Source organism: Pantherophis guttatus, chromosome 2 (assembly GCF_059756535.1).
Source record: "Pantherophis guttatus breed Tessera chromosome 2, ASM5975653v1, whole genome shotgun sequence".
NCBI classification, from domain to species: Eukaryota; Metazoa; Chordata; class Lepidosauria; order Squamata; family Colubridae; genus Pantherophis; species Pantherophis guttatus.
The window spans coordinates 49,587,408-49,731,586 of record NC_142064.1 but is presented as its reverse complement, the minus strand read 5'-3'; the positions used below and the strand labels follow the sequence as shown (position 1 = coordinate 49,731,586).

The 144,179-nt window shown below is 35.8% G+C and overlaps 1 protein-coding gene across 3 annotated transcripts; it reads right to left on the bottom strand.

The window, feature by feature from the left end:
- Positions 1 to 65,557: 65,557 nt before the first annotated feature.
- Positions 65,558 to 124,284, bottom strand: MAN2A1 (mannosidase alpha class 2A member 1). Of its 3 annotated transcripts, XM_034432737.3 has the most exons (24): positions 124,088 to 124,284; positions 123,611 to 123,708; positions 121,433 to 121,574; positions 109,852 to 110,112; positions 100,608 to 100,752; positions 97,714 to 97,885; positions 96,578 to 96,705; positions 95,542 to 95,715; positions 93,037 to 93,223; positions 89,825 to 90,002; positions 87,844 to 88,046; positions 85,970 to 86,155; positions 85,627 to 85,741; positions 84,572 to 84,639; positions 76,749 to 76,914; positions 75,306 to 75,539; positions 75,092 to 75,214; positions 73,800 to 73,914; positions 72,832 to 72,965; positions 72,009 to 72,150; positions 71,591 to 71,724; positions 69,363 to 69,557; positions 67,547 to 67,657; positions 65,558 to 66,519 (listed from the first exon to the last, which is right to left on the bottom strand). In XM_034432737.3, exons 3-24 carry the CDS (start codon positions 121,571 to 121,573, stop codon positions 66,367 to 66,369), a joined length of 3,465 nt encoding a protein of 1,154 aa, XP_034288628.2. In that variant the 5' UTR covers position 121,574; positions 123,611 to 123,708; positions 124,088 to 124,284; the 3' UTR covers positions 65,558 to 66,366. The 3 variants fall into 3 exon arrangements, with proteins under 3 accessions (XP_034288628.2, XP_034288627.2, XP_034288629.2); XM_034432736.3 differs by lacking the exons at positions 123,611 to 123,708; positions 124,088 to 124,284 and adding an exon at positions 121,876 to 122,159; XM_034432738.2 differs by lacking the exons at positions 123,611 to 123,708; positions 124,088 to 124,284 and having other exon boundaries at positions 121,433 to 121,706.
- Positions 124,285 to 144,179: the final 19,895 nt, after the last annotated feature.

The window sequence follows — 144,179 nt, the reverse complement described above, 5'->3', positions numbered from 1 at the left end:
CCCAATCTGTATGCCTTCTTTTATGATATAGAAATTCTATTCATGCTACAGAAATGTTAGCCGCAAATCTCTGTACAACCTAACAAACAGCAAATTGCTACAGTAGGTTGCTAAAAAGGTAAAGGTAAAGGTTCCCCTTGCACATATGTGCTAGTCGTTCCCGACTCTAGGGGGCGGTGCTCATCTCTGTTTCAAAGCTGAAGAGCCAGTGCTATCTGAAGACATCTCTGTGGTCATGTGGCCAGCATGACTAAATGCCAAAGGAGCATGGAACGCTGTTACCTTCCCATCAAAGGTGGTCCCTATTTTTCTACTTGCATTTTTTACATGCTTTCAAACTGCTAGGTTGGCAGAAGCTGGGACAAGTAAAGGGAGCTCACCCCGTTACGTAACACTAGGGATTCGAACCGCTGAACTGCCGACCTTTCGATCGACAAGCTCAGCGTCTTAGCCACTGAGACACCACGCCATAGCAACAACATAACAAACAATTTTGTTAGAATTCTATCAAATTGGTTCTTTCCTAATTTGAAATGAATAAAGGTAAACTGTTTAAACAATGCTACATATTTTCTCTGTCTTCCATCCCTACTAACATACTCATAATTGTCTCCAGAGGAATAGGTTTTTTAGATGATGGTTCTTCACATCTGATTGTTTGAAGTATTGTAATTTTATTTGCTGCTGCTGGACCACAGGAACAACATGAAACACGGGGAAAGTCAAGAGATAAGCAAGGGGTTAAGCTAACAAGGTTTCAGTCCATGCTGTATTTCAGAAACGTTTTTGACCACAGTTGACATGGCACTAGCAACAGCTTTGCTAAACATGACAATAATTCACTTGTCACAGAAGAAAGACCACAAAGCATTTAAGGCAAGCAGAGGTGCCCATGATTGATATGCATCCCGGACTGCAGCCAAGAAGCACAATGAATAGGCAAACAATGCTAAGTTTGCTAACTCCAGTAGAGAGAATGTCTCCTGCTACTCTGAATGAGGTAATTTGACTATCTGTTAAGCACACATTGGTGAACATTGCCTGTCTACATATCCTGGCAGAATTTAATGTGGCCTTTAGAATAACAGAACTATCCCTCTTGTCAGAGCAAGACAATTGGCATATTTGAAAACATTAATTATTTGAATGTACTTGCTTCTTATTTATTGTCAATTGCTTTTCACATCAGTTTATTTGCAAACATAAATAACAAAAAGAAACCCAGGAAAATTATTACCAAACTACTCAACAACATAATACCAAGCTGGTGAAAACACACACACACACACAAACACAGGGTAACTAATTACCAGTTTGTTTCAAAGCTGTTTGAAATGCTGATTTTGACCTTCAAAGCTATTGAGAGGCGTGGGATCAGAACATCTCCAAGTATCTTCTACTGCTTCTTGAGATCTTTGTGCCACTATAAAAGCAGTTCTTTAGGTCTCACCATTAATTGAGATAAAGGTAGAAAGATAGCTAGGAAAATAAACTCTTGCTATGCTGCCTAATAATCTCTCCAGGGAACTGAGACTGTGGCTGCAGAGTTCACGGTAACTTATATTTCTGCTGCATCAGAAAGACTAACACTGAGAATCCCATAATTGAACATAACAGTAATAGTAACAGAGTTGGAAGGGATCTTGGAGGTCATCTAGCCCAACCCCCTGCTCATGCAGGAGACCTGTATTAGGGATTCGAACCACCTAACTGCCGACTTTTCTGATCGACAAGCTCAGTGTCTTAGCCACTGAGCCACCGAGTCAGGCATAACCATTTGTTCAAACTGTGCTCTGGGGTTTCTTGGTAGTCTATCAAATAAGTTTCTTAGAAAATCTCTAACAGAGAACATCCTCTTAAAACAGTATACTACCACTACTATTCTGGTGTATGAAACATCTCCTGGAAAGAGTTAGATACAATACATATGGATTGAAAGGAGAGTCTTTAAAAAATCATAGGAGTGTCCTCCCCTTCTGATTATAAGCTGCATATTAACTATGTTTCATGTCTATGACAGAGTAACAAAATTACCACACTTGGTATTCAAAGAAGATGGCAGCCAAGAATTAACTAATTTAGAACTTGTTGCCATTTTACAGTACTTTGGACTTTTACAGCCCAGATATGATAGCCCTAATAATAAGACAAAGCATTTTTAAAATAATCTCTACTATATTAGCACAATTAAGTAAACCAGTTTGTAAGTAACAAAATAGGAAAAAGTCTATAAAAATATCAAGGAAAACACAAGTTAGATACAACCGCAAATAGAGCCAAGTTCAACAATTATTTAATCCTCCTTGTCAATGATACTTGTAAGAGGAAAAAGGAAAAATAATTTTAATTTGGATCCAGCCTATACTGACTCGCTATCCCCTTTTCCTGTCTCAACCCCTACTGCTTGTTGTATATTTCATACTGGCCCTCTTCAAATGATGGGAGGGAAATAACTGCTTGGAAGATGAAATTGTAAAATTATGATTGATTAACTAGCTTCCATGGCAGATGCCTACAATTTTGCAAATCATTATTCAAAGCTATAAACTCAGCGGTGCTATTTGGAAGCTCTCTTTATAAGGTTGAACATTTTTTTGCCCTTTCTGTCCATTTGATTTCAATAATTTACAAACTCTGTGAACCAGAGACAATGTGTCCTTGTTTGTCTGATAAGAACAAGGGCCTGAAATAAATAACATTAATGCCCTTGCTTATTACATTGTCTTAACAAAAGTGATTAATTCTATTTCCAAAAGTCAACAGCCATTATAGTCTAAAGTAGATAATCAATCTAGATGGTTTTAGTGATAAAAATAGACCAAACACCAGTCAATATGTCTCTCAAATAACACTTTTCCCCATTGACACTGCTGATATACATCAATTATTTAAACTATCCTCTCCTGCAAAAACCTAAACATGCATTTTCCCCTCAACTGACAATGGGACAATTCAAAGATCTTGAAAATTAATTTGAGTTTTATGAATCTTTTAAAGCCATTTTTACCTTCTGTATGCAATACTAAAATATGGAATAAGTTTCAAGACTTGTATGTTGGTTTTCACACTGTATGTATTATGCAAGACAACTCTTCCATCTTTTGGAGGGCATTCACAGTTATCTATTTCTATCTTGTATTTTTTTTTTAATCAGAATTACATGCAATTTACCAAGAAAGTTCATTGTTCTATGAATATGCTGACCATCTTATTTTTTATACTGTAAAAGTACCAGTTTTTAGTATAATATGGATTGAACATGTTAAGGATTTTGTACTCCCTTTTGAACTTACCTATCCCTTTAAGTAATCTATAGAAGACTTTTGTTCAGCACTTCCATCTGAGGTGGAAACAGTGACTGGTGTTTGTTTGTTTGTTTGTTTGTTTGTTTGTATTCCATTTATTTGTCCATTCCAACATGCAGGCCTTACAATAATAAAAGGATACAACAAATGATATAACAAAATTAATGCCATTAAAATCAATCATTAAAATAATATATCTAAAAGTCAGTGAAAGAGGTGTCTTTAAGTTCTTCCTAAATACTGCAAGAATGGGAGTCAAAAACATTTCCTTCTCAAGTGAATTCTACAGGATGAAGGCCCATTCCTGATGATGTGATAATTGAGGCTCTAGCATTGGGAGCATGTTCAGAAGGCCACTCCTGCTGATCAAACTAACTGTAAGGTATATAGCAGGAGTTATATATTTTTTCCCTCAGCCAGTCTCTTTCTTTTTTAGTTACATATTCTATAGGATAGGAGAGAGCAATGTTTTGGTGACCAAGAGCCATGCCTAACATTTTGTGGGAGAGTAAGGTACTCAGTAGTCAGTACATTCTGTGTAATATTAATATGGGACAATATTTTTTTTTGTTTAATTGGGAATTTGGGATGAATCGTATTGCTGTTAAGTCTATTTTAACTATATATCAATAGTTACCAACATTTTTAAATATTTCCTGCTTCATCACAAGAGTCTTCCTTTAGGACTGCAAAATGGGGGTGGGGGTAGGAATTCAGGGATGCTACATGTGACTGTGGGGGCTCTAATTGTCCATTTCTACTGTAGACCAACCCAAATGACCAGTTACAATTTAGCAGAGAATATATTTCTGCTCCTTTTTTCTTTTAATTTAAGACAGAATATCAAGAGAAAAACACTACAGCAGAAGAATACGGGTGGGACGTGATGGCTCAATGGCTAAGATGCTGAGCTTGTTGATCGAAAGGTTGGCAGTTCAGCGGTTCGAATCCCTAGTGCCGCGTAACGGGGTGAGCTCCCGTTACTTGTCCCAGCTTCTGCCAACCTAGCAGTTCGAAAGCACATAAAAAATGCAAGTAGAAAAATAGGGACCACCTTTGGTGAGAAGTTAATAGTGTTCCGTGCACCTTTGGTGTTTAGTCATGTCAGCCACATGACACAGACACGTCTTCAGACACTGCTGGCTCTTCAACTTTGAATCGGAGATGAGCACCACCCCCTAGAGTCAGGAACGACTAGCACATATGTATGCGGGGAACCTTTACCTTTTCCAAGAATGCTAGAAAAACTGCACTAGCATAAAACACCAAGTAGGAAAGGAACCAACAGGCCTCTCTAAATAAGGTCTACAGCTACAAAAAAATCCTCTTGCAGAATCATAGAATCAAAACAAGCTATTTAGTTTCTCAAATCCTAGCCCAGTTCAGTGAAAGAGCCCAAATTAAAGCATCCATAACAATGTAGCTTCCTTGATTGCACACATCCAGCAAAAGGAGCCCATTTCCTTGGGTAATTGGTTCTATACCATAAGACTGCTCTTATTAGAAAAACTTTTGAACATTCAGTTCTAATAAATATTCCTGTTATTTAAAGCTATTGTAGTATTTTTTTTTAAATTTGATTTATATGCCGCCCTTCTCCGGAGACTCAGGGCTGCTTACAATGCATTAAGCAATATTTCCTGCACTCTGCAATGAGATGTTGCATGCACCATTATTTCAAATATTTGAAAAACATTATACAAACCTACACTCTATTTACTTTTTTTTTCTTCTCAAGCCTAAACATTCTCAGTTCCAGCATTCCTCTCTACAGAAGACTTAGTTTCTAGACCCCCCAATCATCTCTGTTGCCTTTCTCTGAATGTGTTTCAGATTGTTCTTGCTGATCTTCTCACCTGGACATATATCCCCATATATGCTCTATTAAGTATCTTCTATTAAAATAGATGAAGACAATACACAAACATGTTGCTTTCTAAGAAGATGTCCAAAGATTTCCACTTCTATCAGGCATTTGATTATTTCAATTTTACAAAAACCTCACATATTTAAAAATTGATAGTTTTAGGATTTAATCTTTTTTCATGGTATATCTCTGATAAAAGACAAATGGCATTAATTAGGCCTTCAATCAACAAATTTCAATTCATGCTACCTCCCTTACCCTACTCTACTGCTTCATTTTTCCATTGTAAGAATGATCTATTTTTCTCCTTACTTTCTTTTAATCATGAGAGGCTTTATAAGAAAAGGGACTTTATCCCATAAATACTATGTTTTCTTCTTAGGATTCATTGTGAAGGATTTTATTCGTTTGGACTTTCAGAATATATTTGGCAGTTTTATCTGTCCATATACAGTTACTTATTTGATAAGAATAAGAATAAGTTTTTTTTAGAGAACTCTATAAATTTAGTAAGAGAGCCTTTTTTTTCTTTTTCTTTTTCTTTTTCTTTTTCTAACTTCATGTTGAGCCTTCACCAAGATTTATTTTTTGATCCGTACAGAATTGAAAAAGATCTGATGTTAGCTTGGGATGCAGTTCTATGTTCCTGCTTCAGGACTCGTTTTTTAAAAATTGGTATGATATTGTAATCTTTCAAAAGTTCTTCTATTTTGTTCATTCTTAGATGTGTAAGGCCTTGGAGAACATGTATACTGTTAAGTGATATTCCCGGGGTGCCAGTTACAATCCAGCATTCAGTAACAATAACTATCATTGCTTAAATGGCTAGTTGTAAATAGCTTTACTGTAATAGTATCAAATTCCATCGATAATTCTGTTTTCCCAACTTTACTATCCATTTCTGTCATTAAAAAGCAAATCCCATTTTAGAGCAGTAGAGGGGTTTTTTTTCCAGGTGCAAAACTATTATGTTAGATACTTTATAGACAAATGCTCAACAATAATCTCTTTGAAACATTAGAACATGCACAGCAGGACAAAACAGCCCTCTCCTTCATTGTCATATTTGGGAAACTTGTAGACAAGGCCACAAGTTCACTGAAATACTGTCTGATGTCTAGAGATTGTCAATTCAGTCCATAATGAAACACTTTAGTAAGGTGTTACAATGGTTTAAATTGATGCTATTTGTGCAGTATTTGTTCAATGGAGAGAGAATGAATCTTTGGTCTTTGGTGGATATAAGCTTTCATCAAAAGGTACATTGATTTTAAAAAAAGGCTGAGAGAATGTAATCATTGAACACATCCATGCAAGACTATGGAAATCAAGGCAATTCAAAAAAGAATAAATGCAAAAGGACATGTTAATGGATTATCTTGCTTTTTACTCATTAAAAATGAGTTTCTCAGCATATAAAATTTCTGGAAACTATTAAAACTATAGCAGATTGTAGGAAATGAAGAGACAAAATAGCCAATACACTCTACAATTGGAAATTGTTAGAGAAATCCAAAGGATCCGAATAATGATTTTTTAAAAAAACAATACTTTTTTCTGGAATGGATTCACTGCTTCATTTACCTCACAAGGGAAGGGAGGTATTAAATGGTTAGATGTTTGTAACTGTGTGGTCATAACCTTAAAACTAGGATTTTTTAAGGACAATCATAATGAAAGTTGCTACCTTCCAAGTGTGTTTGAATTATCATAATCCCTAGGAAGCACAATGTGGGATTATAGGTGTTGTCTGAAAAACTCTGGACACCAACTCCCAGATTTTAGAGTTTTAGCAAATTGTAATTTTCAAGATGAATACTGATTGCAACCAAATTTTCTAATGGAAGCAAAGTAAATTGTAAGGAGATAATTGTAAGCAATAGCAATAGCACTTAGACTTATATACTGCTTTACAGTGCTTTACAGCCCTCTCTAAGCGGTTTACAGAGTCAGCATATTTCCCTCAACAATCTGGGTCCTCATTTTACCCACCTCGGAAGGATGGAAGGCCGAGTCAACCTTGAGCCTGGTGAGATTTGAACTGCCAAATTGCAGGCAGCTGGCAGTCAGCAGAAGTAATTTGCAGTACTGCACTCTAACCACTGCGCCACCGTGGCTCATATCATTGGAGTTTCTACTCATTCAGTCAAGAATCACTTTATTTTAATTGATCTAAATGGCAGTATCTTACCAATAGCACTAGCAATAGCACTTAGACTTATATATTGCTCCACAGTGCTCTCTGAGCAGTTTACAAAGTCATCATATTGCCCTCAACAATCTGGGTCCTCATTTTACTGACCTCAGAAAAATGAAGGCTGAGTCAACCTTGAATCGGTCAGAATTGAACTCCTGACAGTGGACAGAGTTAGCCTGCAATACTGCATTCTAACCAATGTACCACCATGATTCTTTTAGGACAGTATCTTAGGTTATTCTCAGAGAACTTCCAACTCCACAGAAGTGGCAAGAGCTTTGATTCCATCACATGTGCCTCCTCTTTTTAAAGTTCCATAGCCAAGCAAGCAAACATAAGTCACTGTGATTATGTTTGCATGAAAGACACTGGGTTTATTTGTTGTGGAAAACAAACAGCAACAAATACAATTTGCCTTGCAAAATATATGTAAATGTATGTATTCTGTTGCTAAAGCTGGCAGTGGAAAGAGGCGCTGAATCTACTTTAATGAATTTAATGAAAATGAATTTTTAATAGTGTATGTGTGTTTGTATAGATATGAATGGCATTAACGCAACACAAATGGGAAGCCCCTTGACAGCAGTTTTACAGCCATTTGTCAGCTTCAAATGCTGCCTCAATATATGAATTATGTATGCAATTCAACCACATTCCTTGGCCACCATCTTAACATTCATATTAGAAACCCTACTCTATCTCATATAAAATATGATGCTGATTTAAATGTTAAGCTCTCCACTACTTATAATACTAGGAACTGAATATTCATTACATTGGGCATATCATACATCACACCCACCTCCCAAAAATTCATTTCTGCTTTGATTGGTACTTCCAATTAGAATGGTATTTCCTACCTGCTCCATCCTTTTCTCTGCCCTCTCTTTTAATGTACATACTTGTTTCGAATATGTGGAATATTTCAAAACTGGATGAACTTTTAATGAGTAGGCACCATATGTCAAGTTGCTCACCCTTTTGTGAATTACTTTGTAAGCTCTAGTATTGAATCAAAGTTATCACCTTTTAAATCCTATCAGTTTCAAGTCAATGTCAGACACAGTGTGAGGTTGAACAGATATATATCACCAGGTAAATTAAAAGGCTGATACAGTACAGCTGCTAATATTTATAAAAGCAATTACATTCAGGACAAGGACTATTTGTGATCTATTGATTTTGAAAGAGATCTTATGAACATTCAGAGATGTGAGATTTGTAAACTAGGAGATGTAAGGCATGCATTAGGTACTTTTATTGATTTTCTGAGAATAATGAAACAATTAGCAATTAAAATGGATGAATTTGGCATTTTTACAAATTGAATGGGTCTACATATTGTTCCATGCCATAATGTGATTCGATTATGATTTATCATGTTCTGTGAACTCACCTGATATGGGGTTTATTTTCATGCACACTTCTGTACCTTAGCATGGCCTGTTTACTCAGCTGTGATTTATTTACAAACTATGTTTAAAATATCTCAAAATGTGAAGTGTGGTTTGCATACAAGATAGAGTTATATGTGTCTCTGATGTAGTGGATTTTATAGGATTGTATGATAGAGAGAGAGAGAGACAGACAGACAGACAGACAATTGGTGTCTATAGTGTGTATGCCTGGCATGTACAGGTCATAATACATAAATGCCTTATCAATCTAGAGCAGTTGGTTCAGCAGAAAAAGAAACAATTAATAAATTCTGATGTCAGAATCCCCCATGAGAAGTTTCCTTCTAATGATTAACATTGAATACCACTGGAAGTCAGAAGGAGGTAATATGAAATGTCCTTTTCTTTGGTCTATGATTTTAATTACCACCCATTAACTACCACAGATTAAACAATATTTCCAGACCAATGTTATAATATAAATATATTATTATTTCTTAACAATTCATCTCTTCTGTCAGCTAATCTAAAGATACAGTTTTCATTAAAATTTATCATCTTTGTAGTATCTCTGGACAATAATCCTACATGTCTTTCACTTGTGTAAAAAAAAAAAAACTAATTAAATATTTGTAAGACTACTTCAGCTGTGTTTGAAAATGGCTGGCATTTTGAAGTGGGAGTATTTGGACTGGGAAGCATTTTCACAGAACTGCAAAATTACTTATAGCAGAAAGTCAGGTGGCAAGTACTGCTGGAATTAAAGCCAAAATTGGATTGCTGAGAAACAAATGGAAAATATCAATATACCTGGAAGAGTCCCAGGAACTGCAGAATTATTTTTTTAAAAAAAAAAATTCAAATAGTAACCCAATCAGAATTGAACATACATAGAAAGAACAGAAAATAGAACAACTGGAAATGAGAAATGTAACTTTGAGAAGTAAAATAGCTTGCCCAGCTTCATAGGAGGAGGACATACTGCAATTCCCATTTCTTAACATCTGCAAACAGGTTTACACAGGAATTAAGAGAAGGTCAGTGTATTTAGGAAATAATTCAGCAATCATTGACATTAATTGTTGTTATTCATTTCAGATTACTACTTCTGTATGTAACCTTTTGGTAAGCTAATTCAGGGTCAGTATCACTGTTTTTATTCATGTAGATGACAAATCATTACATCACTGAAACCAAAGAAACTACATTAGCAATGGTCCAATTATCAACTGAGATGTTAAACATTTATGCTGCAGGATATTAACTGATCGGTTGTTCGTGATAGTGGTTATGTTTGAACCAGCGGTGAAATCCAAATTTTTTTACTACCGGTTCTGTGGACGTGGCTTGGTGGGCGTGGTGTGGCTTGGTGGGCATGGCTTGGTAGGTGTGGCAGGGGAAGGATACTGCAAAATCTCCATTCCCACCCCACTTCTGGAGGAAGGATATTGCAAAATCTCCATTCCCATCCCACTCTGGGGCCAGCCAGAGGTGGTATTTCCCAGTTCTTCAAACTGCTCAAAATTTCCACTACCGGTTCTCCAGAACCTGTCAGAACCTGCTGGATTTCACCCCTGTTTTGAACCGTTTCAATCTTTATGCTGTATCGCAGAGAAGAATTAGCTTACCAAAAGGATGGGTTATCCTCCAAAACAGAAGTGCAAGATACGCTTCCCACTCCTTTGCACCTTCTAAAAACTCTAAATTATATTACTTTTTGTCTTTTTTAAAGTATTAAAATAGATGTATCAAACCAATAGAATGTTCTTATCACTATATGTTCTGTAGATTTTTCCGAAATACTGTAAGTGTTCAAGGAAGTAATAGTATGTAGAACATTTAAGAATTATGAGAAAGTTTTGTAGAATTGGAAAAGAACTAATCAATATATAGCCCTGATAGTCCTGCTCTGTGTTAATATGAACGAGGCCCTTCATTATTACTGATAGATTTGCTAAGTTTCTCCTTGAATATCTCCAATGAAAGAGCCAATAGCATTCCCTTGTATTTTATTAATCTATTTAATTCTAATGACAGTAGTTTTGATTAGATTCATAGACAAAAGATGCTGATATTTTATATTCTTTAATGTTACTAGAGCTAGACAGGGATATTTTAAGATCTATTTACAATATGAAAGCTTCCTGTTTAGATAGAAAATTGTCAAGATTTTACATTGTACATTGTAACCTTGAATACTGTATCAAATTGCTTTTATTTGAACATACTATAATGTAAGATTAAGTCAATATAGACATTCATGCAAGACACAAAAGCTATAATCATTTCCATACCTATAATATCTATAGAAAATACTCCACTCACTAAACAACAAAAATAGTTATTCATCTAAGAATATGCTATAATTTTTAAAACTGTAAAAAAGAAAAGGCAAAATAACAATGGCATCATTTTCAAAATTGTTTTTGGGTATGCCAATATCAAATCTTTTAAAATAAAGGTTAAACATTACATCTTAATAGGGCCACAAGGATTGAATATTTATCCCTTTTGACTTCTGAAGAAACAATGTCTTGCTGACTTTGTTTTAGAGGTACAGTTCTTTAAACAACGCAATTCTAGATTGGAATTATCAGTACCTTGGAGCAGCTGTAACATGATCAAGAATCAGATCATATTACCATCAGTCCATTGCCATGGACAAATCACTCAATTGCTGGCCAATCTGTTGTTACCAAGCACCATTGTGGGCAGGGATAGGAGGGCATGTTAGATCTGCCCATCACAGGCCACTAATAGACTCAGTTGGGTTCTAGAAGGAGCTTGTGATTTTTCCTGAGGATCTGGTGAGCAATTCAGCTGAAGTTTGGCTGCAGTCTAGAATAGACATGTAGACTATATTATCCTATGCAACTCTCCCTGAGCACTGAGTCTGGGGCACACCTTGATTATCTGGGGAGCTCTGAGTAGTGAAGTGCCAAAAGAAATGTCAAGAGCATTGTTGGAGGAAGATGAAGAGCTAATCTGACTGAACACAAATAAGAGTCCAAATTGAGCACTGTGGCAGTAAAGGTGGTGAAATACCATTATTTCTCTGTCTTTGTTCCATCTACCAGTAGTAGCTCAGAAGTCTTGTTTAGAATGATCTCTTCTCTGCTGAAAAGAGATAGGCAGCTGGACCTTTAACAGGGCCACTATTAGGGTGTATTCATGCTATTTGGCAGATAAAGTTCCTCAAATTTGCTCATAGTTGGCTTCACACTGGACAGTTCCAAGTGAAATTGATAACCAAATTCACACTTTCTCATGAATGGCAGATTGAAGGGTTATCTAGATCATGTGCAAATGTGCCATTCCTGAGAAAGCCGTCCAAAAGTGTGAATTTGGTTATCAGTTTATTAAATCATAGTTCACCTTGGGTTTTTAAGGCAGTCTGGCAGTAGCTGAATCTATGTGACAGTGTTAATATATTTGGAGAGGAGATATTTCCTCCAGCCTTGAAGAGGATTGAGGATGTGCTTTGGCCTCAAGAAGCCTTTACTGAACCCAACTCTTCTGGACAGTTATCATCTCATCTTCAGTCTTGATTTTCTTGGGAAGGTTGTTGACAACATGTTTGAACAGCTTATTTATTTATTAAATTTAGATTCTGCCCATCTCACTCTCAGAGTTACAAAAGCTCTTGGAAGAAACAAATTATCTGGACCATTTCAGTTTAGGTTGTTTTAGCCTACGGTACAAAGACCTTTGGTGGAATTGGGATGGTGTGTAAAAGGATTCAAAACTCAATTTCTTAGAAGTCAGCCTGTCCAAGCACTCAGCTGGAACCCATTTGGTTTGGGTGGAGAATCCAGGAAAATAAATAAGATGAATCCCCCTATGCATTCCTATGGGTAGATTAGCAGGGCAGCAACTTGGAATGTTTCCAACTGTTCTATTTCAAGACTTGCCTGCTTCCTTGCCTCTCACATAGCCTAGAAAATAAGCTATGGTTAAGGGGTTGGAAAGAATACTTTGCATGGTTCCCCAAGCTTGTTTTTAGCTCCTGATTCAGTCCCACAGAGTTAAAAAGTTATACAGCAGCAGCAGAAAATACAGCTTTATTCCATGGTACAATTTTCACATACTAAAAGAGCAATGGAATAAAGTTGTACTTTCTGCTGTTGCTCCTTATTTGCTTTGAACCCCAACATACAAACGGGTCAAGAATACATACACATTTGAAGACTTTATTAATTAAACATTTTCTATTAGCAACAGTAAGTAAAATATTTTACATACGATTGCTGAATAATATTATAATGAACCTTGGGTCAAGACATTTTCTATTAGCAACAGTAAGTAAAATATTTTACATACGATTGCTGAATAATATTATAATTAACCTTGAGTCAAGAGTCAAGAAAATATCTACACAATTTATAATGTGTATGTGATTGTATTCATTCACATAGTGACCAAAATCTGTTCTATTAACTTATTAAGTGTGCCTATGTGTTTGCATCATTCATATATATTTACTGTATTTTATTATCAAGTGCTAATTTTGTATTCAGAAACAGTCAACAACCATAACAAAAGAGTCTGGCAGGTTTGATTAAACAATGCATTCCTATAGAGACATAAGCGCACACATAATATATTCTAGACCCGTAACAAAAAGGGATAAAAGTGATTGAACCATCTGTGAGATGATCTTGATACTTCATCTTGCAATTTATTGTCTGTTTGGTAACAGGATTAACTTCTATGTAAACTAAATAAAAAAAAGTAGCTTTAAAGAATTCAGATTTTTAGTCCAAACACTATTATATTTCCAAAATCAAATATAAAAAAGAATTAATAAGCCAAGCTGAATCCACATATATGTATCCATATTATTCAATTTCACAAGCCAAAAGAGATATGGAGACCAGAAGAGTATGATCTTCTGGGTTGGAAATATTACATTTCTAAATGAACTCTAAGATTAGCATATAAAATAGTATAATCATGCTTAGAAAACAATCTTATGTAGACAGAAGTTCAATGCCTCCTGGGGAAGTTTATATATTAATATAGCTTTTATTCTTCTGGAAGTGTATTTGTAAATTGAAAAATAAAAGTTTAATAAGCTTGAGAAAAATAAACTATATTTATGTTAAGATTGAAAGTACCATAGCAAACTTCTCTTCATCTCCCAGAATTTTCCATATTTTATAACTAAAAAGTTATTAAAAAGTTTGGAAATGTAAAATATGAATATATATTGGTAACGCTTTTCTTCTTTACATCATGTGATCAGAAGTGAAAGTGACACAATCATTTTTGTGCTTTGGGAAGTAGTAAAAATCTAATTGCACTAGCAAAAGAAGTTTCTTTATGTAGTATAATTTATGTTATTTTTACCTCTAAAACTCCACTTCTGGATATTAGAGTAATAGAAATCTTGATAAGCAATGTAATTGTAACTCATACCAGATAACTTATTTTCCCTTTGGTTTAACATGGAACTATATATACCAAGTCACTTCAAACATGGAACTATATATAATGCTTCAAACATGGAACCATATATACACAGGTGCTTCAAATTCATAATTCCATGTAATTTCTTATCTACACATAAACATTTTACACAAATAGCCTTTTACTCTATTTAAGGGGTTTACTCATAGATAAGTATATATCATATAACAGCCTGATAATATGGATTTCACACTATTTCATCTATATGTATTTGTATATGGAAAAGGAAGGAAGAAATATAATTTGTTCTAAACAAAAAATGGACAATACTCCAGAGAGTATTATCTCATTGGAGACACAGATACAGAAATGACTAGGGTCGAGAGAAGCTTTATAAATGAAAGAATCATTTGTACTTTCTATGAACAGAATTCTGAGATGCTAATGTTGATAAAAGCTTTGGCAAACCAGGATCATGACCACTGAATTAAGATAAAAAATAATGAGCCAAGAAATGAGGCAGAACTTTTCAACAAAAGGTTGCAAGAAGTTCCCAGTGATTGGATTTTAAGCTGCAACACTAAGCAATTTTGAAGCAAACAGTAATACAGGGCGATATAGTGAGAGAGCATGAAAGTAGGTTTGAGATCAATCACAGAGCCTGGCATGCAGGGCCAAATTACTTTCTCATGAATTTTTTATGCTGATATATATTAGGAACTCACAAGGTTCAGAATCTGTGTGCACCATGTCATAAAAAATACAGAATTAATGTTATTAGGTTTCTTTATGTTTTCCGAACTATTTCATTTAGAAAAATGTGCTCCAGTGTTCCTATAAGACCTAGATGATAAATTATTTATTGTGAGGAAAAGGAGCATTGTTACTTAAAGCAATAACAGCAACAACTTTCAAAATCAAATTTAGGGAAAGAGAGAGACAGAAAAAAAGAATAAAGAAATACATAATCAAATACCTGTTCAATCAGGCCTTTACAAATCACTTAGTGCACTATTTCTTTTAATAAGCACAGCCAAGGTCAGGCTATCAGGTGTGAAGACATAAAAAGAAAAACAGAAGTTAGCTACCTATTCCTGGGGTTCATAAATTTGTTTCTTTAAGGCAGCCTTTCCAACTTTGTACCTCAAGTTCCATCAAAGCTGAACTTCCCACAGATTCTGTCATCACATCTGGAGTGCAGGTTTTAGAAGCCTGCTTTATAAATAGCATCTAAAGCAAATTGAATTAGCCCTTTTCTAGCAAATAATGTGAAACAGATTATATGTTTAAAAAATGTTGGCACATTCCACAAGTTTTCCAAGCTAAGCTCAAATGAAAGAAATAAGGGTACACTTCCCCTATGCAAACCATCATTGGGCACAACACAAATCTTGTTTCTGTCCCATGCCTGGGTCTGAACATTGTCTATGTTCATGGCTATCCACTTCCCCTGGAGCTCTTTATAATTATTATTCCTTTCTTAGTATCACTGCATTCTTCTGAAGTTGTTTCTGGGATCTGGTGGAGTCACTCTCCCAGCTCAGGAGTCACACCCCTGACTGCTCCTACTACTATTAGGATTGCTTTGGCCTTTATTGTCCACATCTTCTCTAGATCATCCTTAAGGTCCTAATATTACCCCATCTTCTAATACTTTTTTCTCCTGAAGTTGGTGTCACTTGGCACTTCTACATCTTTTACCACCACTGTCTTCTGGTCCTTGTCTACTACCACATGTCTGGTTGATTGGCCAGTTCCTGCCTGTCCGTTTTGATCTGGTGGCCCCCAAGAACTTAGCCCTGTTATTCTCCACAATTTTCTGTGGAATCTCCCATCTGGATTTGAGAGGATCTAGTACATACACTGTGCAGATGTTCTTGTACATAATGACCATTGGTTGTTGTACCGTTTAGTGTATGATGTTCTTGCCTGTTACACCCTGCCACATGTGCTGGGTTATCTCTGAGGCCTCTCTGCACTGTGAGCCCTATTTACTGTACCCTCTTCTATCTACAGTAATTCTTCCAAGGTTGATAAAATGAGGACCCAGATTGTTGGGGAAAATATGCTGACTCTGTAAACAGCTTAGAGAGGGCTGTAAAGCACTGTGAAATAGTATATAAGTCTAAGTGCTATTGCTATTATATTAGACTCCTTGTCAGGGTTCCGAGTAATGCATCCGCCAAAAGCAGAACTCTGAGGCAGTTAGATTCTCAAAGAACATATTTATTGGATACATCATATTGACACAGCTAGTGAAACCCAACTCTAAAAATTCCTGCGGTTTTTCCCCTAATTAAAAGAGCAAATATTTCCCTCCCCAGATGTCACTGGTCACATTGTCCAATGAAAGTGGCTGGGAGACTACTTGGTCACTCCTCTCCTCCCTCACTTGCCACATGTTGGGATGACCTTGGTTCCCACAAAAAAACTTTTTGTTTTGACGGTAACCGGTCTATCTACTTCCTCGCTCCCTTCCCCCATTCAAAGTTCATGGCAACTAAGAGGTAGGAAAAGATGGGTTCAGCCAGGTTCGCTTCAGAGTTGGCACTCCTGCTTCTATAAATCCAGTGGTTAGTCCTTTTTTTGTGCTGCTACGATCAGTGCCTCAATGTTGTCTTTTAGTCCAGCCTTTTCTGGCCACTGAAAGGATTTCCTAGTATCTGCCATCTCAGCTATCAGTTGATTGTACATCTCATGCAAGGTCTTATCTCATAATGCAATGCAATGCAATGCAATGCAATGCAGTGCAGTGCAGTGCAGTGCAGTGCTGTGCTATGCTATGCTATGCTGTGATATGATATGATATGATATGATATATGATATGATATGATATGATATGATATATATTAATATAGAATAGAACAGAACAGAACAGAACAGAACAGAACAGAATAGAATAGAATTTTTTATTGGCCAAGTGTGATTGGACACACAAGGAATTTGTCTTGGTGCATATGCTCTCAGTGTACATAAAAGAAAAGATATATTCGTCAAGAATCATAAGGTGCAACACTTAATGATAGTCATAGGGTACAAATAATCAATCAGGAAACAATATCAATATAAATTGTAAGGATACAAGCAACAAAATTACAGTCATACAATCATAAGTGGAAGGAGATGGGTGGTGGGAATGATGAGAAAATTAATAGTAATGCAGTCTTAGTGAATAGTTTGACAGTGTTGAGGGAATTATTTGTTTAGCAGAGTGATGGCATTCAGGAAAAAACTGTTCTTGTGTCTAGTTGTTCTGGTGTGCAGTGCTCTATAGCGTTGTTTTGAGGGTAGGAGTTGAATCAGTTTATGTCCAGGATGTGAGGGGTCTGTAAATATTTTCACAGCCCTCTTTTTGACTTGTGCAGTATACAGGTCCTCAATGGAAGGCAGGTTGGTAGCTACTGTTTTTTCTGCAGTTCTAACACATCATAACATATCAAAATATGTACATAAATACCTACACATCCATGCATACACACAGAGAGAGAATATCCCCGGTAAAGGGAAGGAAAGATGACATCTGTCTTCCCAGGACAAGTCAGCCTTATTGATTCCCACATTCCCCAGCACCCTCTTCTATGTACAGTAAGCCTACATTTGAGATACCAGAAGTACAACTGGTGGTAAAAACAACAACAGATTGCAGAATGGAACATACCACATTTTCAGAAACATATATTCAAGCCTTATTTTTTTCTCCTTTCACCTTATTTTCCCCTTCCCTTAAATTAGGATATTGAGCACTGTAATCATTTATCAGACTTTAGATGCTCAGTTATATAACAACTTATTAAGCTTTAAGTAAAGAAAACCTAAAGAGTTAAATCTGATCTTGCATATATCTTTGTCAAAGAACTAAAGAAGGCTGTGGCTCAAGAATGTAGGGAAGGATAGGGAGATCACAACAAAATATAATTTAAGATAGCAGAAGATAGGTAGAGTGGAGAATATGCTTATGGGAAGAAATATAGTAATTAAACAGTATAGAAGAAAAAATTGAGAAGTAGGTTACAGGAAAAAAGAAGAGGAAAATAAGTTATGGCGTGTGCAGTAGGAATCGGGGTGTTCAACTTCATTACATTTTGTAGTAGGAACAATGATTTCCTTTTTCAGGATGATATTCAGTATTGTAAGTATGCACATATAACTATGGACGAATTTAGACAGTGTCATCCCCAGTCAATCAAAGAACTTAACAATTGATGTTTACGTGTATACATATGAACACTTGACGGCTGTGGCCGGGAGGTCTTTTTATCAGGTTCGCCTGATTCGCCAGTTGCGTCCCTTTCTGGATTGGGACTTGTTAAATACGGTCACTCATGCCCTCGTCACTTCACGCCTGGACTACTGTAATGCTCTCTACATGGGGCTCCCCTTGAGGAGCACCCAGAGGCTCCAGCTGGTCCAGAATGCGGCTGCGCGGGTAGTTATGGGAGCAGCATGGCGCTCCCATGTGGCTCCCCTCCTGCGTGAGCTGCACTGGCTCCCTGTGGTCTTCCGGGTGCACTTCAAGGTCTTAGTTACCACCTTTAGAGCACTCCATGGCTTAGGACCGGGGTACTTACGAGACCGCCTTCTGCCACCAATAGCCTCTCACCGCCCAGTACGCTCCCATAGAGAGGGGCTTCTCAGGGTGCCGTCAGCCAAACAGTGTCGACTGGCGGCCCCCAGGGGGAGAGCCTTTTCTGTGGGGGCACCCACCATCTGGAATGAGCTCCCCCCAGAGATACAGAAGATTCCGGATCTGCGCACTTTCCGCCGTGCCCTCAAAACATTCCTGTTTCAGCAGGCCGGCCTGGCCTAACTTTCCCTTTATATTGCTTTCGATTTTATTTTAAACGGAGATGTCTTGAATTATCTAGGACCAGAGTGTTTAGTATATTTTAATTGGTTTTTGTTTAATTAACGTTTGTATTACATGTATTTTTTATCGTTCGCTGTTCACCGCCCTGAGTCCCTCAGGAATAGGGCGGTATATAAATTAAATAAATAAATAAATAAATAAATAAATAAATAAATAAATAAATAAATAAATAAATAAGTATGAATCTGCCTGAGGATCAATATAATGGTCTGAATTTTGGAAACCTCTTTGAAGTTGTGGTTGAGCACCTATACAGTAAAATATGCTATTATTCCACTAGAAGATAATGAAAGTCCTTCATTCATGGTTCATAAACTAAAAACAAAGGACAGAAACTGGAACTAGTGATTTTTTTTATGGCATGCTTCCTTTTGGACTCTGAACAATGTTTGTTTGAATCAAAACACGATCCAAAGTAATTATTAGGCTTATATACCACAGATTAGACCCCTACATGGAAAGGGATTTGCCAGAAATTGCAGCTGGATTTAGAAAAGGCTGAGGAACATGAACTATTATTGTTGAAGCATACTGAACTATAGAGTATCAACAAGAAGTCAATATTGATTATAGAAAGACCTTTGATTGTGTCAACCATATTAAACTGTGGAATGTTCTTATGAAAATGGTTATCCCAGAACATCTCATAATCCTCAGGAAAATTCTGTATACAGGACAGGAACCTTGTCCTGTCACCTGCTCCAAATGAAATATGGATTTGTTAGCAGAGGAAAGAACAAGGCTATATACTCTCTCATTTATTTAACCTATATGCTGAATTTGTAATGAGGGAAGCTCATTGGGAAAAGGTAAGTATTGGATAAAGAAACAAAAAAATGAACTAATCATCTGTAAAAGAACTAGTATCAAGAAATGCACTGCAGAATAGCACTCATTGGGATGATAAGTCTTTAAAAATATTCAGATGTTATAATACCTCTATAACTGGAAAAATCAGTATGTGAATCACACATTGTATCATTAAGAAATAAGGTTCATGAAAAGGTATATATGAGTTCCTATACATGTTTCTCCTTCTTTTTAAAAAACTGATTATCTGCCATCTAAAAGCGATACTTTATTCCTGTCTACCTGGTCAATCTTCAGCTTCAGACAATATCAACAGTGTATCTAATGACCCAACCCTTTGCCATAGTACTAAAATAATAAAACAAGATTTTCAAGGTGTCACAAGAACTACTGAAAATAGCTTTGTTGATGCAGCTTGTGATATTGTTAAAATACTTCTATTATCAATCTTTTATAAAGCTGATCCAAGATGTCATAATACTATGTGAATTCAGTGCTTGATATCTGCAACATTTTGTGAATTGAGATGCTCCTTGTATTCTTCCTCGTAGTATCAGTTTTGCAGTTACAATTCTAAAAGTATGGTAGCTGCTTCAGAACCAAAAATTAGGGATTGGGCAACAGCATGACATGGTAGAAGCAGAATCCTATGTTTTGTGCCATCTACTGTGTATATTTAAATACATATTCTGACCTCAAATGAAACAAATGACGTTGTCCCATTGCCACTGATAGGAATTCATCAGCTTTTGTACCAGCCAACCAGGGCAGCAAAATGAATTCTTGCATTCAGATCAAGTTGAATGCAAGAATTTAGTATTAGAGAGATGAAGCAGTCATACTGAAAATTGACACCTAGGTAAGAGAGAGTTTTTTAAACCAGTGTACCTAAATTAATCCCCTCCTCCATCTTTTAAATGCAGACTTGAGAAACAACAGATTTAAAAAATCAGTTTACATTTAAACAAAAATGGACTAAGATCCATTTCATTTTGGTCATTTTTACCCAGATATCAGTAAGATTTGTAAAACAGAGGAAGTCTAAAGCAGTGTTCAAATTGCTAGTTCAAATGAGCTAACACTTCCCCTTGAATTTCCCTTGAATATCACCCACCACCCATCTCCTTCCACTTATGACTGTATGACTGTAACTTTGTTGCTTGTTTCCTTACAATTTATATTGATATAGTTTCCTGATTATTTGTACCCTATCACTATCATTAAGTGTTGTACCTTATGATTCTTGATGAACATATCTTTTCTTTTATATACACTGAGAGCATATGCACCAAAACAAATTCCTTGTGTGTCCAATCACACTTGGCCAATAAAAAATTCTATTCTATTCTATTCTATTCTATTCTATTCTATTCTATTCTATTCTATTCTATTCTATTCTATTCTACTCTACTCTACTCTACTCTACTCTACTCTACTCTACTCTACTCTACTCTACTGAATTAATTTACTTTAACCCAGTCCTTTCAACAGTTCCAAGAAGGTTCTACATCCATTTGCACAGACCCTAATCCTCAATGACTTTCAGAAAGAGTACTCTCAGAAAAAATACTAATGACCTGATGACTGCAAGGAATATAAATCCTTCCATTCTCATCATTGTCAGAACTGGAGAAGCTTTTTGGATGAGAAGCGAAACATCTTCAAGGAAAAACAAAGAAAGTCCAGTTGTCTTTTGAAAAAGCACCTTTGGGACAACTATGACCCGGGAAAACTGAGAATCTCTATAGACATTTAATTTACTTTAAACTCCTAGGAAATTTCTTTCATAGTTGTTCAAGTATGAAAAACAAATTTGACAGAGAGATACAAATAGTTATCAAAGAAAGAGAACTTAGTATGGGTAGATTATGATTGCCTATAATCTAAGCATTCACCTATGGGGTGTATTTACATAGTATGTATGAATTGGGAGAATATTGGTTTATTGGAGAATAATTAATTTAGCTAACCCAAATCATAGAATCTGTTTTATATGCTTATAGATCCTTGGGAGTCTATCAATGATACATCATTTAAATGCAAAACCTGCCTCTAAGACTCCATATGTTATGCTGCTGAGCCAAATAAAGACACTCTGTGCTCCTACATTCCTGTGGCTTCCAGGCAATGTTGCATTACAAATAAACAAGAATAAGGAAGGTGACCTCAAGTGTTTGACTGTATTATCACACTCCTTGAAAACAGGAATAAATGTGATAGCTCTTTGAACGAGTCCTCCCCACCCTGCCAAGTGTAGGAGCTCCACTGAATTCTTCCTTGTCTTGCCAATGAATGACAATGAACAAAGACAATTAAAATGTCTCTCAGGTGCATATGTAACACCAAGTTCTGAAAGGACTGTCAGCAGCTCCTTCTCAAAGTGAAAAAAGATGAAAGGAACATTTGAAGGTTTTTCTGTATTGAAAAACTTGATTCAAGCAGTGCTTATTTCATTTTGATAGAGTGCTCTTAAAGGGCTGGTCAGCTTGAAATCATCAGCACCTTAACACGACCCTAAGTATTTGCAAGTATAATAGTAGAATTAAGACTGGAACATTCTAAAAATATTTATTTATTTATTTATTTACTTACTTACTTACTTACTTACTTACTTGTTTGCTTGTTTGCTTGTTTGCTTGTTTGCTTGTTTGCTTGTTTGCTTGTTTGCTTGTTTATTTATTTCCTGTTGTTACTATTCATAAAATTAACTCAAGGCAGTGAACACATTCAACACACCTTCTTCCTCCTATTTTCCCCACAACAACAATCCTGCAAAGTGTGCTGGGTTGAGGGCGTGATTAGTCCATATTCACTCAGCTGGTTTTCACGGGTAAGGACTGACTTGAACCGATGGTCTCCGTCTTTGTAGCCTGGAGCCTTAACTACTAGACAAAATTGTGCAAATATATATAAAATTTAAATATGATTCTGAAAAGTAGTCCTATTTTGGCTCTTGATTGAAAAAGCATAGCTTAAAATCAGAATGAGTGGGTTGGAGATAGAGATCTGTTTTCTATCTCTGTGAGTTTAGTCTCCTTTTTTAGATTCCCTATCAGACCTGGTTGAATGTAGAGAGATCTATGTACATTCATTTGAATGAAACCAGAATATTTCTCGCAATTTTGGATGATGCTTGGGATGAATCTAATCAATAGTTAATAAGAGAACGCTGGCAGTTCAATCTGTGATTATATGGGTTGTATCTTTTGTGGCCATGGACAGAATCAGCCTGTGGGCAGCAGATTCTCCATATCTTTTCTAAGCTAAGGAGACAGTAGAGCTCTGACCTCTTGATCTGCTGTTGTCTAAACGTTGTCACAGCCCTTCAACATGCCACCATGTACTGCATCAACTAGAGCATTCAATATGTTAGCAGTAGCAGCACTATAGTTACTTCATTATAGGACTTCTACATGCATAGAGCATTCTTATTAATTTAATGAAAGTCACAGTTGCCTTCTAGATACATTAATCAAGATATCAAGGAATGCTCTAAAGTAGAAGAGACAACCCAATGTATAGTTCAGGATTTTAAATGATCAGCTGAATGAATTGTTTAAGTCAAACCAGCAAAACTAAAAAAAATTAAAATTGCTATGTATTGTTTTAGTTTACTAGGAAATTACTTTAATAGATAAAAAACTGAGCCTCTCAGAGTGGCCTGAACTACGAGATGGATGACAAATAAAATTGATAAATAAACAAACAATAGCAAGGGAAAAATAACAGAATTGTAAGATGTAATGAGGAGGTAGAGGTAGAAATCTCAAATGATTAAAAAAATGCCCCACGATCTCTTAAGGTTTTTAGAAGACCTAAGAAGGAGCCATCCTGTCATCAAAATGGCCAACCACCAATAATAGTATAGATAATAATGTAAAACAGTTAGAAAACATCAGCATGAGAAAGATTGCTCTAAACTGTGCATGTCTAAAATAACTTCAAAGTTTCTATTCTTTCTATTCTACATTTCCGCCGTTTCATCAGGTTTCAACCTCAAATTGCCCATTTTAGTTGCAATTTATAATACATCAGAATGTCATTGATTCATTTTATTTCAGAGTAGTTTCTTTATTTACAGTTGCAGCAGCTCAAAGAAGTACCCTCGATGTGCCATTGTTTAATCAGTACAGCTTCTTTAAAACCATCCACAGAGACAAGAAAGGCATGTCAAATGAACAGCTTTGAACATGGATGGCTAAAAATAGTACATGCAACAACAAAAAAATTGTATCTGTGAGGTGTTGTCTGCTTCTCGAGTGTCATTTTTGTCCCTCTGCTTTTGAAATCATACATTCTGGAGAGTATTGTATCTGTTCAGCTGAGGATTCACCTTAGCTGAAATAATTGGGTATTTTTAGTTTAATTTCAGATTAAATTATATGTTGCATCGTGATACCTGCAGTGCCAGGAGTAGATCTGCTTCATTTATTTTTATAAGAGTGTAGTTGGATATACTCCTCTGCATTCCTTGGTCACAGTGGCAGGTGTGATGTGTAGATGGCGGGTGCTTGTAAAGATGTTTGCTGTGTGTTTCTTAAAGTACAAGAACGCTTCACTCAAGACAGCTTCACATGACTGAGCAGCACGTTGGGGAAACATGTCATTACCCTCAGACACACACATGGTCTGGAATCATCAATTATCTCTCCTCTTGCATTATATCAAATTTATCACAGAGGAAATTGCTTTTCTTTATTGCAGTCTATGAAATGGATTAACAAAGCATATTCATGAACAAAATATATAGGAGAGGCATCCTGCATCACAATCAGCACATTAGTTAGAGTACTGTGTTATTAAGACAACAGGGAAAAGCAGCCTCCTGAGGTCCAAACTACATGTTACATTAAATGTGTTGTCAGACTATACATGCTTGTTTTTCCAGTTTTAATTATCTACTGCATGGGAGAGCAATCAGAACTGGAACTGAGAATCAGAGAGAGGTATATTTAAAACATTTCTCCTCAACCATAATCCTAGTGCAAAACATCCCCTTGTATCAAGGTTGGTATTTGACATTAAAGAAGAGCAAGTGTTAGTGCCTATTATTATGCCAACTTCAACTATAAAAAAAAATAAGCACATTATTATCCACAGAATTTTGGAGTTCTTTGTTTTGAGTTTGCTTATGTAATAAAATAGATGATACAAAGTTTAACCTTTACTCGTTTGAGAATCTAAAGTCCTTGCAGAAAATCAACACATACAAATAAGATCCTTTCCTGGCCAACAGATCACAGAATTGGTTCAACCCCATCAGTATTTATTTGCTAGCCAGCAATGAGTATTTACTATCTCACATTTATTTTCATATAAAAAGGTGGGTTTTATTTTATTTTTTAAAAAACAAAAGTTCATAAAAGGATTCTGGGTGTTTTTGTGATGGGACACTAACTGGGCCCTGTGTTTGGAGTTCTTACTCTGATGTTGACACTAGTACTGGGACATTGGAAAGTGGAAATTCTTCCCAATACATATAAACACTACCCTATGCAAACTGAAATAGCAAAATGGTGACATTCACTGGAGTTGCCAGTTCCCAACAAATTGTGCAACTGACATTCCAATCATCTAGGAACTACCACAACAGAAAAACACTATTGTTCTTTGATGCAAAGGAGGTGGTCAACTAAATTATGATTGTATCTGCATCCCTCTCTGGAAGTCTCAGAAATCCTCTAGAGAATCTTCACAGGATAAATGATATTGATTTAAGAAAAGGATGAGAAAAAAGCTGCTCTGAGGCAATAGTTAAGGTGCTGGCTAGAGGTAGGGAGATCATATTTCCTCCCTTATATTTGAAAGCTGCCCTGGAGACTTTGGGCCAACCACATTCTCTCAGCCAAACACACCTCACAGTGAGGTTGTAGTGGGGAAATAGGTGGTGGGAGCAAGAAATATATGCCCCATCTTGAGGTGATCAAACATAAAGGCATAAATCTAACAATGAAAAAGAGACAGCGAAAGAAACCCTGGCCTTAAAGGTTCATAAGCCTGGTCAATATCCATTTTTACCCATATCAGAAATTCACTAAAATGTTTCTGCAGCAAAAATCTGTAAAAAAATTATTTCTGTATAAATTGATCACCTGATGTATTGGACTGTGTATTCAGTACTGAGAACCCTTGATTCATATCCCATTGACTCAAGCATCTCACACAATGATTTCAGTAAGTATCTCTCAGTCTAATGTATCTTTCAGGGCTGTTGTGAAGATAAAACATGGGGAGAACAAGCCTCTACTGCCTTAACCTTCAGGGGGGAAAAAGAAGCCCAAAATATAATGAATAAATAAATGAATCAATATTGATACTTGATACATCCATCATTTAATGACACCAGGATGATTTTATTGGTTTTGACCAGACTAGAAGGAGCCTTATATTTCCCCTTAGATTTGGATTTTCCTCAACTCTGTTTGTTTTCATGTCAAGGTTTGTTTTCATATTGAAAAAAAGCTTTACCTGAAAATTCACTAGAAATATAGATAGATAGAAATATCTGCATCAAAGATAGTTGAAAAAGGAAGGGGATCTTGTGAAGCTCTCAAGTACTTACATTACCAGCATTGTCATTCTGTCATTTCTCTTCTTGATTATGTTATTTTAACTACAGAAGGAATTGCTGATATCAGCCAATGTCTATGTAATACTTACGATACAAATCAACACAAAGTCATCGGTTTAGACTATTTACATCGGCACTATGTAATACTATATAATTCTGTTCTACCAGACTGAATAATGAGATTCAGTAAGCTCCAAAAATTTAAATACAAATGAAACTGTACATTTTGAATTTGCCAGTAATATGGAAGGAACAGGAAGCACAACTGTTTCATGTTCCCAGTTCTTTGGAATAACAAGTCTTTTGGAATGAAAAGAAGATACTAGCCTGCAAACCAGATTTCTTATTTAACAAGATTGGAATGTGCATTGCTTCCAAAATTCCCCTCCATTCCTCCAGAAAAGATTTTTTTTAAATCATTTTTGCATGATGATCATGATCATGGTTTAAAATATACTTGCCTTTATTCTAAAGTAAGAAAACGGAAGATAGTTATTACTTTAGAATCCAGAAACCCAATCATTACCTAAACTATGATTTGTAAACTGAGGGTGCAGTATCTAAATGGAGCGTCTGGATGAAACTTGATGTGACAACATAAGATGGTTAAAGCACCAGGCTAGAAAGTGGGAGACCAGAAGTTCTAGTTCCTCTTTAGCCATGACAGCTAGCTGGATGACCTTGGACAAGTCACTCTCAGCCCAGCTCACCCCACAGGGTGGTTTTTGTGGGGAAAATAGGAGGAGGAAGGTGTGTTGGATATGTTTACTACCTTGAGTTATTTGTAAAATATAATAAAGATGGGATACACATAAACAAACAAATAATTATGATAGCAAGCACTGGACTCATATTTTGGGCTTTAAATAATTTAATCCTTTGTCTCTCATTGCAATTTTAATATGGATTGCATGTCCTTTTTACTTCAAAACTCATTGTTTTGATGAAAAGAATTTATTGGAATAACTGATGGATCACATAAATCATGTATTATCTAGTTTAAACCTTTGCTCCCTTCAAAAGAAATGTGACAGTTCTATTTAAGGTGGGAGAAAGATGTCAGGAAGCCCCAGGAACTTCTGTTTCCTGTTCCCTTTGCATCTATGCTGCATCTATAACTGCTTCAAGAAATAATATACCCAAAATAAAGCAATTACTAAGAGAGCGCCTTCCTTCAAATACATCATTTACTTTGTGGGAGGAAAATGGTTCCTGTTTGTTTCCTTTTAGGTAGTAATCTCCACATCAGGAAGAAGATGGGGGTGGGGAAACATGACTTGTGTGGAAAAGAACACACATATACATGCACAACTGATTTAAAAATACAGTAGGGTATAGCTTTTGCTTATATGCTCATATGGAGAACCGCAGGCACACCTGCTCCCCTTGGTTTTTTGTTTGTTGGTTTTTGTTACTGCTACTAGCATCCTGCATTTGGGTTACAATCTATAAAGGTCCTTTGATGTGCAGAATGTGAATACTTGCTGTGGCTGCCAAAAACTGCACTAAAGACCAAAATTAGCACACTCAAGGTCAGGCAGTTGGGATGCAATGCCTCATATTTCTGTTCCCGTTTACCTGCTGTTCTGTGGAACTTGGGCACTGTAAGCAGGCATGTCATGTTCAATTCCCTTTCCATCAAGCATTTTAATGCTACTCTCTACCTTAGCCTCCCTCCAGCCCTTAATGCAGCCTCAATAGGGAAAGGAAGTCGTTTTCAGCTGCTCTGGCCATACTTTGAACGAAATCTTGGAGCAGAACAGCTGCAGAACTTAATTTAGCTTTCCAGTAATGAATTCATTCAGCTCATTCATATGCGAGTCATGATTAAGTACCCACAACTTTAAAATAAGATTTTAAAAAACGCTTCCAATCATTTTAAATGGCACAAGTCAGTGTTAGATTTAAACCAGAGAAGCTTGCCTGACATTTGGAAAATTTCCACACTGGTGCAGGGAAACATAGTAACCTGTGGGAGATGACAGGCTAGAGAAATGCATATTAAATCTGAACTAATTTCAGGCCTTGTGCTACTAGCAGATTTTTATCATCAGCTGTTGCCAGTCTTTTGAGATTGGAATGCAAAAATGCAATTCTCATGTCCCATTCTTTTTTCTGATGGGAAATAAGATATTATTCTTGTCGCTCCACTTCCCTCAGAGACTAAACAGTCTAGAATTCAGGGGTGTCAAACTGGCGGCCCGCAGGCCAGATGTGTCATGTGCAGGCCATGCCCAGCCCAGCTCCATGAATGGGAAAAATGACATGAAACATCACGTGATGCTGCGAGTTTGACACCCTTGGCCTAGATACATCTCCATATTTGAACAAACTACAATGATTTCAATTCAGTGATTTCTTCCAGAGATATTAGATTTCAGCTCCCCACCCTAAGTCAACATGCCCAAAGCAGTTGTCTGAATGGAACTCAACACACCCAGAGGTTCAGTTACAGGGAAAGGTGACTTAAGGTGTTGTCCAATTTTCAGTCAAACTATTTAGACAAATCTAAAGGCAATTTTTTTTAAAAAAAAAGATTTTGTTTTACTATGTGATCATTGTTGAATCAGTCACAAGACAGAAATGCCACTTGGGTTTACTGTGAAATGTTCTTCTCTCACTGAGTTAAAAACAGAGTTAACATTGGCAAGGCAAGAATTAACTTTTTCATTATCTGATGGAGGCTAACCCCTCTTCCTCACTTGCATGAATTGAGTTCAGTGGAAAGGTAGCCTAAAAATGCTCTATTTTTCAAAATATATACATGCACAATACAAAGGGATCAGTAAACAAGCTGAAAAAACTGATGGCTCAGAATTCCTTAAAAAGTTTTGGCAGGTGCCTGCGATAGCCTAATGATGACTTTACTGGGGGACTCTCAGGTTCATTTTTAAGGACTAAAAAGATACCTCACAGTAAACTCCAATATCATTTTCAGTCACCTAAAAATGAAGTACACAGGAAGTGAGTTCTTCTGTTCAGTATCTCAAAGGCGGCTCAGGATGATTTATAGCACCCTCTGTAATTTTGTCTAATAATATTTAGTGAGGTTTATTTATTTAATGAATGGCATATCATACATGGACTACCAACATAAATTAACATTTCAACTAGATTAGTAGAACTCAATAAAATATAAATGTTAAAAAGATCTATGTTCAAATATCAATGTCTAGGCCATCAGTGGTGTGATTTCAGCCCTGCAAATGTTGTCAAGGAAGTCCCTCCTGATAAAGCTGGGAAGCAGCTCTCCCCATGATCAGGCCAGTGGCATGCAGTCCTTAATCTATCTGCTGATGGTGGAACAAGAAGCGTGTCTTGCCCCCCTAAATTACTTGTTCAATAGCCAATTTAAAAAAATACTTTTGCTTTCCTGTCCTGAGTATGCTTTTGATAGATTCTAAGAACTTATGCCAGATATATTCTTGGAGATGAAGAAGATTTGGACAGAAATTGGAAAGAACTATGTTTCCAGTGCCCTGTGAATTTTTAATTCTTAGACATAATGAAATGAACTTAAACCAGGGGTGAAATGCTCCTGATTCAGACTGGATTGCCTGATCCGGTAGCGATGGCGGCAGGTGGTTCAGAGAACCGGTAGCAAAAATCCCTGCCCCCCCCCATGCCCAGCTGAGCTGCACGATCATCAGAGGCTTTTTTTTTTTACTTTTAAAAGCATTTTTTCTACAACCTCTTCTGACGAAAAAATGCCTTTAAAAGTTAAAAAAAAAGCCTCTGATGATTGCGCGGCTCAGCTGGGATCGTCAGAGGCTTTTCAAAGCATTTTTTTCTGCAACCTCTTGGCCGAAGAGGTGGTAAAAAAATGCTTTGAAAAGTCTCTGACGATCCCAACTGAGTTGCCTGATCGTCAGAGAGGCTTTTCAAAGCATTTTTTTTAAAAGCCTCTCTGACGATCCCAGCTAAATTGCCTGATTGGCAGAGGCTTTTCAAAGCATTAGAAAAAATGCTTTGAAAAGTAAAAAAAAAAAAAAGTTGGCCATGCCCACCCAGTCACATTACCCCCCAAGCCACGCCCAGAGAACTGGTAATAACAAATTTTACATTTCACCCCTGACTTAAACATACCTTATCTTTATGAAACACAGATACATCTTTTCTTGATGCTAGGAGAATTTACAACTTTTATAGCCGAGAAAAAAAGATCCAGGTAAGAAGGCTGATTGGAGCCTGCTTAATGAGCTAAAAGTGGGCTGTGTTCAAGCTTTAAGGACTACTATTAGATCTTATTATGAGAAATAGAAAATGACTAACAGGAAGTTTAAAGTCACACTCCTTAGGTTTGTCTCAACAGAGACTCTCCCTTTCCCTCTAGATAGATGGATCCCAAAGTGATGTCCTATTTATGCAGATTTTTGCATAGTAAGCTTATAGCAGGGGTGTCAAACTCATGTCGTCATGTTGTCATCACGTGACATATCGTGACTTTCCCCCCTTCACTAAAATGGGGGGGCAGCGTGTGACGCATCTGGCATCCACGGGCTGTGAGTTTGACACCCCTGACTTACAGGAATCCTAGAGGTTCTTGCTCACCTGTTATGATTGTCATGGGTTTTTTTTCTCATAGTTAATTAACATTTAGATGCCATAATGGTGTGTCAATTTTTAGCAGATGTCCCCATTTAATTTCCATGCACAGGTTAGTAGCCACTTTGGATCTAGGTAAAAAAACTGGCTCAGGAAATTTGCTTATAGTAGAAAAGGTCATGTAGGTTATTTACTTATTTCTATCACTGCAGAAAATCAGTAGGAGATGATCACAATTATTCATACCCCCAGGAACTTTATCCTGTGTCTCACTTTGAATAGGGTTCATAATGGCAGGAACACAGAGAGAAAAGCTCTTTGGCCAGAGTGGTGCCAGTGCCTCAACTCTTTCCCCTATGTTTTTAGAAAAATGAGAGAGAAAAAATGGCTCACTTACCTATTTTATACTCTCATTAACAGTCACCGAAGGGTATCCACATTTTTTTCAAGTGGCTCACAAGAGTTTTAGGTGCACTGTTCACTGCTTACAAAGCATACTGGCAGTTTAGCCAGTCTGCTCTTTTGTTCAGTCATCCCTTATGTATCTTCCACTATGGATACATTCTTCTTCATCAGGAGGATGTGTGGCCTTCCTCTTCATTAATTGTTGATTTAGGCCTTTGTTGTATATTGCTGCCCTTATTAAGATACTGTTATATCACCTGCTCAGCAGGTCCATTCGATACCAAATGAACCTCCCTCTGTTCTAGGCAGCTGATTGACTGACTGGTTACAGCCATGTTCTCCTTGCTGCTGATGCCACAAGATTCTTCCACTAGTTCCCCTACAACTGCAGCATGCTGCAGTTAGAAGATGGTTCTACTTAGGTATAGTTACATATCTCATTCAGTTGTCACTTCTGTGAATGAAATTTCCATGCATACTATTGAATTCATGTTGTTTCCCTTTACATTATCCTACAATACAAATCTACTAGCATCATCAATGACAGAAATCATGCCTAGTGAACATCACTTCATTATCTTCTTAATAGGAATCTTGAAAAGGGGTTATAGTTTACACATCTGTGAAGGCAATTCCATAAAAAAGTAGCATTTAATTTAATACAATCTCCACTCTAGAAAGACATTTCTGGTCCTGTATAAATTAACACTTATTGTTTCTGCTACTTTATTTCTCATGTGAAAAGCTGCCAAAATGTTCATATGCCACATTTACATTTTCTGAAAACTGAAAGAACAAAATCATAACATAGGGTTATAAAACTTAACCCACTCCTTACTTTGAATCACAGTGCTCATGCCCAGAAGCATTCTGATGATTCATCAGAGCTTCTTAAGATTGTAATATAGACTCATCTTCAGTTATTTTATTTATTTAGAAAACTTTTATGGCCATCTATCTTAGGTGGCCCACAATAACATTCCATAAAATTAAAATCAGTACAATGCACAAAATCCCACAACTATATCATATCTCACCACAATGCCACAACATTAACTCTGCATTTACATTTGTTCAACTCTCTTCCATCCTAGCCTAAAGACTAGGTCTTCACAACTCTGTGGAAGGCTGGTATAGTGATGGTCCAAAATGCCAGAGGGGAAGCGATTTTAAATGGAAGGGGTAACCATGAAGAAAACACATCTCTGAGGTCCAAACAGATGGCAATACTAAAAGGAAAGGGCCTAGAGCTTGCCCACACTGTGTGACCTACCCCAGAGAGAAGCCATCTATGAAAAATTTGACTCTTCAATGTAAGGCTTTAAAGGTGATAACAAGCATCTTGAATTGCACCTGAAAACAACTAGAAGCCAAAGCCAACACAGGCAAAATGCAAAAATCCCAGAAATCTGTGTGCTGCCGCACATAGCAATTGTAATTTCCAAGTGGCCTACAAGAGCAGCCCATGTACATGTTATAGTAATTCAGCCAAGATATGACTAAAACGTGCAGGACAGTGAACAAGCCCTCAAAGTCTAGGAAATGTGAAATTAGAATCCAAGACAAACTCTTGTAAAGACTCCCCAAGCCACAGCTGTCACCTGCTCCTTGAATCAGGAGCCACAAGTCCAAGAGGAGTTCCAAACTGCATACCAGTTGTATCCAGGGGAATGCTACTCCATCAAGAGTCAAGGATGAAAACTCACTGGACTCCCAGGGATCAAAAACACAAAGCCACTCTATTCTTGTCAGAAAAGAATCTAAGCTGATTCCTTCTTATCCAGACCCCCACAGCCTCCAGGCACTGGGTAAACACCTGGACAGCATCACTTATCCAGGTTGGGATGGAAATGTATAACTGGATATCATCTGTGTACTGATGATAGTGCATCCCATGGTGGCAAATGATCTCACCCAGCAACCTCATGTAGATGTTAAATATGTGAAGGGAGAAACCAGAGGCCAGACATATCCTGCATAAAAAAGGTCTAGGACCAAACCTCTCCAATGCTACCAACACTGATTGGAACCAATCACAGAGGAAAGTTGAAACCAAATGTCAACAGTGTACCCCATTCCCAGCCTCCTGAGCCAGCCTAAAAGAATACTGTATAGTTGGTGGTATTGAAAACTAAAACATTTGTTCCATTCTAAAATGTACTGCTGTGGCATATGGCATATTTTTCCACATTAAAAATGTATACCAGAAGATATTAAAAGATGAAATTGATAATACTCATCTAACCAACTCTTATTTTACCTGAGCAACTCTTATTTTACCTGAGCAAATGGAAATGAAGCTTTCCCCTTTAACATGGTGCTACTTTTTTTTAATTGCTTCCTTGGAAAAAAAGAAGATTTGGTGCACAAACAATGGGACAGATAATGTGATGCTTCAAATTAATTTGGTGTTCTTCCATTTTTTTTTTGTTTCTTTTGCATCATCATTATAAATATCTTTATAATACAAAACCTAAACCTAAACCTAAAACCTTGGAGGGCAGATTATCAAAGCCAGGAGCTAAAAATGTTCAAGAAATAGGACCAACTATGCAGTAAGTACAGACCTTTAAAAAGTCTTGTTTTATTTATTTAGTCATAATGTCTTCTTCATCGCCACACCCCAAACCTTGGATGAGTTCATGTGGTTTTTCTACCCTGTTTTCCCCAAAATAAGACATCCCCTGATAATAAGCCCTCCCCGAAAATATTTAACTGCATGTGCAGCTGGTCCCCGCCATTTCCTCTGGTTAGGGTTAGGGAGACAGAACTGGAAATCAGGTAAGACGGCTAGAGGAGCCCTGTTTTGCTCCACATGCACCAAAATAATAAGACCTCCCTGAAAATAAAGCCAAGTGCTTATTTCGGGGTTCAAAAAAAATATAAGATCTTATTATCGGGGAAACACAGTAGTTCATCCACATAGTAAACCTGGGAAGTAACCTTGTAAAAAGATGACAGTGGAGTTGTATTTTTTTTTTTTAAGTCTGAAGGTTGTTACATTTATTCAAGGTTTCACATCCCACTTTGCTTTGTTTTCCAGTGGAAAAGTGATAGAGAAAAAAACTGACAACCTAGATGTGTTTCCCTGAGTTACATAAAGAGTTTACATAAACCCTTTTTGGATTTTTCCCTGCTGAAAATTCATCTGAAGGAAATGGGAAGAAGACCTTCCCCTTTTAGATGTCATCTTCAAAGATTGATTTTGGGGGAGTTAGTACAAAATATAAGTTTTTCCCATGCATCCCATTTCCCCTCCCAAACTGCGGGCAAGATCAAACTTTTCTTTCTCTGAATCTGAACTTTTCCCTCATGCTGTTCTCATGATCCCCTGCAGTAATGAGGAAGTTGGAGGGAGGTCACAGTGTTTGATAGATTTCATGAATTGACATCAAAATGGCCAAAACTCTAATTTCTATACAGTAGAACTACTGAAACATATTGATTGTGAGACCAATTATTTCAAGGTATTGGTGATCAGTTGACATTCACCACAGATAGTTAGGTTAGACATCTCTTAGAAATGTTTTCTCTGTGGGCATGATATCTAGCAGTATACCCATATTCTTCATAGTGTAGAATTATATTTGTTAATAAAATTCATTACTGTTTTGGTTTTTTAACTTGACCAATTTGTCAAGATTCTGTAATTGTTTTATTATATCTACAACTCCCTTTACAGTAGATTTATTTCTTATTCAATCCTAACCCTATTAAATAACTATGGTAGTTTGATTCAGAGCTGCATCAGAAAGCCTCATCTACCATTTTAGAGCATCATGGAATAGCAAAGTTTGAAAATCTCTGCTCTAAGGAATTGGGTGTTGAGGTGCTTCTGTGTAATCAATATTTAAGTTTGGGTAAATAACTAATTTCTGCACAATGAATTAAGGCCATCAACAGATTATCAACTTTTTGATTGTTAAGGAAGTTGCATAGCTCAATTAAGCAATTAATTGATTAAAAATTCTATAGATTTAGAACAGAATGCAACTGTATGTATACTAACAAGCAAACTGTCACAGCATAGTAACAGCTTCTTTTCACCTGCTTGCAATTCCTAGCATAGCTGGCATGTTTCAACGCTCCCTTTAAGGAACTGAAAAAATCAAATGGAGATAGGAAGCATTGTTCCTTCTTCCTTCATCTTACTCTGCAGTTTACAAAGCCTTATTGCTGATGTCAAATGGGACTGTGTCACCTGTTATGGCAACAAAAAAACAGCTGCAGGAATACTGACAGCTGCCTTGATCAGGATATTAATAAGTACGCATAACTGACTCTACAAATTGCAATGCAATTTATATCAAGTCCTAAGGTACGGTGGAAAAAATGTAGGCAAATTATTTGGGCATGCCAAAGTTTTGATTCTCAATCAGCAGAACTACACATTGTTGTGATTTATGACTTGGATTCTTCTCCACTGCAAATAGTGCCAGATTTGTCCTTTCCCAAAACACTGTTAGGGTCCTAAGACTTGTGAAGTGAAAATAATTCTATATCTGACAGGCAAGTGGTAAAATGTAACAGGCTCCAAGCCTCTGTTGAATCTTGTGCCAAAGAGAGAAAAATACAATAGAGAAACAAAAAAAAAAAAAACATTCTTATTGGATGCCCATGGTTCCTTTTGATATATTTTAAGATCCCTCTGGATTTTGCGTATGGCAATATTTTTATGATCCATCTTTATACATGGCTAGGAAATTAGCTACTTTGTATAATGGTTCCTATAGTATATCCCGGATGTGTTGTGCCTGCTATCTGTAGTTTGGAAAAGGGGTTAAAATATTGTATAGTACTAACTTATTGAGGGACCAGGGCCTAAACTTGGATTGGTGGAACTATTTTCAGATTAACTCAAGATTCCAAAAAGATAGAGATAAATTTGGTATAGCAGCAAAATTCGGATACTTCGATAAAATTATTTGGGGAACAGATAAGAAAATGTTATCAAAAATCTACAACTTTTTATTAGATGAAGATAAGGCAGAGTCCATAGCAAAAAATCAACTGAACATTTGGGAAAAAAATCTAGGACATAGACTAAATTTTAACGATTGGGAGTTAGCCTGGAACAGAAACTACAAAATAACCAAATCGACAACGTTTAGGGAAAACCATTACAAATTGTTACACAGGTGGCATCTAGCCCCTGCGAGGCTAGCCAAGATGTTTCCAAATTTCTCTCCCACATGTTGGAAATGTGGAAAAACGGTCGGCACTTTTTATCATCTATGGTGGACTTGCCCTGAGACTAAAAAGTACTGGTCCAAAATTAGACATTGGCTCTGTGAAATAACGGGGCAAGAGGTAGTCCTAGCCCCAGAGCTTTTTCTCCTAGGCATAACTGAAGAAGGCTTTAATAACAATAAAACCCAACTGATAATCCTGATTATAACTGCGGCTAGATTAGCCTTCGCAAAATGCTGGAAAAACAAACTTATCCCCTCAGAAGAAACTCTAATAAATAAGATCCTAGAGTGTGCAGAAATGGCGAAACTGACAAGTGAGTTAAAAAATGAGGACAATTCAAAATATTATGACGTATGGGGTATTTGGTACCACTGGCTGAACAATAAGATGAAAACATGATCCTAGAATCTTGATCTGGCACATGAATCATAGGTATATTGTATAAAATAATGTATTGTTAAGGATGAAGTTTTTTTTTTTAACTTTTGTTTCACTATATTGTATAAACACTGCACCTCCGAAAGGAGAGATAGATTGTATATTTTCTCTTTTGTTTTGGAAAACTCAATAAAGTATTTATATAAAAAAAAAATATTGTATAGTACTAATAGTTTTTACAACACATATGGCAGCATAGAAAAAATAGTGACCATGTTCACAGGCTCCTTGACCCTAAAATCACAAAGGATGGAAGTCTTCACATTTCTGAGGATCACAGAACTGTAAATTGTTCTCACTTTTTGATACAGTAACCTTTTCCTAATTTATGGAAGCTTCATAATCTCTCTTTTTCTGCAGTAAGATTATTTTGTCAGATCATTAAGGATTAATCTGCTGCTCAAAAAACTATATTTTTAGCTGTGACGCAGGAGTGAGGAGGGCAAGTCTTTTGATGTAAGTTAAGGTCAAACGTTTGCTTTTAGCAGCTCAAGTTGCAGGCATAAAATTTAAATCTCATGGGAGAGCTAGCCTACCCAGAGCCCTGCACTAATTATTACCGTATACAGTGAAATGATGCCATTAACTTGTTATTTATATGTGTATTGAATAGTCAACAGATTTATTATGTTTCATATGACTACTACAACAATAACAATAGAACGTCAAAAATAAACATAGCTATATTTAGTAGAACAGGTTATTTTAATGTACTTTCTGTTTTGGTTGGGTTTTTTTTTTTTATTTCATTCATTTGCAATTCAACCACCTCCCTGTGGTATAGACTAATTTGCACATATACAAAAGTCTTAAGGTTGTGCTTATTTTGAAAGGAATAGACCATCTAAACAATAGCTTTAGTTTGGTTGTCCCTGTCCCAGCAGCATGCAAAATGGATTAGCAAAAGTAAATTGTTGCTTTATCATATTTCTGGTTTAGATTAGAACGTCTGTCTGGTTTTCCTTTTGCTATGCTGGTTTGCTCCATTTTTCTGAGAGGTTTTTCAATAATTCCATATTCTTACTGGTACTAGCTTAAATACATAGAACCGCAGAGTTTGTCCCCCAGGAACTATTGTTGTGACTACTTTGGCACTATCAAATGTCAAAGAGCAATGTTTCTCATCCTTGGCAATTTAAAATGTGTGGACTTCAACTCCCAGAAGATATATGGACTTCAACTTTCCAGAGGCTAGTCGGAAAATTCTGAGAGTTGAAGTTTACACATTTTAAAGTTGCCAAGGTTGAGAAACACACACGGGATAGGGGGAGGGAGACGGGGAGGGGGAGGGAGAGGAAGGCTTTCTTCCTCCTGCACCTCTTCTCTGTGCCATGCAATGCAGCAGATTCTCATAGAGACTTGGTTTTATCGCAGGTGGATAATAAAAAAAAATCTAGAAGTAGGCAAAGAGATTGGATAAATTCAGCTTTGGTAAAATGACAATTAAAGGAAAGGTAAAGGGTACTTTTTAAAAGTACTAGATGGCCAATATTTGTATGTATGTGTGTGTGTGTGTGTGTGTGTGTGTGTGTGTGTGTGTGTGTGTATGTATGTATGTATGTATGTATGTATGTATATCCCACCTTTATTATTTTTTTATAAATAACTCAAGGCAGCAAATATACCTAATACTCCTTTGTTTGTTTCCTTTCCTTTCCTTATATAAATATAGATGCTGCATGAGGTTTTTTTCATAACATTTTTTACTGTTTTTATTGTTTTAAAATGTTTTTAGTGTCTTAATTGTAATATTTTTCTGGTTGTAAGCAGCCCAAGGTCATTGACTGAGATGGAGTGACTATAGAAATTGAGTAAACAAACAAATAAATAAACATCCTGATTCCACTGTGCACATATTCTTATTTGGTTGGATGACCATTCTGCCCAGTTTCCACATTCTGTTTTTGATTGTGACTGATCTTTAGCCTGCACTACCTCTCTCACTGTAACCTACCCAGATTCAATTGAGGAAACAATTCAAAAGAAAAGTGAGAAGCCATAGCTACAGAATCCTGATGATCATCTGATTGATAATGAACCGTGAGAAAGAAAAATAAAACTAGTATTAGTCACACCTATCAGAATATAGAGGGAGATGAAATGGAGATGAAGGGACACAGGGCCGGATTTAGATGAAAAGAGGCCCTAGGCTATTCCACTTATGAGGCCCTTTCACCTGTGGTGGGATTCAATTTTTTTAACAACAGGTTCTGTGGGCGTGGCTTAGTTGGGGGTGTGGCTTGGCAATCATGTGACTGGGTGGGTGTGGGTAGCTGGTCACGTGACTGTGTAGGCGTGGGTAGCTCGTCATATGACCGGGTGGGCGTGGCTATGTGCATAGGGACTACTCAGAGGGCTGAAAAAAGTCATTTCTGACTGGGCCTCGCACTTTTGACCGGTCCTCACACTTATAACTATCCTCACATTTATGCCCGTGCAGCTTTCTTAACAACCATGTCACTCATTTCACAACTGCTTCTCTTCACCATGGTGACAAGATAGGGCAAAAACGTAAAATGTGAGGACAGTTGTAAGTTCGAGGACTGGTCAAAAGTGTGAGGACCAGTCAGAAATAACTTTTTCAGCATAGAAAGAAAAGAGAGAGGTGGTAGGTTTGAGGAGAAAGATTGCTGTACAATAAAAAAGATGAAAGGGAAGAAAGCCAACCCCAAACAAATATAAAGATATTAAGATAAAGAATGAATTGTTAAACTTTAAAGAATAAAAGAGAACAAATATGAATAAATAGCAATAATTAGAAACACACATACAAACATACAATTTATTTTCTTTGAACAGAGTATTTGGCCGGTTCACAAATTTAAACAGTGTTTAGTCATTTCAATTAAATTTACAATTTCTATATTTCCTTTTTGCCATATTTATTCCTCATCTATTTTTGTAAAAAACCAATATTACCCTTCATCCTCATCTCTAATCTTAATCAAATTCAATTTTTCCCTTCTATTCTATATTATACCCCTTCCCATTGTCATCTATTTTTAGATCCATCCTCACATTGGTTAATTATGTAATATTAGTTGTTTAATATAAATTCAACATTTTAATATAAATCAATTAGTTATATAACTACCTTTTTTGTATATTAATCAATATGAACATGAATATTCCAATTATTTCCATGCAATCCAATTTCTTACAAATCAATTAATTATATTTACCAATAATAATAAACCAAATAATTTCCCCCATATATTCCTCCAAACCACAACTTAACCATTTCTGCTTTCAGAAATATACAATTAATAGTATCTCAATTATTACAATTCCCTAGTTAAATAGAGCTTTTTTTCTTTTGTGTTTTAAAATCCTGAACTCTCCTCTTTTTCCCTAAATTTCCCATTGTTTGCACCTATCTTTTTTGGTGAGGAAAAAGAAAAGAATTCTGCCTGCCTAATTTTCCAACCTTGCAGCAACAGCAAAGCAGTTTCAGTTTCGTTTCTCAGCATAGCTAGGGGGAAAAAAATCAGCACTCTTTGCAAGGAAGCAGAAGAGCCCTGAGCAAAACAGCTGAGACAAATCAGCTGAGAGCCGGGAGGCCAATTAGCCTATGCTGAAGCTCCGTGGGCCAATAAAATTACAAAAAAAACCACCGAACTCTTTGTTAAATTGCTGGCTCCCCCGCCTCTCGCCCACCACTATTTATTGGCAATAAATAGTGGTGCGGAGGGGCGGGGAAAGCCAGCAATTTAACAAAGGGTTCAGTTGCACCACTGGCTCTAGGGCGGCTCTTTGAAGCCCCAACTTCAAGAATTTGAAGTTTTTTTTTCCTCTAGCCATCGGAGGCAGCAATAGATGGGGAGTGGGCGGGGTAAGCGAACGGCTGGCGATCCAACAGAGCAGAGAGTCAGGGTGAGTGAAGGCGTGGAAGCTGCTTTCTCCATCCTGCTCTCTTGCATCCAGAGCCGGTGGGGAACCACGTGGCAGCCCACGTGGATCCCAGGCAGCGGAACTCAGGCTAGGGAAGGGGTGGGCAATTGTGGCTCTTTTACAACCTGTGGCCTTCAACTCCCAGAATTCTGGAAGTTGAAGTCCACAGGTTGTAAAAGAGCCACAATTGCCTACCCCTGGCTACGGTAGGCTGGCGCCGCGCGGGTGGGAGGAGAGGGGCGGGCGAGCCAGCAATTTAACAAAGGGTTCAGCCGAACCCCCTAGAACCCCCAGAATCCCACCACTGTGTAGGCCCCTCTTGATCTTGAGGCCCTAGGCTGAAGCCTAGTTAGCCTATAGGAAAATCCGGCCCTGAAGGGACATGTAGAACATTTGCTGTGCAGACAATTATGTGTGCCCATAGATGGCACATATTATGTCTCTGTTCTATGAGCTGGATCGGTTGCCAGTTTGCTTCCAGGTGTAATTCCAGATGCTGATTTTGATCTTTAAAGACTTACATAGCATAGGACCGGTTATTTGAGGAACTGCCTCTTCCCAGTTATATCTACTTGTGCCATCACATTGAGCAAGAGGCCTATATTATGAGTCCTGTATATTAAGCAGTTACATCTGGCAGGATGTGGTCCTCACCCTTTGGAACATCATTTCCCCTGAGGTGAGATTGGCTTCATCCCTACTTGACTTCTGTTTATAGTTTTTTATGTATCCAGAGTCATATTTTATGAGATGGATCACTATATAAATTTATTAAATAAATAAAAAATCTACAAGTAATTTGTTATAAAAAGTGAGGTCATTTCAGATTATTAACAATATATTATCCTATTGATGGTAGTATGTTCTGTAGCCTGGGTGCTAAAGTTGCAATCAATTATTCATTGTTTGAATAATGTGATGTAGGGCTCATACATTGATAAAGAAAAGATTTCATTTCCAAAAGATGTATTGTACATCACTAAAAATATAAGGCAAATTTTTCTTTGTTTTCTTTTTGGGCTCTATATAGCAATTTCATTTGGACCAAGGACCTTCTTGGATTTCATAAAATGAATTGTATCTAATATTTCCTCTAGTATAAAAGTGCAATTAAATTTTGCAGATGAGTTTATAGAACATTTTTCTATTTTTAAAATGCTCAGTTTTCTCATCTATCTTAAAAACTATTTGGATGAGTATTGAAATCCAAAACTTGAAAATTAACTGACCCTGAACCATTAAAAGTTATATCAATGGGATAGTTAATTGCAGACATTATATTACATTGTTTCAATTATTTCAATTAAGAAATGACCAATTTTCTTCTCCCCCCTCTCTCTGTTTCTAGTAAGTCTAGTTAACATGGTTTGATAAATAGTCCATTTCTGAAACATACAATTGATTAAGTTTTAGCTTTGCAGACCTGAAAGCATTAAAAGACTCCAGAGTATAGTTTCTTGCATAAATAGGCATAGTTTCCTTATCTTTTCTTTCCAGGTTACTATGATCATATTTTCTTCTTTTCCCCCCATGAAATATATACTATAATTCTACCTCATATAAACGCTTTAAAAGCATCTCAGATATACTGCTACTAATAGATATATTGAATGAGCAACTGCAGGAGTAATTTTATAAAGAGAGACTGGCTCACCTTGAAAAACTGCTACACTAGGATTACTGTTTCTATTTCAAAGAGTAAACCTGAGAGCAGAAGGTTATCTTCCCCTGTGGCTAAAAGCCTAAATGGTCCATGAACCACATGAATAAATAACTGATTTTAATGCAGATCAGACAGGGTACTGTTCAGTCAAAAGACAGATTAAGAAATTGTTAACCCATGAGTGACATTCTGGAGGGAAAAACTTGCTATACATCTAATATGTAAATACTTTTCATTGCTATGTTCAACTGTGTAATCTTATTTACTCTTGCCTGCTGCATTAAATTTTGCTTGTCGGTTCTTGTATCTTTTCAATCGGAATTCTGACACAAACCTTCCCAGGCACCCTTAACAAACTACCATAACCCCCTTGTAGTTCTTACTTATATTCCTGCTTCTTTTGCTTTGTGTAGTAGAATAACGGTACTCCTCCAATCATCAGACACTTATATTTTCTTCACATACACACGTAACATACACACACAAACAAACCACATTCATATTTTACAAGTTTCTAATTGTTCCATTTACACCAATAGGCTTACCATTTCCAAACATTCTCATAGCATTTATTAGTGCTTTTCCTATTTTTCTCCTGGACACTAACATACTGGGATTCATTCAATTCCAGTCTTTGATATAATATTATCAGTCCCAAACAAATCGCTGAAAGCTTTGTTCAGCTTTCCATGGCTTTAGTTTCACCCCAAGCATGTCATTGTACTTATTTTTAATTCCATTCTCTCTGCTGGAGGTCTTTGTTTAAAGTTCTTTGCCCACTTCCAAAACAACTTCTTTATTTCCATCAAAACTACTCTGCATTTTCTGTGCCTCATTTCATCTTAACCATTCTTTGCTCTTTGATTACATTCCCTGGAACTAATCTTTTATCTTTGTACAGTACTGTATGCATTTTATAGTATCCTTTCCTCACTCTCATTTTTTTTTCTTTGCAACAACCATTCTTTTATGGTATTTTTCTCATCCATAGCCTCTTTCACTCCACATCCTTTCACTTCAAGCATCCTTTTTCATATTTCCATTAGCATAACTCCACACACTTCAGTGATCTTCTCTAACATAATTCTTTTCACTATGCTCCAAGCCACTTTCAGGCTCTCATTCTTCATGTCCGCTCTCCCTTCAATCTGTTGAGAGAGTAATCTATCTTCTACTACTTTTCCACATAGGACTTGTATTTTTTGTCCCTATGCTCCATTTTCACTATTGTTTCTTACACTATTGTTTTATTTTCTTCTAATTCCAATATTCCTTCTAAAACAGTTTTGATAAACTACCAAAATACCATCTTTCCCTATGCAGAATTTTTTATTTATTTTATATCTTTCACTAATTTTTCAACTTTTCACCATAAACAATTAATTTTCTTTTTAGATGTATAGCGATACATTTGACCATCTACATATCCCTAACCTGAGTTTTATCAGAGCAGATATGCATCACGATTTCCATTAGGTTTCTGAATGCTCCAATCTGTTTTTCTGTACTCTCTTGTTTCATTTCCAGATCAGAATATAATATGCCCGTGTTTAGCCAGCACTAAAAGAAAGCCATAGCACTAGAATATAGCTAAACCAGCCAGCTTAAGTAGTGATAAAGAGGGAGAAGAGCTCAAAGGAGCTCAGAAATAAAGAAGATTGGGAAAAAGAAAACTAACAGCCTGTCCCCAATACCTGAGGGAAGATCCATTTCTTATCAGCCTTCCAAAAGGCCTAAAAGGTCAAGGCCATATGCATCTCTGGAAAGAAGATGTTCCTGTAATGGACTGTGACAATAACCTTGAGGAACAGGAGAATAGCTGCAAACAAGACATTGCTCAGGTAAGAAAAATCCAAGTCCGAAGCACAAATGTAATTTGAGAAAGCAACTCAGATGCTGCTTTTACATTTAAAAAAAAGCTAGGAGAGTCAAATCTGAGATGGTTTCTCAAATTGCATTCCTGTTTTGAACTCAAATTTCTCTTGCTTGTTCTTTAAGATTATTGTCACAGTTCATTAGAGTTCCATAGGGCAGCTGCAATGACAGAGAAGGATCACTTCTGAACCTACCAGCTGACATTGATTCACTGAGGGACCTGAATCATGCTCCAGATTTAACATGAGAGGCAGAAACCATTATGGAGAAGCAGTTCCATCTGGCTCCATGCCATGCAGGATTTTAAAGGTAACAACCAGCACCTGGAATTGCACCCAAAAGCCTATTGGGAACCAGCAACAATTGGAAATGAAGGTAGAATCCTAGAACATGCTAGTCTTGTTGCTTTCCAACCTTTGATTATGAATACAGATGACCTCTATATAAACTAAAGTATGTGGATGGAGCCTATGAAATTTATATCAGATTGGACAAAGAAGAAGATGCTGTTCAAAGGATGATGCATTTTGAAGCTCCAAAACATTTTTTCCAAACAGCAGTAACTTTTTATAAACTAAAACTGCTTTGAATAAATATTTCACTCCGTGCAGAAATGTTCTGATGGAACAGTTTAAATCTGAAAATAGACTATAAGTACCTAATGAATCTACCGATGCAAATGTTAATGCAATTATAGAATTTGTCAAATTATGTGCATATGGAGACTTGTGCAGATAAAATTTAAGAACAAGTGGTGGGGAAATGCACTCACATAACATTGCATGAGAAATACCTGCAGCAAGAAGTTTTGACATTGGCCAGATTATATTAAAATGTTCAATAAGAAAATTACTTCATGACAGCAATGAATAACATTTCTATAGATACTTCATTTAATAGTTTTCAGACTGCAGAATGCAGTCAAAAAGTATCTGGGACACAGTGTTCTGGCAATAAAGTCTTTAGCACAGAGAATTTTTTTTATTATCACTATAGACTATCACACCATTTCAGAGAACAATGTAGTGGACTGAATACTGTTCATATTCAAGAAAGAAAGAGAGAAGGAGGGAGAGAAAGAGAGAAGGAGGGAGGGAAGAAGGTAGGAAGGCAGGCAGGCAGGCAGGAAGGAAGGAAGGCCTTTATCTTAGGTTTCTTAAAAGAAAACCAAGTCACTTCTTGGTTTTGGAGCATGCTTGTTAGTTTTGTTTGGATAACTGTAAAGTAGAGTAAAAAAGAGGAGAGAGAGGAGTTTATGGGTTCTAAAGAAGAAGATATAGGGAGTATTAATAGGAAACAATTAGAGATAGTGATTGATAATGAGAGTAAACTACATTTTATTTGCAACAACCATTATTATGCAATATTTACAAGCGAGGAGTCAAAGTGATTGCCTACTAAAATTTGTGTATTGTCATATCTTTGATGCACAGCTTAGAACAGTAATGTAATTAATGATTTTGGAAAATAAATATAGCACCTCACATTTCGTGCCCTTAAAACCCATTTTTTCAAGCAAGCCGGGCTGGCTTAAGAAGAAATTTTTAAATGTTTTTAAATGTTTTAAATTGTTTTAATTGGTAGTGAGTTTTAATTGGGCCAAATTTATATATCTTTTAATTGTTTTTTTAATATTTGTCCTGCATGTTTTTTAATTCTGGCTGTACACCGCCCTGAGTCCTCAAGGAGAAGGGCGGTATAGAAATTCAATAATAAATAAATAAATAAATAAATAATCTTTATAACATACTGGGGTTGTTACAGATTCTGTAAAGTTCCATTTGGACTCTTGGATGCATTTGAGGCAATCAAATCAAAAGGCAATGGGCTTAATCCTGTAGTTTTTCTTGTATTTTCTGCTGTACTGATTATATTATTCTCTATGTGGCAATTATTAAAGAAAGAGTTCTTCGATGACAGCTGTTTTTGAGAGATTTCTGACAGCTGTTTTTGAGAGATTTCATAAAAGTGGCTAAAACTAAACAAAAGCAAATGCTGCATTGGTTTTGAAAAGATTGCAATGCTAGGACACATCTCACCTAAAGGACTAACCCATGATCCCAAAGTAGATAGAAGCTATTTTGCAAGCTCCAATTCCCAAGAATCTGGATTTGCTGTGTTCTTTTCTAGCAATCATGGCTGCCTCCTGAAATTTATTCCTAACTATGCCAATATTTTGGTCCACTGCAACTACAAAAGGATTTGCTTGGCACTGGTCTGCAGTAATTGACTCTGCATTTCAATAGCTGAAAAGTTCATCAATTAAAGAATGTTCTTTGGCTTATTAAAATCTGAATGCCTCAACTTTTGTGATGACTGACGGCAGCCCTGTGGGACTAACTACAATCTTGTTAGAGACCCTGGGAGGCAGATCAAAGATGCCTGTTGCCAGTGCCAGCCTGTCATTTTCTTCTCTAGAGGGGACATTCCCAGTCTGAGTACGTGCTCTTTATGAATCACAAATTACTCATATGCATGCTTCTCTTTTTATACATATAATTTTTATTAAAACTTTTAAACAAGAAAGTAAAAACTAACAGAAATTAACATAAAGGAAGAAAAAAAAAGAAAAAGCAAAATTATAGGAAAAGCAAAAAGTTGGAAAAAATAGGAAAAAAGTTATAAAGAAGTAGCTTCTGATATTCTTTATGGCAGTTATAAGTACAAATATATTTTAACCTCTCTAAAGTTATATCATTTCTTTCTATAATGTATCTAGCTACCCATCAAAACCATAAATTACAAGTTTTTTATTTTTATTTTTTTATTTTTATGCACAGAGATCACAAGAGGCTTTCAGTAACCAATAAATATGGATAATATCTTTTCTCTAATCAAAGAAATCAATTTATCCATTTCAGCAAAATCTGTCAACTTCACCAACTATCCACCATGGGCAATGCAGAATATTTCCATCTTTGTGCATAAGTCATACTCATGTTTCAACCATAGAAAAGTACCATTTTCCTACTTCAAGCCCTGCATCTTGGAGATTACAACCGTGTATAAAAATGAACATAGCTGATTCCATATCACATCTTCCATTACTTGATTCAGGATCAAACTAATTTGTGGGGGAATATGTTTCTCCGGTTGTTGGTTTATGTTTGCTGGATTTTGAGGCATTATCATTAAAAGAACTCCCTTGTCTTTTCAGCAAGATACCCTGTTTACAAGACTTTGAAGATATCGTTGAATCTGCAATCGGCCACAAGCAATTCTCATTCTATTGCAACCATTTAAGCATCTGACCTGTATATACAATATTCTCTTGTGGGTTGAGCTACATCTCAATCTAAAGTGTGCAAGATATTAAAGTTAATTGATCATTTATTTATTTGTCAAATTTATATGACTCTATCAGACAAACTGAGAAGATACAAAGAGGTGGGGTGTAAAATGCATAGTTTTTGTGTGCAATTTTACCAGTAAATATTAACTCAGATGTTGAATATTTTTTATATTCACAAAGAATAGCACTCTTTGTGTGCTAACTCAACTTTTACATGTTGATTAGCTGCTATTGTGGAGAATAAAGATGACCATGACAGAAATATGCAGGAACTGTTACCTTGGCAAAGGTGGGGGGGTGAAACATTTTTTAAATTCACAAGAAACATCTTCAAGAAAAAACAAAGTCCAGTTGCCTTTTGAAAAAGCACCTTTGGGACAACCATGACCTGGATGACTGAGAATCTCCACAGACATCCCAAACAACATTTGAAAGAGGCTCAGGCAGACAGTTTTCTAACTCACCAGAATACAAGAATGAAGACAAGGAGACACTGCACAATCAGATTTGCAAGATCCTGCTATTGTAGCCAATCTCAATAAATAATAGTTTTAGCTTCCCTATGGAATTTCCTCATCTGATTACCTAGCTGTGCTGACAATTAGGCCCTCTTCCACCAAACTGATCAATGAGCAAATTAGGCTTTGATATTGTTGAAGACATATAACAAATGTATGTATTTATAAACATTTTTCCTATACAGCAACGTATTACTGAATACATTACTATGCTGAGAGATGGGGAAATCCAGCAGTATTGTGTAGTTTTAAATGGGTATTGGAAATAAGTTACATCCCACACCATTGTGTATTCCAGTTTACCTCCATATGTATATAGAAGTCTAGGAAAAGGCCTTGAAAGACAGGAAGAAAACTTGCTAACAAGCAATGATCAGATAGATGGTGTTTAAGTCTATTCCAAGAAACTAATTTGAGAAAATGTCTCCGACTACACACCTACAACCCAGTGGTGGGTTGCCACCGGTTTGCACCAGTTCCATAGAACTGGTAGTAAAACTGGCGGGAGGCTCCGCCCACTGACCCTGATGTCATCAGAATGCTTCTGCGCATGCGCAGAAGAAAGTGCATGTGTGCGGCCCCATTTGAACTAGTAGTAAAGGTAAGTAGAACCCACCCCTGCTACAACCCCTGTACAAACAAAGATAAAGTGAGGAGGAGGGAAGTACATTCAGACTTTCAAGACTCTATTACTATGGCTGTTACAATAAAAGTAATCTTGACTTACATGGCATTGGTTTCTTGGTCTGTTCTACCTTAAAGATGAGATAGATAGATAGATGATAGATAGATAGATAGATAGATAGATAGATAGATAGATAGATAGATAGATAGATAGATAGATATAGAGGATACAGATACAGATAGATATAGATATAGAAAAGATTATTAGGAGGCTGGAGGCTCAAACATATGAAGAATGGCTGCAGGAATTGGGTGTGTCTAGCCTACTGAAAAGAAAGACTAGGGGTGACATAATAGCAGTGTTTCAATATTTGAATGGCAAAGAAGAAGGGTGTCCATCTATTTTCCAAAGCATTAAAAGACAAGAAACAATGGATGGAAAATAATCAAGGAGAGATGCATCTTAGAACTAAGAACAAATTTCCTAACAGTGAGAACAATTAACTAGCAGAATGGCTTGCCTTCAGAAGTTGTGGGTGCTCTAACAGTGGAGGTTTTTAGAGTCTGGACAGCCACTTGTCTGGAATGATACAGGGTCTCCTGCTGGAGCAGGGGGTTGGACTAGAAGACCTCCAAGGTCCCTCCCAACTATGTTATGCTGTTATTTTATTATAGGGCTGATTGTGTGTGTGTGTGTGTGTGTGTTTCCGAACTGCTAGAACCTATTTTTCATGTGCAACATAGAAGCTTAGGTAACTGGCAGTTAATAAGTTAATAAGACATCTGTGAAAGCTCATTAATGGGTATTGAATAATTTGTTGACAATTTCAGGAGTATCTAAATCATGAGTTAAATGGATTTCAAGATTCTGTTATTCTAACAGAATACGTGGATCATTTTTCTTTCATTAGCAATGAAGCAGAAATAACAATTTTATTTATATGCATACACACTTCCATGCCTAAAGCTTGTCCCTTTCAAATTGCTAGCACTAAATCTTGTTCAACTCTCAATGTGGAGAGAAATATGGAATTAGCAATAAGCCACCTTGCTAGCAACTTCGTTCACTGCATGTTAAAAAAATTAATATCAGAACTTATAAAATGCTTTGGCTTCCTCGTCTTCAAGATAGTAATGTAATCAATGAAAATAATGTATTGATAGCTACAGATAGTCCTTGCTTACCAACCAAGTGACTTTTCAAAGTTGCAATAGCATGAATGAGTGGTACTTTCAACTGGTCCTCCAAGTTCCAGCCATCGCATCATCTCCACAATCATTGAATTATGCTTTTGGACCTTGGCAACCAGCTTGCAATTATGAAGGCTGCAGCGTCTTGCAGTTATGCGATCACCATTTGCAACCATCTCTGAAGGCTTCCCACAAGCAAAGTCAATGGAGAAGTGATGTGGTCATGGGGCATCGTGCTTTACAACCACATCCTTTAGCAATGGCAGTCCTGGTCCCAATTGCTATTGTAACTTGAAGACTATCTGCATTTAATCTAGACTAGTTATGCTGATCAATCAATTCGTCACAGCGCTATAATTTGAACTGAGGAATTTTACTATGGGAGATTGAATCTATTTATTTTCTTTAGGGCTGCCATCCATGTCTGGAATATTGGTAAATTTATAAATGAATAAATGAATAAAAACAACAGTTCTGAATCACTACTTTCTGTGAAATAGTAGAAAATACTTGTAGCTCGGATTTTAGATTTTGCCAGTGGTTTGCTCTCCAAACTATTTTCAATTTAGCTTCTGAATGTTTTGTTACCAGATTAGGCAACATGATCAGCAGGATTTTCTTGTCCTATTCTCCTTAGCTTATAAGTTACTTGTGTGCCAGTTTGGTCAGTCGGTTGTGTGATTGGTGTTCAACCTCTGGTGTGAGGAAATACTGGTAGTCAGCAATGCCTATGTCAGCCCCGGTGTTCTATTCTCCTTTCTTTGATTGTGGTTGTCAGTAAGTGCCGGTGTGGATAAACCAGGTTCTAACCATTTACACGTGTGGACTCCTTCATTTCACATCGGAACTGACAGCCTATTTGAGTGACCAGTCATGGTTTGAGGTCATTAAGAGGCTATTAAATGCTAAAAGTCTCCTTCACCCACTAGATAAGTGCTGATAGGAATAGTATAAAGCTAACTTGGAGTATCTAGGATCTAACAACTTTGAGGTAAGTTCATTTCCTGAACGTATCTCAGACTGACTGACAAGCATGTTATTTTCTTTTCTTGTGGACACAAAAACAAACACACACAAGCTCAAGGCAATAGATGACTGTAAAAAGGAAGGAAAAGGAGGGGGAAATGTCCCACCACCTTTTAACCTGTCCAACATATTGTGCATCTACTGTAGCTCTTTCCAGCTTCAAAAGAAAGGTGTTTGTCCAAGAGAAATAGATGGCATAAAAACTTACGTTACAATAAACACAATTGCACAGAATATGGAACATATTTGGTTAAGCAAATCATTTCTATTCAATTAATTTACTTGTATTTCAAGGAATATTTCCAAACTTAAAAGTCTCCCAGCACTTAGAATATCTGATAGACCAAGTCTGTTAAAATGGGAACATTGTAACAATCTGAAAGTTAGTCTGCTTGATAAACTCTTTAATTGCATATCACACCAGAAATTTTTTTGAAGCTTTCTGCTGTGATAGCCTGAAGATTCTGGTTTATTATTTCTTCTGGCCATTGCAATACAAAAGCAGATTGCAAAGTTGGTTATAAAAGAAGCAATGGGCAAATTGTTCAGTGCTACATAAGTGAGTAAGCATGTTCATTGGATAGGTGTATTTAATGATAGGTAGGAAGTATGGGGTCCATAGTTCAGGTTGATTGAAGCATTTCAGTTTCCAAGAAGAAAACAATGAAAAATCAAAATATTATATCTCCATAGGATAGATTTAATAAATGACCTTTGACCATATAGTCAGGTCCCTGTTTGTTCATTTTATAAGGCATGAAAAATGCATCTTTGCTACTTGTAAAAACATAAATGCCTGTCGTGGATAGGTTCATATTGTTGCTCTGTCTATTGAATGGTTGTTAGGTAAAAATGATATAATTCTGAATTATGTCAATTTTGCCTAACAACCAGTCAGTTCAGTTTGAAGATAAGAAAAGTAGGGTGAACTCCCTCCAGATTCTGTGTATATGAGAATGCTATCTGATGGGTCTTCAGAAGCTGGGGTGAAATCCAGCAGGTTCTGAAAGGTTCTGGAGAACCGGTAGCAGAAATTTTGAGTAGTTCAGAGAACCGGCAAATACCACCTCTGGCTGGCCCCAGGAGTGGGGAGGGAATGGGGATTTTGCAGTATCCTTCCCCTGCCATGCCCACCAAGCCACACCATGCCCACCAAGCCATGCCCACAGAACCAGTAGTAAAAAAAATTGGATTTCACCACTGTTCAGAAGTTGTTTCAATCATCACCTCCATCATCTGGAATTCCCTCCCTAGAAAGATATGATCTTCTTCTCCCCTTCTGTTTTTCAAGACAGGTTAAATCCTGCCTAGTCCATCAAATGCAGGAGGAAAGTATGCTGGGGTAATGGAGTGAATTTGTAAAAGTATGATTTTAAGTATTTTCCTCTGCATTATTAGAATTTGGTTTTGTTTGTTTACACGTTGGAATAGTGTGCTCCCAAAGTAAGCAAACTCAGCTAGGATAAGAAAAAGCATCATGGGAAAGGGGGGAACTCGGTCACTGTGACCTGCATTTTCTGAATGGTCAAGCCCATTTTATAAGATCATCCATTTTCACTTGCTCCTTGACGTTCCAAATGTGCCCACCAGTTTGTCACCTCCTGCTTTATGTGACATGTTCTCAACCTCTGATTCACAGTTCATGCTAACAATCACTTTATTTTTAGACTTTGGGGTTAAATTCTACATATATTTAACTGCAAGTAAATTTCACTGAGGATAACGAAATTTATTTTTGAGTAAGCATGCATACAGAAGCATAGCATCCCACTCGGCTAATTATTATTCTGCTATTCACTGACATCCATCAAGATCATCATCATCAAAAATTAAGATCTGATAGGGAGAAAAGAAAAGAAAGAAAAGAAAGAGAAAAAAGAGAAAAGAGAAAAGAAAAGCTGCTTGTCCTAGGGATGAAAGTTGGTATTATTCTCTTTTAAAAGGGTAGGGAGGGAAAATAAAAATAAAAAGTAACTGACTATCAAAGTGATTATAGTTTTGTTAAATATTGTATAGGGACAAATTTTCATGCTGTATTTTTCAACTCTCTCTCAAGGGAAAAGGAGCAATTTATATGCTGTGCTTAGGTTTGTTCTTACCCTTAAAAATCTTTGGTGAAGTTTTAAAACATTACGAAAAGAGTGATAAGAAAAAAAATATTCTCAACTTGCTTTTATGAATATGTCCTTTCCCTGACCTTCGGTGTCAAACTGAAAAGAAGCCATTTGAACAGATGTCCCAGGTAAATTCTTTAATCACATCTTCAAAGAATTTGTCTTAAACCATAGAAGATTTAATTGATCTGCTTAATTACTTGGTATATCCACTCCAAGGACCATTGTTAATGCTTTATGTTGCAATCTTATGCTCATACTTGTCATAATATGTCATATGGAAGAGCTACATTGCCGGCTACAAAAAATTAACTTTTCTTATAACTGGAAAAGTAGCTGCCACTGTTCTTTTTTTTTTTTAGGTATCCACTTTTCCCCTGCCTTTTGGACCCGTAGATGTGCAATGTGTAATACACTAGCTAAGAAACAGAGATGTAAAGTATTTATTTTATTTATTTGTCAAGAACATATTAGGTAATATATATAAGTATAAGCATTAACTGAATACATAAAATAGATACAAATAGAGGAAACATTAGGACAGGAACGGTAGGCATGCAGTTAAAATGCTGCATCACTGTCTTGAATTTATTAGATCCTCTAGCTCAGTGGCACCCAATCTTTTAGGTACCAGGAATCAATTCTGTGGAGAGAGGCTTTTCCACAGACCGGAGGGGGCATGGTTTCATATCCTGCCTGCATCCTGCAGATGGGGTTCAGTTGTTTGTGCTGCCCGGTTTCTGGCATGCCACGGATCTATGATGGTCTACGGACCATAGGTTGGGGACCCTTGTTCTAGCCAATTAATTAACACCTGCAGTATAGTAATGCTACCTCTTGCCTTTAAAAGCAGTGTTTACCAGCCTGGACATTCCTTTGATTTTCTCAGCCAGCGCATAGCCATTGCTGAGGACACAATCCACAATTTGAAAATAACCATGGTTAGGAAATTCTCTTCTGAAATTCTGAATGGGGAATTAGTGCCTCTTCTCCAGATGTTGCTAAATTATCATACAACTAGCAGTGAGAGATGCTGAGATTTATAATTTATCCATATCAAAAGGGCAATGTGTTTCTTACCATACCACAGCTTTGTAAATGTATGCATATGATATACAGAATGCCTGTTTTTGAGTTAGGACACACAATTCCCTAAAAGGCATAATTATTCTGATGAACTAAATGAAAACTTAAAGAAAAGAAAAAAATAGAACATTTCTTGCATATTTCTTGCTGATACAGAAGAAAAATCCTGATTAGTCTTGCTTTTGCAGGAGATGCTTCAGTTGGAATATTTTCCACTGATACACTACCTTAGGCCAGTTTTATCCATAATGCCTTATTTTCTATTCTATATTTTTAGTGAGTGATCAGTTACAGCTGAGTCATATTCTCAGTGGGTGGCCCTGGCTCAAGTTGGCATATATTATTTATTTTGTTGTTGTCTCCCTAAAAAAATCAGAGCTCATTCTGGTCTCTTCATAGTTCAAATCTCTAAAACTGGTAGGCCTTCTTTTTAAAATCATGAATTATCTCTCTGAGGTGAATCAGCTTGCAGTGGGTTTGATTATTCAGACCAGCTTTTTCCAAATCTGTAGGTATGTTTGGACTACAATTTCCAAAAGATTTTAGGAGACATGGCCAATATATCAGAAGGTCGTTTAGGCAACATTAATGTTCTGATTTCCATTCAAAACAATTGGGACATTTATTTCTGATGCACTCTGGAAAGTCCCATTTATTTTGCTCATCTGGTCTGAATGAGTCCAGACTAAATTGGATTTTCATGACTTTAATAGCTAGCCCAATACATTTATTGTAAACTGGCAATGGACTGAGATAGCATGCCATTTCCACCCTTCCATCTTACCTTTGATTAATTTTTAGTCAATTTTAATGTTAATATTTATTATTTTAACTTGTTTTACTTACATGTAAGCTGCTGAGGTCACCCCTTGATGAGATGGGTGGCATACAAATTTAATGAATAAATACATTGTAATGTTTAAATTACAATAAAGATGCTAGGATAATCACAAAGCAATGCATGAAAGTTCATCTTAATTATCACTTATTTCTCTGCTCATCTTTCCAACCATTCTTTATAAGTTCTAAGATAGTAGCAGTTTAGTCATAAAACCCCAAGGACATGCATTTGCTTAATAGGGAAGTCTTGGTTATATAAGTTACAATGGCACCAAGAAATTAATATGTGATATTTTGGGGAAAATAAGGATAGTTGGAATTCAGTGTGGCCAGCAGACACCAATTTTGAAAACTGAAGCCTTTAAACACATTATTAATACAAATGGGTTGTCCAGAAGACTAATATGGCTTGCTGCTCCGAACAATACAGGCATTCATTTTAGTGATTAACTTAACTGTTGCTCTAGAATGCATTTAAGTCTTTGTTGAACTCATAATTTCCAGCCTGCATGACTCTAATTTAAGATGTGCATATGGAATGAGGAGCCTACATATCTGGAGATTACTAATTGGGATAGAAAAGCATAGATGCAAATGTGAAGTAATAAACAGCATCCATATTTTTGGAGCAGAAATGTCTACTGGATTATACTAGTTTTCAGAAATATTCTCAGAGTGCTTTTTTTTTTCTTTAAGGAAAATGAGTAGTGATATTTTAGCATGTTGATAGCTTTCTTGTGTTTAATACATTTTTGCTTGAGTAACCTATAGTAATTTCTTTCAAATGCAAACTTAACTGCTATGGTAGTTGCTTAGACTGGGCAAATTAAATTAAGCTTCTGGCACATCATTTAAACTTTGGTACAGCTAATTAAGTATCTAATGGGTGAGGATGTTAAGAATTAGTAATGTTCAGGGCTAATAGCATTGTCAGATCTTCCTTCTAACCATTGTCTACCTCCTTCAATGTCAGTGGCTTGCAATGTCCTACTAGAATCTCAAATTATTTTGGCTGATTGATCTTCAATTGTAAGGACACCTAGTGACACTTGGGAGTCATTTGCAATGAGTTTTATACCTGTTATTAGCTCAGATGTTGTCAATACAAAAAAAAATTCACAAGCTTTCAGGAAAACATCTATTGAGAGCAGAAGGTAAATCAGCAGGCACTGATAGATCACAAAGGATTTATGAGTTATTCTTTGGTAACAATAGTTGTTCCCTATCCTAAGGAGAAATAAAGCAAATAGCCAGGAATGGACAATCTGGAGTTGCTTTTCATGAGGAATTTGTGCTTGCAATTAAGTTTTGATATCTAAAATAAGCCTAGGATTGAAACTCTTTTTCCCTAAGTGCATTCCTTTTGAGCCAAGCTCCACTGAGTACATAGCAAGATCCCACTAAAAAGCAAAGTTAATCCTACTAACCTGAAAAACACCACACTGTTGATTGAAAGGAGTGGGGAAAATATATAGTTTTAAATATCAAGACCTTTGAATGTTCTTTGACTAAATTAAGGCATGCTTAGTTAATCTAGATCAAAGATTTCTAAATGCAATGTCTTTTAATAAAAGAATAGCTGAATGGTATCACTGCTGGACACATTCATTAAGCATTTACAAAGTTAATTATATAAATCTTAATTATTGCACCACTTGGCTTCTATTTAGTGCTGTTCCAAATAGCATAGTAGCAATGAAAGTAAAAGACAAACAAATTTACAAGAACAGGCCATTTTCCAAGCATCATTTGAAAGTGTTCTGCTCCAGCAGTTACTTCTTTACTCATGTATGGAAAGTTGCAAGAATAGTATGTCTAGCTAAAACATTAGTGGAAACAGAGCAGAAGAAGCACATATTTTATATATAAAATCAGTTTGTTGGAACAAGTTTCCCTGAGATTAGATCAAATAACAGCATAAATAGGGCTAATTGTAAAATTAGCACCACTCACACAAAAAACACCCTTCAGTGCACTATTGCACTGCAAGAACTTCAGTAGAACATACTGTCCTGTAAATTCTCATTATTCTTCATAAGGTGGGGCTCACAATAGTTAAAAATGCAATTGTCTCTACATTTTTAGGTGTCAATTCTACAAATTTCTATATTTTTAAGGACTTCTTCATACTACCTTTGTCAAATTCTTGTAAAAGTTAATTACAACTTTGTATGCTTTTAAAAATATACATGAACACTTTTTTTATGACTCTGCATTCTCTATTCAGGGTACACATGGTAACTACCAAAGCAATGTTGATAATTACTGAGATCACAGAAGGGGGAAAAAAGATCAATTTAACCTTTTTTGGTCTTGCTAGACTGAGCAAAAATCTTAAAATGACATTTGGAATAGAAACTACAGAAATAACAGAAAAGTTATTTCCATTACCAACAAAGGAGCTACAAATAATTATTTCCTGCATGAAACTGATACCTTATCTACATAGTGTATTTTTAAGCAAATGCTTATAAAATGTAAAGAAATCTTCAACTTCAAAAAAGGGCCTGGTGGCTCAGCAAACAAAAAGCTAATTGTGATTAACGCCAGCTGTCTGCAATTACTGTAAGTTCGAATCTCACCAGGCTCAATGTTGACTCAGCCTTCCATCCTTTCTAAGGTAGGTTAAATGAGGACCCAGTTTGTGGGGGCAATAAGCTGACTTTGTATAAATATACAAAAGTATGAAGGCTATTGCTTAATGCATTGTAAGCCACCCTGAGTCTCCGGAGAAGGCAGGGCCTCCATGGCATTGGATCTGGATACCTTCAAGACTGTCTTCTGCCTCCCACCGTCCAGTTCGCTCCCACAGAGAGGGTCTCCTCAGGGTGCCATCGGCCAAATTAGGTCGGCTGGTGACACCCAGGAGGAAGGCCTTCTCTGTGGGAGCCCCTGCCCTTTGGAATGAACTGCCCCCAGAAATTCGTAAAATCTCTGATCTCCGTGTATTTCGCTGTGCCCTCAAAACCATGTTGTTCCGCCAGGCTGGGCTATTAATGTAAAGATTTTAATTGGTTTTAAATGAGATTTTAAATTTGGGGTTTTATAAATTGGGCCTATTATTTAATAATTTTAATTATTTTTAAATTTTGTCTGTCTTTGTGTTTTTAATTAGGCTGTACACCACCCTGAGTCCTTCGGGAGAAGGGCGGTATAGAAATAAAATTAATAAATAATAATAAATAATAAAATATAAATAAAATTTAAAAAAAAACCTTCAAGATTTAGCCTTACTTCATGAACAGGGGTGATCAGACCACAGCCCGGATTCGTGCAGACGTTGAGCCACTTTAATTTGTGGTCCCTAAAGTCTCTCAAATTCACACGATGAAATGTATCAGTAATCTGGCAAATTATTAAACCATATATTTTCTACCATTAAAAGAAAAAAATGGAAGTGGGAAGAAAAGGAAAATAATTCTGTTAATATTTACATGTTTAGGAATTTATTTTATTCATTTCAGTTTATGGACTACTTACTTATACAATTCTAGAGAGCCAACAATATTCAGATATAAAAATATCCTAAAAACATTCCATCATTAGAATAATTTGTGTTGCTGTTGTAAGTAAAGTCTTCCATAGCTTTGGTATGGCACAGTTTTTACCATTTTTCTGAAAGGCAAAATAAGTGAAGCCAATCTAACTTCAGGTGGTAGGCTGTCGTACAAGGAATGTTATATACTAGTCCCAGCAATCCTCTTTAGGACATCCAAGGATGGAATATCCATGAATTAAGTGGTTTTTGTACCAGCAGTGGCCCCATCATGCTAGAATTCAGTTTCAAGAAACTGTTTCTGGACATTAGGACAGGACATCTAACACATCTTTTACTTAAACTGGGATTTTAAAAAATTACAACAGAATAATGATCAGCATTTTGATGATACCTAACTCCATACTGATGGATCATCTTCCTAACAGTTTCATGCACGTACAATAGCGAGGAACCTCAGGAGCACTGCACAGTGGCATGGCCAAAGCTTAAACTCTTATTCCCCATCAATATAGTCAAAAAGAGGGCTGTGAAAATATTTACAGACCCCTTGCATCCTGGACCCTCAAAACGACACTATAGAGCACTGCACATCAGAACAACTGGACACAAGAACATTTTTTTCCCGAACGCCATCATTCTGCTAAACAAATAATTCCCTCAACACTGTCAAACTATTCACTAAGGCTTCATTACTAGTAATCTTCTCATCGTTCCTATCACCCATCTCCTCCCACCTATGACTGTATGCAGCGGTGGGTTCTACTTAACTTTACCACCTGTTCGCAATGGGATCGGAAAAGGGGAGAACACTGCTTCCATCAAATAGTAGGCACTGCCTCTTTTGCAAAGATGAATTTACTTTTTGTACACATTCCATTATGTTTCTTCTTGTTGTCTGAATATTATGGGGCTAATTTGCCAATGATTTGTTTCATCCTATACATGACTGTCAAATTTTTCAGCCTCACAGACTCAAAAGAGCCCCAATTGATCATGCAAGATGTTGAAAATCATCTCACATGATTCTATCCATTCAGTATCCACCTCAGAGCAAACAAGATTGATTTTGTCTTTAAAAAACTAGCCAAACTGTGTCAAAAGGCCAGCAGGAAGATCTTTTAGGTTCTCAAGGCCAAGAATGGAATGTTGTCACCTAAATGACATTACCTATTGACACTTTATAGATTGAATAATTTTGCACTCTACCATCATGGTATAGGCCCAAGCATGGGACGTATAACTCTCTCCAGTCCTCTTTGTTCCTTGTCTTTCATCAGCATTACTCCTGGCATCTCATCTGGTGCTTCATCTTTTGGAGATTATCAATAAATAAGGACAACGTGGAGGCTAGTTGGGAACAGTAGCACCAAAGCTTAAAAGTAACAGAATTTTTTCTGGGTTGCTGGGAATTTCCCAAGTGCCTAAGTAGATCTATAAGCTGCTTGAGGTGGGCCGGTTTAATGAGCCTGTTCGTCTAAGATGGTTATTAGTGGCTGCAAATCTCAAGGCAATTAGATAGTAATCTGCTATGATAATGGATTGAAGTTAATCTCCTCTCCTGTCAGTTCACAGCCTTGTCAGTAGTAAGGTGAAAACCAGTTCCAGTATATATGTGTACCACATAAGATAGAGTTGTGATTATTTTGGACAAAAGCCTAATTGTCATGGTAACCATGAGATCCTGAACTCACACTCCCTTTTCCAAGGCATGGAAGGTCAAATTCATGTCTCAGTACGTGAAACCTGGGGAGGATTGGGTAATGAATTATTTCTAGTGTAGTATAACCTTTAAATTTAGCCAGTTGTGCCTTTTTCAGCAAACCACAGCTCTGCTTACATTAATGTATGAACACAATTGCAGAAACATTTTTGTTTCAGCTGGCTTTGAAGTATGGTGACCATGCAGGTTTTTTTAGAAAACAAACAAACAAACATGATTCATGATAAACATATTTAATTGTTTGTTTATAACTTTGCTTTACAAAGTTAGGCTCTAGAGCAAAACCAACAAAAATATTACAAAGACATATATTCTAATAGAATATCTAAAATCAAACATAAGTATATAAATTATTTTAAAATGACAGTTCAATTTCCATAGAATATTAAAGATTAGGTGTGGTACTATTTGTAATGTAAAAGTTAAATGACTAAAATAAATAAAAAGGACAGCTTTCTGAAATACCCTTCTTTATAATAAAGGACATGTGGTCACTCTACTTAAAAGATATGAAGTGTGTTTATCCCAAAGATGTCTTAAGGTTTTCCAAACTGTTCTCTGCTTCTTGCTGTAGGTTACGGTATGGTTTAGGAAAATTAAACTTGGTTCTAATCACAGAAGGGAGAGTTGGTATGTTGGCTAGATTGCCTTCCTTCGTTCCACTTGAGATGAGAGATCAGGGGCTGTAGTGGCGCACTCACCATACTTGGGTGGCCTTTGTATACAAAAGCTGAATAGCATGCAGGAAGTCTTCCCAACAAGGGGGATCCATTTTATTATTGTGGAAAGCAGAACACACAATAACTGTGGTATGAGCCCTACAAATTGCTTTTAGCCACAACTGTAATGTGGCTAAAATACATTGGTAGTTGGAAGGTTGACTGACCTTTTGTAGCAATAAAGGAGAATATTTGTAGCTCAGGGCTGAAATAAGGGGTCCTTGGTGCTCTCTGAGCTTGTTTTCTTGCAGACATTTCATTACCCAAACTAGGTAATAGTATCCATGTTCTCGTCTTTCTGGAAATCATTTATTCCCATTAATTATATATTTTCCATATAAACTGAGGATAATTGAATAGATCCCAAACACCAAAACCCAAGTATTCTTGTACTTCATAAAGTATTATGTGGAACTAATTATTTCTACTTTGATATCTACCAATGTGGATATCTATATCAAGCTATTTTGTATTTGGACTGTCCAGTTTCCATTATCCTCAAATAGAGGTTTGCCATACCACAACAGTGGTTTTATTACATGTTGTTAATCTTCTGTTAACTGGATCTTCAATCTATAATGACGATTTGGATGCAAAATCAAGTCAGCCTACATACAGGCAGAGCCAGGATGAAATATCAAGGAGAGAATAGAGCCATTGCCATAGCAACTGCAGAAAGATAGGAATGGTGGCGATCAGTGGAGAAGTGAAACTCCATAGATTGGGATAGTATCAAAACTTATGCAATCATTTTGCTTCTAACAAGTGTTAGTTATAGTCAAAATGAAGACATTTACTTTTCTTCCTTGGTGTAATTGTATTAGAACTGTTAATGGCCAGACTGCTTGGATAGTGACTACATTAAATCACGGGATGCACTCCATTTGATTAGAGGCTGCATTTTAATTTGATCTTGAGGCTGAAAGCAAAAGCAGCAACACAGATTTAAGAGGAGAGGCAATAGGAAGAATCTAGGATTCTGAGGGAATTTAATAACTTAAGTGTCTTATTTTGTATAATAAAATGCCTAAAATGATCATACCACTTGCAGAACATATTTAAGGAATCGCAGTGACACCATAATTTGTTTTTATTGCCTTGTGATTTTACTTTATAAACGTAAAATGGCTTTTGTGATTCACAATATTTATACTTTTTAATAATTACATTTGTCTCCTATCTTTGTGTGTGAAAAACATCACTGGCAGCTCTTTCTGCAGTGTAACTTCATCACTGGAGGCCAACTTGCTGGCATAGAGTGATGAATGCGTGGTAGAGGTCAGGATAAAAGATCTGGAAGATGGAAGATTTTATTCTACAGATTTCACAAGGAGCTTTATAAGTTATAGTACTCCATATACAGGTAATCCTCACAATACAACCACAATTGAGCCTAGCATTTCTGTTGTTAAGTGAAACGTTTAAGTGAATTTTGCCCCATTTTATGACCTTTCTTGCCAGAGTTGTTAAGTAAAACATTAACGTTATTAATGACATGGTTGTTAAGTGAATTTGGCTTCCCCATTGACTCTACTTGTAAGAAGGTTGAAAAAGGTAATCACATGACCCCGGGATACTGCAACCGTCTTAAATATGAAATACCGGTAGTTGCCAAGTGTTTGAATTTTGATCACATGACCATGGGGATGCTGCAACAGTCATAAGTGAAAAACAGTCATATGGCACTTTTTTCAGTGCTGTTGTAACTTTGAATGGTTACTAAATGAACTGTTTTAAGGACTACCTGTATTCCAGATTACAAGAGAAAATATTATCCATAGAAAATAAACAGAGAAGTCCAGAAACACTTTGATATTCCAAAAATTGTCATGAGGCAGTTCTGTAGACACCTTCCTCAAAATGCAAAACAGCATATACTGTGGGAAAGCCCTGTCTCAACTTTCAGAACTATTGATATACAGTATGTATAAACCTAACCTGTATACAATGGATGGGTCTTGTTTATAGTAAAGCATTTGTCCTGAACAACCGCAACCTTATTTTGAGACATCGGTTTATCTAAAATGACTATCAAGACAGCATCACACATGGTTATCATAACAGAATTTTTATTGGCAAACACATTACACTCCTCCCTGCAAGGAAAAAAGAAAAGAAAATCTATGGAAATAACGATATAAAAATGATCATTCAAATTAAATCAGTTGGTTTCAAAAGAAATCAAAATATAAAGGAATGTTCAAAATCCACAACATTCCTACAGAAGAAATTTGGTTTCAGCTTTACTAAGGGCAGCAGATACAATCTTTTAACTGCTTAGTATGTGGCATATACAAACTGATCTTAAAATACCCAAGATGGGATCCAGAATTTACCAGCAGTAGCATCCCTTGAACACTTTTGCTCATAATGCTTTCATTTACAGAGACATGAAGCGAAGCAATTTTCATCAATTCCCTTCCCCATTAATCATTCCACTTAAACTACTCCAAAGACTCCCAATCTTTCTGGAACAGATTTAAAGAGGTTGCAAGGAGAAATCAACAAAAATGATCTCTCAACTCATTAGCAAGTTCCTTCTTTTAGATCACATGCCTACTATGAAAGAATTTTGCTGTTGGGGGGCAAACTCTGGATCATATCTGAATAGATACTAGAAATTATACCACAAAAAACTTGAGAAGTTATCAATTTCCTAGAGAAATAAATAATAGAAATTGGATTTCAGAATGTATACAATCAATTATTATTGCAAAAGGCCATATTATGAAATAAAGCAAAAGATCATTAATAATTTAGACATGATTGTACAGTTTAAGACTTTAAAAGTCATAAAACAAAGATCAGAATCCTTTACTAGAAAGATACATTAGATTCAATAATTATTAGGTAGGTTTAAGGTAGAACTGTAGATCCCCTTTGCAATCAGCTTCTCCAAAAGAGGTGACCAAATTTTCAATGCAATCTTTTAAAATTAAGTTTTGACTGCAAGATTTGGGTGTGGGCAGTGTTTTAGCATAATAAAATAACCTATAGGGGAGGAAAATTTGTAGAGTTATATTTATAACATATTAAAAGAATACTAGGTATTTCTCAGTCTATTGAGCAAATCTTTTGTAATTTGGTTGTTTTCTATATGGCATAGAGAAAGTTTCAGGAAGTATATATAACATATGAGTTCCATTCCTATTCAGCTACAATCCTACCTAGTCCAATGCCTTCCAGATGTGCTAGCTTAGAACCACCATATATCAAGGACTGTAAAAATCTAACTTTTAAATATCTGGAAGGAACTAGGTTGGGGAAGAGGATTATACTAGAATACTATAATTATGTTGTTGGCACTTATTTTACTATTTAACATTTACTTATTTTATTTTATTTATAGGCGATCCAACTCCTAAACAACTTTGGATGGCCTATAAATAAAAAAATAATAAAAATGTTCTACAGTAAAAAGATAAACACTTATGAAATGGTTATTGGTATAATATGTTGAATAATTTTGGGAGGGGCAACCTATAAAACATAGTTCTATGACAACTGTAAGTAACAGTGACAGAAAGGTTCTGCACTTAAAATTCCATTTAAATAAAAGTATTCAAAAGTGTAGAGTTATTGCATAAATTTATTTTCAGTTCCTTATGCTCTCTGACTTTTAATAGCACAGATGACACTCTCCTATAACTGAAATAGAGAAACTATAATGGGAACTTCAACACTGAATATGATAAATGTATTAAAAGTTTGGAATGGTGGCTAAATTAATACACACATAGATTGAATAGAGTACAAAATATATGAACCTGAAAGCAATACTCGTTATTTGTTTTAAAGAAACTTTAAAAATGAAATAAACTAGAATCGTACTGAACTACAATTTATTGCGCAAGCTTATACAGTACATTTCTTGACTGAAGTCCATTAAGCTCAGCGGGACTTAATTTCATACAGCAAAAGATACCAACTGATGTCCTTTAGATACTCTGGACTACAACTTCCACACACAACCTCTTGTTTGCTTTTTTCAATGGGACTGACAGCAGCTGAGGTCTAAAATACCTAGAAGGTACTAGATTGCAATCGTTTTCAATGGTTTTATAGGACTGCAGCTTTAAATAATTGAATAAAAAAAGCTTTAGAGATGAAAATTTTAAAGCCACATGGCTTCAAGAACTTAACATAAAATGCTTAATGCAAAGAAACTAAATTGGCTACATAACCATAAATACTGAGTTTGTACAACAGTATTTTAAAGAGAGGCACATGATGTTGTAATGCACATGACAAATTTCTGCCAGCCTTCAAATGTTTATTTGCCAGCAAATGATTAATTTTTCATTTTTTTATTTATGTGTTTGTTTTATAAGCTTATTGTTCTACATTCATAGTGTTCACAGCACCATTAGGTCACATAGGCTGCAGTAGATCAGAATGTGGCCATTACTGTCAAATAAAAGGTACAGTTTCTTTTAACTGTTAATCCCACTTTGTCCTGTTTCTTGTATGGACACATAAAAAGTAACAACACTTATACAAAAAAATAAGGCACATTTATTTTGATAAGGTTAAATTGAAATAGAAAACACAATTCAGAGAGCATTAGTATCCAAGTATTCAGTAAAAAAAACCTTGTACTCAGACTTCCATCTTCCTTATTCTGTATTCTGGAATAATTGCACGTATCCCAATGTGTCAAGTAACAAAACAGATTTAATGTATTTTCCAAAAAGATGTATAATTCCAGAATTAAGTTCCACAGTTCAAGATGGTTGACTAATATTAAAATCTTCCACATTTCTCAAAGATTCTTGGATTTCACTCTAGAGTTAGATAGAGTGGGATAAATGCAGACTCCTTGTGAAAAAGCTGAAATAATAATTTATAGAAGTCTTTACAAGTATTTGGACAATAGCTTCACCAGAGAATTTTCAGGTTCAATCTCAAACTGTGATTTCAACAATGTATGTATTTAAGAGTCAGCTAGGGATCAGAAAACAATTTAAATTCAGTGTTAGCTCCCTTTCAGGTACAAATTATGAACTTAGAAGTCATAAACTAATATTTAACCTGAGATTTATTTTGTTGATGAGAGATAATATCCTTTGTTTCTCCCTCAGTTCTTGTATTCATGTATACCGGTGTTGGCATTTTATTAGAGAATAAGAAAAACTGTTTGCATCATGGCTTTTATGGCATTTAAGATCAAATAGATTCTAAAATGAATGCATTGTCACAGTATCTAGAAGCTGGAATTAAAATGTGCTTCTTATTGCACATTAATCTTTGAGAAGACATAGAATTGTATATTCTTCTTTAGTATCCAAGTCCAAACATCAGATTTCATCTCAATTGAATTCTGTATGTGTTAATTTCCATAGGATTCATATTAATCTCACTGATATTTCTGGCATCTGGAGATGAATGCATCAAAGACAGGGATGTAGGTATTAGGCTTTCCACATGGAATTTGTTAAAGAGTTTGTACACCTTTAACTGAAAATGGAAAAAGACAAAAAATAAATTACTGCCAACACCCAGTTAAATGCAAACTTCATTTCATTGTTTTAAAGATTATTCTTCCAAAGTTTTTAAACTGTATGCAGAACTTCTCTGGATAGAAAAAACTCCACTGAAGTCACCTGAAATAGGGCTAGTGCACTTATGCTTACTTTTGCTAAAAGCAAGGATAGAGTTTGCCTAGAATGCCTAAAGGAAACTAATCAAGATCCAAAATGCTCTTCTGTTGCCAAGCCTGGATGAGAACCAAAGCTTCACACAAGGCCTAGTAGCCACACTTTAGTTACAGGGAACAGATACAACAAAAGTGATAAGTACATATTTTAGTTTTAATTATCTATTCATGGATTTTAAAATATATATTTTACATATTATTGTTTATTTTTATTGATTATTGTATGCCACCCAGGGTAATTTCTTGCAATATGGGCGGCTATACAAATCTGATAAATAAGTAATCCCATACTACATAAGGCAATAACTGATGTGTTTGTGTGTGTATTGTTTTTAAGGACAGCAGATAAACCAACTAAAACTGTAAAGGAAAATTGAATGCCATTCTGACAAGTATAAATCTAGAGAATTCAATGGAACCTTAAGCATATTCAGTAAACTAAATTTATATTTTTCCTTACAGAATTTTAAAATTATGATTACTTATGACAGCAGAAAGTAATAAAAAGCTAATTAATATTAGGTACTACTGATTGAAAAACAAACCCCATTCTTAATTGACAGTATATGTTCAGAATTAACTCACAAGCTGAACATTTTTTTCTTTCTATAACTTATATTAAGGATACCGAAATGTGCACCCTAACATAATGTAATATGTAAAAACTATAAAGTCTACTATAAATCTGGTCTCCCAAAAGAAATTCAAGGTCTGATTTGTGATAATAGCATGAAGCTTTACTGCTTAAAAAATATTAACTCCATTGAGCATACCCAACTGGAAACCAGGTAACCAGTATACAGAACTTATTAAAATACTGTATCTTACCTTTCCCTGAGTGGTGGAACAAAGGAGGCCTAAGTCTGTGTTTGCAAATCTACAATCAAAACCCTTTCTGTGAAAAATCAAGGCAGCTTCTTCAGATGGCCCCGAATCTGTCTGAAATCAAATTTGGAAAACAATTAGGAAGTTTAGACAACTTATTTACTAGGCAACTTATCTTATATGATGTTTAGGCAGCTTACAAGGTATTCTACAGCCTAACACTGTTCTGTCTAATCTGTATAATGCTAGACTAAAATACACATACACTTGAAGTCCTGAACGTTATTATAGGGTGTGCGCTATTTACAAAAGTTAGACAACAGTGGTTAATATAGCAGGTAAAATCCTAAAATGCATGAACAAGGTAATTTAGATGATATATAAAATAGGTTCTGAATTCATATTTCAAATAGTTTAAAAAAGGATAAAATCTCCTTTCAGTAAAAATTGATGACATATTTAACCAAAATATCTTCACCAAATAATAAAAGATTAAATCCAGTTCAAATAGATCCAAATATATTAATGATTTAGCAAACTTCCATACAGTTTATACACAATGACACTATTAAGAAATATTATAAATGTTCATTTATCTCTCAAAATGAATAAAAAGTCAGTTCCCTAGAAGTTCCTGTGTATGTTTGTATTTATTGAACATATACCAGTAATATAAAACAAATTATTTTGTAACAAAATAATGGTGAAAGTAGTTTCAATTGGCAACTGCTAGGGAAAAAAAAACATTGCAGAACTTCTCCAGCAAAATCTCGTTGGAGGTTATATTCTTTGTTGTTGTTCAAAAGAGCTATAGTAAATCAGACGAAAATTCACTAAATCCAACATGTAGTTTCTTACATTCAGTAGAAAGTCCACAAGGCACAAAACTGGAAATTTTACAGACATCACAACTACCCCAAATTAAGTTAATGCCCATTCTAAAGGAAAACTATGTCTTTAACAGATCTGATAGCAATCCTTACAATAAAGTAAAACCCGACGTTTGCTCCCTACTACTCACAAAGGAATAGTATTTTTCTTTTTAACTTTTACTTATTTTAAAGAATGTATTCAGCCAATCTTTCCAATCTATTCAAAACTGTCAAAAGGAATGTGCATATGCCATAATATTCTACTCTTAATTTAAAGAAGAATGTATATGTCATGACATATACTGTTGGAAATATGTACAACTCTTTCCTGGTTACTGAAATATGTGACATATGTTGTCAGGCTTAATGTGATCATAGTACTAATTCATTATCTCACCAGTTTAGCATATTTTTAGAGTCTTAGTGCTTCAGTGACATACATTATTAGCCAGATAACTTCATAATATTATTGTTACCATTACAAAAATCGTAGTTTGTGATTTACAAGACACAAGACATTTATCACTCTCTCCTTCAGCAGGTTCACATAATAGCAGCCCAGTTATACAGCAAATTAAATTCATTGTGAAATGCAGTTTATGTTATAGGAGAAAAAAAGAAATGCATCTATAAATCATTGCACATTAAGAGGAGGCAGCTATACTGTATTATGCTTGTCACACATAGTAAGAAACTGTGGGTCTTGTCTGCAAGCATATTATGCCTGTTCTCCACTATTCTGGAGCAGGGATCTTCAACTTCGGCAACTTTAAGACTTGTGGCTGAGGAACACTGGGAGTTGAAGTCCTCAAGTCTTAAAGTTGCTAAGGTTGGAGACCTCTGCTCTGGAGAACACCACCTGAATACTTGGTATCAGTAATAGTTCACAAACATTTTATATTTACAGGAATACTGGGAATTTGTAAGAGTGTGCATTAGGAACTCACCTTTGACTGTATTGTCCTCAGGTTAACTATATGCATATCACATGGCATAGATGAAATTAAAGGAGAAAAAGTATTCAAAAGTGAAGGGATAAAGCTGCCCGCAGAAGTAATCATTGGAATCACAGGATGATTTATAAAAGATGATGTTACGTGACTGCCTATAGAAGGGTAGCTGACAGGTGACTGTTCTTCTTTCTATTAAACAGCAGAAAAAAATTAATTAGCTATTTCCCCATGTGGTATAGTGGGTATATTTACATCTTCTTATACTAATACATTGGCCTATAGATAAAGCTAAATGTGTGCAAATTTTATATGTGCCCAGTTGTCACAGTAATGTCCATTCATATATCTACTGCTTGGATTCAGGGCAAAGTGTTACTTACATTTTTCCCTTATCAACTTTTCTGCCTCTGTCAGACTTGATCATGCTATATAAGAATGAAATCAGCAAAAATGCTGATTTCAATTTGAAGTCAGCATTATTTAAAGAATGCAGCACTTTATTTTGTTTTCTTCTTTTACTATGGCACATAGGGCATTAATTGTTGACACGTTTTACCCCAACTCGTTACAATTCTTCCATTATTACTATGCCTCACTCCCCTGAAAGTTCTGATTCAAGAGAATGTTATTCAGATCTTTATACCACCTCTGTAATATCTCAGTTGTTTCCACTCCATTATATAGGTAGTTCTCACTTAACAACCTAATTGGAATTGGAATTTCCAACCCTAAGCTTCGCATTAGACAAAATGTCACTGATGCAATGCTTAAGTGATGGAAGTTCTGACAATCTGTAACTGCTTGTCTACTTTGCTTTGCTTTTTCTCATATCCTGGGATGTGCCAACCCCTTAAAACTAAACCTTACAACACCATAGCAGCCAGGAGGTGGCACTTTGCTGTTAGGAGTGGTGGGCTAAGAATGTTGAAGCCTGGCAGCTGGGGCAGCAGTGGCAAGCCCAGCATCAACAGAGCCCCCATGCCAGGGAGGAGGAGGAAGTCTGCAAAGATCAGCAATGAATAGGCAATAGCAGAGTTCAGGGAGGCCAAAAGGGCACCGGGGGGTGGGGGGTGGGGGGGAGGGAAGGAGGAGAGAAAATTAGGGAGAGTTGAAATGTAGTTGTAGATGTGAATTGGCTGCCAAGCACCTGGATTTTGATCACATGACCAGAGGGATGTTACAATGGTTGCAACTTTGAGGGTGGGTCATATCTACCATTTGTCAGTACTGTAATTTCAGTCACTGAATGAATGGCTGTTCAGCAAAGTCAACCTATAGTTGTAGTGCAATCTCTTGATTGCATTAAGACTTCAAGTTTTTCCTATTTGTTCCCCATATTCTGTGCATTGGTAAAGAGATATTGGCCCTTTTTGGAGAAGCCCCCCCCCCCCCAGTGTTGCACTTCTTAAGCGTCTGAAATTATATACCATCATAAATTAAAGTATGTATTTCCGAAAGACAGTATTTATGTACTATAACTTAAATCAGGGAACCAAGAAACAAAATCAAACATAAGGTCCAAACCCTTTCCCAGTTTTGTTTCGAAAACAGAAGTTTGAAATAACATTTCCTTGAATTAACTATGCATTTTCAGTGAACCTACTGAGGTGTCTGCACACATAACTCTAGTTGTTTTATATCAAACCAATGTCTTTCTTTTAAGGAAAGCACTGAGCAGTCAAGAAACAGCTGCATTTGCAGGTACCACCACATAATAAAATTAGAGCTTTCGGAGAAAGGCCTAGAACAGTGGTCCTCAACCTTTCCAGCTTGGTGGCCCCTGGCTGGCATGGGGGGGGGGGCATGTGAGTGGCAGGTGCATGCATGTGCACACAGCTCCATTAGTGCAAGTGGCAGACACATGCCCTCTCCACTCATATGAATGTAAGTTTGTGCACGAGTGGAGGGCGCTTGTGCTTGCACATGAAGCTCCACTCATGGGAGCAACGGACACTTGTGGAGTGGAGCTTTGCGTGCTGTTGCCTATTGCTTGTGTGGCCCAGTTTTGAACAGGCTGTGACCAGGTAGTGGTAGTGGTTGGGGACCCCTGGCCTAGAAGGATAATACAATTATCCTGATGAAATTAACTATAATTTGAACACTTAAGATGACTGCTTAATATCAGATTATTAAAAAAAATTGTGGAATATATTGATGATACATAAGTGAATATACTGTATTTAATAGCTGGCAGCCTATAAGATGATGAAAGTGCTTCTTACCATATTTATTTCATTTCTTTTCTCCAGCAGAAGTCGAAACAGATTAGCTGTTATTTTGTTGTCCTGTACACCTTGCCCTAAACCTCTATTATCATCTTGCATAAGTCGACGATCCATGATAACCTCTAACTGGCCTAAAAAAAACAAACACCAATTTTATTTCTACACGTTAGCTATTAAAAATTTACTACAATAATTTTCCCAGAAACTGTTTTAAATGTCTGAAGCAATAATACAGGATATTTACAAAATAGCAGATTTAAAACTTCCCTAAATTAATATTGTTATAAATTGTTAAACTCAAAATAGCAGTCCCAAATGCTTGATAAACAGAAAAGAGTTTTAGATGATAGTTTATGATGGCATTATTAAAATAAATTTGTGATTTTTATCTGTAAATGTTACTACCATTTCTTACCACTTTTTAAACTTGCAACTCCAAGAGACTGAGCAGAATGAAGGGTCAAGCGAATCTTGCTATCTTGTATATACGCCATTGTAGTCATTGGATAAAAATTTGCTTGAAGAGGCAATTTACTCATTGTCTGTCTAGGCTGAATCTAAATTAAAAATGTAACTTCAGTGAATGTTGAGAATGTAAATAATACAAATAGAAAAACTGATTTTGCTTCACAAAAATATTAATTGTGAATATGACTTTATATAATTTATCTTATATTTTTTATTAACATGAGGCATCTCAATTGACACTAATAAGAAGCATACACTACTTCTTAGATGTTACCAAAATGATTGATAAAAATATTTCCGCAAAATTCAGCCACAAAAAGACCAGGCAAAGATGTTATTTACATTAGCTGAACTACATTTTTAATGAGATATTTTTTGAAAGTCTGAACAGTAAACACTGTTGTTATATAACAAATGCCCATAAGCCTATAAAAAATTAAGAGTTTGTAAGAAAAAGTTTCTTTACTCAATTTTTGTTGTTATGCTGGCATCTCACATATACATATACACACAGAGACATTTATCCATCAAAATTTCCCAAATATTGTTTCCCTAGAACAAAGCAAAGACTTTTTTCTTCATATTCACTAAGAAAGAAATATATCTTTTCAGTGTTTAAAATAAATTGTTAATTTTATATAAAATTTTGTGACCCAAAATTCAGATTGGATTTTAGGCAGTTTATTATATAATTACTTTCAACAAAATATGTAAAAGGAACTTATGGACTTAATATATATGTACAGTATCCATTAATTCATGAGAATTACCTGATATCCATTGAGGTCAGTGTAAAATTTATTATTGCTTTCTATATCAGATGAAATTCTCATTGCAATCTCACGATTGAATTCTCCTCTTATGTCCACAATATTGGATATTTCAAGAGACTGACCTTCTAATCCTAAATATAAAAGGTATCTCATAATACACTGACATGGCATTTCAGAATAGTGATTAGTTAAACCCATAAACCTAGTGGATACAAGTGTCTCATAATCTCCTACTTTGGTAAAATTGGAATACTACTTTTTTATGCCTCTAGAGTTCTTCCTGCGGAGTTGTTGATTCCTACCATTACAATTTACCACTACCAGTGTTGTGTTTTCCATGACTGGATGCTTTCAAAAAGAGACTGGACAACCATTTGTCTGAAATTATATAGGGTCTCCTGCTTGAGCAGGGAGTTGGACAAGAAGACCTCCAAGGTCCCTTCCAACTCTTATCATTCTATGTTCGATGTCCCCTATTCTGAAACAGTAGGCCAAAGGACAGAAATTAATAAATAAGCATATAACTAAGTAAGCAACCAACTAACCATACACACATCTAAGCCTTCCAAATTCTGAATACCTTCCAGCACTGTGAACTTAAATTCCTAAAATTATCCAGCAGCATGGTACTCACAGAAGCAGAAGCTAAGTATGCAATATCATTCAGGTGTTTCAGAAAGCTAAACCTTTAAAAGACATATTTTTGGTGAGGCTTTTTAACTGTAGATTAATTAGTTTTAGCAATTGATTTTACTTGTTTTATTGTTAATCAAATTGATTTTAATTCCTTAATTTGAAATTTGGTTTTATTGCAAACCACTGACAGATTTTAATGGTCAATAGTACAGCAAGTCAAACGAACAAATGCCAGTCAGTTATAATCATCTATTCACTAGAAAAAAATATGTATTATCTTTAAATAGAACAGAAGAGCTATCGTAACTACATTTGTTAATTTACCTTACCATGAACTTTATAAAGTCGTACAGTGTGTGTCACGTGACTGAAAAAAGTAGTAACTTCAGAAAAAATTATCCCATGTGTCACTCGTATGATAGGTAGATCAGAAAAAACATACGGCTGAAAGAAGACAAAAGTAAACAAATTTGTACCTTCTAGTTTCAAGTTTCATGGTCCTGCTTGAAAGAGATAAGTGGAAGGGAAACCCATTGTCACTTCTATTCCAGTTAGTTCCTCCAAATGTTTAAACCAGGGGTCTCCAAACTTAGAAACTTTAAGTCCTGTAGACTTCAACTCCCATAATTCCCCAGCCAGCATGCCCACATCTTAAAGTTGCCAAGTTTGAAGAACCCTGGATTAAACCATTCAAGTATTTTACCATGAAGTAAATACAAGTATTCCTTGACTTATAACCACAATTGAGCCCAAAATTTCTGTTGCTAAGGGAGAAATTTGTTACGTGAGTTTTTTCCCACTTTATGACTTTTCTTGCCACATTTGTTAAGTGAATCACTGCAGTTGTTAAATTAGCAACACAGCTGTTAAGTAAATCGGCTTTCCGATTGATTTTGCTTGTCAGAAGGTCGCAAAAGATGGTCACATGATCCTAGGACACTGCAACTATTATAAATAAGAACCAGTTGCCAAGTATCTGAATGTAAATCATGTAAAGCATCCACCATGGGGATGCTACAATGGTCATAAGTGTGAAAAATTGTCATAAGTCACTTTTTTCAGTGCTATTGTAACTTTGAATGGTCACTAAATGAACTGTTATAAGTCAAGGACTACTTGTATTAAGGCTGATTTTATTTCTCCATGTCACTGTTCACTAAGAATGAACACTAACTGAGTGAACAATTATTAATTCCCCCTTTCACCTTTTAGCTCCCTGCTAGCAGATCTCAATTTCTAAATAAGAATATGAAAAATCATCCCAAAATTAAATCTCCTGAAATTCTAAATCCAAGCCTAAACTAACCATATAATGAATGAGATTATAGGGTATATTATACAACGTATTATTTCATTTAATTTGCCTGATTATTCATCAAAACAAAGAGCAGGCAAACTACTTACATCAAATACACCTGTAATTTCAGCAACCATTCTTCCCCCACCCTCCTTTAATTAGTCTGGAGGCAGTTTTCTCAACATTTTTTTTTACTAAGTTGAACTATTTTATTTTTACTAGGAAGGAGTCAACTTTGATTCCAAGTGAATATATCAACTGTCACTTCACTTCCCTCCTACATAAACTCCAAAGGTAAACCTATTGCAAATGTAGTAATATTACCTTGCCCTCTCCATCTGGCAAGAAGAGATAAGCTCCACTTTTATCTCTGTTACTGGTAGTTCCATACCAAGCAAATTCCAACTTTACCCGATAGTTTTTATTATCTTCTTTTGTATTTACTTTCTAAAGGGAAAGCAATTAATGAGCTTAATCTTCATTATAATTTCAGTATCAACAGTATTTAACACTATTTAAAAATAGTTTACATTCATACCTCAACAAGTCCAGAATTTCCAGAGAACCAGATTTTCATATAATGGTTCTCTAACATGATCTCATCCAAAGCATTCTGTACCTCTTTAACAGTAAATATTCTGTATGGCTTGACTAACTTAGCTTTATCATTATGATACAGATTATAATCAGCAAGTCCAGTTTCTGAATTCAGTCCCTCTAGAAGCTCATAAACTCCAAAACCCAAAGGAGGTAATTGAGCCAAGAAAGAGATCTGTTTAAAAAAAGAAAGAAAGAAAATGTTACATTTCTGATCTCAAGAGCAGATATCCAAGCATCAAAAATATTCTGGTTCTCAAAACAACCAATAGTTATGATCTTAAAATCAACACTAGAGATAAGTCAAAAGAACTAGTAAAAAAGAACAACAATTGAACAAATGTTATTCAGAATAATTATTTCTTACATTAACTACACTTTTTAGTTTGTTACATTCATCATATAGTAAACACACCATCAGGTAAGCCAAGCTCCTCATGACTCCATGGACACACGTAGTTTTCATGATAAAGCTATGGAGGTGGTACTGTCTTATTTGATTATTCCATATCCCCACACAAGAATTTTGTGGACATTTCTCAGATTTATGCTTAGTTTCCAAGCTTACAGCTGCAACTTCCTAAGTAGTCTTTTGTCACAGATATTACTAAAATATGTTTATTTCCTATTTTAAGAATTATACAGGTAAAGTAAGTTGGTATAATAAAAATAATAAATTTATCTGGTGAAAAGGAAACAAACTCAAAATATTATATTTAATAGTTTAAACTTTTTTATGTTTCAGACCCTTATTGTATATTTCAAGTAGACAAAATACATCTTACTTGCTTTATATAACCCATTACATGACATAATAGGTACAAAGCATATAGCACCAGTAGGTATGAACATCTGCTTAACTAATACTTTAATAAAAGTGAAATTAAAGTTTTTCTCCTACCACAAAACAGAAAGAGAAGTTATTTGCATACTTTTATATAAAACATCTAGTTAAAAAAATATCTGCACCAACAAATCTGTATTCTGATCTTATCAAATTCAAATTTAAACTGTTGAAATGGGGGCAGGGGGAAATCTATCAGTTTATCAATATTGTTTTTTAAATTGCAATCTCACATTGAGTTTTTAATTTGAGAATAGATCCATTAATCCCAATAAGTTTTATTTCTAAGTAAAGGTTCTTTGGATTTAACTGCAAAAGTTCCAGAACTTTCAGGGCTCAGAATGGAGGCAGTAAGGGAGATATTTCTTTTGTTGTTGTTGTTGTATTTGGACTTTTTTAAAGACAATCCAGAAGACACTGTCTATCAACATTAATAAATTATTGACTGAAATGTATTTTTTTTAGTTTTCAATTAGTAGGACATTTTCCAAAATTAAGTTTGCTTTAGAACATGTAGACATATGTATTAAAATAGCTTGCCTGGTATGCATCATGTGATATTTTAGATGTTCCATCCCATACTGCACTAAGTTGGACCACAACTGCTTTTCCAGATGGAGAGAGTACTTTAACTCTAGGCGTATTCACATAGAGTGAAACCACCGATGAACGTTCTTGTTCCACAGGATTATAAATCAAAAGGTACCTGAAAGAAAATTGATGAACCTTGTAATTTGGTCAAATAATTCTGCTTCACTAAAAAATAAATTCCACAGATACAAGAAATCATTAGAAATGGGATCAATTATATTCATGACTGGGTTCATAACTGGACTAAGCCATAATTTATTTTATGTATAGTTTGAACAAGCCAGACATTAATCAGATTCAATCTTGTAGAGAAATAAAGCAGTCATCAATTGTTTGGACAATTCATGATTTTTCTTCACTACTTTTATCTCTTCTATGCACTTCTATTGATTGCCTAAAGGGTTGGGGAAAGCACCTAAAGTATAAAAAATGGGTTCTTGTTACATTGCTAAACAGCAACTGAGAGCCAGTTTGGTGTAGTGGTTAAAGCATCTGGCTAGAAATCAGGAGATTTTAAATTCTAGTTTTGCCTTTGGCAGAAAATCAGCTGGTTGTCCTTGGGCCAGTCACTTTTTCTCAGTCCTAGCAATGACGCAATGGCAAAAGGTAGCCTCTTCTGAAAAGCCTTGCCAAGAAAACTGCAGGACTTGTCCAGACAGTGTCCAAGAATCAAATACAATGGAACAGAATAACAAAAGAAAGCAACTGCATCAACAGTTTCAAATGATTATTTATTGTCTAAAAATAATCTACACTTTTCTTATTATTCCATCTGCCTACATGAAATAAATATGGCTTATGATGTATGAACCCAGCCTGTTTTTTATTTTTAAAAAACCCATAGTTTTATATATTTTGAGGATAAATAAGTCCCTGATCAAGATGAATTAGTACTTGACCGACAACCATAATTAGGCCTGCAAATTACGGTTGTAAGCCATGATGGCCAACAGAGTAGGTCATCACATGACCCACCCAACTTTACATCTTCTTTTTTTTGGCAGTTGTTAAGCAAACACTGTGATTGTTAAACAAGACGGAAGTAGGCACCAAAAACATCACAAATTGCGGTCACATAACAAAGGGACACTGCAAATGGCTGTAAATGAGGGGTGAGGCAGCCATTGGAACTTCAGAATCAGTTATTAAGTAGCTTTGGGAGGGGGCACATTGTAACTGTCAACTTGCAAAGCTTTCAAGCTGCCATGAGCAGGAGGGAGGGAGAACTGAAGTGAATTCCATACATTCTTTCTGACCGCAATCAGAAGGAGGGTGTTAGGTTTCACAGCCAGCCAAAGTGGTTAATTGGAGAATGTGATTTATGACATGGCCAGAGAGGAGGGGAGAGACAGGGTCATAGGGGAACGTAAATCTACGTAGGATCAGTCCTAAGTGCATCCGAGTATTGCCGGAATGTTGCTCCTAATAAATGAATATATTTCCTTTGAAGTTTGGGTCATGGCTCATGAATTAATTAGGGCATCTTTTGGAAACTTGACAGTAACTTTGAATAAGCGACCAGTCATAAATTGAGGACTATGTAATCCTGTTGTAGGATATATTCAATGGACTTATATAACACCGCTTAAAAAACTACAATGCATAAATGTACCATTATTTTTTTAAAATGAAATAAATTCATAGCACAGGATTGGATGAAATTAAACTTTTCCAAAGTAAACATCTTCCAATGAAGGAAACTCGCCAGATTCAACCCACCGTTTACCAGCTTGCTGACTTGGCAGCATCCAGATATATTGGGGCTAAAACTTAAATTCTGGTGATTATCCAAATTGAACTAACAAATCTGGTGAATCTAAAGATAGCTACAGAAATGCTATTGCAATGTTAAAACCACAATTAATATATCAATGGACATGAAACTCTAAACTTAACTCTATATTTATACAAATTACCAGAAAAAATAGTTTTATTATTAGAATAGTATATCTAGACATGGCATTTCTGGCACCATTCTCGTCTTGTTACCATGTTCCACAATCGGTTTCATTACAGAAATACTTCCTCTGCAAATTTGTACAAGTACCAGCTGCAAAGGTCAAAATGAATACATTGAGATTGTGTGTATGTGTGTGTATTCTATACTTACAGAAAACAAAAGAATAAAAGCAACTAAGTTTCAAGAGTAAGGTACATTCCACAAAATTGATATACCTATAAAATTAATCTGTCCATATCAGAACGAAAACATCTGCTTTGATGTGTATTCTTCTCAAATACCTCCAGAAAAATAAAAAGTGTGACATTATATAATAGACAGTGTGAAAATGGATGGATGGATGGATGGATGGATGGATGGATGGATAGTGTATTTACCAGCAATATAGCTCCAAGTAACATTTAATTGCGACTGAACCTGAATCACCTACTTCTATCAATGTCTAGAAGTATACAATTTTGTTATGAACCAAGACAACAAAATAATACAAAGATCTACATAGAAATCATTCAAGCCGATTTTCTGTTCTATGCTTTGCCTATGTAAATGTTTTACACCAGAGTAGGTAATATAAGATCTGTGGATGCTAGTGTAATCAGGCACTATAATATAATTAATTCCAACTTTTAAGATTGTTTATATTGTACTCTTGTTTACAAAAGTAGATAAGGACATTCATAATAATAAATCCAGGATCAAATATAGTTGAATGTTGGGAAATTCAGGAAGAAGAATGTAACATCTTTAAAATTAAATCAGAAGAGTACTATTAAGTTAATATTCTGTTTTATAAGGTAGCTTATAATAGGAATGTTACTGGCCATTATCAGAATAGAATGCTGGAATCCATAAAGACTCTTATTATATAGTTACATATCTAAAAAAGTTTACATTCTCAAATTAAGATTAATTCTATTTTGCTGATTTAAAACTAATTCATATCCCCACTGATTTTATGAACCCAGATATATTTTAGTACCTTGTCACTGATACAAACTGGAATGTATATATTTCTGTATCTAAGAGACATGCAATCTATATGCTAATATATAATCTGCATAACAGACAAATTGAGGAGATGGGAAAACTTTCAATCCGACTAATAATGATGCAGAAAAATAAGAGCAATATAAGTAATCCTTGACTTACAACTGCAATTGGAACTGAAATTTTGGTCATAAATCATGATGGTTGGAAGTCAACGCACTCAAGTGACCAGATCTGATGTTATGACTGTTTTTACAGTGGTCATTAAGCAACTCATTCTCCCAATGGGCAAAAAATACTGAAAATTTGCCAAAATGTCTCAAACATTTGCGGGAGGGGGGGGGGAGCATGCAGCATTTTATGATGGAAAGCACATTTCCTGAGGCTGTTGTAACTCTGAACAGTCATTAAAGAACTGGTCATAAGTTGAGGACGAATTGTATAATCTATTCTGAACAGAACCACCAAGAAAAACATCACTAAATTAATTTATGACACCTGAACATAAATTAACTGGGGGAATCTAATTTATCATGGAGAGAAATGTTTTGGGGAATAGAGAAAAATTAAAAGCTAAGAACAAGGTTGACTCAGCCTTCCATTCTTCTGAGGTTGGTAAAATGAGGATCCAGATTGTTGGGGGCAATATGCTGACTCTATAAACTGCTTAGAGAGGGCTTTATAGCACTGTGAAGCGGAATATAAGTAAGTGATATTGCTATAAGTAGAAGGAATACGTCTTTTTAGTAGTCTTCAAGTGTATGTTTACAATTTTGGAAAAGAATAAAGAATAAAAAAATAAAGCCACAAGATTTCTATACAGATATTCCAGTTAATAAGTTTGCTTTTCAGATACACAACAGTATGCCCACTGTAGCTATGACTAACATAAATCTACCATACTGTTTTAGAGCATGTATATGATATTATGCCACCTATAATATCATAGTTACAATAATCAAAGCATCACAGTTACGATAACAAAGCATCACACTCACAACAGACGCTACTCATTCTGTTTAGCACAGAACACCACTCATGTGGAAGACAGTGACCAAATATAACTCATCACAAATGAATTAAAAAGTAAAAAAAAAAATCCTGAAGCATAGTGGCGGGTTTATTGAAGGAAGTTTTTCCCCATTTAAATTCCTGGAGAACTTGAAAAAACTGAACAACTACCTCTGTTTTAGAGGCAATAGGCAGCTATGCTGCTCTCACCATTCAGAGCACTTCTTTGTGGCACTGGCCTCTGGGTTTATGCTGGAATTGATTCTTCCTTCAAAAATTTAAAATTGTTCTCCTGTTTCGATCAGCCAGAAAGACCCTGAAGAAAAAAATTTCCAGTCAGAACATTTTTTTTCCTAGAATTAGAAGTGTGGCTTGGCCTATTCCAGCATTAAAGTGCTCTCCAAAATTTCAATCAAATTATGTTTTATTCTTACTGCCACTTTGGCAAGGGGGAAAAAATCTACCTTGGTATGATCCTAAGCAATGGGATGGTGCACTGAAATTTTCATTTGCAAAAATACCACCTCCCTTTATGAACTTTCAGGAAGACTACAAAAATCTGGTGGAACTATTGCATTGATTGCATGCTAACAAAAACAACAGAGATGTTTTTTAAAAAATGCCCTAAGTAATTTCCCAGAAACAGACAACTGCAACCATTAACCTTTACAAAGAAAATAAATTACTTACCTCTAGTATCAAAGATACTTCCATGAAAAATTCATACCAATATGCCTAAACATTATGTCATTCAACTTTTTTTAACTAGAAAAACTGAACTGCATCAAACGCGCATTGCAGCATAACTGAAACCCTCAATGCTAAAACATAATCTCTTCAAAAAGCATTAATATATAACTGGTAGGTGAGCAAGATCTTCAAAAAGAGACAGTTTGCTTCCTTTCTCCTCATAAACAGGAGAAACAATTGGCAAAATCCACAGATTATCATAAAAATATATGAATTATTTCACAAATTATAGTACCATCCATAAATGGTACCAAAAGAAATTGAGGTCATAATAAAGCCTGGGATCCTAAAAAAAACCAACACACACATATTGCTGTCTATAAAAATAAAAATCTCTAAACACTAAATGATTGAAGATATACTTGAAAATGGCAACAAGGCCAGAGAAAGTTGGAAAAAAACCTCCAAAGAGAGAGAGAGAGAGAGAGAGACAGAGAGAGAGAGAGAAGGCCTTTAACAATAATTGAGTATCATTTTGAATCTTGCAGTTCAATCAAAAGCACATAGCAAAAAATTACCTACATCTTATGAATGAGCTCTGAACCTTAAACTTTATAAGTGCATACAATATATTTTCTATTTTTAAAAAAATCCCAGTATAATACAGGTAGTCCTCGACTTACAACAGTTCATTTAGTGACTGTTCAAAGTTACAACGGCACTGAAAAAAGTAATTTATGACCATTTTTCACACTTATGACAATTGCAGCATCCCCACGGTCACATGATTTACATTTGGCTGGCTGACAACTGGTTCATATTTATAACTGTTGCAGTGTTCCAGGGTCATGTGATCATCTTTTGCAACCCTCCGACAAGCAAAGTCAATGGGGAAGCCAGATTCACTTAACAACTGTGATACTAATTTAACAACTACAATGATTTACTTAACAACTGTGGCAAGAAAAGTCATAAAATGGGCCAAAATTTTCACTTAGCAACATAAATTCTGGGCATAATTATGGTCATAAATTGAGAACTACCTGTACTACTTTTGCCCATAGAGTCATAGTACTTGTAATAAAAAAAATTTCTTACAGTATTATGGTAATATTCACCTTAAATAATGACATCACAGATCATTTGTTCAACAAATATGCAAACAAGTCTATTTCAGAGCTAGTTTTTTTTGGTTACATTGCAATTGGTATCTTTTTCATTTTTATTGTACCTAAAACTATTTGCTGTCAAATCTGCTATTTATATCTAAACAACACTGTAAGAAAGAATACATCCAACTATGTTCACCTCTGGAACCCTATTAGATCTATGGTTCTCATTATTGTGCCTGCAGCTCTCCACTTTGGTCCCTTTTCAGCTTCGTGCCCTCTTGTCTGTGTTGGGCCATGTGGTTCTGTGAATGGACAACCCCCCCCTCCAATGCAAAGTAACTACCATGCCCAGAACAATGTCGTCAAAATGTGTCCACTGACCATACAAGTTGGGAGTGCTATAATAGAAAGATTATATAAATATGCACAGCAAGTTACACACATATTTTTTATTGCCCTGAGCCATAAGCTATGAGCAATATTAGCAGAAGCAAGTATTTTTAAATCTCTGCTTTCATCCATCGCTAGGAGTTAGATGACATATAAATTTTAGATGATGGCCATAATAATAATAATAACAGCAATAGAATATGAGCAAGGTTTCAAAGAATTAACTCTTATAATTCTATTCTCATTACTTGTGGCCCTTAGGAGTTAAAATATTTTATTTTAACTTTCATTGTTAGCAATGATTAATTTTCAATAGTCAAGCTTAATCTAATTTACTTTATTCCACTGTGGTCCATGTAATGTGCATGCATCTCAGCTTATTTATGACTGATATAAAGCTTTGTGAACATGCTACAAGTTGATGTCTGATGCTCGGATTGCATTACTTGCTTTTCACATGAGCAGAAAAAAGCTAACAAATTGTAGACAGGTTTTTTTTGTATGAATATGTGGTTTTGTTATCGAGATTACTTGCAGAAAGAGAAAATGCAATGCATAACAGGATGAAGCTCATATTTCGGTTTATCATTTTGTATCTATTGGCTAAGAAAGACATTGGTAGCCTTCTTCATTTCATGTTGCTACTGTTTCTTAATTAAATCGATTGAATCTTAATATAAAACTAATAATAGCAAGTAGATTTTCTGAAACACTATAATAATCAATCTTTCAATTTAAAGATTAAATTAAAAAATAAAATCAATAGAAAGTTAAGATTTAAAGATTGTTTTAAAAAATCATACATTTTAGATATATATTTATTAAATATTGTTTTAGTATTGTTTGAATGTTTTAAACATTTTTTTGTCCTAATGACCTCTAAATGTGCATTTTTTACTCTTGCAACCAATAAAAGATGTTTGTGTTGTAGTTATTTTTCTTAGCATTTCCTTTGTTTCCGGCTTATGTTTGTTTTATACAAGTAGTAGTTCAAATGCAACAAACATTTGAATGTTACAGTGTTACATTGTATTATTATAATCAATTGATGGGCTGCCAAAGCAAGATACATTAAAGCACACACTTTTACAATTAAAAAAAAAAAGTTCAATCTGACAGTGTACAAATGAAAAGAATTTTTTGTTGGAAAAGAGAATGGAAATCCACTAGTCTTCTTTTTCGTTTACTGTCTCCAATGAAATTGCATATTCTCTTGGAAAGTGTCCAATTCCCCAGAAGCAAAAATTGCACATCTTTCTATGATGACAGCTTGTTTTTTTAGAATTCTGCTTTATAGAACTGTAGATGCAACTTAAATTATTTTTATGAATCTAAGCATTTATTTATTCAAGAAGCATTATTTCATAGTCAGGTTTCTTCAGGAATGACATAGTTAACTTAACCATTTATAATACAAATTGGTCTACTGCTAATCAGAAGTAACATCTGTGCAAGTAATCTGGGTTGGGGCACATGCCGGGAGGGGCAAATGCTGGAAATGGATAAACTAGAGCAAACGATGATTGTGCTGAATAATGCATGCTTTCCCATTCACACATACACAACACAGAAACATCTAACATTTTTAGATATTTTTAAATATTAAAGAACCAAATATTTACCTTGGCTGTTTTCCCAGCTGTATGACAGTCTTATGTGGCAAAGAGTCTTGTGAAGACTGAGTAATATCCTACCAGTAGGGAAAGTATTTTTGGTTAATTACTGATGCAACATATGAAAAAAAAAAACAGAGCTAGGAACAGTCCAAGAGAGCCTGCAGCTGTCCTATAATGAGGATTGGTGATTTTGGTTTCGACATTTTACATGTCTAAATTCCAAATCTTCTGTTTAAGTTCTAGTCAGGCTTTATCTGTGCTAAGTGAGCAACAATGTTGCCAGAGAATATGCCAGACAAGAATAAATCTTCCTCCTCAAGAATGAGGAAAACATATTCAGCTGGGTAAAGGGAGACTCACACCAAAATATTTATTTTGAATGTCATTTTGAAACAGTCAATTGTGAGATGCTAAACGAATCCATTGTGCCCAGAGCAACCCAGGAGAAATACAGCCAACGTCTAACCGAAAAAGGATATTTGAAACTGAGACCATCACAAAGTGTAATTTTTTTGTAATTTAGACTGAAGAGTTTATTTCAGATTTTATTTTTAGATTGTATGTTCAGTGGAAATGCCATTTTTGGGAGTTCACAATACAACTCCCATGCAGCACCAAAGTTCCCAGAATATCTCCTCTATGTTTTACCTCAGATTGTTTTTTCAAAGCAAAATAAACATTTCCTTTCATTAACACCTTTCTTTCCTATGAACAAGTATTAAACTCATAAAGACAGAAGTATTCTTAAAAAATAAAACAGGCAGTTGGAAGTCAGTTTGCGTTTAAGTAAAGTACTCCAGCTGCCCCTCCTCTCCCCCCCCCCCACCAAAAAAAAGGCTAAAGTGGAAACAGGGAAGTTATGAAAATAGATCCTGGGAGTGTGACAAGGCATGTTGTGCATATATGTATCTGTCCTGTATACATAAAGGTTCTGCTGTTCTATTTCCTGGTTAAAAGACCAGTTCAAGTTTATATTTATATAAAGCTATCTTTTCATCAGCACAATTTATGGCTTCTGTTAAAAGTTACCGTGGTCACATTAGCTGCTTTGTGAAACCCACCATTGTAAAGAATGGTGTTGCTGAGTTGTAGCTATACATTTCTTTGTCCTTCAGAGTAAGAATGTGAGCGGATTCAGTGATGATCTCCTTCAAGTTCATTAATGAATGAAAAAGCCTGTGAATAAAATAAATACACCAACTATGAAGACTAAATTCAAATATTTTGTGTTAAATTTGCCATGAATTATTTTATGTATTAAAATTGACATGCAAACATTAGACTGCTTAAACTTAAAACAAGCGAACTATCTTTAGTGATATAAAACAAGACTCCAGATACCGTAATTAGATTCACCTTAAAGAATAAAACCTGTCAAGACTCTTTAAGGCTTTTAATCCTCACCTTGTGCCATAATCTACAACTACCCAATCTTTTGAAGTTCCTGTGATAGCATCATGATGCTGAAAAAGTCCCAGATTTCTTCTCGCCTCTGTCAGCAATCTATAGTAGTCTACTGAAGGAAACATTTTTGTTTTCTCAAACTTTTTGGATTGTACCACAGCCAAAGAATATAGAATTTCTGCAGTTCTGAAATTAAAGAGATTGCTTATCATAGAATAATTAGCTAAACAAATACATTTTTAGTTGGACAACTTTTGCAATTTTGAGTTATATTTCATACAATCACTCAAGTGCTGTTAGATGTGTTAGGAAAATATTTGATTAGAGGCATTATTTTGATCCTTCCACACATGGAAAGCTCGCCCTCATAAAAAAAAAATAGCTTGAAAAACAAAGTTTGGGATGCATTGTATTAAGTATGAATATGTCTATATTCTGGTATCTTAGGCCTTCTATAAGATTATTTAATGGCTAAGTGAAGTCACTGGGATTCAGGCAATGTAAACATTTTACAAACAAACAATTCCTATAAACCTAAAATTGGATTTGACTTACTTCACTGGGCTTTTTGGCAAAGTATAAATTTAACCATTTGTCATCATCATGATTACCATAATCTTTTGGAGTGGATGACACATGAATAGCATTTGAAAATCCCAAAATGATGAGACAACCATTTTCTTTGGTTGTTTCTACACTTCTATTTCCTGGGGGTCATAGCAACTGTATTACTTCTGTATGTTTACAACTTGATGAAGTAGTATTTTGTTCATGGGAAATACCTTTCTGAATGCTTTGCATGCACTTTTTGACAATCACACGTTTTGATTCTCACAGCCACAAAAAGTTCCCTTTCGCTAAGATCTGAGAATTTCTATTGAATGTTGCTAACTTAGTACCTGTCATAATCAGAAATGGAAAAAGTAAAAAAATGGATATTGTTTACATATCTTTTGGAATTATGTGTTTGAATGTCTTACACTTTGTAGGCTGATTACCTGTAATCATTATATCCCCTAAACTTATTAATGAAGTGTTTTGTTCCAATCTACAGGGCTTGTGAACTGCTTCAGGATTAACTGCAATGAGAAGTGGTATAAATGTACTTTAAATTAAATGATTATTTTAAAAACCAGAATTCATGATGTAATTAAATTAACAAAAACAGTTTTATCAAGTTGTTGAGCACATCAGAGAATGTTTAATAGATTTAACTGCAATTACCCAACAGGTGGATATGTACTTTCTCCTACAATTTTTAAACTGGGATCTGAAAAAACCATTTGACTTTATAATATTCATTGCTTGACAAGGAGAAGTATTTCATTGTCTGAATAGATTATTTCTTGAATAGAAGAGAATTTACTGAATCACTCCAAAAAACAAATAGTCAAAACAAAAAGTCAAAAGAAAATTCCAGGATTTTAATACCAACCAAAAGTTATCTATTAGAAAAAGTATGAGACATTAACAAAATGAAATAAAATTTTGGGGAAAAGAGAGAGACATAGAAGAAATAGTTCTTGAATAGAAGCACAACATAATAAAAAAATAAAAGTTAATGAATCCATCTTATAATATTAGTAATCATACCTATTCTATAAATGCCATCTTTCTCTCTCTCTGATATAGATATATATCTCCATCTATTTCTCTCTCTCTTCATTATTGCATAGAAGATATTAATTATGCAAGAGCTTTTATCATATTCTACAGTAGTTAACATTTAGGCCAAGATTGGTTGCAATATTCTGTTGTAGAATCTATAAGTAATAAATGCTACTGGATTGACATAGAAATATAACAACATAATTACAAAAGCATGTGTTACTTGATAGCATAAGAGCATAAATATTCAAAATTACACTATTTACCTTAAATATGATTCTAGAACTCTATCAAAGCGCTTGTAGAAAGGTCGTGATGTAAAATATCCACTCCAATAATGATGATCTCTGTCTGCATAGGTGAAGAAATCTCCATTCAAAACAGGGAACACTGAATTACCGCTCTTTCCATCCAATTTTCCAGCTTTATGCAGCGCTTCAAAATAGTCTGATAACGTTCCAAACTGAGCCTAAAGAAAATTAAAATGTGGTATAAATTCTCTACCATGCATTCAATTAGAACAAATTTTGTTCTTCAAGTAAACTTTGAAAAATCTACTGTTTCACTCCTGTAGCTGTGATTGTTTTAGGTTGACCTACTTTAGTTTTTTTCTCCCTCATTTTTCTTTTCTCTATCACAAAAATAACTTTTTCCATCTCAGTTTTGCTACTATAGCTTCTTAATTCTTCAGGTGAACAGATGAGATGGGGAAGACTGATGTATATATTTTGCATGCAAATCATGAATCATCCAAATGGGGAACACTGTAGTGGGGAACATGACACAGATGAAGCAGGAACTTCTTTCTTTTGACTTGAGAGTCAGCCTGTATCTTTTAAATTTTAAAAACTCATAGAAAATCATGTCTAGGAAAAATCATATATTTTTTCTGATAAAACCTGAACAATTTTTCTATTACCAGTCTTGTGGCTCCCCAAGCATAGTTAGCTGCTGCAGGAGTAGTTTTCATTTCCGATATAATTTTAGAAGACTTTATTGATCAAGTCTGCATTATGATGTATTGCAATTAATCTTATTCATGTACCATTCTTTTTCTGAAGATACTAGAGCAATGCTTAGCATAATAAAGCAGCACCATTTATCTAAATCATAAATCTATATACTACTAAAACTCTTGCATCCATTTGATACTTTGTAACCTTCAATTGGGCAAACGTTGCATTATAGGACAAAAAAATTGTCAAAAAAGTACCTCAAATGGTTTTTACTCACGAGGGAATGAAATTTGGGGATTTTTTTGGCGCTGTAGCACTGCTGCTGTTCAGTGCAGCTCCCAGTGAGCCGTGATCACATGATCCTCATTTTCAATGTTGCCTGACAGCTTCCCCAAAGTCAATAGGGAACATGGAAGGCAATGATATGATTGCTGATATGCTTATGTTCCTTGCCTTCTTCATACTAGCAAAATATTTGCTTGTGTGAAGCTTGCAGGGAGAAAGCATTAAAAGTTAAGTAAGCCTTAAAGATTTGAATATAGTCCTGAATTACATATGAAAAATTTGGAACATTATAATTTTGCATGCAACAAAAGCTGTATATATCTGTGTGTTTAAACAAACTGAAATTAGTTTACTATCCCATCTTACATTCCCATGTTTTGAAATTCACTTACTTTGAATATGACATGAGTTTGTCTTAAACCATCATATCCATCATATTATTTAAAATGACATCAAAACCTTGAGGAAAAATATGTACAGAATCCCTCTCTTTTGCATAGAAGGAAAAGAAAGAATGAGAGTTGCAGAAACCTAAACTAAAACAGTGCAGTTCAAAAACTGAATAACACTATATTACACTTAAGGATAAATAATATGCTTCTTATATGTGATTATAAGAAATTCTTGGAGATGCCACACAGAATTGTTATGCTCTGGGCAACAAATTCTTATAATTTCAAAGCAACCATCTATAAATAATCATTTCAATGAAATCATTGAAGTCCATAAAAGATTTTTAGTTGTTTTACATAGAACAGAAGTGCTTACGAATATAAAATGCTTATAATTCAAAATTCTCTACATTTGAATTTAAGAAATAGTAAATCATAAAGCAGTTAATCTAATGACTTTTCATTCAAATCTAAATAATTTCAAGGTTATATAAATTCTACGTAAGTCTACCTTGTATCTTATATAGTTTCATCATGTTTTAGCTATGAAGTGATAACATAAAATTTCTAGTAAAAAAAAATAAAATGGGTGTCTTAAAATCATTGCTTCTTACCTTGACATGGAACTCAGGATGAGAATTCATATAATCAAACAATTTCTGATAATTCTGATATTGCTGATCCCATTCCGAACTTTCACTATAGCGAAAATCATCTCCTAGTGGAGCCAATAAAATATTGGTACGGAAAAGCTTTGACTTCTTTCTATATTGATCTAAAATCATCCATGCCCTTAGAAATAAAATAATAGATTTGCAAAATTTTACTAATTGAATTGAATTACTAATGTTTTTAAAAAAGATTTATGCAACCAAATTTGATTTCTGAATTCATAGTCTGATTATCTAAAATCTACTCCTTCTAATTAAATATGCAATTCTATGAAGGTTTATCAAGATTCATATCAATTGATATAAAATGATGAGATATTTAGCTTATTTATATTTAATCAGTATGATTGAGCAAACAGATTTAGAAAATCTGTGTCAATGAAATGGGAGCATACAAAATCCATAGCATTCATTAATTTCACCATTTTTAACTCCATCCATCCATCCATCCATCCATCCACCCATCCAATATTACAGATTACATCTATGGCTAAATTTATGCATAGCTCATTATTCTAAAATATCCATAAATTTTCCCCAGTACTCTACAATCAACAAAAATTTATTGAATATTGATTTATTTTATTTACTAACACTTATGTATTACTTCACTCCCAAAAGAAACAAGCTCAGACTCAACCCCTCCAAGACCGAGTGGCTGTGGTATAGTCTGGCGTCCTGGTATAGTCAGCTGGTACCATCACTGACAATAGGGGATGAGATCTTGCTCCCCACAGAGAGAGCCCGCAACTTGGGTGTCCTCCTGGATTCACGGCTATCTTTAGAAGATCATTTGACGGCCGTGGCCAGGGGTGCCTTTTATCAGGTTCGCCTGATCCGCCAGTTGCGTCCCTTTCTGGATCAGGACGCCTTGTGCATGGTCACTCATACCCTAGTTACCTCCCGTATGGACTACTGTAATGCTCTCTACATGGGGCTCCCCTTGAAAAGCACCCGGAGGCTCCAACTGGTCCAGAACGTAGCCGCGCGGGTGATTATGGGCGCAGCTCGTTACGCCCATGTAACACCTCTCCTACGCGAGCTGCACTGGCTCCCGGTGGTCTTCCGGGTGCGATTCAAGGTGTTAGTTATCACCTTTAAAGCGCTCCATGGCTTAGGACCTGGGTACCTACGAGACCGTCTTTTGCCACCAACAGCCTCCCACCGACCAGTTCGTTCTCACAGGAAGGGACTACTCAGGGTACCGTCAGTCAAATTATGCCGACTGGCGACTCCCAGAGGGAGGGCCTTCTCTGTGAGGGCTCCAACCCTTTGGAATGAACTGCCCCCTGACATACGAAATATCCCTGATCTCCGTGCTTTCCGCCGTGCCCTCAAACCCTGATGTTCCAACAGGCGGGGCTAAACATATGAACATGTGAATGATTTTTTAAATGTTATCTAATTCTGGGTTTTATTTAATTGACCAAACTAAGTAATAATTTTAATTAGCAATTTTATGATGTTTTTGTGTCTATAATTTTCTTGACTGTACACCGCCTTGAGTCCTACGGGAGAAAGGCGGTATAGAAATATAATTAATAATAATAATAATAATAATAATAATAATAATAATAATAATAATAATAATAATAATAATAATAGAATAGGTTTAGAGAATCTCCTACAGATAGGTCAGGATCAGAACAGTGAAACAATAATTAAAGTATAAATACAATACAATAAAATAATAAATGCAATAACCCCAGAACTCAAGGAACATTCAAAACAAGATAATGAGAAAACAAAAACATTACTACTCTGGTATGCAAACTTGAATACCTATGCAAAGAAGGCTTTTCTACATTCTTCTGTTTTATCAACCCTGTTGCAATAAACCAAGAGCTTTTGTCAGAGTTGAAAAAGAAACTGCTCTAGGAGCAGCAATTATGAAGCCCTTCAATTTCAGAAACTGCTGGAGTTGCTCAAGCATAAAACAGAATCCAGTAAAAAAAAAAAGTTCAAGTGGCAAAATGTAAAGTACCTCATTTTTTAAATCATGCTAATGATATAAATCTTTAATTTAATTAACATATTAGGAAAGAGTAAGATAATATATAATAAAGTGTCTTTCTCAGAAAGTGACCTATATTTCAGTCATCCATTTTCTTATTTGCCATTTTGCCTTATTTGCATTCCTCAGACATGTTAAATCTGAAACATTCAAACTGACTCAGAATTCCAAAGATGCAATCCCTAAACATTTGGAGGGCATCAGTTTGGGTAATATTCCTTCAGAAGTTGACAAAGCAACTTCTATTGTGGATGCAAATGTCCACATAGAAGACAACAGTGATTTAATGTCTAACAAAGAATTGTCAACTCTTGCTTTTGTCCATACAGTACATATAGTTAAGGCGATTATAAATAGTTCTCAGCTCATGACCATAATTGAGCCCTGAATTACAGTCATAAGTCATGCTGGTCATTAACTGGGTTACCAAATGACCACAACTGATTTTAAGACCTTTGTAGGAGTCATTAAGTGAACGCTATGGTCACTAAATGAACCCATTGTACTCAATAGGCAGTTTTCCCCAAAAACTGGATGGAAAGACCAATTTGCAGCAAAAATATTTTTTTTAATTGCAGTCATGTGACCGTGGAATGCTACAAATGTATGTTGTAATGCCAGAACACAGATATTGAGAGATAGAGACTGGATCATGTTGTCATAATGATCTGTCTGGATATGGTTGCTTACAATTCCAGGGCAGAACGAAGAGCAGCAAGGCTTATTATTTTGGTCCTACTGACAGCTCAATAGTTCTTTACTCCAACACACTTAAGACTCCTCTTGTTTCAACTGATGGTTTTAAGAATTATATAGCTGAGACCACTGCTGGTTTTTTTTTAAAAAAAATTTCCATCTTCTGTGAATTCTTCCATCTTCCATCCTGCTAAGTTCTTTTCCCTTTTGTGTCATTCTTTAGATCACAAGCATGAGATGAGATGAGCTGCCTTCTTTCATTTAATTCGAAAGCTACTCTGATATCCGGTTTTGGCTCATGTGCCAGGTAAAATGCTTGAAATAATGTTTTAAAAAATCCAAAATTGTATTAGTGTGAAAAACATTTTTGTCTAATTATAAAAATGTTCACATTTTATAGTTAGTGCATTATTGCTATTGTTGATTGATATTTTTATACACTTACCTGTGCTGAACGTTTCCAGAATGAATAGCTTCTGGAGGAACTCTCCAGGGGCAACTAACTCTTCCCCCAGGAAGTCGCTTAAAATCAAATTGGCAGCAGATTTTAGGATCTGGCCCACAAGTGTGAGGAACATCATAGCTATAGAAAGGCATCATATGGCAGAGAATATCTGTATCAGATCCCAAATCTAAAATTAAAATACCGAGATAAATATAAAAATAAATTCTTTTACATATATCACAAACCAGACCTCTTAGAATCAGTATCACCCAAGTTCAGGCCTTAGAGAGTTTTTCTTCCATCACCAATTAATTCCAAAAATACTTTTTTCCTCTTCCTTCCTTCCTCTCCTCTCCTCTCCTCTCCTCTCCTTTCCTTTCCTTTCCTATAAGCCACCTGTCATATAATAAAATATATATTATATGTCTTTCCTCTTGGTCATTCACAAGGTTGCTTGATCCATGGATCATGTCACGTCACAAAAAAACCAATCTTCTATCTCATCAGATGACAGAAATTAATATTAAATTGCATTTACATACCATACTCATTTTTCAGTTTATAATCAAGATTACAATTGACAGCCATATATAGAATTAGAACTACTTTTTATTTAATAGGTATACTGAGAGGTAACACAAGTTTATAATCTGTGCTGTTTCAATACTAGTATATCTTGAAAGCCTACTAGTTTGTTGCTTTCACAGACTTAACAATGATTGCCATATGCCAAGAATTCACATGCAATTTCAAACCCTTTATATTTCACCTTAATAGTCAAATGATTCTTGCTAATATGGGAATGATAATCAAATACTTCAGGAGGTCTATGTGTAGAGAAGTCTAATAAAGTTATATACTATGAATTTTAAAAGAAATCTAGTAATGCTGGATAAAGCATACTGTTAAGTATGCGTTAGTATGCTTTCTGAGACTCAGAATGTCTAAGAAAAGTCAAACTAAATAGAACATCAGCTAAAACAGGTTTAGGAAGCAAAGGTATAGTAAACTTTGGAGAAACCTACCTTAAAAACATTACTTAATTTAGATACTGACTATAAGTAGGAATGTGCTTCAGAACTGACTTCAGAAAGGCAATTTGAAAGGTTTTTCAAAATACAAAACAGAGAAAAAGAAAAACTGTAACAGTATTCCCCTGCTTCCTGGTAAGAAACGAGCTCACTTTTGCTCTCTCACAAATATCACCTAGCCTGCAAGCATTCTGCTACTCTATTTTGACTATTTCCAGCTGAGCTTATTATTATTAGATCCAACCTGTTTCTCTACATATCCTTCCTCCTGTTCCATTCATATATTATGTCTTGATTATAAGCTATATTATATTTTACTACTTATATTCGCTATGGGAGACATATGGCTAAAGATGAGGATTAAAAAACCCTATAAATAAATAAAAATGGGTAAATGCATCATCTATTCCTCTAGGCTTCCTTAAAATAACATATTTGTAAAGTCCTTTATCATGCTCATTAACACTGCCGGTTCTCCAAAAGTGCAGGGTGGATGAATCTGAATTTTTATCTACAGCAGAAAACAACAAAGAACTCAACGATCTTGCTATTTCAGTAACACAGATTTGATGGTATAACCTATGTTACAACACAAAATGCTGATAAAGATGTCTATTCAGAGCTTGTTTATTTGTGTCAGAAACATCACAATTAAAATAAGGCACACTATATGATATAAAATTTAAAATATAAAATACAAGATTATTCAGAGCTGACACTACATTACTCTGGGCAACAGACACTGTAGCACAAAAAGTTCATTCCTAGCAAGAAGTTAAACATTATAATTATATATATTGTAACTCATTTATCATCAAGATCTTCATAATACCGAAATACATATTTGAAGGAACTAAAGCTATACTTTCAATTCCAGTATTCAGTTTTGAAATTTGCACCCATTTTGTTAGGAAATGAAGGACATAATTTTTCTAAGAGCTTAACCAAACTATTAAATTCTGGCAAAACAAACTGATGGCTTTTAGCAAATAAAAAGCAACCAGCAGTCAGAAAACTCACCATAAATAGACAAAATTAACCCTGGAAAACTTCAGCATTTTACACCAAGCTAAAATCAAAAACACTAGGAAATTACTGGAAACTTGACATTCAGACAAATCAGTCATCAATAGATACATACAAATAAACCATATTTACACAATCCAACAGAGACAATAAAGCAACTCAGAAGGAAACAAAGACATATCTTCTTTAGCAGCCAGCACTGATTAAGCGAGGATTATCACCAGACAATCAAGGAGAAGACAATACTTATTCAAAGAATGACCAAGGGGAAACCCCACCCCCACCAAACTTGGCAGGACAAGTTACTATGTAGGCAGCAAACCCTACACTTACACTGAGGATATAACTTAGTAGGATAATTATATGTCTGCAAGCAAACGAAGAAGCTCAACAAGCACCAAGGACTCCGAAGTAATTGTTGCAATGAGCTCATGAAAGTAATACTTACCCCAATTCTGTCTCCAAAAGAATTCTAGTGCCTTCTGGGTTGCAAGATGTTTTTTAACTGAGTAATGAACTCTCTGTATTAGCATATTGGAAAATCCAGCACGTTTTAGAAGATAAGCCATAGTTGGGGAATGTCCAAATGGATCAACTGCCCAGCCAGATTTTGGCTTTACTCCTAATAAAAATAATGTGTGTTAAAAGCAACATAATGCCAGACTATATAAACACATAGCATTTATTCTTACACATTAACATGGGAGCCTCAATATTTGGAGACTGGTGCACAAATTGCAATGGTTGGCATATAGTCAATTCTAAAGCAAACAAAAATTTCTAAAAGATAAATTGTTGCCTCATAGAAAGCTGTTTCTTTTTCAGTGGAACAGGAAACATGATTACATGGAGGAGGAAGAAACTGACTGGAGAACCCAAGTATGAAGCAAAGGTGCTATCTAACCTCTCAAATGTAAAATTACATTTTTTTTTCTACAAACACAAATTAGTAAATTTTCCAAGAAATTAGACACATTAAAAAAAATGCAGGCATACAAAATGAATGCTACCTATCTTAACTTCCTATCATTTATATTTTTTAAGAATAAAAATAAGTGCAGTCTTTTACTCTGCAGCAGGGCAGCCTTTTATTTTAAAAATGCAGTAATAAAGCATTAGGAGGATGAAGCACCTTACAGAACAGCCTGTGAACATGGTGGACTCCAAATTTCAAAATCACTCTCTTCTCAACTTGGATAATCAACATCAGACAGAAAAACTAGCACTGCAAACTCAGTATATTACTATACCAATCCAGAAGCCATAGTGAACTTATTGCAATAACATTTAGGAAAAGAGTTGTCCAAGTGTTTTTACTGACATCTGTCTTTACTATAAACCCAGATAAGCATATTATATACATTTTTGGCAATTGTGGTTTGACAATTTATAAAGGAAAATAATTGATTCAATCATCGCTTAAACCTCTGTATTCAAATGGAAGAGTTGGCAAAACTCACAAGACAAAAATTACATGGACCTACCTACAGCTTTCTCTAGCCACTGGTGTCCTTCTATCAATTGGTCAATTAAAGCAAAATAATGAGGAGAAGCTTCATCAGGCATGACCCAACCTCCTGTTACAATTTCAAATTGGCCATCTTCTATTAACCTGAAATATATGTTTACTTTTTTAAATCATCTGTAATATTGCTTGTTTATAAACAATAAAACCAGTCATCTTTAAATACTGTTAGCAAGTACTTCATTTCTCAAAAAAAAGAAAGAAAGAAAGAAAGAAAGAAAGAAAGAAAGAAAGAAAGAAAGAAAGAAAGAAAGAAAATCACTTGTATCATCTTTATTAGAAAAATGTGTGACCCCTAATTTTACAAGACGGTATGAAGACTATGTGAAGTTGGGAGAAAAATTAAAATGCTCTCTAAGAATAACTCTGCAGCCTTAAAATTGGGATGAGGGGGGTGAATGTAGTCGCTGGTTCACTGCTTCAATAGCTTAGTTTCTTTTTAAGAAACTAGGAAACATGATTGCATGGATCAGGAGATATCGATAGATACATCTGTACATGCAGGTGTAGATTGATATTTATTGATATGAGATGCGAAGACTACAACTGAAGCAATTAGATCTTGTGGTAAGACTATTATAGTTCCTTTATCTTGTCCCATTTTTTTTCTCCTCTCTATTCTTTCCATTTTATTCCACTGACTTGGAAGTAAAATGATGTGAATTACTGCCAACAGAGAAATGTGGATTTAGTTATCATACTATGTCTGTTGGGAGAAACTTGCCGGTTTTATTAAATGAATATTAATAATGAAGTTTCAGTAGACAGCCAAATTATTATTTCATTGAAACTTTGTTTTGAACTGAACCAGCATCACTATTTTTATAACAGAAATGACCTTAGCTATAACTAACATTTCTATTACAAAGTGTTCACTTATGAAGCTTGGTAATTTAATCATAACATTAAAAAGAAATGAAGCTAAATTGTGCTTTAAGAAATAAAGGCCAAGTCTAGTTATGTAGTAGAACACTTTAATTTATAAACCTATACAAAAATGGGTCACAATGACAATGAATATACTGATGCAGTTTTACTAGGGCATACAATAGGTTGAAAGAAAATATATACATGCAATATTAAAAATATCCCGACCTTTTCACAGCATCCTTCTTCTGACTATCTATTCCATCCCACCACTTTGAAAAATAAGAGATTTCAGACCACATAAATTTCCTTCCTTTATCTTCTTGAAGTTTAAGAACCATGTTATTGAGAATGTGTTGTGTCTGATCTCTGAAGTAGTCATCAAATGTCTTCAGCCAACCTAGTAAACATAATATCACATGCTGAACAAATTAAACTGAATACATTGTGATAATATCAGGGTTTCCCAAAAAGAATCATCACTGCTTTTTGTATAACAAAAATTTGACTGTAATTAAAAAAACTAGAACAAAAAGTAGACTCTGATTGGCTTGCAAACCTGAATTGAGCAATAAGAAAACACACTTTTTTTTTGAAGTATATCTATATTTAAAATAACTTGGAAACATGTTGAAAGCATAAACTATGGTGATAATGGTAATATCTTATAGAGGAAGTCAATTGCTCTAAAATTTTAAAGCGAAAGAAAGTATTAATTTTTATTTAATATTAAGAAAAAGTACCAAGGGGGTTCACTTCAGTTCAACTGCCTTTTGTTATAAACAACTTAAGCAATAAGCGTGCGTATGTTGGATTTGTTTCAAATTTGTTCCAGCCATATCATTAAGAGGAAGTAATAAACTATTTTCTCAGCAAATGCATGCAGTTTTTTTTTCCTTAGAAGCTCCTGAAACATGCCATTCTAGAACATTTCAGAAAAAATAATGATTCCTAAAGTGCTCTTAACACTTTCATAGAATTCTGAGAACAAAACAGTGGCCAATAAGAGATAAAATCACCTTGTTATTGCTGCAACCACAAACAACAATGAAGGCAAAAAAACCTCCACAAAGTTAATGCAAATGGAAACAAATGTTATATAAAAAAATCAATAAAAAACTAAATGTAATTTCAGTGATGAAAATGAAGTCAATTTAAGTCTTTGAGGTTTTATTCACTTGTATCAAAATGAAAATTATTTTCTTATGCTAGAAACTAAGTAGTTATGAATCTCTTCAGAACAAAATTTTTGAAAGTCACTGAGTTTTCTAAAAGAAAAGAATGGGACAGTTAAAATTAATATGTGCTTAGACATGTATGAAATTCCAAATATCAGGGATTTTAAAAGGCCACAATTTGAACATAACGAGGAATATAAAATACTAATCTAAAAGGAATGAAATGTATGAGCAAACTTAAGAACTTAATTAAAATAAATTGCTATAAAAAATGCTGGTTTCTTTTCAGAGCCTACAATGATATTTGTTACTATTATATCTATCTGAATTGTACAATAATCTTCCTTCAGACAAAAAAATAGCGGCTTGATTGTTTTAAAACAGATGAACATACAAACATTTGTCTTTTTTATATAGGGACAAGAAGAAGTCAGGTAACCATTGTATTGAAGAAATAACTAAAAAATAAATGTCAAGTATTTGTCAGAATTTCTGGGACAAGAATTAGTATAGCAAAACACAACAGAATGAAATAGATGGTATCTCTCGCCAATCCACTGCTACTCAGCTTTTATTTAATATGCCCTCTTTTGGTTAAGTTAACCACTAAAGGCAACATAAAAGGAAGTAGAAAAGCATTAGGAACTATTGTATGTAGGTCCTGAAAATCGTGTCAGCTATTAGCATTAAAGTCTTGAATTATGGAAACAGTGACCAAAAAGCTGCCTTTTTAATTTACTTATTTTCTTGGTTTTACTCTTGAAATTTCCTTTGTAAAACAAAGTTATAAACAATTTTTTTTATCCTTATGAACCTCTCTCAGATTTGCTCCCTTTCAGGTTTTGCCCTTTATTTTTTTCCATAAAAATATGGTCACTGTAATTATGCAAGGCTCAGGCCACAGATTTAAACTTCCACAGATATCCCATAATTTTAAATACATTTATTAAATGCAAGGACCTAGTTGTAGAGTAATGAGCGTGCAATAACTGTTATTAATTTGATGAGTGTTGGCATCTATATTTAACATTTGAATTATTCTTTCAAATAACTTAAATCTTTATACAATAAACTACTTGAAATATGGAATTAGATTTTAGCTAATATGGCATAACTCTTAATATAATGTGCAAACAGGCTATTGTATATATATATAATACATAATATAATTATGTATTATATTTAAATAAGATTGAAAGACATAGAATGTTTATGTGAATAAAGAGTATACCAACAGCTTGAATCTTCTGTAAATCAAATTTCAGGCTTAAGATATTGCCAAGTATTTTTTTTTTTTTAAGAATACTAAAACTGTAAACTTTAGCAAAGATCTAACAATCTGGGAAGGTATTATGCAATTGTCAGCCAGTTCCAGAGGGCCCATTTGCCATCATTTTGGGGTTCTTGACAGGCTGAGATGATGTAGTCTGGTGTCTTTTCTTTTTCTCTTGCAATTTTCTTAATATTTACTCAAAATGAAAAAAATCCTTTTTGGTATTCACCCTTATTTGAGTCTATTGTCTGCAAACCCTGTATTTACTGGCTACTGCCTGGCAGCCAGTGCCAACAAAACCATATTGTACAATCTCTTTATTTTGAACTGTAAAATCCAATCCAGTGTTTATTGGTAGTAGGCTGAAAGATTAAGGTACAGAGATTAAGGGAAACAGAAATTGTTGTGAATTTTGTAATAACAGCTTAGTATGTCACTGGTCTCTCATTTTTGCTCATTTGGTTATTTCTGTACAATTTGTACTGAAATCTAGTTAGCTAGAGTGATTACCTGCTGATTCTGTAACCCATAAAGTATTTTTAATAGCAGTGGAATCAAGGAAAATACATTAATCAAAAAGAACTATATGATGATAAAATATTATGTTTCATGGAGCTGAGGACACAAATATGATTGCCCCAAACATATTTTGAAGCTTTCTGAACTGTTACCTGGATCATTATGTGAGTGAGGTACAACAAAAACTTGAAGAGGTTTATCATCCCACTCATGTTCATCATAAGTGATGTCAAACCCTTGCTTCCAAACTCCACCATCTGGATTATCAAAAGGAAGAATGTCATAGACTTTCAGCATCTAAAATGCATAAAAAGGATAGACCATGATATATAAAATTAACAGGTTGATGCACATAGTTCTGCAAGTATGGTTATGGCCACTAATTTACTATTAAACAAAGTTCAAATAAATCATTGACAGCCAGTTTGATCTGGTGATAAAAGGCACTGAACTAGAAATGAGGAGCCATGACTTCTAGCCTTGCTTAGGCGTAAAGCTGAGTAATTTTGAGTCAGTCACTCTCTCTCAGGTTTAGGAAACAAGCAAGGGCACAACAAAGATTTATCCGGGCAATTGAGTCAGCAAAGACCCCTAAGGCATGGATAAATAAATAAATAAATAAAGACCCCCGTTCCAAAGTTCTGTTTGAATACTACATTCAAAGAATACTTTTCATAGATTTTTATATGAATATTTGTCTAGATATCATAAATTGAACATTATACATATGTGATCGGCCATAAGTCTAAAGTATGGCACTCATCACCTTTTATAAACATACACATATTTTATATCCAACATTCCTAATGTTCAACTAATTCTTCCTACAACGATTAAAACACATGCCACAAAGACACGTATTTATTTTGTACACATAAAAATATTCAAGTATCACTTAACGTAACACTAATGATCATGAATAAATAATATTCAGCCTTTACTGCAGCTTCAGGTAAACCATATGTATTAGATTAAATCTGCCAATAGCAGATGCAAAACAAATTATTAAACAAATTCAAATTTGCACTAAAAGTCAAAACAGTTTTAGTACAGTTTTAATAATATTGTAATCTGTGTCATTTTAATTTTTTAGGTATTTGCTACTTGTTTTATAACTTATAAGCCGCCCAGAGTCACCTTGCAGGGGACATGGGTGGCATAAAAATTTAATAAATAAAAATACATTAATAAAAATGAATTACAAGCAAAGTAAAGATAGACAATACACAGTTTCCACCAAACTGACAGACCAATACATAAGAGAAACAAAGTTCAATTAAATTCTCTAGCACTTACTCTGAGCAAATTGGATTCTTTCTTCATGAAAGTTACATCAGTAGAAAATATTTTTTAAGAGTAATAAATTTCTTATCAGAAAACTTTAAGAATGTAGCTAATTCTTAGAAATTCTGATAAACAAATTATTCTAAGAAAAACAATTATTTTACGTATAATGCTGCCCAAACTGCATTCTCCTCTTTCTCAGAGACATAACACATACCCCAAATATTTCCATTTAATGGAGAAAAAAATCCAAACAAGCAAAATAATTAAAATACGCTAAAAAGCCAATGCTTTTTGTATGTATTTTGTATGTATTCTATATGTATTTACCTACAAAACGTTATTACCATGATTGCAGTTTCCCTGATATAAAGGAAATTTTAGGCATATTCAGACAATTTGCAGTGGAATTCTATTAGGAAGGGGTTGGGATCAATTTGTACACTACTGTGCTTCTTTCTACAATCCAATACAAGAAAGAAACCAAAAATTAAAATTAGGGAAAACATTATTTCTTTCAACATCTGCTTCAATTTGACCTTTCAACATCAGATAAATGAAGAGACAGTAAAATTGGCTACATTTTTTAAAATCGAACTATAAGGAGTATTTCTTTGTAATATTTTATTATTTAAAATTTATGGCATAAGCAAGTAGCAAACTAGCTGATTTTCTGAAATTTGTGTGTGCATGTATGCATAGGCATAACTTCTTGTGATTTTGGATCCACTGCTTAGGGTTTTTTTCTCCCCCTCAAGATGGTATGTTTAAAGAAACTGATACTATATAAAGCTGCAAAAGCAGAAGAACAAAGGTGTAAAATCTCAAGAAAATAGAAAATACCAGCAATGTATTACTGGTTCTGATTGCAATTTTGAAAAATGTTTCTTGTTCTGGAAAGCTATTTTATTATCAGAAAGGTTCTTCCTTAACCCCTTGAACTCTATGTAACTCTATTCTTTGCAGTAGCTGCTGCCATTTGAAAATGTTTCAAGACCCTTTTGAATTGCTTTTGACATGCTTCTACCAGAGTAGCAGATAAGTGAGAGATTATACTGAATGCCTCAATCCAGAGGCGTACTAGGAACCACTAACTGCAATGCTTGGTTCTTAAACTTCATTAGTGTCCATATAGCATTTGCTATTTATTTACTTATAAAATTTATATAACTGCCTAACTTGTACATTAACTTTGGACAGCTAACAATGAGAGAATATAGAAGCAACAATAAAAAATAATATACTAAAAGCTATATATATATATATGTATATATATATATATATAGTAAAAATACATTAATCAAGGCACTATATAACAAGGTACTATATAACAAACTCAGCTATTCAAACCACACCCATTGTCCCTAACAGACCAAAGGCTGTTACAGTAAGCGTGCTGGCAATTTAATTACTTGCCAATTCTACTTTTGGGGGGAAAGATATCATCTCAAAGAATCTGTTAGAATTGTAGATTTGACAGAAAATTGGTGGAATATTGGACAATTTCTTGTAGCTACTATATAGTTAAATATAACAGATCAGAATAGGCAACCTGATCTGCGATTCTTAACATTCTTAGTCATAAGCAAAGTCTGGAGTCTCATAGGTTTCTTATCCTGCATTAAATACTCAAAGGCATGTAAACAGCTATTACATCTCACAATAAGAGAAAACTGGAATTTCCTCGATACTCTGAATCATAACTGGCCAAGGATTTGAGGAATTTTAGTCCCAATAGTACAAGGAAGAAACTATTCTCTTCCCTTTAATAATGAAGTTGTAGCACTGTCATCTACACACATTTCAGAAGTTGATGACACCACAATGAACTGCAATCCCAGTAAAGCACTTCAAATCATGCAAATGCATATCCAAAGAAATCATTCTAGGAAATGCCTAATTATTTTAATTTGTGTAATCATGAGTGCAAAGTGTATATATTCAGACATTAACCTGAATACAAGGCCTGGCATTTCAATAAATTTGATTTGAATGTATTTGAATGAATGCTCCTTCAAAAGCTTTGCATGATATGAAATACTAGCCATCATATAGAACACGGCTGCCTAACATGAGGCTCCTGGCTGATGTGCAACCATTAGAGTCCCTTTGGCCACAAATTTCAAAATTCTTGTGACATGGTTTCTCATACTTTTGGAACAGAAACTGTATTGTAAGCCCTCAGACAGACAATTCAAGCAAATTAAAAAAAGTTGAAATCCAGGAGGAAAAAAATCAAGAAAAACATAGTCTCTACCTTCCATGCAAATTGGCCTCTCAACAGTTAAGTTGTAAAACTCATGAATATTTTTTTTTATTTTATTGAGCAAGCCATTGTTGGTAATTTACTGAGCTTCCCTAATGGTGGAAAAAGATAAGCAAAACACTGATCTGACTCATAACTGGATGTGCTATCTTGATCTCAGAACAACAAGGATCTAATAGTGATGAATCCCAACCACTTATAGGAAAAATGAACAGAGCAAATTCTAGGAAAAAGAAAAGACCAGACTTTTGGGAACTTGGAAGAAAGAGAACTAAGGGAAAGATAGGATACATGGCCAGAAACAACAGCTGTCAGAGATTAGTTTTCACAATGATTTGAAATAAAAACTCAAATTACTGGCTATTAGCCTCTAGCAGTGCTTTATTTTCAAATATATTTTCTCAAAAAGGTAAGCATTTCCACAGTAAGTTAAATCAGTTCATTTAGTGACCGTTCAAGGTTACAATGGTACTGAAAAATGTGAATTACGGCCATTTTTCAGTTACAACCTTTGCAGCATCGCCATAGTTACGTGATCAAAATTCAGATGCTTGGCAACTGGTTCCTATTTATGACTGTTGCTGTGTCCCAAGATCATGAGATCATTGTTGCAACCTTCTCACAAGCAAAGTTTAATGGGAAGCCAAATTCACTTAACAACCTATAGTTATTAATTTATCCACTGCAGGGATACTGTACAACCGTGGCAAGAAAAGTTGTAAAATGGGACAAAACTCACTTAACAAATGTTTCACTTAACAACAGAAGTGTTGGGCTCAATTGTGGTTGTAAATCAAGGACTACCTATAATCTCTAAAACATGGCCTACTTTAACATTTGATATAGTAAACATCAATATAATAAAAGTTGCAGCTATATCTGAAATGTCTGGGTTCTGTCTCCGTTTACTAATATATTTGCCCTCTGATTTTGGTAGATATTCTCTATCATCCTCCTAAAATTAGTCCCAAATCCCATTAGATCTATTTGGTTTATCATGAAGGTCCAATTCAAATTGTCGAATGCCTTTTGGGCATCGACAAACATTAAAGCCATCTGTTTTCCAGGGTGTTGTTCATAATATTCAATGGTATTTAGGACTGTTCTCAGGTTGTCTCTAATCTGTCTCCCTGGGAGAAAACCATTTTGATCCTTATGTATCCATCGGTTTAGAATTTTCTTAAATCTCTCCGCTATTATAGTCATAAATAATTTGTAATCTGCGTTAAGCAGTGAGATAGGTCTATAGTTGGAGATCTGCTTCGGGTCGGCACCTTCTTTCAAAATGATCGTCAAATACGCTTCCCTCCAGGAGTCTGGGATTGTTATGCCAGCAATAACGTCATTTAGAATTTCTAACAGTTCCAGTTTCAGGGTATCATCAAATTTTTGGTATAGTTCCCCAGGGAGACCATCAGGGCCTGGAGTTTTATTCTTCTTTATTTTGGATAAGGCGGTTCTTAACTCCCCTATGGTGATCTTTTCATTTAACATTTCCTTTTCTTCTTCCGAAATTTGAGGAAGGTTGGCTTCCAACAAATACTGTTCTACCTTGTTTAACTCAATTCCTTCATTTTTGTAAAGACATTCATAAAATTTTCTTATGCTTTCTAATTTGTCTTCTTCCTTCGTCAACAAGATGCCCTGTGGGTCTTCTAAAGCTAGTATTTGGTTTTTTTCCTTCTCTTTTTTTAATTTATATGCCAACCATCTCCCCGACTTGTTAGCGTTCTCGAAACAATAGTGCTTAGATCTTATTTTTTGAGCTATCTCCTCCTGGTCCAATAGATTCAATCTATGTCTCATCATCAACCACTGTTGTTTCGTCGCCTCATCTCCCGGTCGTTGCTGTAGTTCAACCTCAGTTTGTAATAATTTTTGAGTAAGTTCTTCTCTACTCTTTCTTTTTTCCTTATTTTTAAAGGCAGTATATGAAATAGCTACTCCTCTGACATAGGCCTTCATGGTGTCCCACACAATTTCTTTGGCTGTCCCTCGATTTCCGTTTTCTAAGAAGAAGCGTTTGATTTCTTCATTCAATTTGAGTGTGAACTCTTTTTCATTTAGGAGATTGGTCCTTAAGCTCCATCTCTGTTGTATTTTCTTCGTATCATGGGACCAACTGATTTCAAGGAGCTTATGATCTGCCCAAATATTGGTGCCCATGTTAACTTTCTTAATTTCTAACGCCAATTTTCTAGTAACCCAAACCATATCAATTCTAGACCAGGAGTTCTGTGGGATGGAATAGAATGTAAATTGTCTGTCCTGGGGGTGTAAGGTACGCCACATGTCAATTAGATTTATCTCATCCACCAAATCAAAGAAAGTCTTTGGTAAGGGAGATCTTTTATTCTTTTTGGTTATATCACACTTATAATCAAGCTTTGGATCTACAATTCCATTAAAATCCCCTAGCATACATATTTCAAGATGTGCCCAATTTGCCAACTGTTCCTGCAGTTTCCTATAGAATTTCCCTTGTTTTTTATTCGGTGCATAAACCCCTACTAATAGCAGCCTAGAGTTACCTCTCATTATTTCAACTATGAGTATTCTCCCTTTTTCATCTTTATATTTACATTCTGCCATTATTCCTTTCTTAACATAGATGGCGACCCCCCTTTTCCTTTTCTCAGCTAGTGAGGAAAATACTTTACCAAATTTACAGTAATTTAAATAGTCAGCTTCATCTTTTTTTATATGGACCTCTTGGATGCAGATAATATCGGGATTTTGTTTCACCAATTTCGACAATATTATCCTTCTTTTTTTGTAATCATTTAAGCCATTCGCATTTACCGATATGATCTTAGTATCGTTCATTCCTAGAATTGGTTTCTAGTCTCTTGTTCTTATTTACCTTTTAAAGTTACTGCTCTCACTGGTCTTGATTTTTCCCTCTTTCCTCGGTGTCCTCCTTTTTCTTCTCCTCTTCTATGTCTTCCCTAGTAATTTGCTCTTGGGATATCTCTTCTTCCGTATTTACTATCTCGTTATCCTCCTTACTGGTTGTTCCTCCTCTCCTCCCCTTAGTTGTTCTAAAAAGTCTTTCAGATTCAAAGAGGAGTCAGGCAGGGATGTCCCCTATCCCCCTTACTTTACATTCTAGCATTAGAGGTCTTACTTAGAAGGATTAGAACCAATGAAGATATCAAAGGCTTGAAGATTAGGAAGGAAATATTTAAAACACAGGCTTTTGCGGACGACGTTGCCTTCATAATAGAAGACCCATTAGATACCAGCTTAAAATTAATGCAGGAAGTACAGAATTATGGAGAAGTCGCGGGCCTTAAACTTAATAAGAACAAAACTAAAATAATTGTGAAAAATATGACAAACCTACAAATGAAAGAATTAGAAGATTTATTAGGCCTCCAGGCAGTTAAGAAGATAAAATATCTGGGAATATGGATTACGGCGAGACTTTCTTCATTAAAAGACGATAACTATATCCCCTTATTGCAGAAAACTAATCAAGACCTTGATAGGTGGAGGAGGCTTAAATTGTCCCTGACTGGTAAGATTGCGGCGATCAAAATGAATATTTTACCGAAATTTCTATTTCTATTTCAAAATATACCGATATCACTAGATAAAAAAATTTTTTTGGATTTGAATAAACATATCAGGAATTTTTTGTGGGAGGGCAAGAAATCGAGGATTTCTCTCAAGACACTTCAAGGGAAAAGAAATTTGGGAGGGTTCGGGCTCCCTGACTGGGAATTATATCAAAAGGCGGCAAAAATAATTTGGATAAAGGAATGGATCAAATTACAAGAAGGTAGAATTTTGACACTAGAAGGACACGATCTCCTTGAAGGATGGCACGCCTACCTCTGGGATACAAAGGATAGGAGGAAAACTCATTTTTATAAACATAAAATTAGAGAGACATTGATTCGTACGTGGCTGGAAATTAGACAGAAGATATATACCAAGGTTCCTAGCTGGTTGTCGATTATGGATGCCCTAGTGGCCCCAAATAGAAGAGGGAACTATAAATTGGGCACATATAAGGATATCTTGGATGAAGAGGGGAAGCTCAAACCCTTGGAAGTATTGAGGGAACAGGGGTTTAATCTAGATTGGTGGAAATATCTCCAGATTAAATCTAGATTTCAAGAAGATAGAGATAAATGTGGTATTGAAATGAAATATGGATATTTTGATAAAATTATTTGGGGACCAGATAAGAAAATGTTATCGAAAATTTATAACTTTATATTAGATGAGGATAGAGCCAAGACGATAGCTAAAAATCAGCTAAGCATTTGGGAGAAAAACCTAGGATATGGCCTTAATTTCAATGACTGGGAGATAGCTTGGAACAGGAATTTCAAAATAACGAAATCGGTAACATTCAGGGAAAATCACTACAAAATGTTGCATAGGTGGTATCTAGCCCCGGACAGGCTGGCCAAAATATTTCCAAATTCCTCGGCTTTATGTTGGAAATGTGGAAAGACGGTCGGCACCTTTTATCATCTGTGGTGGACTTGCCCTGAGACTAAAAAGTTTTGGTTAAAGATTCGACTCTGGCTCTCTGAAATAACGGGCCAGGAGATAGCCCTGGTCCCGGAATCCTTCCTCTTAGGTATGACTGAAGATGGTCTCGATAACAATAAAACCCAACTGGCAATTCAAATTATTACTGCGGCTAGATTAGCCTTTGCGAAACTCTGGAAATCTAACTCTACTCCCTCTGAAGAAACATTAATAAATAAAATTCTAGAGTGCGCAGAGATGGCTAAATTGACGAGCGAGCTAAAAAATGAAGAGAACTCAAAGAACGAAGTATGGGGAATTTGGTATAACTGGTTAAAGAATAGGATAAAAATATGATAATAGGCTATGATTTGTTAGACACCCGAAATGGACTTAATTGTATAGATATGTAGAGAATTGTATAGAATTGTATATCGTATAGTTATGGATGGAATTCACTTAATGTTTGATCTATGAAATGTGTAAACACTGCACCTCAGATCAAGATTGTGATTGTACATTGTCTTTTTAAAAAAAATTGGAAAATTCAATAAAGTATAAAAAAAAAAGTTGCAGCTATAGAGAAAGCATTATTTTTAATTGTAATCTACAATTTTTAAAAAATAGTTCAAATCACTCAGACAAAAGCATTGTAAAGAATTTTCTCTGAAATAGTCATTCATTTCAGATTGAGTGACTGTATGTTATTGTTTGATACAGTTGCTCTCTAGTGAAGGAGAAATTGTATTGAAAATTCTTTACAATGCTTTTGTCTGTGCTTAAATACAATTTCTCCACTAGAGATCAACTGTATCAAACAATAACATACAGTCACTCAATCTGAAATGAATGTCCCAAATTATAATTTTAAAAAATAATTCAAATAAAACAGTAAGGGGAAAAGTCAATAGCAAGTATACCCAGTTTACACTCATATGCAAAAACTGCACATATTACAAATGAATATATTACTTTTAAGTTTAAACAAAACATATAAGCCATTTAAACCAGGCCTGTCAGACTCCTGCCCCATGGTCCGGATGCATCACATGTTGGCCACACTTATGCCCGGTTTAGCGAAGGAGGGAAAAGTCCTGATACGTTACATGACGCTGCCGTGATGTGAGTTTGACATCCCTGATTTAAACCATCATATTTGCATATCATAGCACATTTTCATTGGCCATCCAGTGATTTCAGTATCTGCATGTTTGTTTGATCAACCCACCAGTCAATTATTTCATAGTTTAGGAATCCAAGTATAACTATCCGAAAGGCTACATAAAAATGTCTGTATTTCTTAGGCAGAGGACTAAAAACAGATGAAGGATAATAACTAATATTCAACTGATTCTTACTTGAACATCTGAAGCTTGACTTCCAATTTTTGAAGCAAACTGACAATCTTCAGGCTCAATTGAAAGATATGCAGTGGCAAGAGGCAATACTTCTGAAAAATTTCTTTGATTAAAGTTTAACACTTCTGGACTACGTTGTCCATCTTTGACAGATTCACTCAAATTGATCACAGAATCTCTTATGTTTGAAATAATTTCATTGTTTTCCGCCAGCAACCGTTCCAAGTGGTCTATTTTCTCTTGCAGTATTGAAAGCTGACCCTGTTGAAAAATACACAATTAGACATCTAAATATCCTTATAGTAGAATTATATTTATTTCCTCTTCCTGTTCTAAATATCATAGCAAAGACCTTGTAATTATCATCAAATCAGTGTAAGAAACTTTCTCAGAAAACAGTATTCAAGATTCTTTCATTCTTTAATTAAAGTGAATTCATGTAGGATTTAGCAATTTTCTGAAAAAAGCGAACAACTGTGGTACTCTATTTTGCTGCAAACATAAAAAAACAACCAGCCCTAATTTTCATTCTCCCAAATCCACTATGAATTCAAGAATAAGTTCTAAAATTGTTCCACCATTAAAATAATTTATTCAAATTATACTATTATGATATCTTAGTGGGCTACAATGGCATTATTTATTAAGAATTAGTGATATTACAAAATATTGTTGGAACAGAAAATCAAAAGGAATAATTAGCAGCCTTTCAGAGAACATTTTTTTAGCTACAGAATTGCAGTCTAGATACATGATCACTTCAAAACTTTTTATGGGGAAAGTGAACTATTTGCTGTAGTTTGAAATAACAGATTAAAACAATTTTCACTAGTGAGGGTTTATCTATATTCTTATTTTTCCAGGAAGTAGATATACATTTTCTTGTTGATTCATTGTATCTCATCACAGTATTACTACTGTTACATGCATATTTTTGAAAGCGCAATCCCCTATCATAACAACCATACCGCTTTCCAGGGTGGATTTGATTTAAATCGAGTCGATTTAAATCATGATTTAAATCACTAGTAAAAAGACTTGATTTAAATCAACTCGATTTAAATCATAATTTTTAAAGAGCAACTGTCATCTCTGCTACTCCTTTGACCTGCTGTTGACTCACCAATAGTCCCAGTGTTGCAGAATATATAGACTTGTGCTATATAACTAAGCTCCATTTCATGCTGAATAAACTAAATTATTTATGTATCTTAAATAGAAAACTATCTTACAATAGATTTTTACCCCAAAAGTTTTTATTAAAATAAATTCAATAAAAATCAAAAAAATCTGATTTAAATAAAAAAATCCGATTTAAATAAAATCCGATTTAAATAAAAAAAATCTGATTTTTTTGCTTTTTTAAAAAAAATCATTGATTTTTATCCACCCTGCCGCTTTCCCTGCTGTGGCACCTCCTATATACAGGTAGCTCTACCTGCATAAAAGAATATTCTTTTCATTTCATTTAGTACATTTATTTGCAACTACAGGTTTTAGCAAGAATTAGAAGAATATTGCATTATTAACAGAATTAACAAAAACACAGGCTTTTTATATTTTCTTAGATTTTTAAAATAGACATGTACACTATATTTCCTGTTCCCTCCATATAAATCAGAAGCCACCAACCTTTTGGGCACCAAGGAGAAAGTTATTTCCATGGACCAGAGGGGGAGTGGTTTTGCATGCTGCCTACATCCTACTGATGGGGTTTCGCTTGTCTGAGTGGCCTGGTTGCTGGCATGCCACAGACCAGTTCCATTCAATGGACCAGCGGTTGGGGCCCCCTGATATGATATATAGAAATTCTGAGCAGTAGCAATGTTCTTTCAACAACACTATGTGCATATAATGGTGTAGTGGTTAAGGCATTAGGCTAGAAATCAGAAGACCATGAATTCTAGTCTTGCTTAGGCACAAAGCCAGCTGGGTGACCTTGAGCCAATCACTCTTCTTTAGTCTGAAGAAGCAGGCAATGGCAAACCACTTTGAAAAAGCCTTGCCAAGATAATTGCTGGAGTTAGAGTTAAGAAAAAAACCTGTCTCAAAGGCACAAGAAAAACCCTACAAATAATACATGTATCTTTGACATAATTGTTATGCAGCCTTAAACAACTTGGAAGGATTAACTATAGAATGCATTATACCACTAGTGGTATCTCAGTACTCAATTGCTTCAAAACTTGTCAAATTTGGTACTTGACAGATTTTGATGTGAAAAAGTTGTTCCAGTACTCATTTCTTTGGTACTTGATGCACTGAGATAGGAAGAGGGGGATGGCTGCAGAGAACGGACAGGAAGTTGGCCATGCCAGAAAGGTTGCTGCAAAAGGTAGTGGGGGACAGCTGCAGAGGTTAAACAGGAAGTTGGCCATGCCAGAAAGGTTGCTGCAAAAGGTAGTGGGGGACAGCTGCAAAGGTTAAGCAGGAAGTTGGCCATGCTGGGAAGGTCCCTGACATAGGAAAAGGGACAGACAGGAAGTTCTTTCCAGCTGAAACAAAGGACACATGGTGAGTCACGTGGTTTGTTTGGAATTCGTTTTTAGTACTAGTTGCACTTCGTGGAATCAATTAAGGATAAGTACCACTGTACTCTAAAATCTTCCCTGATTTCCTATTTAATTCCAAATAATTTTATGTGGTTGGTATCTGTAAATCCTTAACACATAGTCAACTGTTGCTTCTATCAAAATTCACTTATTTTTATTATCAAAAGTATGAAATCAAGGAACAAGATTTATTGCCAAGATAATGATTCAGAATATCAAAGATGTTACACATATTTTGTAGCTTTACCTTGATATTCAAATTTTCAAAGAATCTCATGACAAGAGCTTCAGGTTTGGAAAAGCTGTTTTAAGATCAGGCCAGTACAATGTTGAATTATGTAAAGTCCATTTTAAAAGTTTTGTTTTCAGATTATATATGCAATCTATATCTATCTATCTATCTATCTATCTATCTATCTATCTATCTATCTATCTAAATGTGTGTGTGTGTGTGTGTGTGTGTGTGTTCCAGCCTAACTCTGGAATGCCTCGAGCAATTTGAACCAAACTTGGTACACAGATGACTTAATCTCTGGAAAGAAATACTGTGGGGGTAACTGTCGGGGTGTGTGTTCTGTTAAGATACAGCCTGTTGTGCCTTAAAATGGCTTTTACTGTACAGCACAGTGGAGTTGCCATGGTAACAGCTTCACAGTACTCCACAAGGGGGCTCCCTCTGGTAAGGGAGGGAAAATCCAACATTAGAAATTACGTTTGGTCCGGACATTTTCAACAAGGCTTTGATTATTCTTGAGGACAAATGTATGGCCATGATCAATAAAACATTACTGCAACTCGGCCTGCCTGTGCCACTACGAGACCGGCACAACGTACTACATGCAGATTACATACGAGAAAAGAACTACAATGTCAAACAGCTTAGTGCATATATAACGGACAAGAAGCCACTTCTAAATCAAGATCAGAAAAAACCATACCAAATGATCATGGATCAGCAAGTTGGTATCATGTTACTTGACGCTTCTGGGGGCACAGGCAAAACATTTTTAACTAATTCTCGCCGAAATCAGAGCTCAGGGTGAAGTTGCTCTTCCTGCCTAATACAGGATTGGAATAAATAAATACCCAGGCAACGCCGGGTAATCATCTAGTCAATAAAAAACCCCTGCATACCAGAAGGCCAAAGCCCCCCTATATCTGCAAATTGAAACAAGTTTACTCAGGAATCAGTCCCACACTGATCAACACTCCCGTAGCTACAGTGAACTGTGCATCAGCTCAGAACCAGCAGCAATTTTTGTTAAGAACCAGAAGTATTTAGGTGACATTAGGTGACAAGTGTAGGAAATATTGTAATCTGAAGTAAAACAGAGCTTTTTTGGGGAAATAGTACAGATATTTTTTATTGCTTTGTATTTGTGTTAAAGAAAGGCTCAAGTACAATTTATTTATAAAATTTACTTTGAAGTGATTTTTTAGTTTAAAACGAACTAAATTTAGTATTTGGTTTAGTATTAACAAAAACACTAAATATGTTAAACAATATATGATATCAACATTTATTAATAATCCCAACTATTGTATACAACATACAATTCAGTTTCAATATCTTCATGTTCCAGAAGACAAGATAAATATTTCAAAGACAAGGATTAGAACAATGGTTCTCAACCTTACTAATGCCGCGACCCTTTAATACAGTTCCTCATGTTGTGGTGATCCCCAACCAGGGGTGGGTTCTAAATTTTTTTACTACTGGTTCTGTGGGCGTGGCTTATTTTGTGGGCGTGGCTTGGAGGTCATGTGACTGGGTGGGCATGGCTAGCTGGTCATGTGACCGGGTGGTTATCTGTATAGGGACTACTCAGAGGGCTGAAAAAAGTCATTTCTGACAGGTCCTCACACTTTTGACTGGTCCTCACACTTATGACCATCCTCACATTTATGCCCGTGCAGCATTCTTAACAACCGTGTCACTCATTTCACAACTGCTTCTCTTCACCATGGTGACAAGATAGGGCAAAAACATAAAATGTGAGGACAGTCGTAAGTTCGAGGACTGGTCAAAAGTGCGAGGACCAGTCAGAAATAACTTTTTCAGCCCTCTGAGTAGTCCATATGCATAAAAGGATACAGCAATAGAGAGGGATGAAGGAAAGGAAGGGAAATTAGAGTAGGAGTGAGGGTAAGAGAGGGAGGAAGAGAGGAGGAGAAGGAGAAAGGAAGAGGAAGTAGGGAGGAGAAGTGGGGGAGAGAAAGTAAGAAGGAAAGAAAAGAGAGAGGTGGTAGGTTTGAGGAGAAAGATTGCTGTACAATAAAAAAGATGAAAGGGAAGAAAACCAACCCCAAACAAATATGAAGATATTAAGATAAAGAATGAATTGTTAAACTTTAAAGAATAAAAGAGAACAAATATGAATAAATAGCAATAATTAGAAACACACATACAAACATACAATGTATTTTCTTTGAACAGAGTATTTGGCCGGTTCACAAATTTAAACAGTGTTTAGTCGTTTCAATTAAATTTACAATTTCTATATTTCCTTTTTGCCATATTTATTCTTCATCTATTTTTTTAAAAAACCAATATTACCCTTCATCCTCATCTCTAATCTTAATCAAATTCAATTTTTCCCTTCTATTCTATATTATACCCCTTCGCATTGTCATCTATTTTTATATCCATCCTCACATTGGTTAATTATGTAATTATGTAATACAGTTGTTTAATACAAATTCAACATTTTAATATAAATCAATTAGTTATATAACTATCTTTTTTGTATATTAATCAATATGAACATGAATATTCCAATTATTTCCATGCAATCCAATTTCTTACAAATCAATTAATTATATTTACCAATAATAATAAACCAAATAATTTCCCCCATATATTCCTCCAAACCACAACTTAACCATTTCTGCTTTCAACACAATATACAATTAATAGTATCTCAATTATTACAATTCCCTAGTTAAATAGAGCTTTTTTTCTTTTGTGTTTTAAAATCTTGAACCTCCTTTTTTGCCCTAAATTTCCCATTGTTTGCAGTTTTGCACCTACCTTTTTTTGGTGAGGAAAAAGAAAAAGAAATCTCTCTCTGCCTCATTTTATCACGTTGCAGCAAAGACCCTGCTTTACTTTCAGTTTTGTTTTTTCAGCATAGCTAGGGGAAAAAATCTGCTCGAGATTTTTTTGCAGCTAGCAACAGAGCCTCTGCAAAACAGCTGAGAGCAAATCAGCTGAGAGTCGAGGCTGATCTAATCAACTTGTGCTAATTAACCTATCCTGAAGCTGAAAGGGGCTGTTTTTTTCTATTTTTGCAGGCACCGGTCTACTCATTTGTTTTCTTTTAACACTGATCAGCTGTAGGGCGGCCCTTTGAAGCCCCGCGGCAAGAATTTAAACAGTTTTTTTCCCTCTAGCCATCAGCTGGGACTCAGGAGGCAGCAATAGATTGGGAGTGGGTGGGGTAAGCGAACGGCCGGCAATCCAACAGAGGCAGAGAGTGAGGGTGAGTGAAGGTGTGGGGGGGGCGAGAGAGGGCTTTGGCGACCCCTGTGAAATGGTCATTTGACCCCCAAAGGGGTCGCGACACGGGGTTGAGAACCGCTGGATTAGAACCTTACCATGAAATGGTTCTAGTAAGGCTGTACAAATCCTTTAAAAGTGTTACTTCACAATGTGTCAGAGTGAGGGTGTCTGCAGGGAAAGTCAATGATATCCAAATAGCATGTGCAAGTAAGGGACTGAAGCTACACCCCTTTTTAATCAAAATAACTGTGCAAGGACTGCAAATGCAAGGTGATAACTGCAGCATCACTATTCTCTTAAAATTTTAATTTCTACTAGTGGGGATGTTATATTTTTGTTACATATTAGCAAGGTTCTATTAATTGCAATGGTTTCAACTCAAATAAAACTGTTATCATAATCCTATCATTCAATAGTTGCCTGATGTGTGTTCATTACAGCTTTTTATGGTCTCAGCCTTTGGAACGAAAACCAACATGGCTGACATGGTTTAACTTCATTAACCAATCAGGTTTTAACTATTTTATTATTGTTTTATCTCTCATTTCAGATAATCTGTGAAAAATAAATCAGGCCTTGCCTACAGATGTAATAGAGCAGAGACATCTGTTCTTTTTAAGGCTGAAATGAAGTGGTATCTTGCTGGTATTCATGCATGAACAGCATTTAGTATCCCTTTATCCAGTCATCAGAATGTACTACCATTCAGTAAACTGAATGGGGTTTATTGAAATTGAAATCCAAAATATCTGGAAAAAAGGTTGGGAAAAGTAGCTTATATATTTCTTTTTAAAGCATTTTCATGACTTATCAGCCACCACTGAAGCAATTCTCCAATTTTATATGATTTCCATCTGTTAAACATACTTCAAGTTTCTATTAAACTAAGCTTCCAAATTAGTGGGTAGTTTTTAAGCAAGTACTATAATTCATATATTTTAAAATCATATTTGAATCTGTAAAGATTGATAATCTCAAAGGAAATTATGTACACTATTACAATGCTGAGGAAAAAGTTTAGAAAGTCATACAAGTGAAGTATCATTTTGTGCCCCCTAGTGGTATATTAAGCAAACTAGACAAAAAGATAAATTTTTAGTTCTATGTAATTCCTACCTACTACTATAATTTATGAAAGTTATTACAAAAGGAATCCTCTACCTATAAAATTAATATTTTGTGGCTGATATCTGATTGCCTACAAAAAATTTTACAGCTTTTTTATGGATTGTCAAACCTTTAAAAGAAAAAACTGCTCAACTATTACAAAATCATGTATCAGCCATATGTTTTTCTCCAGCTTGGCAAAACACTAATCTTAACAGTTTAAAATGTTCAGTACCCAAAACTATCTTAAATTAACATGGCAAATCAAAACATACATTTTAAATGTGTGCCATATTTCTCAAGGCTTAGAATAGTATTTTTTCCTAATTTCAGTCAGTTCACTTCTGCTATATGCACTGGTCTTGGCTTTACATCTTCAAGCCTGCTTCCATAAGCTTGACCATAACCAACACCTTGAGAAGATTTTAACTCATCAAAATGATAGCAATCTGGATTATTTGGCAATTATGCCTGGATTGCTCATAAAAGCTACACACGTCTTTGGGACTATTCCTATGGTTGGTTCTTTGTTCACTCTTTTCATATTCTCATTTCTCCCTCAGCTCTCTCACAATCTGCACCACAGCCCAGCATTTATAAAGAGATGGCTCAGTATTTCAATAAGAGCAGGACTGTTATAGGAAATGGGAAATGTGGATACTAACAATCCAAATAGCACACATCCTTTCTTCCACAGGCATTAATTCATTTTATAATTATTTTAAAGGCTAATATAGTAATTTAAAATACATATGTATTTTTTTTATATATGGTTTCTGGCTGATAAGTATGGACACAAACACAAAAATATGTCACAAGGGCACATTAGAACAGAGGAATCTCCAGAATTGGTTTGGTTGAAACTCAAACCCCAAGGCTTAAATGGTGGAGAAGGTGGGCACTGCAAATAATTTTTTGCCTGCATTCATATTTTTTGTCTATCTATTTCTTCCTTAGTAGGCAGAATCTTAAATTCAAAGATGCCATCTTTGCAGATTAAATATGTTTTAATTCAAACCCTCACCATATGTAAGTACAATTTTTAATTTTAAATGTTGCCACAATCTTGCATCTATACACTTTTTGGAGATAGGACCTGTTTTTAAGTGAAAATACCCCCTAACATCGAACAAGTTTAATAATGGCAATTCTTAGAAGTAAGACTGGGTAACTATAGCAGTTATAGATATCAAAAAATAAAGTGACCATGTAATATTCTGATGACAAAGTAGTGTTTATTTAAAACAGTGAAGATTAAATTTACTTCACTTTTATAAATTTAACCAAGACTTTAAAACATTCTAATAAATGTAATTCCAATCCCACTAAAAATTCTAAGTATTTCAAGATAAAGACATTTTACAGTATATTGAGAACAGTAACTTTTTGGCAGCCTTAATTGCAATGCAAACTTAATAGCGTGATAAGTCATTCAAGTTAAATGTCACCCTTGCAAAAAATGAATTCCCTTTTTTAAAAAAACTGTATCATCCTTCAAAGTAACTCCATCTATATCAACATGGCCTGTGTGCTTCTGTTCCTAATGAAAAACACTGCATTTATAATTTGTTAGCTTACAACCCAGACAACATCAAGACATCTACCATGTTTATTGTCTGTGAATGCAAGCTGGAATTCTGCCCTGATCTACTGCTCTGAATCAGATTGTGCCTCCAGGCAAGTTTACAGCTTGCATGCAACCTAAGCCATTGTGAGGCCTGTGTCAGGGAGATAACTGAAATCTACAGCTGCACAGTTCTGCCAAATAGAGATTCCTGGATGGTTTGTTTATATCCATTTCTCAGCAAGCTTAAGCATCTGCCTATCATATTATCCACAGGCAAACACTAAGCTAGAAAATTTAGCTTCCTTTTATTGCTCTGGCTGTACTTAATGTTTTCTTGCTTTAAGCAATCATAATACTAACTTGTGGGTTAAGTAAGCCAACAATGTTCCAATTCTAGCTAAGCGCTGCATATAAATGCTTTTATTTGGCACAGCACCCAATTATCTGAGATAAATAATAATGGATAAGAAAGGGGAACATGCAGCCTTCAGTAACCTAACCGGTTCTTTTAACTGAAAATCCTATCATAGGAAGAATTCCTATTACTCTCTCAACAGATGGCAGCACTTATTGGTGTTACAATGTTTTAGGGTAGAATTAGTCACAGTTGTAAAACTGTTAACAGTAAAGAAATACTCATCATTTCCAGTCTATCAAGTAACAGATCTTTCAAAATAGATAACAAAGATAGCGCCCGCCCTAAAATCACCTGAATCTTTTCATTTCCAAACACATTTTTTTTTACAGAACTTCAATTCACATGTACTCTGTTGCAAAAATACAATAAGAAAAACTTTCTAAAACATTACTATAAAGCACAAAACACTGTGAAACTTACCAGTTTATAGCTCACATATTCGACTTATTTTTAAAACCGCTGTATTACATAAATGAGTACCTAGGTTCTGACAGTGCTGCCTTATCTTTTTAATGAACACACCTTATTAAATTCTCTTCTACATTGTTTGAATTTAATGTATTTAATTTGTTTTTATATAAACCACTTTGAGATGCTTCAACATAGGAAGCAATACATTTTAAATAAATTGCTTTTTTTTTTTTACTTTTAAAAGAAAGATTCCTTTACAACCCCTCACGGACCAGTACTGGTCTGCAATTTGTCAGAAACCGAACTGCGCAAGCAGCAGGTGAGCAAGCAAAGCTTCATCTGTGCATGCACAGGATCTAAGTAGCATGCAAAATCATTGCCCTCCCCCGCATCCCGATCCATGGAAGAAATTTTTTCTTCCAAAACTGTCCTGGGTGCCAGAAAGGATGGGGGGGTTGTTTTACATCACAGCATGAAAGCCCACTGAGTGACTTTGGGCCAGTCACTCTTTCAGTTCAACTCACTCTTCACAGGGTTGTTGTGAGAAAAATAGGAGGAAAAAATATCTTAATCACCTTGCATTATTTATAAAAGAATTGTTTAAAAATCTAAAAATAATCCTAAAAAAGTAGGAATTGGAATTTTAGAACCACAAAATTAGGCAAGACCATGAACCTTTCTCTCCATAATACATTCTGTAAATATATAGTTTGCTAAATAATCCAGAATCTGGCAGTTCTAAATAATATTTATAATGCTATTTTTATTTATCCTATTTGGGAGTGTACCAGTTGTATCAGACTTGGTTCAAAAGCAAGCAAACCTAGTATTACATATTTTTTAAACTGTAGAAACTCAACGCCATAAATTACCACCTCAATGCCATATACAACTCTATTTTCATGCACAGAACAAAACAGTTATAGAAAGCACTAAACTTTCATACTTTGTTAACTTCTTAGCTACAAATTAATTATCAGAGTGATGCAGTGGTTGGAACTCTCTACTGTCACTGAACTCCTGAGTTCAGGTCTAGTGCTGGGCCAATCTTCCACTCATCATCTATCACACAGGCTGCTCAAAGAATTCAGGGTGTGCCCTCAAAGCATCTTAAACTACAGTTATGCGATAAATAAAACACAATTGGCTGGGTTTATTCATTAAACCCATTAATCTAGAAATTTGGATATTATACCATGCCATAAAAGAATGTAGCCTTTTTGTTGGAAAGGGGTTACTCCACTATCCACAAATCAAAGTAAGAATATGAAAGGGGGGAAAAAAACACCAAGTAGTTTATACTCCAGGACCAGAGGTGAAATTCATTTAATAGTCAAGCAAACTTACACTTCCTAGACTTAAATGAAGTTTCATCTCAAAGTCATGGGAGAAAAGAGCACCTTTTACCCTTTTCCTACAGGGCATCTGAGCGACCCCCCTCTCTGGAAATCCCTCCCTTAAGTCTTCATCCGTAGTCACTACTGGAGATGTAACAAAAGGCAGTGGTTCATAGGCATAGGCTGCCGGATTAGGGCAAGTATGTTCTTTAAAATCCGGATCCGGGACTGGACTCCGGCTCGTGTGAAATCTATCCAGTACAACTACGATTGAGCTTCCATTTAAAATCTGCTAGAGAGGGGGCTGCTCGCTCGCTCGCTCTCCCCACAATTAAACAGAAACGGTCAAGATTTAGCTAAGAAGAAAGCTTAAGCTTCTTTACATCCCCAGCAAGCCTGCTTTGATGGAAGGGCTGGAGGTCCACCGTTTCCTTTCTCCCAGAATCCGAGACAAGGAGACTTCCCAACCCCCCGCACTTCCTTTCTGAAGATATGCCTACTCTGCTTTGAGTCATCCGCGCTACTTTCCCCCCGTTTTTACAGCTGGAGCGCTCTGCATTTTCTCCCCCCCCACCACCCCCACCCTTCCCCGAAGCGTCCCAGCTTGCCGGACGAGCCTCCCCTTTCCATCCCACCAAAGCCGCCCCCTTCCACCCCGCTCCGCGGCGCCTCCCGTCCCTCGCTCACCTGGGGGAAGGAGCCTTTCTGGCGGTGGTTCTTGGGGTTGTCCAAGTGGCTCCGATCCAGCATCAGGTAGAGGGAGAAGATCACCACGCAGAAGATCGCGCTGCCGAATATCGTGAACTGCCGGCTCAGCTTCATCGCCATCCTACGCCAGGCGGAAAACAAGCCCAAGAGATCAGCCCCGGGTCTCCTCCGACGCGCACCAGCCCAACGTCAACGGCAGCGCCAACAATCAAGTTCTGGCCACGTTGGTGAAAAGTCCCGGCCCCGCTGCCTACCCGGCGGGTGGCTGGAAGGACGAAAGTTCCTCCCGGGCCCGGACAGTTTGCAAGCGGGGCCGGGACAAAAGGGTCGCCCCCCCCCCCAACCCGTTCTCTGAATGCCGCCGTAACTCAGCTCAGCTCCCGCGTTCGAGGTGAGCTAGACGGCCGAAAAGGCGTCCAAACCTCGAGCCCCGTTGTAAGATCCGCCCGGGAATTTCCGGAAAGGGTGCGGACGCGACTCGCGCTTCGTCGGAGCGGATAGAGAGGGGCCCGGCAGAAGGGAAACCCGCCCGGGCTTTCGACACACCGAAACCCCGGCTGCCAACCCGGCCACGCCAGCTTCCCTCGCCTCCCGCGAGCAGGACTGGCGGCAAGAAGCGAGAAGCAGCGACTCCACAAACCCACAAGGCGGCGCGAGGGAAGGAAACGGGGAGGAGCCTCGTCCCGTCCTTCCCGCCCTCCCGTCGCCTAGCAACAGCAACCGCGGCTATGGCGGCAACCTTAGGCTAGAGCGCCGCGCGCACCGCCTAACCGGCGGCGAAGCTCCCCAGCAGCGCTTGGCCCGCCAGTCATGGATGTGGGGGTGCGAGAGGCGACGGCGTTTCGCCCAGTGACGACCGCAGGCTCTGCGATTAGACCCCTCGCCCCTCCCCCAAAATACCGTTTAGTTAGAGCGCGGCGTGTGCCGGGGGCTATATATTTCCCTTCGCTTTCCTATTAAGGGCGCCGCTGCTTGACTTCCCTGTGTTGTGTGTGTGTGTGTGTGTGACTAGGACACGCGCCCACCGAGCTCGGGATGCGTTTGTGAGGCAGCGCTACCCGCCGCGCTCGAGACGGCCGGCATAGCGACACTTGGGACATTTGCGTGCCTGAGGACGGGCGCAAAAAATCGTGGAAGGAAGGAAGGAGTCTGGCAAACGTGTCGGGGCCGAGAGAAAGCCCCTTTTGTACACTGGAAAGGCTGGGAAGGGAGCAGCTGCCGCGGCTGCAGTTTCTGTGGATATTTTTTTTTCCCCCAGCTGTTACTACTTTCGAGTTTGCACGGCAGATGTGGGCGGCGCAGTAGCCCAGCATTATTTCTCGACTATTTTCAGGCTAGATAGAACAAGGTGTCCCCTTAACGCCTGATGTTTCCGCCTACTCGCCCTTTATTAAGCAATGGGACACAAATTGGGGCGTTTTCTTTCTCTTTTCTGCAGGTTAATAATAATAATAAAACAACACCCACCATTCTATATTTGACATGCTGACACATTTGTCAGTGACTGCTCATAGCTAGAAGAGAAGGCCTTACTTGTTCACTCTCTAAATCAGTGTTTCTTAACCTTGGTAGGTTGAAGATGGGTTGAAGTCCACCCATCTTCAAGCTTCCAAGGTTGAGAAACACTGCTCTAAATTGTCTTAAGGTAAGGATAGGCCTGCTGAATGGGGCCAAAACCCATCTTGGTCTGTCATTTTGTTTCTCACACTGGGTATGCTAGATATCTCTGGGGTGTTTGCTGCCTTTACTCCCCTACTTGGGATATTTGGAAACTGAATTTTCAAAAGTAGTAGCCCTGATAGACTCCTCTTCCAATAATGTATCAAATCACTAAAGTGGTTCATCATCACACTTTGTGGTAATGAATTCTGATTAATTAGACTGCGAAGAAATTCTTTTGTTTGCCACCTAAGGTGGTATTCCAGCTAGCATAATTGGAAGACCCCTGCTTTAGTGTTTTGATAAGAGTAAAAATCCTTCACCTTGTGCAATTAATGATTTATACAGCTTGGTCATGCCTCCCTCAGATAACTTTTTTCTAACCATAAATTGTCATTGGGGTTTCCCCACCCCACCCCACCCTTTTTCCTTTTTTTTTTTTTTTAGTTTAGGAAATCAGTACCAAAAAATTGTTCAGACTTTCTGCAGATGGTTTACCTCACAAGGCTTCCTCAGTACAGAAGAGAGAATTTTCTTGCAATATCTGGATGTAAAAATTTGGATCCATGAGAGGTTAATTGGTGATTGAAGATTTCCTAAAAAGTAATAATTTAGTTGTTTACTAATGTCTGCAACAAGTATATTAATATCTTGGTATCTTGCAAGGCCAAACCACAAAGGAAGTGCAAGGCACCTGGCCTATCTCTGTTGAAAGAAAATCTCCCCCCACCCTCTGTTTTCCTTGTACTCTTACTGATTTCTTAGAAGACTCATTACTAACAGTAGGATGCAGAAGTAGGGATGAAAGATTTTAGCATAGGTATATTTAATCAAAAATAAATCCTTAAATGGATACAGGAAGAACTGCTCCAAAATATGTATTCCAATGACAAAGCATTGTATTCAATTAATGTAATTCCCCTGCCCAACTTTTTCTGAAGTTACACATGAATTTTGCCTAATTTATCTACTTACAGCCTTTTCATGTTCAGGTACACCTTGATTATGATAGCAGTTGGGACCAGGATTGCCATTGCTAAGCCATGCAGTCATAAAGTGTGGCCTCACATAATAATGGGAATCTTAGCAGTCTTGGTTACCATTGTAAACCCAAGGTGCCCAGATCATTAAGCAGGAAGAAACAAAACATAGACAAGTATAGGGAGATTGAGGAAAAGAGGCTGCGACTCCACAAAAATGCAGGCCAGTTGGGAAGCAGGGTATGGCTCCACATGAGTTAGGAAGGCTGGGGGAAGCAGGGGGTGGCTCTTGATTTGCATTGACTTCACTTGTGGAAAGCTGTCAGAGAAGCTCATAAATGGCAATAAGATGACTGGGACACTGCAGTCATTGTAAGCGCAAGCTGCTTGACCGGTGCTTGAATCAAGATTGCATGACCATGGAGGTGATATGATGGACTGGTATAAGAACCACTCCTTCAGTGCCATCACAACTTTATCACAACAATAGTTGTTGAATGAATGGTCAGTTAGTGAGGACGTGTTGATGTTTTCAGGTCCTATCCTGAAAGTCTAATAGTGAAGTGTGATACACATTCTTACTTGTAATGTTTGCAGTAAATTTAAACTCCATTATAAGTATTCTGAAGCCTTTTTGTAGGTACAGTTTGACTGAACTCTATGGGTATCTGTATCTGTATCTACCATTTAAACTGAGACTCAACATTGTATGTAATAGTTGCACAACCCCTTACTTTGAACCAACCACCCCAGTTACCACTCTGTCATTGGTAGGTGCCTTCCCTCTGTTTTCTAAAAATATAAATAATAGGTCAAAAACATAAACGAGTATGATCACATTGGGGAAGATATCTCTAAAATAACCTCTGGGTTTGAGGCAGGCAGGAATTTCCCAGACATTTCCTATAGATTAATTGCTTTATTCATCTAAGTCAAAATGATCTGCAAAGCAGCATTTCCTATCTCTGAGTGATGGAAAGTAACTAAAAAAATTACATTGAAATATTACATTAATGGAAGCATGATTTGTACAGAGCTGCTTATTAGAAGCTGCTTGGGAAGCATGCAAATGACAATCACGTGGCTGTGGGATGCTACAATGGGCATAAATGTGTGTCATTTGTAAAGCCAATCATTGTAACTTTGAATGGTCGTTAAATGAGGCAACTTGTGAGGACTAGCTGTAATCTCACTAGCTGAGTTCCAAAACAATGGAATGCTAAGCACTGTTAGAAAGTTTAAGACTGCATAAACATGCTGATGACTTACTCCATTGCTTACAAAATCTGGGCAATTGCACATGGAGGCTAGTCAGGTACAACCACATTCCAAACATAGACTTAGTTGTTTCAGAAACTGGATAGCAACTGAATTGACCAATATTGTCCAGAACTTTTCTGAAACTGAAAGAAATCCACTTGGCTCCACATAGCTTACTGGTAGATAACAAGTGACTTGAAACTGCTGGAATAAACATTACTATTGTACAATCATTTCAGCTGCATTCTTTGCATCAGAAAATACAATGCTTTCTTCCTTGGATATGTGCCACATTTGAGTTAAAGTTCTGCAGTGTAAAATTTCAACATTGAAATGTCAACATTGCCTAATGTTTCTTATCAAAGTAAATGGTACTTTCCATTTACTTATCAAAGTAAATGGAAAAGGAAGATCTGAAAGAGAAGGTAGCACAACAGCCAAGAACTGACGGGCTAGATTCTTAAAAACTGTAGATTTTCTTTTTAGAGTGAAAGCCCATGATACATAGTTTGATAATTTGGCATTCCCAGAATGTGTTTATTTTTCGATCCCTCACTTGAAAACCTGCCTTTCTTTATAAGGACACTTCTGTCACTACTCTTCTTGCTAAAAACGCAGCCTTGCATTCTAAAGTTTGAGCAAGTTTTTGCTAGTTCAGGTTTGCTTATGATTACAGTCAACAAATTAAAGTTGTTTCTTGACTACACAAGTTTGTATTTATATATATATATATAGTATATAAAGAGATAATCTGACACTTTGCACTAAACTATGAATTATTGAATAAACTACAGTTGTCTGAATACAAACATTAAGTCATAATCCATGATTATGACTATGGTTTGTACACATAATACTGCAAGCCAATAGTGGTTAAGGCTTCAGACTAAAAAGCAGGAGACTGTTACTTCCAAGTCCTACCTCAGCCATGATGGCCATCTGGATAACTTTGGCCCAGTCATTCTCTCTCAGCCCAACCCACCTTATAGGTTTGTTGCTGGGGAAAACAGGAGGAGGAAGGTTGTTGGATATGTTCAATTCTTTTGAGTTATCTGTAGAAATAATAAAATCAGTAAATAAATAAAATTTAAGCTTTTTTTCTAGCTCTCAATTTAAATGCTGCTAGAAAGATACACTGTTCTTGAACTGACAGTTTCAGGGATGTTAGCTCTTAGTTTGATTATAATTTTTACATAATTCACTGTGATTTATGCTATAAATCACAAAATCATTATTAGGCATTTGTAGCATATTTAGCAAACCATAGCTTAGTCACTGCATGTGAAACTAGCTTGCGACTGTATCTACAGGCAACATTAACATCAAACTAAAAGAGATACTAGTGTTGCCAGGATAAACGTCTTGAAACTAAATTGCCTATTAGCGTGACTTGGGAAGTTTTCTTTTTCCTCTGAGTTTAGGATTGCAAATATCACCTGCACATAATAGTTTATTAATCTTATATTGATTTGTTTGAATTTTTACTTTTTAAAAAAAGGCAAAATAGTAGTAAAATCACTTTTAGATTTTAAATCTTCAGTTCGCATAAGATATTTTAATGTATGGTATAAAAATAATCATAACATACTGCACTGGAATAATTTTGGCAGCACAGAGATACATTTTGCATAATTTGTGTTGTTTGTTACTTAATCCTTAATAAAATTCAAAGTAATGTTAAAATATATTTTACTCCTGTCAGGATGCTCTTGTAAGGAAGTGGAAATAAAAACTATAGAAGATAGTACAGTGTAAGACAGACTTTTAGGATATTCCCATATTCCTCGAATACCACTAATATTTCACTGTATCCCTGATATTTTAATTAATAGCTAATTGTCAAGTAAAATGATGAAAGGAGAAAGCAAGGCCCCCTAATACTGTTTTTTTTTTTTTTTACCCCTTGGGATTGTTGAATATAATATAATAATAATAATAATAATATATATATATATATATGTGTGTGTGTGTGTGTGTGTGTGTGTGTGTGTGTGTGTGTGTGTGTATAGTTAATATTTCGGGTTTCTTCCCGTGTAATTGTGGATATATCCCTAAAAGGGTAGAAGCGACGTTTCGGCAGAATCCCATCCCAGAATACCAGCACCAGATTTGAAATTCCAACGTCAGTTAGTGCAAAATGACTACTGGCATAAGCCTGATGATGGCAGATGGGATTCTGCCGAAACGTCGCTGGAACGTTCTGTTTGGGTGGGGGCTTGGTTGTGCTCAGAACACAACCCCAGCCAATCAGAGCACAGCCAAGCCCCTAACCAATCAGAACACACCTCCACCCAATCAGAACACAGCCAAGTTCCCACCCAATCAGCTCACACCTCCACTAGCAGTTAAAAGGAAGAGACAGCTGTGATCTCACATTGCTCCTGGAAGCACGAAGCCAAGAACACCAGCCTGAAGATGACGAATGAGACTTCGTCGAAACGTCGCCAAGACACTTCCAATTTTACGTGGGAGAAGACCCGAATAACCAAAGACCTACATATATATATATATTAATTAATTAATTATTGGCCATCCAGTGGAATCCAGCAAATAAGAGTTTTACAGATGGCACCTAACACCAGCCAGACTAGCCAAAATATATCCAAACACTTCCCCACGATGTTGGAAGTGCAAAACAAAAAAGGGGACATACTACCATGCCTGGTGGAAATGTACAAAGGCCCAACAATACTGAAAGGACACAAAGGAAATTATTGAAGAAATAATAAACCAACAAGTAGAAAACACTCCAGAATTTTTTTTATTTGGAATAACAACACAACACAACACAACAAAGAGACAAAATACCTCATCATACACATTTTGACAGCAGCATGGTTACTGTTTGCGCAAAATTGGAAATCAGATCAACTCCCAACCAAAGACAAATTAATCTCAAAGATAACAGAATGTGCCGAAATGGATAGACTGACACTAGAACTCCAAGATAAAGAAGAAAATGAATTCTATCTTGTGTGGCACCAGTGGTATCAATGGCTGGAAAAGAAAATCAGTACAAATATAGATGAAAGAAAATAGGGTAGAAAAAATAAAACCGGAAATAAATAAATAAAGAGGAGATGCAAGATTATTTCCAATCTAAAACATCTGAATTGACAATGTATTACTTATGTATTAACCTATAAAGCAATATATATTCTGATGATGATCAAAACATATATGTAAAGTATGGTGTGGGTAGGTTGGTGGTGGGAACTCGTTTGTCTTTGCAATGTCTTTGTATTTTTTGTATTGTCTTTATATCTCTGTTTAAAACTCAATAAAAAAAAATTTAAAAAAAAAGAGATTCTATCATGAATCTCCTAAATAACATGTCCATCCTCCATAATAAAATTCCTTTCAATTGGTGGAAATGTGGATGGAAGCATTTTTTCTTGAATATTGATATTTACTTTCCTTTCTCTTTTCTATGTTCCACATAGAAAAAGCCTTCATAGCCTTTCAGTTCTCTGCTACTTATTTTCATTTGTTGACTGATTTGTTTTGCAGAATCTGCAGAAAATTTCATTTATCTGTTGTTCACAGTTCTTAGCTCAGGTCTTATTCCTTACACATGTATTTTATCTAACAATATTCCCAAATAATGCCTAAATATATGTTACCTTTTTAGTGCACTAATATTCTTTCTCTGAATTAGAAATGATATAGTTGTCTGAATGCTGCAGATTCAGCAAAGACCATAGTATATACAAATATATTAGCCTGAACTGAAAAGAGTCCATTCAGTTGCTAAGCAACTTTATGATTTAACAGCATGAAAAGTGCAATAATTTCTTGTCAGAGTTGGGAGTTGTAATTATACAAACAAGCATAAGAAGGAAGAGATTAATACCACATCTCAATTACAAGACATGAGAATGCTGATAAAGCTTTGGTTTACAGTCTATATCATTTCTGTGTAGAAGAGGAAAACAAGTAGTTTCCAAGACAAATAGATTAAATGATATTAACTACTTTAGTTATAATACTTTGCAATAGCACCTGTCTGAAATGTGGTTTGTTTTTTTGTTTTTTGTTTTTTTTTGCAATCAATCATAAATAATCTTGTCAAAGTTTGGCTTGGCTGAACATTCTGAAATGTGGCTAAATTAGATTACAATATTTTCTATAAACAAGATTGAAATCATACATAGTACCTAATTTTCCACTGCTAGTACTGATATGTAAAAGGGTTTTATATTCTCAAGAGTTTAACTCACAGCTGCTGCTTCTGGTTCTTCCAAAATAATGGGTAGTTGGTGCAAAACGTGGTATACATCTATATAATAATTGCCTTTAACCAAAACAACATACAAAGACTCCATAAATAAGAAAAGCCTCCACTGGTGACAATTGTGCCAAATAGCTAGAGATGAGAATCAAGAAGGACATCAATTTGCTAACTTCTAAACCTCATTCCATGCTTAAATAAGACTCATGATATCCTCTGTACAGTTTCTATTTATCTACACATAGCATGGCCATTTTTGCATAGGATAGAAGTAAGAATCTGACATTTCTGTAATTCTCAAGTTAATAAGCTTGATTCACAGTGACCTGTAGTATAGACACAGATATTCTTACTGCAGATTTTTGTTGCTTTTTATCGTACATTAACTCCTGTCTGTCAATAATTGCCTAAGTTTGCCATCGGTAGGAGCAGGAACAAGTGAACTTGCAGTTAGTGATTGGCTCATAGCCATCCCCAATCCAGCTTCCACTAGTGTTGAAGTGGTTGGACTGTATTTTCCAGAATTAGCAGAAAAGCTTTCCAAACAGAATGTGATATTTGCCTTCTAGGGAAGGCAGAACAAAATGATTAGCAGCTAAGGTTTTTTTATAAACAAACTAAAGTAAAAGTGCTACAGTCCAAGGTTTATCTAAAGCAAAGTTCACCAAAAAGCTGTAAAGATGCCAGGTGAGCCTCTCAGAGCAGAAGGTGTTTTTCCCTACCCCACACCCTTCATTTTGCATAGTAGAAAGAGTCTTTAAAAAATAACTGCCCTGCTAGTTCAAATTGATTGTTTTCTTCAGTGTTCTTGTTCATCCTCTGGAATGAGATTTCCCCTGAAGTTTGAGTGCTCCCCACATTACCGGTGTTTCAAAGGGCCTTAAGAGAGTTTAACTGATGCCGTTTTCTTCCTTTTTGTTCGCTTTTTTGCCATTGTTCTTTTCTCTTGTACTGTTCTGTTTTTTGTATTGTTCTATGTTTTTAAAAGTTTTAACATGCAATCTGCCCAGAGTCACTGTCTGTCAGGCTCATTTAGATTTAAAAAATTATTATATACACAATAGTGTTGAATCACAGCTGCTAGTTCTTTAGCTGGTGTTTTCCTTCATGTGCACTGAGTTTTTCCTAAGAACCTAGGATGTCATAATGTATTGGTGTAGTATTTGTGCATGGATCCAAGTGGTGTTGTCTTTTGTAATTGACAGATGGAAATTTTGTCAATGTGCACATTTTCTTAGAGCCCTCCAAAAGGTTTTGGTATGGCACCCAGTGTGCCAATAACTATCGGAACCACTATGGTGATTTATGCCATAATCTTTCAGTTTTGATATTCAGATGTTGGTACTTTCTTTGTCTTCTATTCCAGTATCTCCTGGTATTGCCACATCAATTATCCACACTTTCCTTTTTTTAACCATAACTAAATTTGGTACACTATGAGCCAAGGCTTTAGCAGTTTGTATTTGGAAATTCCACTGTATTTTAACTTCCTCTATTATATTATTATTATTATTATTATTATTATTATTATTATTATTATTATTATTATTATTATTATTATACCTGAATGGAAATACGACTGCAACATATCTTAAGCTAGATTCATGTTGTGTTCTATTAATTTTTGTTTTATGTGATTGGTTTTTAATAAATATACAAAAATATACTGCTTCCATTTCTCTATAAATTATTCGTTGTTTTTATACATTTTCCCACTGGAACAATATTTTCAACCTGAGCACTGCATCACAAATTCATGAGTAAAATGCAAACATATTATAGCTATGCAATCTTTTTTTTTAACCTCCAACTTTAATCTAGTATTAAAGCATCATAAAGTTTTGTAGCTCTTTAAAGACTAGTTGTATGCATGTATGTATTTGAAAAGTTTATATAGCTGCCCATCTTATAAAAAACTTTGGGCAGCTCCCAATCAAAAACTCAAATAATATATAAACCATATGGAAACTATTAAATCAAGTCTAGTTCCGATGTACACCTCATCTTATTCCAGTGCTTGGGGGGAAAGCCAGGTTTTTAATCCCTTATGGAATGATTGGAAGGGTAGAAGCTTGCTAAACCTCAGGTGGAAGAGTGTTTCATAGGGCAAGAACTGACATGGAAAAAGCACACTTCTTAGCTCCTAGGAGCATGCCCACTCTAAATAATCTGGTGGATGGGTAGATGTCCTTAAGAAGGGGTGGTTCTGCAAATGACCCCACTCTGTACTGTAACAGCATTTTAAAGGTGATGACCAGTGTCTTGAATTGCATCCAGGAAAAACAACAACACCTGGAAGCCAGTGCAATTCTTGCCAAAAAAAAAAAATCGTTAGATAGTACTCATCACTGTGTGCTGCTACTACATTTAATTTAGTTGAAATTCCTCGGTGGACTTCAAGCGCAGTCCCATGTAGAGGAAATTGTAGAAATCCAAGTAAGAGATAACCAAGGCATGGGAGTGACCATGAGCAAGGTCTTGTGGTCAATGAAAGGTTATAATTGGTACCATAGATGAGTCTGTGCAAAAAGGCCTCCTTAGCCACAGCTGCCATCTCCTCCTTGAACAGATACAGTGAGTCCTGGAGGACTCCCAAATTGCATACTAACTCAGACCGGGAAAGTGTCACCCTATCCAAAGATAAAATATCATCTTGATCAGCAGGAAGAAGGGGAAATGGGCAACAAACCAGAGCCATTCTGTGTTGCCAGGGTTGGGTTGAAGCCAGTTCATCTATATCCAGACCTTTGCAGCCTCCAGGCAACTCAAGCCAGCATTACCAGTCTAGAGATGGAGATTTCTGTCTGTTTGTCTAGAGATGAAAATTTATAATTGGGTATCCTCAATATAGTGATAATACTGGACCCTATTCCAACAGATGACTCCCCTAGCAGATTCATATGCTTTAATTGTTAAAAAGGGTGCAAAATCCTTTGGAATATGGGCACCCCATATTGCAGGAGCTAGAACCCTAGAACTGGCCATGGAAGAAGGAGAACCACTGCCTCCCACTTCCAGCCCCCAAAGCCACTCCAGAAGGATACCATCAATTTCAGTGCTATGCCCCAATACAGGCGATCCCTGTGTTACAACATTTCACTTAGTGACCATTTGAAGTTACGCAAGAACTCCCCCCCCCAAGTATTTATAACACAGTCCAGAAATTACAAATGTTGCAGCACTACAGCAGTCGCTCATCCTTATTATTATTATTTTTTAATTTGATTTATATGCCGCCCTTCTCCGGAGACTCAGGGCAGCTTACAATGCGTTAAGCAATAGCCTTCATATTTTTGTATATTTTTATACAAAGTCAGCTTATTGCCCCCACAATCTGGGTCCTCATTTTACCTACCTTAGAAAGGATGGAAGGCTGAGTCAACCTTGAGCCTGGTGAGATTTGAACTTGCAGTAATTGCAGGTAGTTGATGTTAATAACTGTTAATAACAGTGCTTTAGTCTGCTGCGCCACCAGGCTCTTATGAACCACTGCAACATTCACCCTGCCTATTTCTACTCCCCAGCTCCCTCAGTTGCTTCCCACCTCCCATCCTATCATGAAGATCTGTCTCCTCTCTGCTGCAGTTTCTTTGAGAGGGGGACAATTTAGCTTTGTCCCCTTAAGTTCTTCATTGACCCCAAATGCCAGGTCAGAGATCTCTGGCCAGTCTGGAATGGTAATTATCAACAAGAATATCATCACAACATTGATGACATTCCCAATTGTTATCAAATAGCATATGGAAATGGACCAAGTCCTGGAAAGCTACATGTAGAGTCCCCAATGACTCGACCATTCCTTTCAATAACTGAAACCACTTGAGGAAGGAGAGTTACCATAAAATGTCATTTCCAAAGCTCAACCTTTGCAGATAGCCTGAAAAACTAATACCTTAATCAATTATATCAAATGTTGCCAAGATATGTAATAGGATCAGGAAAGACACATTTCAGAAGATCCAGTAGCAAGTAACATTGTTTTCTTCCCATGTCCAGTGAATAATTGGAGCATAAAACAGATTCAGATAAGCAATTTTTTCTGAGATCCTGCAAATATGTTCTCCAAAATCTTAGCCAAAAGGGAACGTTTGTGTGGAAATCATCTAATGTTTAGATCAAGAAATGGCATACTTCTTTCTTCTTCAGGGCAAATAGTATCAACTTCCCACTTACAGAGAGCCTGAAAATCTCCTGAATTTTTGCACACAACATGTCTATCTTTGTTTGTTGTGGCTTGCCAGCAGCCTGCATGAATTGTTGCTGATCCCGACGATGAGGAAGCTGGTGTGGTGCTGCGCCAGCAGCTTGTGCAGCTAGCGCTCGAGTCGGACAGCAAGGAGGCTGAAGAGGTGGTGCCAGAGGCAGGGATTCAGTCAGGGCCTTCAGAACTTCCTTTAAGTGAAGAGGATGAAGAGGAGGAGCCTCTTCTCAATGCACGGGCACACAGAGCTGCCAAAAGGCAGGAGTGGTTCCTCAGGAGGAGGTCTCCTCGAGAGTAAGGCTTGGGGCTAATTGGCCACTCCCTTAGCCTATTTAAGAAAGTACACAGCTGGTAACAAGCTGCAGGAAACAACTTTAGTTCACTAACCATCGCGTTTGGATGTCTCTGCAAACCTTGTTTCTGGGCTTTCTGCCAACTCCAGTAAGACTCTGAATATCTTATCTATGGAATTCTGGCAGGCTGTTAAGAACGCTTTATTAACAGCCAGCATTTGCTAAAACTGTATTTTTGAGTAAACTAAGTTTTGTTCAGAGTTTGTGTGTGCTGTGTTCTTTGGGATCCGTAGCTGGAGCAGAACAATCTTCCTAACCAAATGAGAACATTGTGAGATCCAGCTCAGAAATGATAAAACTGATGCCACAAAACCATATTCATATCTCAGTCTACAAGCCCAGAAGAATACCAGATAGTTCACATGACATTGCCCCAATTATCTTGCAAGGTTTTGTGCAAGAGACATGTAACACAGAATGAATGTGAGCAGTTTTATCTCAAGAAAATTTGCAGACATGTCACAGTGGCCTGAAGAGAGATTATTTTTATTATCATTACCCAGAAGGCTTAGGTAACCTTTAAATGACTACTGTAGGTGAATGTGTAGATGCAATCTGTGGAGACGTGGCCGCACTTTGGCATTCTTATCACTATAGTATACTCCCTAAAATGTACATTTAACCATGATTGATTGTACTGATTCCTTATTTTCTGCCACTAATGCTCTAGGTGACTTTCAGCTAGGTCATTTACTGAAGCTTTACAGAGAATCAAGAAGCCACCAATATTTGTGACCAAGCAAAAAAAACCTATCAAGAATAGTAATTTTAAAAGAAAAAAGTTGATATTGTATATGATAACAGCAGCGAGATTACTGATAGGTCAATATTGGAAAAATGAAGCTATGCCTACTATTGAAGAATGGACTTTGAAGATGGCCAGTTTTGCAGAGATGGCGAAGATTTCAGCATATTTAAAAGATTGCTCACAAGAGACTTATGTATGGGAGTGGAAAAAGTGGATAGATTATGTGCAGAATAAATATCAAACTAGGAAATATCAGATAGCTTTTAATTGAAAGTATTATATAGGGATAGAATAAGAGAATTTTGTGAAGATGTGAAAAATATACAGGGGGTGGACGGGTTCAAGTTTTATAAAAAGGGGATTTTGATTTGGATTATATTTGGAGGAAGTCTGGGGGGGAGGGGAGGGTTAGGGGGGGTTAGGGAAGGTTAGGGAGGCCAGGGAGGGTTGGGGGGGGGGAAATTGGGGAGAAAATGTAATTGTAAAACTTTTTCAATTAAAAAAAAAAAGAATAGCAATTTTAAAAGAAAAAAGTCTTTTAAAAAAATTGCAATAAATGATCCCAGAACAGAATTTATGGATGACTATATCCATCCTAATCAGTCTAACCACCACTCCTATCCAGTCCAACTCGATATATTCCAGCAGAATGGTTCTGAGAACTGATTTCATTTTCAGATTAATTTCTGCCTATAATGCTTTCTTTGCAGTTTCCATATTGAAACTATTAAACTTTCAAAAGTAAATACACATTTAATTTTTTTTTTAAAAAAATTAGTCCTTAGCAGAAAGAACAAACATTTTATGGTATCTTCCAGCTGAGACTCAAAAGTCATTTAACATATAAATTGTTTAATTTAGAACCACCATCTGCTATTCTTAGGCAATTGACCACCTGTATATAGAACAAATACACCTGCCTCTAAAGTCAGTTTACTACTTTTTTTTCTTTTCTCCATTTATCTATTTATCATAATAGCATCGGGAATGATCATATTCAAAAGGTATCAGGTTTAATTTTTGATATCCCAAGTTGATTTCAAAAAGAGCCATAGAAACCCTACATGCCTACTGCTTACTGTCATGCATCTACACCAATGTGTATTGGAGTTCCCTGCAACTGTAGCCCCAATATGTTTGAAGGACACCAGTTGAAAAGGTTAGTCTATCCCACTATAAAGTTATCGATAGTCCTGTCTTAACAACTGCTATGTATAGTGACTGTTAGAAGTTATGATGGCACTGAAAAAAATAACTTTATTACCAGTCCTCACACTTATGACTGTTGCAGCATCTGTGCTATCATGTAATAGAGATTCAGGCACTCTGCAACTGGAAGGAGTTTGGCACAGTGTTCTGCAATTACATGATTGTCATTTTATTTTAAAACATCAAAGCTAGTAAACAGTTCAAAATGTTTAAATTAAAAGGGAAAAACAATACATATTCCTTTTTAATTTAAGCGTTTGAACTGTTTTATTAGATTTGATGTCTTAAAATAAAATTTTAATTTATTAATCAGTTTTGTATTACATATGGTATATAAAGAAACAAATGCTAACTTTAGACTTATTTTCTTACCAAATTTGTTTATTTAAAATATTATTTTAGCTTTTCTTTCACAATATTGAAGCTGAACAAGAGACTATCAATTAGCATTTTAGTACTAATTTTAATATGCATTTAAATCTAAGTGCTGTGCAAAGTCTTATATTTTTCCACAACAATCTTGTGAGGTAAACTGAGAGAATGACAGGCCCAAAGTCATCCAGTGCGCATTTATGACTGAAGGTAGAATAGAACCTAGATCTTCCCATTCTTTGTCCAAAACTTTAACCATTACACCACGTTGGTGCACTGTGGTTATCATTCCATACTGATAAACTTTTTGTCCAATTTTTGTCATCCTTTGTACAACATTTCGTGTAACTCACACCAAGTAGAATCACATCAGAGTGCAAATCATATAAATTCACCATTGGTTATTGGCTTCCAATATTACAAAGATGAAACTCGGACTATCCTATATAATTATTTTTATAGAGATCTCTTATAAGGGCATCTGTTTTTCTAGCATGTCCCCCACTATTATAATTGCCACAATTACATTATTTCTCTTTGCCATAAACAGTTATTTAAGGCAAAAAGAGTTTACAGAATCAATTAAAACCCCCAAACAATTCCTAATTCAAAATAGATTTCAGCAATTGTAGGGTGTAAAATGGGAAACTTATGTTTTACAATGTCTAGTATTCAGGCAATTCTGAATGTTATTATTAAAATGTTGGTCTTAGAAATGATGAAGAAAGAAAAGGAAGGGGAGGGGAGAAAGGGAGGGGAGGGGTGGGAAGGGAAAGGAAAGGAAAGGAAAGGAAAGGAAAGGAAAGGAAAGGAAAGGAAAGGAAAGGAAAGGAAAGGAAAGGAAAGGAAAGGAAAGGAAAGGAATTGGGAATCTTTGTCAATCTTTTACTTTCCAAATATATTGGACTACTAATTGTAAAGTACTTGGACTAGAACAGGTTAGGAAAATCTGAATATTAGAGATTTTCGGGGACAAAGATAATAGAACATGGCGATAAAGGCAATAATTACATGTTAAATTGTGTTAGACATTTATACATTATACAATTAATGCTGTTATAACATAAGTACCGTGGTCTCTGTAGATAGAGCACATGTTGAATTTCTCATTATTCTTGAAATACTTTGCTTAATTGGTGATTTCTATGCATTAATCTGGTAAAATGTTATTTAGCTGGTTGCTCCTTTTTCCTATCAAGGTTTGTGATTTTGCTATGGCTGAATCTGTTCTATGATATGAGTGCCAAATATTTTAATGCACGATAGAAATCCTTTTTATCACTTTTATCACTGTGTCAGCAAGATATGAACACACCTGCTGAGTTTCTTCCTCATCCCCGTGAAAAATCCATCTGACTCTTCATTAATAAATGAGAGCCTGATGCTGCCAAGAGACACACCAGTGAGGACAATTGTCTCTTTATAGAAGCCAAAGTGCAGTCTGTGGAATCTCCATTGATAGCTCAGTGGGGGAGTACATGCTTTGCCTACCAAATGCCTCTGTTTCAGTCTCTGATATCTCAAATGAAAGAGTCAGGTAGCAGGTAATAAGAAAGCCTGAGCCAGGCTAAATGCTACCAGTCACAATAGATAGGACTGCATTCAATTGAATATCTGAAAGGCATCTAATGGAAGGTAGTAAAAGAGTTTACTTGCCACTCATATTTAGGAAAATATTAGATAAATATGTTGGGTCATCTTTCTTTCCACATATAATGTACACTAGGGAAGTTTTGTCTCTCCTCATGACCCTCAGCTGAGCCTTGGTGAAGTTCCCTGCTGTTCCTGCTCTTCTGTTGACCCAAGGAACTGCTTGCCACTTTGCTGGGGGAAGGGAGAGAATAGCAGTTGCCCCAGAGTCTATGAGAGCAGAAAGCTTCACTTTCTGCCTGGAATCTAAAGTAACAATAACAGGAGCAATTAAGTATGCTTGCCTTTTGTCGGCTGCCAGGGATAATGAGGTATCCTCAAATGGTGAATGGCTGCCTTTTAGAACTGCGGGGAGTGAAGCTGGTAAAGTTTTCCCGAGATGCTGTTTGGGAACGAGCTGGATATTTGTTGGCTTTGTGCACCATCAGTTTACAAGTTCTGTATCTTATTGTTGTGACCATCACTCATGTTTTTACCAGGCATGATCTAGCTATATGTCCAGGGGTCCCACATTAAAAGCACAGTCTTTGATCTCTTCCTGTTTCTTTCCTGATGACAGGGCTCTACTGGCTGCTCCAATTTGCATGAGTTGTCCCATGCTGGATTCTGAAGAAGTCATTGAGAGAACTGGTATGGGGGAAGACAGGAAGCAGTAGGCTCTTTTTCCCCTTTCCATTCCTCCCATGACTCAACTCTTCCGGTAAGGAAGCTATAATTACACAGTGTTTCCAGGGTATTTGGGGTGCTTCATTTCCCCTGCTCCTCTCAAAGATCATCATTTCTCTGAACTGGTCAGTTGGGGCTTAGTTATTCCACCCTACGATGGCAAGTAGAAAAAAGTCTGAAATATATCCTCCACTATCCCTGCTAGAGCTTCCAAATCTCTCATGTGTCTGTGGTTCTCTGCTGGGATCCCCAAAGTGTTCTTTGAGTTTATGTGTAAAGTCCTGGTAATTGTCAAGAACCAGATCATTTTCTTCAATGAACAGTATTGCCCACTTGGCTCCTGTTTCATCTGAACCAGCGGTGAAATCCAATTTTTTTTACTACTGGTTCTGTAGGCATGGCTTGGTGGGCGTGGTGTATCTTGGTGGGTGTGGCTTGGTAGGCGTGGCAGGGGAAGGATACTGCAAAACCCCCATTCCCTTCCCCTCTGGATATTGCAAAATCTCCATTCCCACCCCACTCTGGGACCAGCCAAAGGTGGTATTTGCCAGTTCTCTGAACTACTCAAAATTTCCACTACCGGTTCTACAGAACCTGTCAGAACCTGCTGGATTTCACCCCTGATCTGAAACCTGACAACCCATAGACATAGGGTCATGACCGCAATTCCCAGTGGACCTGGGATAGAGTTATATAACTCAGCATCATCAGCATATTTATGATACTTCATCCACATACCTCTCATAGTAGTTTCATGTAGGTGTTGAATAAGATAAGTGAATGGACCAAACCCTGAACCACTTCATATCATAGTGACTAAGGAGGGCCAACTTCTCCCCATTCCCGAACTCACAACCATCCTGCTCAAGAAGGAATAGAACTACTGCAATACCATGTCTCCAACTTTAACCCTTGCACTGAGTCTTGTGTAGTCTGCATAGAGAAAAACTGGCAAAAAGCTGCATCTGAAACGTGTCTATGTCCATGTCTTTCTCCATGCCAAACACCTGGCAGAACATCCAGGGAGAAAAAAAAGAGGAAATGCCAAAGCTGAAATTCCTAGTATATCTAATGAATACATTGCCCAAAGAAATCAGAGGTTTTCATGGGAAGGGAGACAGCAGGGGAAAATGACAAAATGTGACCTGTGACAAAATAATGCAAAAAATTGACTTATTATCGTCATGTCCATAAGGACAGAGTTTGTGTAACAATATTGTTTATGTGTCATCATGTTCATATGATTTATTGCAGTTTAGGTTCTGATCTCATTATCATCTTTTTTGACATTTTAAAAAATCTTATTTTACAGAAGCTTATGGTTTCAATGAATTAAAATTAAAATATGTGCAAATTATGTTTAAGTTTTTTTTCCTAACATTTTCTAGAAACTAACATTCTAAAACACAAATGATACCAATTCTTAATCTTGTTGAATACTTGTACTTTGGTGCAATTTTAATTTGAATTAATTTAGCAAGAAAATTCAGTTAGAATTCATGAGGTTTTCATAGAAGTATTGGACTGTGACCTGCTTATCTCTTTCTCAGCTTTCTCCTTACAACCATTGTGATTATTATTCATGCAATTAAGGTTCAACAATTACTGCTAGTATAAAGGTCACTAAATAGGCCTACATTAAACATTAACCTACAGAGATCTTTGCTTATGCACCCTTCAATTATTCAGGTTTTTCATATTGATTTTCTAAATTATTCACCATGTCCTTATGTACATTAATTTGTTGAATAAATCTATGTTTAATTTCTAATTATATTTCTCTGGGGTTTCTTTATGAGTGTTTGTGTGTGTGTGTTTGTGTGTGTGTGTGTGTATATACATGGATGTGTTTGTGTGTGCATGTATCTGTTTGTTGATATTATTCAGTAACACTATCTTACTTGTCACCAATCAGCATTTTATACAATTTTTGTAAAAGTGTTATGAGAGTCCAATACATAGACATTTTGAGAATAAGTCAAATAAATAAAGACAGTGATTCAAACTATAAAACTATAAATATGAGTATTAGAATACTAAAAAAATAATACTTAAACTAATTGAATAAATTATAAACACTGCTTTGGAAATAAAATAGTAAATTACAAAGTGAATGTGTTTGTATGTAATTACAGACCTGTGAGATGTAACAAAGACATAAAAAAATACAAAACAGCATAGAAAGCTTAAGGGCAAAATGTTTTACCTGTAATACTGTAAAATTAGGAGAGAGTATTTTCCAGTGTAATGCAATGACAGCTAAAATAAATTTTGAATTCTCTTGGAGATGTTGGAATTATGATCCTACAATGAAAAGCAAATGAAATCTTGTTCAGAATCAATGAAAGTTCTTATATAAGTGAAATTTTGAAGGGAGAGCACGAGTTGCTATAGAAGAGGAACATTGAAGGAATAAATGGGATAGACTAGAATCTCAAGTTCCTCTAGGTCACAGGGCAAATGGAGTATTGTTATACTTTGCCTCCAATATTGTAGAGGTCAAGGCATTAAAGCAGGCTAAGGAGAAAGCTCTGAGGTATATGGGGGAGTTAATACTGAATAGTTAATTTGCTGACATGAACAATTTCTGCTTACATCCTGCCAGTATTGATTGCCTAAATTGCCCTGCTGTACTTGGAGGTTTATAACATCTGCTCCCAGATTGTGTCTTTAATTCTGAATAGACTATGGCCAGAATATCTTTACATAAGAAGCTGCACTGGTATAGTTCATTCTGAATTCTAGTTTTTTTCAGAAAGAAAAAAAAATCTAACAAAATCACAGCAGCTAGGGAATCTCTAAGAAGTGAAGTGTGAGCCAGAATATAGTTGACAAATGCAACAATATAATCCCAGTTTCTAAATGGAATGCTACATTAAAAACTCAGTAAATTAGTACTTGGAGTAGCACTCTTAGGAATCTGGACTGGATGATTTCTAAGGGCTTTAGGTTATTACAGTATATGCCTATATTCGGGTTTATGGGTTTTGCTTTAAAAGTTTTATGGCAAGAGATTTGTTCCTGAGTCTTTGGGTGTGAAAGAAGCCCAGTATGGTCATGGGACAGTTGTTGGCCTTATCAGAAATATACTTTAATTTGTTCATGACATATTGCAGATTACAGAAGGTTGGAATATTACAAAAAATGACATTTGTACTAATTTACTTGCCATTGATGGTTATTATCTGCCATTATTATCTGATGGCTATTATTATTATCTAATTATTATTATTATTATCTGCCATTGATGGTTACTCATCTAATTTCATCTAATTTCAGTCAAGAAAACCATGATCTTGGTTTCAGATGAGTTTATTGGGAGCCTTTTCTCCCTTGACCCATCTGCTAGAGCCCCAAAACTTTTTCTAAGGCCAAGCTGAATTAGGAGAGAATGACTGCATAGTTGGCATAAAGAAGCTGGCTTGCTGTCTATTGTTAAGCTTGTAGTGTTAGAATTCTGTTTTGATCAAGGTACTGGCCATTTGGTTCAGATAAATACTGAAGAAAGGCCATAATACAGGCCTGTTTGCACTCTGACATCTAACTTGTATAACTATGTTTTTGTGCACCATCCTAATTAAGCAGAGTAATCTCTGATCTATGGATGAATGAAAGAACTTCCACCAGATTTTTTTGTAGGGAAGGGATCAAAAACTGGTTTAAAATCAATAATGACACAGGGGTATGCATGTGGGTATTTCTCTGCTAGGAACTATAAGACTGCATACTTATTTATTAGCAAGACATTTTTCCTGTTCTAGCCAGTTCACAAACTGTAGCACACAGTTTCTTGGATCTGCCTACAGTTTAATGGGAACACTTAAGAAACTCAGGTGGTAATGCTGTTGCCTTTGTTAAATAGTGGGACAATAATAGAAAAGTCCAATCATTAAGGCATTTGGAATGTGTTGTTAATATATATTATATATTGAATGTTTAGGGAGGAGGGAAGCAAGTGGGAAAGCCCACCAATGACATTGTTTTTCAAGAGTATAGGAAATATTAGATCACTACTGGGGGCTTTGCTTTCTCATTTTTCTTTGATAAATGCTGCAGCTGGGATGGAGAGAACACTATTTAAAGGGTGAGAAGAAGCAAGAACTAATGGAGAAGGAACTGTATAGCCTGTTGTAAAAGTCTTGCCAGTTCTCAGAGGAAATCTTAGCTTCTAGCCAAACCATCTTGTTAGCAGTGGATCTTGCAATTATCTTCAAAGAAGAGTGGCAATTCTATCCCCTGTGGCTTGGAAAAATCTATCTCAGTTGGTTTGTATAACTTCTTTAGTTCTCTAGTGCATTCTTTTGAATGTAATCCACATTCTCCCATATGTTCGACTGATGGAGTTTAAAGGAAATGGGCCTTGGCAATTAGGCATTCTGTTTTGTTATTATTACAGTGTACTGTTTCTCTAAGATGTTTCAAGATTCTCTCCTATAGACCTCTTCAGTCCAATGCCTTTTTAAAAAGTTTCTTGAGACAAATATCAGAGACCAGCAATCTTAATGTCTGTTTATAAGCAGTAAGAATCTTGCCCTTTAAACTGATGAAATTAATGAAGGAACACAACTATGTTTATGAAGAACTTTGTTCTTTATGAAGAACAAAGACTTTTGAACAATCGCCCAGTTTTGTAAAATCAAAGAGTGAGAAGGAAAATGGAAAAAGAACACAAGGAGATAACAGTCCCTGCATCCTGCTATTGTATTTCAAGATCAATGATCACCTGTATAGGAATCATAACAACAATTCCAGAATGTATCTAGGTACAGAATATATATTTATTTTCCTTTACTACGTGCCAAAGTTATAACCTTAAATTATATTACTAAGTCCAACTGCATTCAGTGTTAGTGTTTTTAAACTTTTAATTGGGCATACCTGGGTTCATATTATATAATTACTTCAGTTTTCTAGAATGAATTATGACATTATATAGTGTAAATACATATTTTATTACTCTTCCATATTCATCTTTGAAAAGAAGAAGATGAGAGCCCTGGCCTGAATTTTGAAGCTAAATATGCTGAATCTAGCTAGTACTTGGATGATAGACCACTAGTAAATATTATTATGAATCAGTTCTGATTGGAGCAGCCTACAGGCTTGGTAACATAATGCATACATTAATGTATACCACATAACAGCATTACAGGCTAGACTGGGAAGACAAAAAGCATTCTGAGGGAAGATAGCAGCAAACCATTTTTATATTTTTGCCAAGAAAATTGTATAGATGTAATCATGTAGGAGAGAGCCAGTTTGCTGTCGTGGGTAAGGCATCAAGCTAGAAATTGGGAAACTGCAAGTTTTAGTCCACCTTAGACACAAAATCACTGGATGTCCTGAGCCAATCATTTTCTCTTAGCCATAGAAAGCAAGCAATGGCAAACCACTGGG

Excerpts from the sequence above, each read along its gene's own strand:
- MAN2A1 (XM_034432737.3), bottom strand. The coding sequence starts at position 121,573 with ATGGCGATGAAGCTGAGCCGGCAGTTCACGATATTCGGCAGCGCGATC. Across the intron at positions 86,156-87,843 it reads GTTCTAGAATCATATTTAAG|AACTGCAGAAATTCTATATT; the intron begins GTAAATAGTGTA and ends CTTTAATTTCAG. Across the intron at positions 72,966-73,799 it reads ACGACTTTATAAAGTTCATG|GATTAGAAGGTCAGTCTCTT; the intron begins GTAAGGTAAATT and ends TTTTATATTTAG.